A 144179-nucleotide genomic window follows, 5' to 3' on the forward strand; every position below is an offset into this window, starting at 1 on the left:
ACATTTTTTAAAATTTATTTTATTTTATTTTATTTTATTTTGACAGACAATAAGAGAGAGACAGAGAGAAAGGTCTTCTTTCCGTTGGTTCACCCCGCAAAAGGCTGCTATGGCTGGCACTGCGCTGATCCGAAGCTAGGAGCCAGGTGTTTCTTCTTGGTCTTCCATGCGGGTGCAGGGGCCCAAGCTCTTGGGCCATCCTCCACTGCCTTCCCAGGCCACAGCAGAGAGCTGGACTAGAAGAGGAGCAGCTGGGACTAGAACCTGGTGCCCTAACTGGGACTAGAACCGGCGCCGCAGGTGGAGGATTAGCCAAGTGAGCCACGGTGCTGGCCCCAATGTTACTATTTTTTAACTAGAGTTGTTTTATTAAAAAAATAGGAATAAATTCCATTTGCAAGTTTTTATGCTATTGTATCCAAGTGAATAGAAACAGAGACAATGAAATATATGTAAGTCAAATTTTAAAAGATTTATTTATTTGAAAGGCAGAGAGAAAGAGAGGGAGAGATATCTTCTATCTAAAGGTACACTCTCCAAAGGTCCAGCAGGAACTGGACCAGACTGAAGCCAAGAATCCCATCCAGGCCTCGTTGTGGGTGGTAGGGACTCATGCATTTGGGCCATTTTCTCCTGCCTCCTTGGGTATAGATACATTAACAGGAAATTGGATTGGAAGCATAGAGTAGTGAGGACTTGAATTGGCACTCTGATAAGGGATGCAGTGTCAGCTTCACCAGTTGTGTCACAATACCTGTCCCTTAAGTAATTTTTGATAAATAACTTGCTTTCAATTTTTTAGAAGAGAAAAAGGGTAAAAATATTTTTAGAAATGTTAAAATACATTTGTGCGTGGGTTTGCTGGCCAGGGAAAGCTATTTATTAGATACTGTAAAGCATGAAAATATAATTTTGGGGGCCGGCGCTGTGGTGCAGTGGGTTAATGCCCTGGCCTGAAGCGCCGGCATCCCATATGGGCGCTGGTTCAAGACCTGGCTGCTCCATTTCCAATCCAGCTCTCTGCTGTGGCCTGGGAAAGCAGTGGAGGATGGCCCAAGTTCTTGGGCCCCTGCACTCATGTGGGAGACCTGGAGGAAGCTCCCGGTTCCCAGCTTCGGACTGCCGTGGCTCCAGCCATTGTGGCCAACTGTGGAGTGGGCCAGCGGATGGAGGACCTCTCTCTGCCTCTCCTCTCTCTGTGTAACTCTGACTTTCAAATAAATAAATAAATCTTTTTAAAAAAAGAAAATATAATTTTGACCTAACAACAAATAATGCAGGTGAAGATACAGTAGTGTATTAGATACACTAGCCATTAGAATTTTTCTTGGACATGAAAGTGGCTTAAAATGATAACTATGCTTATCTAATATCTCAGTTTCTTAATTGATATACATATAATTATTAAATATAAATTGAGTAAAAGTAAATGAGATAAATGTTTTGAAATATAAATTCAAGTACTCAAATTTTATAAAAAGATAATATATATCTATTAACAAATGTTTTCATAAAGTTATTGATATGTGGTGAATGATTTAGACTGCTTTAAAATACTAACAGTTAAAATTCTATATGTTCGTTTACTTAAAATTTGTTAAATGTTGGAGATTTTTAAAGGATTATTTCAAAATATAAATTAAAAGAATCAGTATTAGGAAGGGGAAGAGAAATATAAAGAAAGCTGTACGCTGTAGCCATGGCTCACTTGGCTAATCCTCTGCCTGCAGCGGCAGCACCCCACGTTCTAGTCCCAGTTGGGGTACCGAGTACTAGTCCCAGTTGCCCTCTTCCAGTCCAGCTCTTTGCTGTGGCCCGGGAAGGCAGGGGAGGGTGGCCCAAGTGCTTGGGCCTGGACCTGCATGGGAGACTGGGAGGAGGTACTCATGTGGGAGACCTGGAGGAAGCTCCCAGTTGGTACATGCTCACAAAAGTGATCACACAAAAGTGATCCCTGTTAAATATAAGAGTGGGAATAAGAGAGGGAGGAGATGTATAATTTGAGACATGCTCAAGCTGACTTGCCCCAAATGGTGGAGTTAGAAATCTGCCAGGGGATTCCAATACAATCCCATCAATGTTGCATGTACCAACCTGGAGGAAGCTCCCGGTTCTCCTGGCTTCGGATTGGCGCAGCACCAGCCATAGTGGCCATTAGGGGAGTGCACCAATGGAAGGGAAGACCTTTGTCTCTGTCTCCCTCTCTCACTGTCTAACTCTGCCTGGCCAAAAAAAAAAAAAAAAAAAAAAAAAAAAAAGCTGTAAGCATTGATAATCTAATTTTGGTGAGGAAGGTTAAAAAGGGAAGAGAATTTTTTTGATAAGAAAATGCATTTTATATACGATTTTTATCTTAAGGTAAAATAAATGTATTACTATAGGTTGAAGAGGAAAAAATAGGGCAAAACCTAAAAGTTTATGTAAGTCACAAAGGTCTGAGCAAGTCATAGAAGGTTTGAAAGGATACATTTTTTAAAAAATGTGTATTTGAGTCTAACACTATAGATACTATGCTGTGATAAGATAATTTGTGATTAACACTCAGCAGTCAATCATGTCTAATGAGTTTGCTTCTTCCTGTGCTACTTGTTAGACATAAATGAAACTGAGCGACCTCAGATCAGCATTCATATGAAATTTGATGTCAGTCTGGACACTTTAATACTTAGTTATTTGTTTCTGTTTTCAAAACATCTATTTTACCAAAAAAATAAGTATAATTTAAAAATTAGACAACTAAAGGTTAGTACTATTGGTTGAACTCTGTAATTAACACACAATTATTCTTAGGTGTTTAAATTTAACTGAAAAGTGATCCCTGTTAAATATAAGAGTGGGAATAAGAGAGGGAGGAGATGTACAATTTGGGACATGCTCAAGCTGACTTGACCCAAATGGTGGAGTTAGAAATCTGCCAGGGGATTCCAATACAATCCCATCAAGGTTGCATGTACCAATGCCATCTCACTAGTCCAAGTGATCAATTTCAGTTCACAATTGATCACACTGATAGGTCTAAGAGTCAAAGGGATCACACAAACAAGACTAGTGTCTGATAATACTAACTGATAGAATTAAAAAGGAGAGAACAATCCAACATGGGAAGTGGGATACACAGCAGACTCATAGAATGGCAGATGTCCTAACAGCACTCTGGTCTCAGAATCAGCCCCTTAAGGCAGTTGAATCTGGCTGAAGAGCCCGTGAGAGTATTTTAGGCATGGAAAACCAAGACACTCTGGAAAAAAAAAAAAAAAAGACCTAAATGAAAGATCTCTGTGAGATCCCAGTGGCAAGAACAGGGCGATCAAAGAAGGAGGTACCTTTCTCTGAAGGGACGAGAGAACTTCCACCTTGACTATGACCCTGTCTGAATAAGATTGAAATCGGCGAACTCAAGAGGCTTCCATAACACACAGCAGACTCATAGAATGGCAGCACTCCTGCCTCAGAATCAACCCTTGGGACATTCAGATCTGGCTAAAAGGTCCTTGAGAGTCTCACAGGCATGGAAAGCCATGACACGGTGGCAAAAAACAATCTAAATGAAAGATCCTGGTGAACAAGACCCCAGCAGAAGGAACAGGCCATCAAGCAGAGAGGCGCCTTTCTCTGAAGGGAGGAAGGAACCTCCACTGTGATACGGCCTTGACTAAACAAGTTCAGAATCAGTGAACTCAAGGGGCTTCCATAGCCTAGACAGCTCATAGCAAGAGTCTCGGATGATTGCTGACGTCATAAATAAGAGTGCCAATTGTTAAATCAACAATGGGAGTCACTTGGTACATGCTCCCCATGTAGGATCTCTGTCCTTAATGTGTTCTACTATGAAACTTAAAAACAACACTACTAGTCGAACAATACCCTATACCTTGTGTGATTGTGTGAGTACAGCCTGTTGAAATCCTTGCTTAGTATATACTAAGTTGATCTTCAGTATATGAAGGTAATTGAAAATGAAACTTGATGAAGGGCGGGATGGGAGAGGGAGTGGGAGAGGGGAGGGCCACGGGAGGGAGGGAGGTTGTGGGGGGGGAAGCCACAACAATACAAAAGTTGCACTTTGTAAATTCACATTTATTAAATAAAAAAATAACTATATAACAAACAAAAAAAAGAAAAAAAAGAACTTAATACTTTACCCTTTTAGTATTTTTTATGTTCTACTTAAAACTATTGGTTGAACTCTGTAATTAATACACAATTACTCTTAGGTGTTTAATTAATGCTATAACTAGTACTCAAATAGTATTTTATACTTTGTGTTTCTGTGTGGGTGCAAACTGTTGAAATCTTTACTTAATATATGCTAAATTGATCTTCTGTATTTAAAGATAATTGAAAATTAATCTTGATGTGAATGGAAGGGGAGAGTGAGTGGGAGAGGGGAGTGTTGTGGGTGGGAGGGAAGTTATGGGGTGGGGGGAAGCTATTGTAATCCATAAGCTGTACTTTGGAAATTTATGTTCATTAAATAAAATAAAAAAAAGAGGCTTCCATAGCCTTGGCAACTCATGACTAGAGCCTAGGGAGATTACTGATGCCATAAACAAGAGTGTCAAATTGTTAAGTCAACAAAAGGAATCACTGTGTACTTACTCCTCATGTGGGATCTGTCCTTAATGTGTTGTCCAATGTGAAGTAATGCTATAACTAGTACCGAAACAGTATTTTACACTTCGTGTTTCTGTGTGGGTGCAAACAGATGAAATCTTTACTTAATATATACTGAATTGATCTTCTGTATATAAGGATAATTGAAAATGAATCTTGATGTGAATGGAATGGGAGAGGGAGCAGGAGATGGGAGGGGTGCGAGTGGGAGGGAAGTTATTGGGGGGAAGCCATTGTAATCCATAAACTGTACTTTGGAAATTTATATTTACTAAATAAAAGTTAAAAAGAATAAAAAAAAGTTTAGTCTAAGCAAGAAAAATACACAACAGTCCAGATAGGTAGCATAGTTCTGTCACCAACATGTTTGCTTAGCTGTGAGCTTTCTGGAAGTTAAGGCAGGAAAAGAAAAATGATAAATGACACAACTTGCCATATTTAATAGAGAGATGAAATATGTTTACACATGCACATATATATTCTTTTGAAAGGGAGAGAGAGAGAGGAAAGAGGGGGAGAGGGAGAGGGATAGGGAGAGAGAGAGAGGGAGAGAAAGAGGGGGAGAGAAGGGGAGAGAGAGTAGGAGGGGGAGAAAGGGGGAGAGGAAGAGGGGGAGAGAGAGAAAGAAAGAGATCTTCCATCCACTGGCTTAATCCCCATACACCTGCGACAGCCAACACTGGGCTGAGTGAGCGTGAAGCCAGGAGCCAGGCACTCAGTCCAGGTCTCTCACATGGGTCCAGAGAGAACACTGCCACCATCCAGGGCACAGGAGGAATCTGGATTAGCAAATGGAGCTGGGGCTTGAATCGATGTGGGCATCTTAGTCTTAATGGCTAGGCCAAATGACCCTCCCCTGCTCCTATCCCCAGAATTCTTCTTCTAAAAGGGGCCATTGCTGTGGCTCAGTGAGTTAAGCCTTTGCCTGGGATTCCATATAGGCACCAGTTCGAGTCCTGGCTGCTCCACTTGCAATCCAGCTCCCTGCTAATGCGCTTGGGAAAGCAGTGGAAGATGGCCCAAGTGTTTGGGCCCCTGCCTCCCATGTGGGAGAAGCTCCTGGCTTTGGCCTGGTCCACCCATGGTTGTTGTTGACATTTGGGGAGTGAACCAGTAGATGGAAGACCTCTCCCTGTCTCTCTTTCTCTGTAACTCTGATTTTCAAATAAATAAATAAATAAATCTTCTAAAAAACTTCATAAGAAAAACTTTGTGACAAAGTTGACTAAAATTTTAAAAATTACATATTTTTAAAATGAGCATTAAAATTAATTTGCCCCCTTATGCTTTTTAAAATAATTATTTATTTTATTTGAAGTCACAGTTATATATAGAGAGAAGGAGAGACAGAGAAGAGAGTCTTCCATCCACTGGTTCACTCCCCAGTTGGCCACATAGGCCAGAGCTGTGCCGATCTGAAGCCAGGAGCCAGGAGCCTCTTCCAGGTCTCCCATGTGGGTGCAGGGGCTGAAGGATTTGGGCCATCTTATACTGTTTTCCAAGGCTATAGCAGAAAGCTGGATCTGAAGTGGAGCAGCCGGGACTCAAACCGGTGCCCTTGTGGGATGTCAGCATGGCAGGCAGCGGCTTTACCCATTATGCCATAGCGCTGGCCCCAGGTCCCTTACGTTAAAACAAGATTTTTCTGTTAGTAAGAAAAAAAAAAGTTTTCAAGAAACTTTGAAATATGTTTTCTACAAATTTTCAACCATCTTCTGGACTGTAGTTTTTCCCTTTTACATTTAATTTTTGCATTTAATTTGCAACTGTTCTTTAACAGTCAACTCCTGCATGCTGTTTTCTTCCCTGGTTCTGACTCTAGTACTGAATATGCATATAGTAAAAGCCAAGTGACAAGATAAGTGGATTCTTTTTTTTTTTTTTTTGTCAAGCAGAGTTAGTGAGAGAGAGACAGAGAGAAAGGTCTTTCTTTTTCCATTGGTTCACCCCCCACAAGTGGCCGCAACAACTGGTGCATTGTGGCCGCCACACTATGCTGATATGCTGATCCGAAGCTAGGAGCCAGGTGCTTCCTCCTGGTCTCCCATGCGGGTGCAGGGCCTAAGCACCTGGGCCATCCTCCACTGCCCTCCTGGGCCACAGCAGAGAGCTGGACTGGAAGAGGGGCAACCGGGACAGAATCTGCCACCCGGACAGGGACTAGAACCTGGGGTGCTGGCACCACAGGCGGAGGATTAGCCTAGTGAGCCACGGCACTGGCTGATGAGTGGATTCTTTACTAGTAGCTTTACCTCTTGGTATCTGGCCAAGAAAACACAGATTTTGAGTTTTGTCAAGGTAGTCTCTTGTTTTCTCTGCTGTCTTTATTAGGCTTTGAATGTTTGGGAAAAACTGAGCCCTCCTGAAAGTTAAAAATCTTTACAGATATCTATATATTTTGAAACTATTTTAGTGATCATTTAAAATTATTATAAAATCTGGTCTATAATTGGTTTAATCATTGTGATTAAATGAAACACTAATTTGATCAGGGATCTTACCTTGACCAAATGTTTAAAGCTTTTGGCATTTTTTTTTCAGGCTGTCTCAGAATTGAAGTTCTAAATTAAAAATTTTGGCTTTGTGAATTCTATCTGGGCCCCTGGAGATGGTCAAGGGTAAATCACTCATCTTGTAGAAATGATAGCTAATTATTAACCTTTTTCTTTTACATTGTGTGAAAGCATCATCAAGTTGTGAAGTGATGCTAAAATTTCTATTTGTTTAGATCCATTGCTGACGGAAGTTTTGTAGCAGCTCACAGGTACTTCCTACAGTACTGTATGCTGTGATCATGACTGTCCTTCCTGCTTGCTGAGTTGTCAGACAACGGCCATTTTTAAGTTTTTTGTCATCCATGGTTCTTTTTTCTGAAAATAGTTACAATCAGATTCATATTCTTGAAACATTCTCAAACATAGATATCTGACAGTTTAAGATGAATGGACCAAAAAAATACTAAAAAGAATAAAGTATTAACTTGTTCCTGACTGTCAAAGAACAACTTAATACTTTATTCTTTAGTATTTTTTTGTTCTACTTAATCCCATTGGTTGAACTCTTTAATTAACACACAATTATTCTTAGGTGTTTATATTTAACTGAAAAGTGATCCCTGTTAAATATAAGAGTGGGAATAAGAGAGGGAGGAGATGTACAGTTTGCACATGCTCAGTTGGACTTGCCCTAAATGGTAGAGTTAGAAATCTGCCAGGGGATTCCAATTCAATCCCATCAAGGTGGCATGTATCAATGCCATCTCACTAGTCAAAGTGATCAGTTTCAATTCACATTTGATCATAATGATAGGATTAAGTGTCAAAGGGATCACATAAACAAGACTAGTGTCTGCTAATACTAACTGATAGAATTAAAAAGGAGAGAATAATCCAACATGGGAAGAGGGATACACAGCCAACTCATAGAATGGCAGATGTCCTAAATAGCACTCTGGCCTCAGAATCAGCCCTTAAGGCATTCTCATCTGGCTAAAAAGCCCATGAGAGTATTTTAGGCATGGAAAGCCAAGACACTGGCAAAAAAAAAAAAAAAAAAAAAAAAAAAAGGAAAAAGTGAGATCCCAGTGGAAAGAACAGGTCATCAAAGAAGGAGGTACCTTTCTCTGAAGGGAGGAGAGAACTTCCACTTTGACTATGACCTTGTCTAAATAAGATTGGAGTTGGCGAACTCAAGTGGCTTTCATAGCCTTGGCATGACAAGAGCTTAGGGTGATTACTGACGCCATAAACAAGAGTGTCAACTATTAAATCAACAAAAGGAGTCACTGTGCACTTACTCCCCATGTAGGATCTCTGTCCTTAATGTGTTGTACTATGTGAATTAACAGTATAACTAGTACTCAAACAGTACTTTATACTTTGTGTTTTTGTGTGGGTGCAAACTGTTGAAATCTTTACTTACTATATACTAAGTTGATCTTCTGTATATAAAGATAATTGAAAATGAATCTTGATGTGAATGGGATGGGAGAAGGAGTGGGAGATGGGATGGTTGTGGGTGGGAGGGAGGTTATGGGGGGGAAAAGCCACTATAATCCAAAAGTTGTACTTTCAAAATTTATATTTATTAAATAAAAAAAAGTTAAAGATGAATGGACCAAATTAAAAAGTTCCAGAATTCTGGGGGAAAAAACCAGATGAAGTCCAAAAATTGCTACTGAAGAACAAGCAAGAATTATTACTTGAGACTGAGTAAATTAATGAAATTTGCTAATTTCTATATCTTTCAGTTACAATATTATTGGTTCTTTTAAAATTTTATTTAAGGCATGCAAATTTCATGCATATCACGTATACAGATTTAGGAACACAGTGATTCTTCCCAGCATGACCTCCCATTGGTTCTGCATACAAATGTTTCATGTTCTATGTTCAGGTAAACTTTTCCTGAAATTTCTATGACTTACAACAATTTGAAAAAAAAATTCTTTTGTAAACAAAGAAGGCAATGTTTCTTTTTTCCCCCTATGTTTAATTTCTCCAAAATTTGAAGCTAGGTATGAGTATTTTTACTTTTTGTGGTAATATGATTGCTTTCATAAGTTGAGTAAGAATCTATTCTTTTCCTGACAACATACAGTTGGAAACATTGGCATATCTAAAATTTTTGTGCATTATGCATGGAATGCCTTGCTCAAGTATTTCACCCTTACAGTGATTAAATAATATTGTTACTTCTTAGGAGACCTTGAAACTTCAAAAGATTAGGTATTATTATTTTTTTTATTGTTTTTTTTTAACTTTTATTTAATGAATATAAATTTCCAAAGTACAGCTTATGGATTACAATGGCTTCCCCCCCATAACGTCCCTCCTACCGCAACCCTCCCCTTTCCCACTCCCTCTCCCCTTCCATTCACATCAAGATTCATTTTCGATTCTCTTTATATACAGAAGATCAGTTTAGCATACATTAAGTAAAGATTTCAACAGTTTGCTCCCACACAGAAACATAAAGTGAAAAATACTGTTTGAGTACTAGTTATAGCATTAAATCTCAATGTACAGCACATTAAGGACAGAGATCCTACATGGGGAGTAAGTGCACAGTGACTCCTGTTGTTGACTTAACAAATTGACACTCTTGTGTATGGCTTCAGTAATCACCCTAGGCTCTTGTCATGAGCTGCCAAGGCTATGGAAGCCCCCTGAGTTCACTGACTCTGATCATATTTAGACAAGGCCATGGTCAAAGTGGAAGTTCTCTCCTCCCTTCAGAGAAAGGTACCTCCTTCTTTGATGACCTGTTCTTTCCACTGGGATCTCACTCGCAGAGATCTTTCATTTAGTTTTTTTTTTTTCCCCCAGAGTGTCTTGGCTTTCCATGCCTAAAATACTCTCATGGGCTTTTCAGCCGGATCTGCATGCCTTAAGGGCTGATTCTGAGGCCAGAGTGCTGTTTAGGACATCTGCCATTCTATGGGTCTGCTGTGTATCTCACTTCCCATGTTGGATTGTTCTCTCCCTTTTTGATTCTATCAGCTAGTATTTGCAGACACTATTCTTGTTTATGTGATCCCTTTGGTTCTTAGTCTTATCATTATGATCAATTGTGAACAGAAATTTGTGGGGAGCAACTTGGACTAGACTAAGTTACTGGAATTAAGACTTATTCTATACATCTGCTCTCCCACAATATGGCGCTGAGAAGGGAGAAACAGCTTCTACGCAGCTGCCTCCAGTTCAACCAATAAACTGTAGGACCTGCTCCTGATAGGAGGAGAGCAGCGTACTCGGCTTGTGGGTAGCAGAGTTGGGATTGGTGGAAGAGGACTATAAAGGAGGAGAGAGACAACATGCACGAGGAACATCTAAGGGGAACATCTATCTGAAGGAACACCTGTGCAGCCCCCGAGAGAGCCAGCCGGCGGTGTGCCGCTCCCCTGCGGAAGTGGGGAAAGTGGCAGGGGGCCCGCCCCTCCATGGAGGTGGAGGGACGGTAGCCAACCTGGGAAGAACCAGCAGCAAACCCGGGGAGGGCTGAACAGACAAAAGAACAGCGCAGGGTCCAGTGTCGTTCCTCCATGAAGAGGGGGAGCGACATAATGGTGCCGTGACCGGATATGAAGCCTAGGCAGGGTTTAGTGTCATTCCTCCACGAAGAGGGGGAGCGACAAAATTGATCACTGGGACTAGAGAGATGGCATTGGTATATGCCACCTTGATGGGATTGAATTGGAATACCCTGGTATGTTTCTAACTCCACCGTTTGAGGTAAGTCAGCTTGAGCATGTCCCAAATTGCACATCTCTTCCCTCTCTTATTCCCACTCTTAAATTTAACAGCGATCACTTTTCAGTTAAGTTTCAGCACTTAAGAAGAATTGTGTATTGATTACAGTATTCAACCAAAAGTATTAAGTAGAACAAACAAAAAAAAATACTAAGAGGGATAACATATTAAGTTGCTCATCAACAGTCAGGGCGAGCGCTGATCAAGTCACGGTTTCTCCTAGTGTTCATTTCACTTTAACAGGTTTCCTTTTTGGTGCTCAGTTAGTTGTCACCTATCAGGGAGAACAAGTGGTATTTGTCCCTTTGGGATTGGCTTATTTCACACAGCATAATGTTTTCCAAATTCCTAACAGGGATCACTTTTCAGTTAAAATTTAAACACTTAATAATAATTGTGTGTTAATTACAGAGTTCAACCAATGGTACTAGAACAAAAAAAAATACTAAAATGGATAAAGTATTACATTGTACATCAACCATCAGGACAAGAGCTGATCAAGTCACTGTTTCTCATAGTGTCCATTTCACTTCAACAAGTTTCCCCTTTGGTGCTCAGTTAGTTGTCGCCGATCAGGGAGAACATATGATATTTGTCCCTTTGGGACTGGCTTAATTCACTCAGCATGATGTTTTCCAAATTCCTCCATCTTGTTGCAAATGACCGAGTTTCGTTGTTTTTGACTGCTGTATAGTATTCTATAGAGTACATGTCCCATAATTTCTTTATCCAGTCTACTGTTGATGGGCATTTGGGTTGGTTCCATGTCTTAGCTATTGTGAATTGAGCTGCAATAAACATTAATGTTCAGACAGCTTGTTTGTTTGCCAATTTAATTTCCTTTGGGTAAATTCTGAGGAGTGGGATGGCTGGGTAATTTAGGTATTAGTTTTAAAAATGTAAGTGTCTGCCGGCGCTACGGCTCACTTGCTAATCCTCCACCTGTGGTGCTGGCACCCCGGGTTCTAGTTCTGTTTGGGGCGCCGGATTCTGTGCTGGTCACTCCTCTTCCAGTCCAGCTCTCTGCTGGACCGGGAGTGCAGTGGAGGATGGCCCAAGTACTTGGGCCCTGCACCCGCATGGGAGACCAGGAGGAAGCACCTGGCTCCTGGCTTTGGATTGGCACAGCTTGCCGGCTGTAGTGGCCATTTGGGGGTGAACCAAAGGAAGGAAGACCTTTCTCTCTGTCTATCTCTCTCACTATCTAACTCTGCCTTTCAAAAAAACAAAAAAGAAAAAAAAACGTAAATGCCTTGGTTGGCTTCTTAACTTTGAAAGTTGTTTAAATCTGAGTTTACCATATGTTAAATTAATTTTTCTTACTGTACTTAATGAAAATATTCAAGCCCCACTTATTTTAGGTTATAACTGTTACTATTTTTTTCAAATGCAAGCAGTTTCTTATAAATTGTTGGTTTTGTTTGGTGTTTTCTCTTTTGAGCTTTGTGCCTGTTGCCTCTCAGGCAACAAAATAATGCTGGCCTAGCACTTTGAGATGATGAATTTCAGTTTAACCATGGGCTCTAGTTAAAGTTGGCCTGAGAACTACTCCTTCTAGAATGTCTTCGTAGCTCAAATGTGGCTGAAAGTGTTGTTGACATTGATTCCTGTTCTTTAAACACTTTGTTCCGGACACTGGACCAGATCGATATCTGGGCTAAATCCAATCTGGAAACAAGGGAAAAACATAACCTAGCTAACAGGATGATTGATCGGTGGTGTTTTCCATAAAAGATCTTGATCACAAAGAGGGACTCGTGGTGGAGCCACTGGTGTCAACACTAAACAAAATTAGACAAAGGCTATGAAGGAAGCATTCTCATGCTTTATTGCCTGATACGAATGCTCCAAAAGATTCTGCCAGAGCTCCAGCCTCTAGACAGGGCTGCTGTCTCACAAGAGGGGTGCTAACTAGGTAAGATAGTTGGTATTCTCGCACCTAGTGGTAGAACGGGTAAGGATCCCACACATAGAGCTGCTGAGGATTCTCTTCAACCTCTTGGTACTTGAGAAGCAAGAATTGGAACTGAGTCTATTGATTCAAAATTTGGGAAAAATAAAGTGGCCAGTGGAAAATATTTCAAAAAATCTGGACATTGTCATCCAAATCTGACTAATATATCTAAGAGCAATAATGGCCTTGCAATATACTGTAGGGGACAGACTAGTTCAATCTTGGGCAGCCAATAGCTGTGTATATCCCTCACTGTGGGCTGCAACTTAAGAGCAAAAGGGAGGTTACTGGAATGGTACTCTAAAACTATAGTGTTTTCATTCAGTCATCATGCCTCTAGACTGCTCTATGAAGTCTCCATATGACTGTTTACAAGTTATTTAACAAGTGTATTCTAGCAGTCTAGACCTAATCTATGTCTCCGTATAGGCCCAAGGTATGGAACATAGATGAAATAGCCCCTTGGGGCAGAAAAATTAGAAGGCAGTAGGAACTCACCAGGAAACTTCGGAAATGGAAGCATTGCCACCTGATATCTTGATCCAAGACGCTGAACTCATAGCCCTCATTTGTGACTTAAGTAAGGAGGGAGGAATGTTTATTGCCTTGGCTTCCCCTGGGATGGATAGCAAGGTACGCTTTGGGGGTGTTCTATAACAGAGACTCCATAACAGTGGAGTTAAGAGAGCTTCTGGGGTGAAGATGAAGCAACACCAAATTGCTGAAGGTGTTGAGAGGGTAGTGAGCCCAGAGATGGCATGAAACTCAGCAAGCTCTGCCCCATACCTTTCCCAGTGCATCTCCTCTGTTTGACTTTGAGTTGTATTTTGTTTGAAAACTAGATAAACATTGTGTGTGGGGGTGTTGGTGTCATGGATAGTGGTTAAGCCACTACCCACAATCCCAGTGAGATCCCATATGGGTGTGAGTTTGAGTCTTGGTTGCTCCACTTCTGATCCAGCTCCCCACTAATGTATCTGGGAAAACAGTAGAAGATGGCCCTAATATTTGGGCTTCTATATCCATATGAGAGACGTGAAAGGAGTTCCAGGCTTCTGGCTTTGGTCTGACCCAGACTCGGCTGTTGCAGCCGTTTAGGGAGTGAATCAGTTTATGGATGATCTTTCTTTTTCTCTGTAACTCTGCTTTTCAAATAAACAAGTGAATCTAAAAAATTTATTTAAAATACAGATAAGTATTAAATAAAATGTTTCTCTGAGTTTTGTGGGCTATTCTCAAATTATCAGACCTGAGGGCAGTGTCATGGGAACCCTGATTTGGAGGCAGTTGATCAGGAGTATGTGTCAGTCTCGTCTGGACTTGCAATTTGCATCTCAAGTGGGCATGGTCCTCTAGGACTGAGCCCTTAACCTGTGGGGTCTGTCCTGACTTTGCATAATGTCAGAGTGGAATTGAATTGTAGGATACCCAGTCAAATGTCTAAATAATTAGACAATTGGTTATGTGTGGGGAAAAAAGCCTATACATTTGATGTCAGAATTGGTGTTGGGAGTGAAAACCAGATTGGGCAGTTTGTGGACATGATCTGACAGTTTTCACGTTCACTAAGCAGTACACATAACATACTATTTGTATGGGCACAGAGGATGTGTCTCCCCAGACTCATGTAGCTGTTTATACTGATGTCTTAACGTTAAGGGTTGTTGGACTAAGGGTGGAGACTTAATCTAACTGTGGTAGATAGGAGGTAGGGCTGGTAGGAGGCCTTTGGGTCATTAGGGATATGCCTTTGGAGGTTGGTTCTCATTAGACATTTAAGTATTTGAGCTCAATTCTGGCCTAGGTTCTCTCTCTCCCTTTCCTGCCTCACCATGTGATAGATCCTCTCTACCTTTTGTGAACAGCCTACATAGATACCGCATCCTGAACTGTAACTTCCCAAACTGTAAGTTGAAATCAACCTTTTCTTTCCCAAAGAAGCCACTCTCAGGCAATTTAGTTAAAGTAACAAACAGCAGGCTAATATACTATTTAATAAGCTTCAACACATAATGTTTTTCGCAACCATCACCAAATGAATAGAGAGGGAAAAAGGATCCTCTGATGGTTTGTTTCCTAAGTCACCCTCTGTCCCAGTCATGTTGTTTTGCAAATTTCAGATAATTAAGGTTTTGTACTTATTTGGCTGTCTTAATCAGGATGCATTTATTTGAAAAGAATACAACTTTTTCTAAAATAAATTAAGTTTTAAAATATGAAGGGTTCATTTTAAGGATATAATAGGGAATTTCAAGGCAACAAACAGGTAGGTGATGAAGCATGGCCTGTTCATACAAGACGGAATCGTAGAAGTATTCAGTCAGGGTCAGGACTCTCTCTCTCTCTCTTTCCAGAATTTCATTGTGTTCAGTGTCTGCTTTTCTTAGAGCATCTGCAGGTTGCCATGGCCTATTGGGGCCATTTTCAAATGAAACATTCAGCTGCACAGTTTTCTTTCTCTTCTGGTCTGGTGCTAGCAGTGAACTGACTCGAATTCTGTGTATTACTCTTTTCAGTTGTAAACAACAGAAACCATCATGACTAATTGAGCAAAAAAGGAACTTACTGGAAGATACAAGAAAGCTCACAGAATTGTTGAGAAGGCTGGGGAAATTTCCTTTGCAGGAAACAAAGGGGACAACTTAACTAGAACCACAGCCGAGAACACACAGATGTTCTACGAAGATATTTATCCTGCTGAGTATTGAGCTCCCCCAGCTCATACCACTGACACTAGGACTAGACTCTGCTGTTGTGACTTCCATTGCTATCTACTTCAGTTCCCCTGAAATCCAATTCTCCAGTGTCCCTATAACTGTGGGCCATCAAGTTCTAATTCCAGAGCAGATATTTCTGATAGGTCAAGACTAGGTCATGTGCCAGTTCCTGTGCTGCAAGGGAGGCTTAGAAAGCAATTATTAGGTACTTTCAAGTTCATAGAGGGATATATTTCCTTCCCGGTCATATAAGATGGGAAATTCCTCAAACCTAATAAGATATTTAGATTCTTGGCAGCCAAAAGCTTTAGAAAGAAAAAAACACTCAGATATCTGTTTTGTCATACCCTAATGGATATTAGCAAACTATTTTGAGTCACGTATCCATCCCTAGACCTATTGACTATGGCTGGTGAGACAAGATGACTTAATACATGGGACTGAGTGTTCTGGGGCTGTAAAAAGGAGAGGAGGTGGTGTAATCATGGCTAGGTAATGCTGTTGATTTTTCTGATGCCAGTTCGTGGTTGGTATCCAAAGTTGACAAGGGTATCTTGGGATTCTTTTGGTGACTTGTGTCCTGCACAGCCTGTTTCAGGTTACTTGCTAACTTGTCATTGGCTGTACTAATCCATTTATATTTTTATTTAGGGGAGCAGTGGTTTCTTTGGGGCATTCGGTAGCTTTGAGGACTCGAGCTTTGTCCAGAAAGTCCAATTCATTTCCCTGCCTAAATAATGGACACACTTGAGCCTCCTCCCTACGTGGGTATCTGAAATTGCAGCTCTTAATATTCACCAGAGTGCTGCTACTGAAACAGCCCTTTTGGGCTTTCACAAAGGTCTGCCAGGTACAGTCTTTGAGATTACCCACCTTTGAATCTGAGATAGGTGAAGCGTGAAAATGGAAAAAGGCTTTGAAAGTTAAAACACTGCTAAATAATAATTTATTACAATTACTGGAGCTCATTCAAAAGTATTTTCTATTACATGCTAGGCACTATGCCCAGCTGCATTGAACTTAGTTTTTTGTTTTTTATTTTTAGGAGAAAATCTCATGGTAAATTAAAATAATTCTTTTACAGTTGGAGCTAAATAAATACAGTAGGCAATAAAGCCATGTGTAGTTATACATGGTAAAAGCCATAGATAGTTTTGTATTTTTATGATTTTGAAGTTTATTATTTTAGCTTTAAAATTTAATAATTTTTAACATTTTGCCACATCTACTTCATATATAGGCATTATATTAGATACACATATATACTATTTTTTCTTGGAAACAGGTATATTAATATTACAATATATGGGATTCTTCATAATGATGGGGAAAATGCTATATTGTCATGTGCATGATATGGGTCAATGAAGCAATATTTATAATGATATACCATCAACATGATTTTCTAAAGGTTCATTTATTTATCTGAAAGGCAGAGTTGGGTATGGAGAGAGAGAGAGAGCAACAGAGGCAGAGAAAGAGGGAGAGATAACGGGAGGGGGGGAGAGGCAGAAGGAGAGGTAGAGGAAGGGAGGGAAGGAGAGAGAGAGAATGAACATGTGAGCCAGAGGGAAAGAGAGAGGAAGCACTTCCATCTATTGGTTTAGTGCCCAAATGACTGCAGTGTCCAGGGCTGGGCCGGGCTAAAGACAGGAGCAAGGAGCGCTATCTGGGCTTCCCACATGGTTTTTAGGGTCTCAAGTACTTGGGCCATCTTTTACTGATTTCCTAGGTACATTAGCAGGGAGCTGGATTGGAAGTTGTGCAGCTGGGACTCGAATCAGCACTCCAATATGGGATGCCAACATCTCAGGTTGGGGCTTAATCTACTTGCCACCATACTGGCCTCAATAAAAAAATTTTATACTCTGTATATATTCACTTCCATAAATGAGAAAAAAACATGTGATATTTGTCCTTCTGGGTCTGGGTTATTTAATTTAGCACGATGATCTCCAGTTCTATCCATTTTGTTGCAAATATCATGATTTCATTTTTTTTTTTTTAGTTTCAGAGTCCATTCTTTATTTTTTTTTTTTAAATTTTCTTAAGTTATACAAATTTCATGTATTTCATATGTACAGACTTAGGAACATTGTGACACTTTCCACTCTGCTTCCCTCTTGCCCATGCTCCAAACCTTCCTTCTCTTCCCTCTCACATTCCCATTCTTAATTTTTACAAATATCTGTTTTAGGTTTACTTAATGATCATATTGTTAAACCTACACTAACTAAGAGTTCAACAAATAGTATGAAGAAAAAAAAAAAAACAAAAACAAAACACCACTGCTCAACAGAAAGAGGCAAGGGCTTTAAACCATCATTGAATCTCAAAATGTTAATTTCACTCCAATCTATTACATTTTAGGTAACTCTATTAGTTACCTCAGATCAGGGAAAACATATGATATCTGCCTTTTTGGGACTGGCTTATTTCACTAAGTATAATGGTTTTCAATTGCATCCACTTTGTTGCATTTTGATGATTTTTCCAATCCATGAACCTGGAAGATTTTTCACTTTTAATGTTTTCTTCTATTTCTTTCTTTAATGTTTTGTAATTCTCACCACAGAGACCTTTGGCATCCTTGGTTAAATTTATTCCAAGGTATTTAATTCTTTTTGGAGCTATTGTGAATGGAGCTAATCTCAAAAGTTGTTTCTAGCCATGATATTGTCTGTGTATACAAAGGCTATTGATTTTTGTATGTTGATTTTATATCCTTCCACTTTACCAAACTCTTCTTTGGAAGAGTTCTATGGTCAAAGCCAGGATCCTTGAACTCTGTTCAGGTCTCCCACATGGTTCCACAGCCAGCATCAATGAATGGTGATAAGCTGGAAGCAGTCTCGTGAAGATCTGTAAGCAAACAAGGATGCCCATTATCACCACTGCTATTTTTTTAAAGATGTATTTATTTATTTAAAAGGCATAGTTAAAGAGAGGCAGAGGCAGAGATTAAGAGAGTCTTCCATTGCTGGTTCACTCCCCAGATGGCCATTATAGCCAGAGCTGCACCGATCCAAAGCCAGGAGCCAGGAACTTCCTCTGGGTCTCCCACATGGGTGCAGGTGCCCAAGCACTTGGACAATCTTCTGCTTTCCCGGGCCATAGTAGAGAACTGGATCTATAGTGGAGTAGCTGGGACTCAAATTGGCACCCATATGGGATGCCAGCACTGCAGTCAGTGGCTTTACCTGCTACGCCACAGTGCCAGTCCCACCATTGCGATTTATTATAGTCCTGGAAATTTCAGCAAGAACCATTAAGGAAGAAAAAGAAATAAAAGGGATACAAATTGGAAAAGAGGAAATCTAAATATCCCTATTTACAGATGACATGATCCTACATATAGATGATCCAAAAGATTCCACTGACTACTGGAACTCATAGAAGAGTTTTGTAAGGCCATAGCGCTGGCCCCATGATGCTGGTTTCCTAGAACGCATTTGGGAGTATTACCTCCCTTTCAGTTGTTTTGAATAGCTTAAGAAGAATTAGAATTAGTTCTCCTTTAAATGTCTGCTAAATTCAGCAGAGAAGCTGTCCAGTTGTGGGCTATTCTTTGTTGGGAGGGTCTTTATTATTGATTCAAGTTCTGCTTTGGTTTTTGGTTTGTTTAGGTTTTCTATGTCTTTATGTCTCGATTTTGGAAGACTGTATGTATCTAGGAGTCTATCCATTTCTTCTAGGTTTCCAAAGTTTTTTTTTTCTTTAGCATAGAACACTTTGTAGTAATTCCTGACGATTCTTTTTATTTCTGTGGTATCTGTTACATTTCCTTTATAATCTCTGGTTTTATTGATTTGGGCCTTCTCCCTGTTTTTTTTTTTTTTTTTTTTTTTTTGTTTAGTTGAGCTAAAGGTGTATCAATTTTGTTTATGTTTTCAAAAAACCAGCTCTTTGTTTCACTGATCTTTTGAATTTTTTTGGTTTCAATTTTGTTTATTTTCTAATGTTAATTATTTTTTTCCTCCTACTAATTTTGGGTTCAGTCTGTTGTTGTTTTTCTAGGTCCTTGAGATGCCCTGATAGCTGATTTATTTGCTACCTTTCCAATTTCTTCATGGAGGCACCTCTTAACACTGCTTTTCCTGTATCATATAAGTTTTGATATGATGTATTATCATCTTCATTTGTTTCCAGAAATTTTTTGAGTTCTCTTTTGATTTCTTTTATGACCCACTGTTCGTTTAGAAACATGTTTTTCAGTCTCCATGTGTTGGCATATGATCTAGAGATTGTTGAGTTGTTGATTTCCACCTTCATTCCATTGTGGTCTGAGAATATGCATGCTATATGTTTGATTTTTTTGAATTTGCTGAGACTTGCTTTATGGTCTAGCATATGGTCTATCCTAGAGAAAGTTCTATGCACTGATGAAAAGAATGTGTAATCTGCAACTGTGGGGTGAAAAGTTCTGCTCTGGCCCCTGTGTGTTGATTTTATATCCTACAACTTACCACATTCTCTTATCAATTCTAACAGTCTCTTAGTTTTTGCATCCCCTATATAGGAAATCATGTCATTTGCAAGGAGGGATAATTCGACTTCCTCCTTTCCCATTTGTATCTATTTGATTTATTTTTGCTGCCTAATTGCTCTAGCTAAACTTTCAAAAATATAGTTCAAAGTAATGGTGAGAGAGGGCATCCTTGACTTGTTTCAGATCTTAGGGGAAATGCTTTCAGTATTTTCCCATGAAGTCTGATGCTTGTCTTGGGTTTGTCATGTATTTGCCTTTATTGTGTTGAGATATGTTCTTTCTATACAATGTTTAAAAAATGTATTGATTTATTTGAAATTGGGAAAGAGAGAGAGAGACAGAGAGAGACAGAGAGAGAGAGAGAGAGACAGAGACAGAGAGAGACAGAGAAATGGCCAGGACTTGGTCAGGCCAAACCAGGATCCTTAAACTCTGTTCAGGTCTCCCACGTGGTTCCAGAGTCTCAAGTACTTGGGCCATCTTCTTCTGATTTCTCAGGCCATTAGCAGGGAGCTGGGTAAGAAGTGGAATTGCTCAGACTGGAACCAATGACAACAAGGGATGCCAGCACTGTAGGTGATGGTTTAACCTATTATACCACAATACCAGCCTCATATTAATATTGTTTTTTGTTTATTTTTGTCTGGTTGATCTATTTATGAGATTGATGTGTTGAAGTCCCCTAGAATTATCATATTATAGTTTATTTCTCCTTTTAGATCTAGTAGCATTTGTGTTATAAAACTAGGTGCTCTAGCATTGGATGTGTATACTTTTAAAATAATCACATCTTTTTGTTGAATTGATCCCTTAATCATTATATGATGGCTTGTTTTGTATCTTTTAATAGTTTTTGTCTTAAAGTCTTATTTTGTCTGATACAAGAAAGATTACTCCTGCTTGCTTTGGATTTCCATTTGCATGGAATATCTTTTTTTTTTGCCTTTTCACTTTCAGTCTTTGTGTATCTTTATTGGTGAAGTTTTTGTGTAGGTAGCATATTATTGGGTCTTGTTGTTTAGTCTGAATCTTTTATTGGGGGATTTAGTCCATTTATATTCAAGATTATTATTGATAAGTAATGATTTGGTTTTGACATTTTCCTCTAAAGTTTTCTATGTTAGTTTTGAATTCCCTTTATTTTTTTTACCACAAGGTTCTCTGCCTTTCTTTCATGATGCTAGCTACCTTTCTCTTTTTTTGTATGTAGTACATTTTTAAGTATCATTTGTAAGGCTGGCTGGGTGGTAACAAACACTTTCAATTTAAAGTCTTAATTTCATCTTATTTATGAATGAGAACTTTACTTTGTAAAGTGTTCTGGGTTGACAGCTTTTTCTTTAAAAATTTGTACTATAACTCTGCATTACCTCCTAACCTGTAGTGTTTCTGTTGAGAAATCTGAAAATTAGGGGCTGGCGCTGTGGCTCACTTGGTTAATCCTCCGTCTGTGGCGCCGGCATCCCATGTGGGAGCCAAGTTCTAGTTCCGGCTGCTCCTCTCCCAGTCCAGCTCTCTGCAGTGGCCCAGGAGGGCAGTGGAGGATGGCCCAAGTGCTTGGGCCACGCACCCGCATGGGAGACCAGGAGGAAGCACCTGGCTCCTGGCTTCGGATCGGTGCAGTGCCGGCTGCAGCGGCCATTTGGGGAGTGAACCAACGGAAGGAAGACCTTTCTCTCTGTCTCTCTCTCTCACTATCTATAACTCTACCTGTCAAATTAAAAATAAAACCTCAGAGAAATATGCAAATTTTAGGATAGTCTCATTACATTTTACTTCTGAAATTTGACTGTAATGTGGCATGTTGATTATCTTTTCTGATCATGCCTATTTGGCAGGAATTTCCTGCAGTTAGATATCCATATCTGCCTCCAAACTGGGGAAGTTTTCTGCAGTTATTTTATTAAATATATTTCTAAGTGTTTCTTTTTTTCCCATTCCTTCAGACATTCCTAAGAGTCATATGTTTGGGCATATGGTAGTATCCTATAAATCCCAAACACTATTTTCACTTCATTTTGTTAGCTTTCTCTCTCTCTTTCTCTCTTCTTTCTCTTATTGAGATATTTCAAAAGACCTGTCTTCTAGATAAGAGATTCTTGTGTTTCATGTAGTCTGTTGTTAAGGCTTTATACTGTATTTTTTATTTGACTTTTTGAGTCATTCATTTTTAATATTTTCTTGGTTCTTTTTCAATATATCTATCTCTTAGTTGAATTTCTCGTGCCTGTCATATACTGATTTCCCAATTTCATTGAACTGTTTTTTTGTATTTTCGAGTAGCCTTATAATCATTCTGTTAAATTCTTTTTCAGGCATTTCTTCACTCCCCTTTTACTCACAGTTCATCATTAATGTATTTTTGTGTTCCTTCTGGAGTCATATTACCTTCCTTGTTCATATATCTTGTGTTTCTACAATGTTTTTTGTGCATCTGGCAGATTTATTGATTCTGTCACTTCTGGAGGCTGACTTTTGTTGACTGAAGATTTAATTCCTGGAGATATACCTCTGGGTGTTGGTTGGTAGAGTGCTCTATCTTAAGTTCCAGTCAGTGTTTGTGGTATAATCTCTCTATGCACTTATTCACCATAGTTGATGATAGTCATAGTAGGGATCTTGGCTCTTCCCGTGGCTCAGTGTGGTCATGGAATTCCTTTTATGCAAATCTCTAGCCATCTCTTGAGGGAGGGATGGGTGTGATGAACTTCTCAACCATTGGCAGAGGCCTTCTTGGTGTTGAGGGTGTGCTTGGCATATAGATTACCAGCCACTACCAAGTCAGGCACTTGAGTTGTGAATTCAGTGCTGGCTCCAGGAACTTGGTAGATTTAGATACTCTTAGTACTTGCCCTGATCCATAACTCCAAGAGTTGCACTCTTGTGGGTGGAGGAGGTGGGAGCCACACAGATTCTGCCTGAGAGAGTGGCTGGATATGCGATAGTGACTTTGGTACCATAATAAGACAAGCTGTCTTGGGCTACCCCTTGTGTGCTGCTTACTTGTTTGGGTTCTATGCAGCTCTCTCAGGCCTGAGCATCAGTGAGGAGCAATATCCAAACTCTGGCAGCTTCTGTGGGAGGGGCTGGAACCCCACACTGAACCTGAGCCTAGTATGGATCCTGTGGGCCCAAGATCTGAGCAATCCATAGCGTTTTACTGTGTTAGGCTCAGCACAAAGAACCTAGCAAGTGAGTTGTTGCTGAGTTTGGTGGTACACCTAAGGCTTACTCCTGAGGTGCTGGGTGGGGCCAGGGAGCTCTGGCCACAGTTTGCAAGTGAAGCAAGAGTCCAAAGGGATAACTGCAATGGATATGGTGCAACAGCTCTGACTACTGTCAGGGAGATAAAGGGATGTTGGAGTCAACTGGTGTGTTTAGAGTCCCTCATTCACCAGACCTGCACACTGTTCAGAGCACTGACTCACTCTGTATTGTACTCTCCAACCCTACTATTAGATCTTTCCTCAGTGTGCAGGGACCTCTAAGCCTCTGTAGTCAGACTAGGTGGGTACATGGCAGCTTAACCACAACCTACAATTGTTCAAGTCATTAGGGGAGGGAAGGAGAAGGGCAAGACTATGGTTCCTGATGGAACCAGTTCTGATGGAACTGGCCTCCTTATTTCCAGAGTCTTAGGGTGTTGTCTATCCCAGTTGCCCTGCCCCCACTGTTCATGGCACAGTAGAGAGCACTGTATGCATCTGGGCTCTGGGGTCACTGCTGCTCTGTTGGGCCCAGCTCCATCTGCCAGGCTCAGTCTGCTCTGCTAGAATGCAGGAATGTCATCCTATGCAAGGTTTAAAGCTCACAAGGACTATGGAGCTTTCCTGCAGTCAGAGATGCTGGTCTATATTGCTGGTAGGGGTCATGGCACCTTCTTACCTTTTCTTGCCAGGCAAGATGGTGTTTCTGGCTAGGAGCAGGAGGTAGGAGCTGCTGGCAGCTGCAGTGGAGTGTCTGCCCTCTCTCTCTCTCTCTCTGCTTGGTTATGGAGTTTCTGTGTGGTTCTGTCACTACTTCACTGGCTTCCTCAACTTTTTTGAAGATGGCTTGGTGTGGGAACATCTGTTCAAATTGGTGTGCCTGGGGAGACAATCACTGGAGCTTCTTGCTCAGCTGCCATCTTGCTATACCCTTACTATTTCTTCTTCTTGCTATATCCCTTAAATATTTGAGATTCAAGAATGGAGAGAATAGCTGGCTATCAATAAATAACAGTCCACTTCCAAAGAGAATTTAAAATTATTTTAATGGAATATAGAATTTTAAAACTCTTTTTGGGGTTTTTGCTTGGAGGCTTGAATTCTAACAAGTACAACTGGTTGTTTGTTCTGGGTTAGGTAAATGGCACCAGGGGCAACAATTATCATCATTGTTTACAGTTATTAGAGCTTTAGAGAAGGAAAAAGCAAGCTCATGGGAAATACTGAAGTTAATACTTAATAAAAGGAGCCTGTAAGAGGTAAAGCACAAGCAAAGATGGATATTGGGGATGGCATTATGGTGCTATGAGTTAAGCTACTGCCTGCGATGCTGGAATTCTATTTGAATGCTGGTTTGAGGCTTGCTTCACTTATTAGCCAACTCTCTGGTAATGTGCCTGGGAGGCCTGCAGAGGATGGCCTGGATCCTGGGGCCTCTGCACTCACATGGGAGACCCAGATGAGGCTTCTGGCTCCTGGCTTTGGCCTGTCCCAACGCTGACCACTGTGGCCTTTTGGGGAGTGAACCAGTAAATGGAATCTCTGTGTGTGGGTCTATTTCTCCCTCTCTCTTCCTGTAACTCCATCTTTCAACTAACTAAATAAATATTTTTAAAAATAATGGATATTATACAAAAACCCAATTGTTTGAGCATCAAGATTATTAGAGGGCTTTTTTTCTTAATATATAGTTAAATTTTAAAGATGTATGTGAATCAGGATATTAAATGTGAAAATATTTGGACTTTGAAAGGAAAATGTCTAATTTTGAATGGGCGAGTAATTAAGATCAATGGTCACTATTTCCCGTCACTTTATGATTCAAATACAGATCGAATCTGTTGTTTTGAAGGTCTGTTGCATCTCAGACAGATGCTGTAGTTGTATTTGAAAACTAAGGATATGACTATATCTTAGAACATATTGTTGGGGAATTTTGTTTGACAACATGGTTGTGTGCGAGAGATATCAAGATAAATCATGCTCTTTTACACCATTTTAATAAAGAGGAAACATGACATTTAAAATAGTGTTTTATAGCTCAGTAGGATTAAAACAACTTACCATAAAATAATTATGTTTTAAGGGGACTGAGTTTTCTTGAAAAGGCAAAGACACAGATAGAAATAGGCATGACTGTGACTTGGAACCATACGTGACAGAATAGTCTACTGGAGCAAGACCCTCTTGCAAATACTTATCTGGTAAATAATATGGTGACTGATGGCAAAGGCCTCATTATATTATAAATATTAGAATCAATCAAACTTAGAATCCTACCAAATTTTCAAAAGCCAGAATTGCCTAACCTTCTATAATGGGTTAGACACCAAGTACTTCTAATTTTGGAGGTTTGCAGTCACTATCACAACTTAGCCCTGTTATTTATCTTCCAAGTCAAACTGTATCTAGCTTTATTAAAGTTTCCTTTCATGAATGATCAGGGATTCTCAGGACATAGGCAGATAATCATGAACAGTATAAAACATCTTTCAAACTCCCTTCTTCATGGGAAACCAAAATCAGAAAGCCACTATAAAGCCCAATGAGGTTTTCATTGGTTGCTCTGAACAGAGGACATTTGGAGTGAAGACTGACATTTAACATTTAGCATTTGTTTAACAATGCTTCTGTTTCCTTTTTGTTTTTATAAGACTTATTTTATCTATATGAAACTCAGAATAACAGGGAAAGAGGGATAGTCAAAGGGAAAGAGAGAGTTTTTTCTTGAACTAATTCACTTTCCAGACTGGACCAGGGTGAAGCTAAGAGCCAGGTGCTTCACCCTGGTCTCCCATGTGAGTGGCAGGAGCCCAAGCACTTGCGTCATCTTCCAGTGCTTTTCCCAGGCAATTGGCAGGGAGCTGAATATGCAGTGGAGCAGCTGGGTAACAGACTGGCACCTGTATGGGATGTTGGTATCACAGGCAGTTGGTTTACCAGCCTACTACACAATACTGGCCCTGTTTAACAACTTTTCACAAACTGACTTTGAATCTCAGGAAGTGAAATGAAAATGGCAGAATTATCAATCTGAAGATTCCCAGTCTAGAAGAGCAGCTGTTGCTCTTTAGAGGGACTTCATTTTGATGGTGTCACTGGGAAGTCCAGATTGCCTGTCATGTTGGGAACAAATTTTGGGAGCTTTGGTCTAACATGTCTCTGAGTTTATGAGAGTTAAGTTTATGCTGAAGACAGACAGGGAGATGGAAGAAGAAATAAAAGTTTAATTAGTTTTTCCATGCCACAGGGTTTTATGCCATGGTGCATGTCTGTGTGTCAATGGCAGAGAATTCCTCCTCCTGGGATCCAAGAGGAAATCTCTCAAAACTAGAAGGGAAAGGCATTTCCCACACATCAATCCCAGTTTGGAGACTTTCTATTAGTGACCAATGACCTTTCCCTCTGAAACAGGAATGAAGGATTTTGTCTTTATACACATCGCTTTTTTTTTTTTTAACCACATCACTTAAAAAAACTGAAAAAAAATTTCTGCATTTTAATAAAATATGATAAAAATAGTATTCCACACTATACAGGCACCAGAAGTACACAGTTATCAAAGCACACATGTCTGGCATCTCCAGCCCTTCATTTTTGGCATCTGCATTATCTTCAGGACTATTTCCATTCTTGCAGGTGTCAGCTTTTCCCTTTGAGTATCTTCTCCATTTATTCCAGGGCCATTTTAAGGCTTGAGTTCTGGCTTTGAGCAGAAGATTTAGTGGGCGGTCTTGATGGTCTTCTTGTGGTTTGTCCTTCATGTTGACCTTACCTCCTTTATTGTCCCACTCAGCCCTTCTCTTGGGCATGGAGGCAGCAACTGGAAGATGTATGTGCTGGGCATGGGGTTGCGGTGCATGCAGGCTTCGGTGGTTTGAGGGGTGATTCTTGCCTCTTCTTCACACTCCCCTCGATTCTGCTATTAAAGCTCAAAATGATCGATCCATGGAGGTCAGTGAGTGTGATTGTGCTCCTACAAAATTTTATTTATAGTCATTGAAATCTGAATTTTTAAAAAGATTTATTTATTTATCTGAAAGCCAGAGTTTACAGAGAGAGAGGGAGGGGTGGAAGAGAGAAAGAGAGAGATTCTTCTATCCTCTGGTTCATTCCCCAAATGGCCACAACAGCTGTTTCTGGGCCAGTCTGATGCCAGGGTACAGGAGCTTCTTCCAGGTCTCTTACATGGGTGCAGGGGCCCAAGCACTTGGGCCATCTTCCAATGCTTTCCTGGGCCATAAGTAAGGAAGCAAGATCAGAAGTGGAGCAGCTGGGTGTTGAACCGGCACTCAAATGGGTTGCCAGCACTGCTGGCAGCAGCTTTATTGCTACAGCACAACACCAGGCCTGTTTTTGTTTTGATTTCATATGTCACAAACATTATTCTTCCTTTGATTTTTTTCCAGCCATTGAAAAATTATAAAAGTGATCTTTAAGTTTTTGTACTGTACAAAAAATAAGTGGTAGGCCAGACTTGGCCTGTGGACTGTCATTTGTCAACCCTGATTTAAAGTGTCCTAGTCCATTCCTGTTGTAGCTTCCAAATCAATTAGGATTAAATCCACCTTTCATGAGACATCGTATTTTCTTCTGCATCATAAATTTTTTAAAAATATTGTGTCTAACATCTCCCATTCTCACTCAGGCATCAATATATTCAATTTATGGTGTCAAGAATGAAATGCAGGTAGGATTGGTTGGAGTTTACAGATTCAGTACTTAATTATTGTATTCCACATTATTTAATTCATCCTTTCTTTTCCCTGTTCAAAACAGAATTTTAATCCTTCCCGTTCACTTTTCATTTCAAATCTAATTTGTATGTGACATAGATAATCTTCTTTGGAAAAGATATTTGCTGTGACTCAAACAATCCCTCTGCTCGTTCCTGGATTCTTACTCCTAAAAAGGGAGAACACATATTTAAGTCCTGGATGAATAAGAGAAAAAAAAAAGTAAATGGAGTTGAACATCAGCCAAAAAACAGGCTTTACATAAGATGCTCAACTAATTTCCCCCAGCTTTGTCTGCTCTATTAATTTTTTGCCAGTTGCTTATTTTCTCACAAATTTTACACATCCTGTACATGTGAAAACAAGAGCAGTGAAATCTCACATTTGAACTATATAAGCAGCAAGAACTCAGCCATTCTCACTATCATAATAAGGGAGCATTTCTTAATTCAATTTAGACAATCAAGAGGGTGTGCACCTTAGCACTGTGTAGAATGGGGGACAGAAAAGCCTGTACAGTAGAGCACACACTCTCAGGGGATTTGCAATTAAAGAATACTCCTAAATATATTTAGATAAAAACAAAGGACAGGGTCCTATTGTGGTATAGCAGGTAAAGCTACTGCTTGTGATGCTGATATCCCATATAGGCACTTGTTCCTCTCCTGGCAGCTCCTTTTCTGATCCAGCTCCCTGATGGTGGGCTGGGAAAAGCAATGAAAGATGGTTTGAGTGCTTGGACTCCTGCCACTCATGTGGAAGACCAAGATGAAGCTCCTGGAACCTGGCTTCAGCCTGGCCCAGTATCATTCACTGCAGCCATTTGGGGAGTAAACCATCAGCTGGAAGATCCCTCTCCCTCTCCCTCTCCCTCTCCCTCTCCCTCTCCCTCTCCCTCTCCCTGTCCCTGTCCCTCTCCCTCTCCCTCTCCCTCTCCCTCTCCCTCCCTCTCCCCCCCACATTTTTCTCTCTCTGTAACTGTCTTTCAAAAAATATTTTTTTTAAAAAATAAAGAACAATAAATATGCTACCCAACCTGACCAAGAAGGTAGTAGCATTGGTAGACAAAAGTATCCTGCATGGTTGTGTCATTGAAAAAGTTTTTTTTTTCTATTTGTTTTTTTTTTTTTTTTTTTTTTTAAGATTTATTTTATTTATTTGAAAGACAGAGTTACAGAGAGAGGTAGAGATAGAGAGAGAGGTCTTCCGTCTGCTGGTTCACTCTCAGATGGCTGCAATGGCCAGAGCTGCACTGATCCGAAGCCTGGAGCCAGGAGTTTCTTTCCGGTTTCCCATGCAGGTGTAGGGGCCCAGGGACTTGGGCCATTTTCTACTGCTTTCCCAGGCCGTAGCAGAGAGCTGGATCAGAAGAGGAGAAGCTGGGACTAGAACTGGTACTCATATGGGATGCCTGTGCTTCAGGCCAAGGCTTTAACCCGCTGTGCCACAGCGCCAGCCAGAGTGAAAAAGTTTTAATCCCTCTGAAGCCCTTCCTAACTCTACAGACTGCTGATGGACTTTTCATACATGCTCCCTCTTGTAGCTCCATCTCAACACCATGCTGGAGTTTTTGCTACATCTTGTTGAGCACATACAAGGTCATATCACTGAAGACTCCTACAAAGCTGACCTTCCTGTGAGGACAGCACCCAAAACTTGTCAGTGTCTGTTTGCTTATCTTTGGTTGTCTCTAAATGAGAATCTTGACAATATTGTTACTGGTGTACAGAGAATGTTTTTCTTTTTTACCCTTCTCTGCAAATCAGTTCCATCTCTCCTCAATATTGCTTATCAAATAGATGTTATAATTAGTTCATTTTTAAGATATTTATTACAGCCCATTCTTCATCTTAAGACCTCAGAATTGGGCTGGCACCGTGGCTCACTTGGTTAATCCTCCGCCTGCAGCGCCGGCATCCCATATGGGTGCTGGTTCTAGTCCCGGTTGCTCCTCTTCCAGTCCAGCACTCTGCTGTGGCCTGGGAAAGCAGTGGAGGATGGCCCAAATGCTTGGGCCCTGCACCCGCAGGGGAGACAAGGAGTAAGCACCTGGCTCCTGGCTTTGGATTGGCACATCACCGGCCATGGTGGCCATTTGGGGAGTGAACCAACGAAAGGAAGACCTTTCTCTCTGTCTCTCTGTCTAACTCTGTCTGTCAAACAAACAAACAAAAGAACTAAGAATTGATCCTTGAAGACTATATTGTGAATACAAGGATTTTTCACAAAGTTTGCAAAAAATGTGTATTATTAGAAATCTGTGAATGGATTTCAATTTTTTTTGCACCAGAATATACTTATTCGTATAAAACTTGAGAGGCAAAGAGTTACCATCCACTCATTCACTGCTGAAATGCACTTAACAGTGTAGTCTGGGCTAGGCCAAAGCCCAGAGCCAGGAGTGAACTCAATCCAGGTTTTCCCCATGGAGAGCAGGAACCCAGTTACTTGAACCATAAATACTACCTCAAAGGTTCTGTACCAGCGGGAAGCTGGAATTGAGAGTCAGAGCTAGATGTTGAACCTAGGTACACTGATTTGGGTTGTGGGCATTATGCTGGCATCTTAATTGCTAGGCTAAATGCCTGCCTCCCCTAAACTTACCTTTTTTCCCAAGGAAACCTTTTATTTAAGGAGTACAAATTGCCTAAGTACAACTTTAGGAATATAGTGATTCTTTCCTCTATACCCACCCTCCTGCCCCCACTTGCACCCCTCTCCTCCTCCCTCTCCCATTCCCAGTCCCATTCTCCAGTAAGCTTCATTTTCAGTTAACTTTATACACAGAAGCACACACATAAACAAAATTATTTGAGAACAAGTTTTACAGTTAATTCTCATAATACAATTCATTGAGGACAGAGGTCCTGCATGGGGAGTAAGTGCACAGTGACTCCTGTTGTTAATTTAGCAATTAATACCTTTTTGTATGACATCAGTGATCATGGGAGGCTCTTAACATGAGCTGCCAAGGCTATGGAAACCTTTTGAATCCACAGTCTCGTCAGTATTTAGACAAGGCCATAAGCAAAGTGGAAGTTCTCTCCTCCCTTCAGAGAAAAGTACATCCTTTGATGGCCACTTATTTCCACTGGAAGTCTCACAGAGATCCTTGATGTAGGACGTATTTTTGCCAGTGTCTTGGCTTTCCATATATGAAATGCTCTTGTGGGCTTTTCAGACAGATCAGAATGTTTTAAGGGCTGATTCTACAGTCAGAGCACTATTTAGAGTGAATGTCATTCTATGATTCTTCTGTGTGGACTGCTTCCCATGTTGGAACATTCTCTACTTTTTAATTCTATCTATTATTATTAACATACACTTGATCTTATTTATATGATCCCTTTAACACTTAATCTTGTCTATATGATCACTTTAACACTTAAGATAACATTTTTTACCACTCAGCTTAATGGGATTTGGGGTCCTGTGGCAAGTTTTTAAACTGTACCCTTAGAAGTAATTCCATAGGAATGCATGCAGAACTATATAGCTTTACAATAATGAACTTCCTCTTCCCTCTCTTATTCCCACTCTTATTTTTTTACTGAGATCTATTTTCAATTGGCTTTATACACATATGATTTACTCTATGTTAAGTAAAGAGTTCAACAAATAGTATAAAGAAGAGAAAACAAATCCTATTCCTCAACAGTGAAGACAAGGGCTGTTCAAGTCATCGCTTCTCATAGTGTCAACTTCACTTCTACAGATTTCCTTTTAGGTGCTTTGTTATTTATCACAATTCAGGGAGAACATATGGTATTTGTCCCTTTGGGACTGGCTTATTTCAATAAATATAATGTTTTCCAGATTAATCCATTTTGTTGCAAATGACTGGATTTCATTTTTCTTTACCACTGTGTAGTATTCCATAAAATACATAGCCCATAATTTCTTTATCCAGTCTTCAGTTGATGGGTTTTTAGGTTGATCCCATGTTTCAGCTATTGTGAATTAAGCCGAAATAAACATGTGGATGCAGATAACTCTTTTATTTGCTGATTTCATTTCCCTTGAGTAAATTCCCAGGAGTGAGATGGACAGGTCATATGGTAGATCCATATTCAGATTTCTGAGGTATCTCAAAACTGTTTCCATAGTGGTTTTACTATCTGACATTACTTCCTGCAGTGGATTAGGGTACCTTCTTCCTCGCCAGCATTTGTTGTTTGTTGATTTCTGTATGAAAGCCATTCTACCTGGGGTGAGATGAAAGCTCATTGTGGTTTTGATTTGCATTTCCCTGATGGCTAGTGATCCTGAACATTTTTCCTGTGTCTGTTGGCCATTTGGATTTCCTGTTTTGTAAAATGTCTGTTTAGGACCTTTGCCCATTTCTTAACTTGGTTGTTTGTTTTGTTGATGTGGAGTTTCTTGATCTCTGTATATATTCTGGTTATTAATCATTTATCAGTTGCATAGTTTGCAAATAATTTCTTCCATTCTGTCAGTTGCCTCTTCACTTTCCTGGGTGTTTCTTGTTCAGTTGGAAACTTCTCAATTTGATGTAATCCCATTTGTGAATTTTGGTTTTCACTGCCTATGCCTCTGGGGTGTTTTCCAAAAATTCTTTGCCTGTGCCAATGTCTCCCAGGGTTTCCCCAATGTTCTCTAATAATTTGATGGTATCAGATTATAGATTTAGGTCTTTAATCCAGTTGGAATAGATATTTGTGTGAGGTAGGGGTCCTGCTTCATACTTCTCTATATAGAAATCCAGTTTTCCTAGAACCATTTGTTGAAGAGATTGTCCTTGCTTCAGGGACTGGTTTTAGCTCCTTGGTCGAATATAATTTGCTTCTAGATGCTTGGATTGATTTCTTGTGTTTCTATTCTGTTCCCTTGGTCTATCCATCTGTTTTTGTACCAGTACCAGGCTGTTTTGATTATTACTGCCTTGTCGTATGTCTTGAAATCTGGTATTGTGATGCCTCCAGATTTGTTTTTGTTGCATAAGTTTACTTTAGCCATTGAGGTCTCTTGTGCCTCCCTATGAATTTCAGCATCAATTTTTCTAGATCTGAGAATAATGTCTTTGGTATTTTGATTGCCATCACATTGAATCTGTAAATTGCTTTCAGAAGAATGAACACTTTGATGATATTGATTCTTACAATCCATGAACATGGAAATTTTTTTTCATTTTTTTGTATCTTCTATTTCTTTCTTTAATGTGTTATAATTCTTATTGTAGAGATATTTCACATACTTGGTTAAATTTATTACAAGGTATTTGATTTTTTTTGTAGCTATTGTGAATGGGATTCATCTTAGAAGTTCTTTCTCAGCCATGGCATTATCTGTGTATACAGAGGCTGTAGTTTTTTGTGCATTGATTTTATATCCTGCTAGTTTACCAAACTCTTCTGTGAGTTCCAATAGTCTTGGTGGAGTCATTTGGATCCCCTATATATAGAATCATGTCATCTGCAAATAGTGATTGTTTGATTTCCTCTTTCCCACTATGAATCCCTTTGATCTTTTGTTCTTGTCTATTGTCGCTGGTTAAAGCTTCCAACTATATTGAATAGCAATGGTGAGAGTTGGCATCTTGTCTGGTTCCAGATCTCAGTGGGAATGCTTCCAACTTTCTCCATTCAATAGAACATTGGCTGTGGTTGTGTCATAAATGTCCTTGATTGTGTTGAGGAATGTTCCTTCTATACCCAGTTCGCTTAGAGTTTTCATCATCAAAGAGTGTTGTATTTTATCAAGTACTTTGTCTGTATCTATTGAAATAATCATACGGATTTTTTTATTCAGTTTATTAATGTGATGTATTACATTGATTGATTTGTGAATGTTGATTAAACCCTGAATACCAGGGATAAATCCTACTTGGTCCAGGTGAATGATTTTTCTGATGTGTTGTTAGATTGGATTGGTCAGAATTTTGTTGAGGATTGTTGAATCTATATTCATCATGGAAATTGGCCTGTGGTTCTCTTTCTCTGTTGAGGCTTTTCCAGGTTTAGGATTTCAGGTGATGCTGGCTTCACAGAAAGAATTTGGGAGGATTTCCTTCCTTTCAATTGTTTTGAATAACTTGAGAGGAAGTGGAATTCTTTAAATGGCTGGTAGAATTCAGCAGTGAAGCTATCTAAACCCTGGGCTTTTCTTTTTTGGGAGGATCTTTATTATTGATTCAATTTCTATCTTGGTAATGGCTCTGTTTTGGTTTTCTGTTTCTTCATGGATCAATTTAGGTAGGTTGTATGTGTCCAGGATTCTATCCATTTTTTTCTAGGTTTCCAAGTTTGTTGGCATACAGCTCTTTGTAGTAATTTCTGATGCTTCTTTTTATTTCTGAGTTGTCTGTTGTTACATTTCCTTTTCCATCTCTAATTATTGATTTGGGTCTTCTCTCCTTTTTTTGGTTAGTTGGGCCAATGGTGTGTGAATTTTTTTTATTTTTTATTTTCAAAAAACTAGCTCTTCCTTTTGCTGATCTTTTGTATTGCTTTTTTGTTGTCAATTTTGTTGATTCTTCTCTGATTTTAATTATTTCTTTTCTCCTACTAGTTTTTGGTTTAGTTTGCTGTTGTTTTTTCTAGATCCTTGAGATGCATTGATAGCTCATTTATTTGTGCCTTTCCAGTTTCTTGATGTAGGCTCCAATTGCTATGAACTTTCCTCTTAACACTGCTTTTGCTGTATCTTTTAAGTTTTGATATATTGTATTGTCATATTAATTTGTTTCTAGAAATTTTTTGATTTCTCCTATGACCCACTGTTCATTTAGGGGCATGTTGTTCAGTCTCCATATGTTTGCATGTGTTCTAGAGATTCCTGAGTTGTTGATTTCTAGCTTCATTGCATTGTTTTCCGAGAAGATGCATGGTAAGATTTTGATTTTTTTGAATTTGGTGAGACTTGCTTTACGGCTAGCATGTGGTCAATCCTAGAAAAAGTTCCATGCATGGGTAAGAGAATGTGTATTTTGTGGCTATTGGGTGGAATGCTCTGTAGATAACTGTTAGGGTCATTTGGTCTATAGTGTCGATTAACTGTTGCTTCCTTATTGATTTTCTGTCTGATTGATCTGTCTACTGCTGAAAGTCAGCATTGAAGACCTCCGTTATTATTTTATTTGAGTCTGTATCTTCCTTTAAATCCATTGACATTTCTTTTAGATATCGAGGTCCCATGTAATTAAGTACATAGACATTTATTGTAGTCACATCTTCCTGTTGAATTGATCCTTTAATCATTATATAGTGTCCTTCTTTGTCTCTTTTAATAATTTTTGTGTTAAAGTCTATTGTCTGATATTAAGATGGCTACACCAGCTCCTTTTTGGTTTCTGTGAGCATGGGTTATCTTTTTCTATCCTTTCACTTTCAGTCTGTGTGCATCTTTGTTGGCAAGTTATGTTTCTTTTTTTTTATAAACATTTGTTTTTTAAAGATTTATTTATTTGAAAGAGTTACACAGAGAAAGCAGAGGCAGAGAGAGAGAGAGAGAGACAGAGAGAGAGAGAGAGAGGGAGAGAGAGAGGGAGAGGGAGAGGAAGAGGGAGAGGAAGAGGAAGAGGTCTTCCATCCATTGGTCCACTCCCCAGTTGGCTGCAATGGCCAGAGATCCACCGATCTGAAGCCAGGAGCAAGGAGCTTCTTCTGGTCTCCCACATGGGTATAGGGGCCCAAGGACTTGGGCCATCTTTTACTGCTTTTCCAGGCCATAGCAGAGAGCTGGATTATAAGTGAAGCAGCTAGCTCTTGAACTGGAGCCCATATGGGATGCTGGCACTTCACGCCGGGGCGTTAACCTGCTGTGTCACAGTGTCGGCCTCAAGTTGTGTTTCTTGTAGGCAGCAAATAGATGGATTTTGTTTCTTAATCCAGTCAGGTTATGTTTTTTAACTGGAGAGTTGAGACCATTTACATTCAAGGTGACTATTGTTAAGTACCAACTTTGCTCTGACATATTTCCATTAACAGTCCTAATTTTTTACTTTGGGTTTCCTTTGTACTTTCATTGGGTCATTTTTTGCATTCATCATCTTTCATAGTGATGCTCCTGTTTCTGTATTTCTGTGTGTAGCACATCCTTGAGCATCTTTCATAGGGCTGGGTGGGTAGTTAAAAATTATTTCAATTTCTGACTGTATGGAAGATCTTTATTTCTCCTCCATTCATAAATGAGAGGTTTGCAAAGTACAGTATTTTGGGTGACAGCTTTTTTATCTTAAGACTTGGAATTATCTTGCCATTCTCTCCGTGCTTATAGGGTTTTTGATGAGTGTCAGCATTAAGCCCAATTCGGGTTCCTCTGAATGTGATTTGGCATTTCTCTTGTGCACATTTTAAAATAGTTTCTTTATGTTTTACTGTGGAGAGTATTACTACAATGTGTCATGGTAAAGATCTTTTCTGGTCAAGTCTACTGGGAGTTCTGTGTACTTCCTGTACTTGGATATCTTTTTCTTTCTCCAGAGTGTGTAAGTTTTTTAAAATTTTTCATTAAGAAGGACTTCTATCCTTTCTGTCTTTCCATGCCTTCTGGAATTCCTCCATTGGGTCATTTGATAGTATCTTGTAGCTCTCCAATAGTGTTTTTTTAGTGTTCTAATTTTTTCATCTTTCTTTTGGTCTGACTGTAATATTTCCAGAAATTCATCTTCTAATTCTGATATTCTTTCTTCTTTCTCACCTATTCTGTTGTTAAGGCTTTCCACTTCATTTTTTATTTGATCTATTGAATTCTTCATTTCTAATATTTCATTCTGACTGTAGTATCTCAATTTCTTGGGAGATTTTTTACTTTAGATCATGAATTTGCTTCTGATTGCTTCTAAGTAATCTGACAATTAATTTTCTGAATTCTATTTCTGGCATATCCTCAATCTCTTCATCTTTACCTTCTATTATTGAAAAATTATAGTGTTCCTTTGGGGTCTTATAGTATCTTTCTTATTCTTATTTTGGCATTTGTGTATTTTTTTCTTTTTTGTGTGTGCTTGCTTTTCTCTTTAATTTGTGTCTTTGTGATTTAGTGGGAAATCATTGTCTTTGTGATTTAGTGGGAAATTTCAGTGAGTTCAAGAGCTGTGTGCTAGATGTGACCTGGGTGCTCTGTTCAGTATTCCAGGGTAGAGGAGATGTCCAAGGCCCCCATGAGGGTTTGTAGAGTGTTAGTCTCTGGTGTGTTCAGGGTTATATTGTTCTGCTTAATGAACTGCACCTCTAATCTGTGGAGATTTTCTTGTGGTGAGGTTTCTCTGTTATGAGCTGCTATGGGTCTGTGCATTGCAAGTGGAAGAATGGAGCCCTGCCTACTGGAACCCTGCTCACCTCTCACTGATGGATGGTACAGGCTCGAGTGTTTTGATATTTAGGACTTCTCATTGTTGTGCAGCTTGGGTGGTGGGGAAGAAATTATTCTGAAATGTTGTGGTCCTGGTTCCTGGATGGAGGGGGTGTGGTGAAGTGGCCTCCACTATTGATGGGCATGTACATGGGAGGCAAAGGCAGAAATCCCCTGCTTATATTTGAAAATGTAAATAAACAAAATGCCTCTCCCAGTCCAGGTGGGGCAAGCAGGGAGGGAGGGAGGGAGGGAGGGGGGTAGCTGATCTCTCCTTTCATTCCTCTATACCTTCTCTTTTTTCCTACATGGAACTTCAAAAGTGATTTGCCAAGTTCTCCCTCCCACTGCTACTTGCAGCTCCATGGGCCTGTGATTTCCTGTCTCACCTGGTCCACTGGGGGCTGATACAACCTCCCCAGTCTGGTCCTACGCTGTTTCCCTTTCTTATTTGTTCTTTCAGCATGGGCCTGCCAAGTCTCTTTCTGTGGCTCACCTGGGCTTCCTGTCACAAATTTCCCATGGCTCTATCTCCAGAGTGTATCTTGTCCCCCTTTTAACTATTTTGCCCCTCATGAGTTGGATCATCCTGTTGCTATAATGCCATCTTGGGACACCACCTAAACTTAAATTTTAAATCCATTTTACACAGATTTTTTGAAGCCTCTTCATAACTTGAGGGTCAAACACTAACATGTAATCATTTCTTTCTTCAAAAAATGCTGAATGACTTTAACCCAAATGACTTCACCTCATTTCTCTTACATTCTTAGTCACTCATTCATTTATAGTCTGAGCCAGGCAAATTTCTTATGCCCCATTGATAAGCTTACTTGCCTCACAGAGCCTGGATTTCCTTTCTGGTGTTTTCACAATCAGACACACTTAGTAACCAGAGTGAATCATTCAAATGATAGAAGCTGTACATAGGTGTTCAGAAATAATAATGATAATGTATGAGTCATTGGAGAAAGATATGTAAGGGTAGAACTAGACTTCAAAACTAGGTAAAATATAGATAGTCAACATCAGTCTCCCTTGGTGCTCTGATTGACATTTTAGGAGTATATAGGCCAAGAGGAAAATTTATTTATGTGGACAGATTATCAGGAGACAAAATAGACTAGATGTTTCAAAAAACTCGAAGTAAATGAACAAAGTTTAGAAGAGGAAGTCATTGAGAAAATGTGTTTCTTATTTGAGATTTGATGCATTTTTAGTCAATGCAACAGAATGAGAAATATTCCCTGTAATATTTTTCAATTATATATGGCTAAGTTATGAATGAATTTGTGTGCAAAAAAGCCTTCATGGAATAGATGAGATTTCAGAAATTTCTGAAGACTCAGGAGGCTCTGAACAATTTTTTTTTTTGACAGGCAGAGTGGATAGTGAGAGAGAGAGACAGAGAGAAAGGTTTTCTTTTTGCCATTGGTTCACCCTCCAATGACCGCTGATCCGAAGGCAGGAGCCAGGTGCTTCTCCTGGTCTTCCATGGGGTGCAGGGCCCAAGGACTTGGGCCATCCTCCACTGCGCTCCCGGGCCACAGTAGAGAGCTGGCCTGGAAGAGGGGCAACTGGGACAGAATCCGGTGCCCCGACCAGGACTAGAACCCGGTGTGCCGGCGCACAGGTGGAGGATTAGCTTATTGAGCCGTGGCACCGGCCAAGAACATTTCTAGGATAAAATTTCTTGCAATACCACCAGATGAAACCCAAGGTGAATTTTTTTTTTTTGAATTTACATGAACATCTTTCCTTGGAATAGAATTTTTTACACATTCAGTGGGTTGAATTTTTTTTTATGGACAAGAAACATTGATCTCTATGGTAAGCCATTCAACATTTATTTATTTGAAAGGCATAGTTAACAGAGAGGCAGAGTTAACAGAGAGGCAGAGTTAACAGAGAGGCAGAGGCAGAGAGGCAGAGAGGCAGAGAGAGAGAGAGAGAGAGAGGTCTTCCATCTGCTGGTTCACTCCTCAAATGGCTGTGATAGCTGGAGCTGGGTTGATCTAAAGCCAGGAGCCAGGAGTTTCTTTGAGGTCTCCTATGCAGGTGCAAGTGCCCAAGGACTTGGGTCATTGTCTACTGCTTTCCCTGGCCATAACAGAGAGCTGGATCAGAAGTGTAGTACCTGGAACTTGAACTAGTACCCATATGGGATGCTAGCACTACAGGCAGTAGCTTTATCTGCTGCAGCACAGTCCACCCCTCCCCCCATAATTTCTTTATCTAGTTTTCGGTTGATGGACATCTGGGTTGATTCCATATCTTAGCTATTGTGAATTGAGCTAGAATAAATATAGGGGTACAGATGACTCAAATTCTGATTTCATTTCCTTTGGGTAAATTCCTAGGAGTGGGATGGCTGGGTCATATGGTAGGTTATATTTAAATTTCTGAGCTATCTCAGAATTGTTTTCCAGAATGGTTGCACCAGTTTACACTCCCACCAACAGTATATTAGCATATCTTTCCCCCCACATCCTTGCCAACATTTGTTGTTTGTTGATTTCTGCGTGAGAGGTTTTCTATCAGCTGGTTCACTGACCAAATGGCAGGAACAACCAGAGCTGAGCCTTTCCGATGCCAGAGCCAGGAGCTTCTTCTGGGTCTTCCATGAGGGTGCAGGGGCCCAAGGACTTGTGTCATCCTCTGCTCATTTCCCAGGCACATTAGCAGGGAGCTGGGTCAGAAGTTGAGCAGCTGGGTCTTGAATTGGTGCCCATATGGGATGCTGGTGCTATAGGCTGGGGCTTTAACCCACTATGCCGTAGAACCAGCCCCTTCCATAAGTTTTGATATGTTTTATTGTCATCTTCATTCAATTCTAGAATTTTTTTATTTCTCTTTTGATTTATTTTCTGACCCCCTGTTAATTCAGGATCATGTTTTTCAGTATTCATGTGTTTTCATATGTTCTAGTGATTCTTAAGTTGTTAATTTCCAGCTTCATTCCAATGTGGTCAGAGAAAATGCATGGTATGATTCATTTTTTTTGAATTTGCTGAGACTTGCTTTATTGCCTAGCACATGGTCTATCCTAGAGAAAGTTCCATGCATTAGTGAAAAGGATGTGTATTCTGCATCTGCAGGATGAATAGTTCTAGTAGCTGGGTGTGTGGACACAAAATGATACAGCTATGATGTATGTCCAAAACGTCTCCAGCTTTCTCTCAGCTAGTTGAAAGGAGTCCTTGTCAGGGAGTTGAGGAGAGAGAAATGTTCTCCTTTTTTCCTCTAGGTTGGTAGGTACACTGTCCCAACAGGGCTTCAGGACAGACTCATACTAGGCTCTCCCCGCAGCTTTATCACCCGTGGCTTGGGCTGTTGCAGTCTGGTCTCACCTCACCCTCCAAAGATGGTGCTGAGGTTCTTGGCTGCAGTGTTCCTGTATTGTGTCCATGTTTATGCTTTGTGTCCACACCCTCCATGTATATCCACAGTATCCCTGTAATGTCTATGGACTTTCCACTGCAGTTTTCTCCCTAATCTTCCCTGAGATGGCATTCTGTAAACTTTTTTTAAAAAACTATGTTCCCTTGGACTAGAGCCATACACTCTGTCCATATTCCACCATCTTGGAATTCCTCCAGTTGTGTTTATATTCAGCCAAACACAATGAAAAGATAATTTTTAAATGTGGCGTAGGGAGAACAAATAAGATTGAAACTATAAATTAATTGTTAGGTTTTAGTAGCTCTTAAGGAGTCTTGATTTAAATTCTTCTCTCTCCTTTTGGATAAGCAGCAGTAAAGGGTACTTGTTATGAATGTAACATTTGTGATACCACACCAAAATTAAACTGTTGAAGTCCATCACCCCAAAGTGATGGTATTTGAATATGAGGCCTTTTGGGAGTGAAAAGGCTTATATGAGCTTGTAAGGGTGGCATCTTTACAACCAGATTGGTATCCTAATAATAGTAAGAAATGCCAAAGGGCATGCTGTTATTATTCTCTCTCTGCTTTGTGAGAAGTTGGGACCCAAGCAAGAGGGCCTTCTCTAATCACTTAATATGCGAGCACCTTGATCTTAGACTTCCTATCCTCCAGAACTGTGAGAAAGAAAGCAAAATCTGTTGTTTAAGCCACCCCATCTATAGTATTTTGTTATAGCATCCTGGTATGATTGAATGCTCCTTCCAAAACTCATCTGGAAATTTAATGACCATTGTAACCATGTTGAGAGGTAGGACCTTTAAGAGATAATTAGGGTGAGGATGTTGGTATAGCTGTTAAGCCAACTGCTTATGACACATTGGAGTGCCTTGTTTGAGTCCTGGCTACTCTGCTGTCGATCCAGCTTCCTGCTAATGTGTACCCTGAGAGGCTGCAAGTGATGACTCAAATAACTGAGTCCCTGCCAGTCATGTGGAAGACTCTGGTAGAATTCCTGGCTCCTGGCCTTGAACTAGTCCAGCCTTTGTTGTTGTGGGCATTTTGGGAAGTGAACCAGCAGATAGAAGTTCTCTATGTTTCTTTCTCTGTCTCTCTACCTTTAAAATAATATTAAAATAAATGAATTTTTAAAAAATAAGTAATTAGATTATGTTCTTAGAATTAATGCTGGGGTTGTGGGAGTGGATTAGTTATCACATGAGTGGGCTCCTAATAAAAAAGATGAATTTGCCAGGTGGTGGCCCTGTGCTCCGATTTTCTAGCCTCCAGAACTATATGCCAAATGAATTACTCTGCTGTATTCCCTTATAGGAGCAGAAAATGGACTAAGATAGAAAATTGGTGCCAAGAGTGGGATACCAAATACCAAACTGTTGGTACACACAAAAACTTGGAAAGATTTATGCTGAGTCAAAGAAATCTAGTCTCAAAAGTTCACATACTATATAGTTTTATTCACATAATGCTGCTCTTGAAGTTATGTAATGAAAGTGTTGGAAAACAGATTATTGAAAGCAAGAGGTTAGGGATGGTGGGAGAAAGGCCATGGATATGACTTTAAAGGGGTAGCATGGAGAGATGTTTATAATGATGGAGTAGTTCCGCATTTTGATAATGGCAATGGTTACACAATTGTGCTCATGATAAAATGGCATAGAATAAAGGAGGATATTGAGGTCCAGCAGGTTGGGCCACTGCTTGGGATGCCCACGTCCCATAGCAGAGTACTGGTCAGAGCCTTGCTACTCTGCTTCAGATTCAGCTCCCTGCTAATGCACCTGGAAAGCAACAGATGATGTCTTGAGTACTGAATTCCTGCCACCCACACGGGAGACTTGGATGAAGTTCCCGTTCCTCATTTTAGCCTGGCCCAACCCCATATATTGTGGTCATTTGGTCAGTGAACAGGAGGATAGAAGATCTTTCTCTCTACCCCGCTGTCTTTCAAATGAAATTAATATTTTTTCAAAAATGACATAGAATTACACATATATTATGCTAATGTCACTTTTTGGCTTCGGTTTTGTATTATAGTTGTTGTGTTATAGTTATGGGGTAAACTAAACAAAGGATATCTGGAACCTGTTTGGATTATTTTTGTAACTTCCCATGAATCTACAATTATTTCTTTTTTTAAAGATTTATTTTATTTACTTGAAATTCAGTTATACAGAGAGAAGGAGAGGCAGAGAGAGAGATGTCTTCCATCTACTGGTTCACTCCCCAGATGGCCACAATGGCCAGAGCCTTGCTGATCCAAAGCCAGGAGCCAGGAGCTTCTTCCAGGTCTCCCTTGTGGGTGCAGGGGCCCAAGGACTTGGGACATCTTCCACTGCTTTCCTAGGCCACATCAGAGAGCTGGATTGGAAGAGGAGCAGCTGGGACTAGAACCGATGGCCATATGGGATGCCAGTGCTGCAGACCAGGACTTTAACCTGCTGTGCCACAGCGCTGGCTTCTATAATTATTTCAAAAATGTATTAATTTAATCCCTGTAGTCAACCTGAACTTGTTTTCCAAAAACACTTAGGGAATTAGATCTAGTGAGACTACCCTGAAATTTGTATATTTGCTTCTTTTATTTTTATTTATGTCAAAGTATGTATAGATTTATTTTTGTATCTTCTTGATGTATTGCCCTTTTTATCATGATGAAATCTTACTCTTTGTCTTTAGTAATATTGTATTGTCTTACCATCTAATTTATTTATTTATTTATTTTTAACTTTTATTTAATGAATATAAATTTCCAAAGTACAGCTTATGGATTACAATGGCTTCCCCCCCATACCGTCCCTCCCACCCGCAACCCTCCCCTTTCCCACTCCCTCTCCCCTTCCATTCACATCAAGATTCATTTTCAATTCTCTTAATATACAGAAGATCAGTTTAGTATACATTAAGTAAAGATTTCAACAGTTTGCTCCCACACAGAAACATAAAGTGAAAAATAATAGATGATTTTTTAAATGATGATGAAATCAGATCAGACCTATTGTCATGTTTAATCCCAGTGAGAGTCAAGTTGGGAATTGATAATTTCTTTCTTTCTTTTCTTTTTTTTTACAGAAGATCAGTTTAGTATACATTAAGTAAAGATTTCAACAGTTTGCACCCCCATAGAAACACAAAGTGAAATATACTGTTTGAGTACTCATTATAGCATTAAATCTCAATGTACAGCACACTAAGGACAAAGATCCTACATGAGGAGTAAGTGCACAGTGACTCCTGTTGTTGACTTAACAAATTGACACTCTTGTTTGTGGCATCAGTAATCACCCTAGGCTCTTGTCATGAGCTTCCAAGGCTATGGAAGCCCCCTGAGTTCACTGACTCAGGTGGCATGTACCAATGCCATCTCACTAGTCCCAGTGATCAATTTCTGTTCACAATTGATGGTAATGATAGGACTAAGAACCAAAGGGATCACATAAACAAGAACAGTGTCTGCAAATACTAGCTGATAGAATCAAAAAGGGAGAGAATGATCCAACATGGGAAGTGAGATACACAGCAGACCCATAGAATGGCAAATGTCCTAAACAGCACTCTGGCCTCAGAATCAGCCCTTAAGGCATGTGGATCCGGCTGAAATGCCCATGAGAGTATTTCAGGCATGGAAAGCCAAGACACTCTGGGGGAAAATAAAAACCTAAATGAAGGATCTCCACGAGTGAGATCCCAGTGGAAAGAATGGGTCATCAAAGAAGGAGGTACCTTTCTCTGAAGGGAGGAGAGAACTTTCACTTTGACCATGGCCTTACCATCTAATTTATTTGATAATATAGTTATTCCAACTCTGATTGTTTTCATATTTTTCTTTCAGCCTATTTATGTATTTGAATTTAAATGTGTTTCTTACAGACAAGATTTCATTAGATCTGACTTTTTTTTTTTTTAAGGTTTTATTATTTATTTGAAAGTCACAGTTAGTGAGAGGGAGAAACAGAGAGATCTTCCATCTTTTGGTTCACTCCCCAAATGGCTGCAAGGGCCAGGCTACGCCAGGCCACAGCCAGAAGCCAGGAACTCCGTCCAGGTCTACCATTCAGGAAGAGGGGCCCAAGCACTTGTGCCATCTTCTGCTGCTTTCCTAGAGCACTAGCAAAGAGCTGGGTTGAAAGTGGAACAGCCGGGTCTTGAACCAGCTCCTTATGAGATGCTGGCAGGCAGCGGTTTGACCTACTATGCCACAGCGCCAGCCCCTGGATCTAATTTTTTATCCATCTTACAATCTCTTTTGATTCAAATATTTAGCCCATTACATTTATTTTTTTTTTTTTTTTTTTTAACTTTTATTTAATGCATATAATTTTCCAAAGTACGACTTATGGATTACAATGGCTTCCCCCCCATACCGTCCCTCCCACCCACAACCCTCCCCTTTCCCACTCCCTCTCCCCTTCCATTCACATCAAGATTCATTTTCGATTATCTTAATATACAGAAGATCAGCTTAGTATACATTAAGTATGGATTTCAACAGTTTGCTCCCACACAGAAACATAAAGTGAAAAATAATAGATGATTTTTTTAAATGATGATGAAATCAGAGCAGACCTATTGTCATGTTTAATCCCAGTGAGAGTCAAGTTGGGAATTGATAATTTCTTTTTTTTTTTTTTTCTTTTTTCTTTTTTTTTTTTTTTTTACAGAGGATCAGTTTAGTATGCATTAAGTAAGGATTTCAACAGTTTGCACCCCCATAGAAACACAAAGTGAAATATATTGTTTGAGTACTCATTATAGCATTAAATCTCAATGTACAGCACATTAAGGATAGAGATCCTACATGAGGAGTAAGTGCACAGTGACTCCTGTTGTTGACTTTACCAATTGACACTCCTGTCTATGGCATCAGTAATCTCCCTATGCTCCAGTCATGAGTTTCCAAGGCTATGGAAGCCCTCTGAGTTCTCCGACTCTTATCTTGTTTAGACAAGGTCATAGTCAAAGTGGAGGTTCTCTCCTCCCTTCAGAGAAAGGTACCTCCTTCTTTGATGACCTGTTCTTTCCACTGGGATCTCACTCGCAGAGATCTTTTGCCAGAGTGTCTTGGCTTTCCATGCCTGAAATACTCTCATGAGCTTTTCAGCCAGCTCCGAATGCCTTTAGGGCTGATTCTGAGGCCAGAGTGCTATTTAGGACATCTGCCATTCTATGAGTCTGCTGAGTATCTCACTTCCCATGTTGGATCACTCTCCCCTTTATTTACTCCATCGGTTAGCGTTAGCAGGTACTAGACTTGTCTATGTGTTCCCTTTGACTCCCAGTCCCTTCACCATGACCAACTGTGAACTGAAACTGATCACCTGGAACAGTGAGATGGCATTGGTACATGCCACCTCGATGGGATTGAATTGGAATCCCCTGGTATGCTTCCAACTCCACCACTTGGTAGCCCATTACATTTAATACAATTATTTATATAGTTGGATTTAAGTCTTCCACTTTGCTGGTTGTTTTATGTATTTAATGGGAGTTTGTTCTTCAGTTTCTCTTTGGTACTTCTTATGGATTTTTGGTTATTCCACTGCAACTCCTCTGACAATAAAACTTTAAACATGTTTGTTTTCATCTGCTTGAAAGGCAGAAATAGGTAAAGCTGTATCTGCATTGCTGGCATCCCATATGAGTGCTGGTTCAAGACCTAGATGCTCTACTTCCCATCCAATTCCCTGCTAATGCACCTGGGAAAGCAGTGAAAGATGGCCCAAGTACTGGGCCACCTACAAGGAACACCTCGAAGAAGTTCCCGGCTCATGGCTGTGGCCTGGTTGTTGCAACCATTTGGAGAATGAACCAGCAAATGGAAGATCTCTCTGTCTCTTTGTCTCTTTGTCTCTCTCTCTCTCTCTTTCTTACATTGCCTTTCAAATAAATAAATAAATCTTAAAAAAAGATGTACTAAATGTGTTGTTGACTTAAAGTATTTTCAAGTTACTATAGGTTTATCGAATTTACCCACCCTCAACCCCCACCATGGTAAGTCGAGGAGAGTCTGTACCTTAAATATGTCATTCCATTGCTTTCCGAATGCTATTACTGGTGAGAAGTCAGTCACTAATTGTATTGTGTTCCCTGCATGTGATGAATTTTTTTTTTTTTTTACTGTTTTTGAGACAGTTTGTCTGACTTCTGGCATTTTTACTCTGATGTGTCTAGGTGTAGATCTGTATGTTCATAGCTCTTGGCATTAACTAAGCTTATAAATTTGCTAGATTAATAGTATTTTAAAATAAAATTTAAGAAGTTTTCAATTTTTATTTCCCCAAATATTATTTCTATTTATTTTTTCTCTCTCCTCTGCAACTCCTCTTACACATATGTTTTAAATTTGCTAGATTAATAGTATTTTAAAATAAAATTTAAGAAGTTTTCAATTTTTATTTCCCCAAATATTATTTCTATTTATTTTTTCTCTCTCCTCTGCAACTCCTCTTACACATATGTTTTTAAACTTGAAGTTGTCCCAGTTGAGCCTATTTACTAAATACTTCATTTTGTTCATTATTCATTTCAACTCTAAAATTTCTTGTTGCTTTTTTCTGTGCTACTTCTACTTCACTACTGAAATTACCTGTTGACTGAACCATTTTTATTATATTTCCCTTAATGTTTTACAAAGATAGCTTCTTTAATTCTTTGAACCTAATTTTGTTAGCTGCTTTGAAGTTCTAGTGTGCTAAATCCAACATCTGGAGCCACTAGAAGTTAGTTTCTTTTGACGGTTTTTCCCTCTCTCCTTGAGTATGGACGTACTTTTCTGTTTTGCTTACAAATTTTAAAATTCTTTGTTGAAAACAGGATATTTTTGATTATATATTGTAGCACGTCTGGATTTTCACTTTTCTTTTGAAGGCCTTATTTTGCATTTTATACCTTTTCTGGACTTGATCTGCATGAGATTTCCCAAGGGTTATAGCCTCTAATGTCTCTTTTTAGTTTTTAAAGTCTTATCTTTACTTCTTTTTTTAAACTTTTATTTAATAAATATAAATTTCCAAAGTGCAACTTTTGAATTTTCCCTCATACCTCCCTCCCACCCACAACCATCCCATCTCCCACTCCCTCTCCCATCCCATTCTTCATAAAGATTCATTTTCAATTATCTTTACACACAGAAGATCATTTTTATTTCTTATCTGGCTTTCTAATGGTTGTCCCCGGGTATTCCTACCTTCATTGTCAGTCAATGATTTGGGTTGAGGTTTTATTCAAATACCTCAAACTTGGGCCGGTGTCGTGGCTCACTTGGTTAATCCTTCGCCTGCGGCACCGGCATCCCGTGTGGGTGCCGAGTTTTAGTCCCGATTGCTCCTCTTCCAGTCCAGCTCTCTGCTGTGGCCCAGGAGGGCAGTGGAGGATGGCCCAAGTGCTTGGGCCCTGCACCCGCATGGGAGACAGGGAAGAAGCTCCTGGCTTTGGATCGGCACAGTGCTGGCCGTAGCAGCCATCTGGGGGGTGAACCAATGGAAGGAAGATATTTCTCTCTCTCGCTCTCTCACTGTCTATAACTCTACTTGTCAAATAATAATAAATAAAAAACCAAATGCCTCAAACTCATAATCTTCCAACCTCTTCTGATAGATCTCTGTGTGGGTTTGGGAGCATATTTCATGTGAAGGTAATTCTTCTTCCTTGGCTTTTACTTTCTTCCAGGTCAACTCAAATTGCCCCTGCGCCCGTGCTTGGTTTACCAGTCACAAGTGTATGCAATATGCTTATCTAACACTTCTCTGGCTCTCTCATTTCCAGGTTCTTCCTGTTTACTTTCAAATGGATTCATCACTTGTTCCAATGGCACTTGAATCTCGAACTAGCAAGCCAACAAATTTACTCCATTCATTTTCTCCTGAGTTTGCCTGCTTTTACTGATAATCTTCTGCTTCAAAAAAGCCTGCCTTCCCTGGCAGAACCTGCTGGTCTGCTTGGTTGACCGTCTCTTGCAAAACAATTGCACCGATAAACTGAGGGACTGGAGGTGGTATGGGAATAGTTTTATGCAAAGAGGCACTGGAATTCAACTGTGCTTATCCAAAATTTAGGAGATTTTTGTGAATAATTGCTTTTTCAATTTGATGTGTGTCTGTTGGTTTCCTGAGCTCTGAAGTGATTGTTTTGGACCATTATGTCCAATTTTACATTGTTTATAAGGGGGAGCTGGGGAGAGGATTTTTTTAAATCTCTTTATGCCCACAGAGCTGATGATATTTTTTAGAGTTTGAAGAATGTAGGTGTTAATTTAAGAATCCAGTTTATGATCAGAGGGCAAAGGACTTGCTTCTCCACGACAATGCTTTCTCCTTCACAGAAGTCTAATTGCAGAAGTGATGCTTTGGAGATGCAAAATACTATTTTTAAATGGTGGCAACCTATGCACTTAATTAAGTTTTTCTTACCACATATGGGTGACCTGCCATGCTAACTTTTTGTGTAGGTGGTGTGACTTGGTTATTATAACCACAAAAATATTGATGAGTGGGATGCATATTGTTAAGTTCTTTGTTTCAAAGTGGATTGTAAGAATTGGACTTATTTTAAGTGCAAAGAGGATTTAAAAGTTACACAATCATTGCAAATTTATACTTTAAATTTAACAGTTATCTGTCAGTTTTAGTGGAGTTGAACAAAAGTGTCATAATATTAAATATTGGGAAATATGGAAATCATATATGCTGCTGCACTCTTTTGGAGTGTTTCTGTTAGAAAACAATTATAAAAATTGGCAAACATTGGTTTTAGTTGTCAAGATTAAGCATTGTTTATGTATCCTTAATTTAGTCTTAATATTTCCTAGGGGAGATTATATTATCACCATTTTACAGATGAAGAAACTGGCTGAGAGAAATTGCTTAAGGACAGACGTAACAATTGATGAAGTATGGATTAGAAACCCAGTTGGTCTGACCCTCAAGACCATGTTCAGGTGGCATATGGCCACATGTTCTGAAAATCCCAGCATCATTTCCTGTTGGAGGCAATATGAATTTGAGAGGTGAGACTTTTTCATTTCCTTATTCTCCCTTCCTGTTGAACTTGTAGCATTGCTCCTGAGACTGATAAAAATATGCGTATAGCAATTCTATCCTCTTCTACTCTTCTGATCTATACCTTCCCTGGTGCTGAGTAGTAATTGCTTTCACATTCCTTATACCTTTTGCTTTATTTGAAAAAAAAAATACATAAGCACACTTGCTTTATAGTCACTTAAATTTGGGTAACCTTCTCTTTTGATTTCAAGTATTAGAGAAGTTTAGGTAAACATCCAAGATTTTAAAATTAACTTCTTTAAAATTCAGGCTTTAAAGTTTTGATTTATTATCCAGAGTGGTGCTCTGAATTCAGTGTATTCTCTATTTCCTTTATTAAATTCAGAATACCTAGTAATGACATGAAAAATATGAAAGGATCATGGCTTTTGCCACTAGCGCATAGTTTTTTGCTAAACAAAGTCACATTCTACCCTTGAGTTTCATTGATTTATTTCAACACATGATTCCCCCTAAAGAAATCACATTCAAATTCTGTACTTAGAAATCATACATATTTTGGGCCGGCGCTGTGGCTAACTTGGTTAATCCTCTGCCTGTGGCACTGGCATCCCATATGAGCACCAGGGTTCTAGTCTCGGTTGCTCCTCTTCCAGTCCAGCTCTCTGCTGTGGCCCAGGAGGGCAGTGGAGGATGGCTCAAGTGTTTGGGCCCCTGCATCTGCATGGGAAACCAGGAGGAAGCACCTGGCTCCTGGCTTTGATTGGCACAGCGCCAGCCGTGGAGGCCATTTGGGGAGTGAACCAACGGAAGGAAGACCTTTCTCTCTGTCTCTCTCTCTCACTGTCTATAACTCTCCCTGTCCAATAAAAAAAAAAAAAAGAAATCATACATATTGAATTTGAGTAAAACTAAATATATATTATTTATTTGCTTAAATTGTTATTATTTATTTATTTATTTATTTTTGCTTTGGAGAACCTGTGAAGAGTGGCCAAGACATTCCCTGGCCTCCCTGGGAGCTGGCCTGGGAAGCCACAGGGGCATAGGGACTAAGAATGTAAACAGTTACCTTTTGGAAATGAGTGTGGCTCAGGCATTTCAGTCTCTTTAGTGGTTACACAAGAGATGAAAATGATGTATGGACCGGTGATATAAACTAGCATCTTCACCTTTGCAGAGGTACTGCTGCTAGCTGTGGACTTCCTAGAATGTTGAGGTGAATCTGATTCCCAAGGGACCTGAGGGACACAAGTAGTACCAGAAGCCATTCTCAGTGAACAATGAGCAAAACTGCAGATGTGGGAACATTTCCGTTTCCTCACTGGTTTTCCTTAAGTTTTCATCATGTTCATTTGTTCATTTTTCTCTGTAGGCTATTTGCCTGCAGCTTTTTTTTTTTTTTTAATTCTTAGGTGGTTTAGCACTGAACATATCCGAGTGTCACTTTTCACACACTGTGGCCCAGTAAAAAGGGTTGATTTTTTATATATAAAGAAAGATCTAGGAGAAGGTTCTTTGCTTCTGTGCTTTACCAACAAAGACACCACATCTGGAAATAATCTCATGCTTCAGGAATATGTGAATTGCTTTAAAAAATCCCAGCCACAACCACTACTTATTCTTCAGAATCCTCCATTTCTGTCCGTCCTTGCTAAACATGCATTTTCTTTTTAAGGAAGCTTTTATTTAATGAATACAAACTTCATAGGTACAGCCTTAGGAATATAATGTTTCTTCCCTCCATACCTGTCTTCCCACGCCTACTCCTGTCCCACCTTCTACTTCCTCTCCCATCCCATTCTTCATTAAGATTCATTTTTAATTAACTTTATATACAGAAGAGCAACCCTATACTAAGTAAAGATTTCAACAATTTACACCCACACAGACACACAAAGTATAAAGTACTAAACATGCATTTTCAACCAATCACTGTGTATCAATGCATAGAAGTCAAGAATACAGTCTGGTGGTTTCTAATCAAACATAGGCAGATAATGACAGATGAAAAAAGTCCTAATACATTGAATGCTCCTATTACCTTTTGGGTTATATGTAAGAATACATTTTTTTCAGACTGCTTCTCTGGGGAAATGGGGTTTCAAAACAAGTTCCTCAAGAAAAGGAAATTGTTGGAAATATCAGTAGAAGTTTAAGGACTCTGACAGGAAGGAAAAATCCAGGAAAGTTTCTTGATGTGACCCCTGCATGAGTAATGCAATATTCAGATTTGTAATTAGATGTCCCAGGGGGTTGAGTCCTAAGAAAATGAACTGGAATGATTATGGGCAGATGAGTAGTCTACAGAAATATCTCAGAGAGTAATACATTGACAAGGAGTCCCAGAGTCCCCATGCAAACTCTCAGGACATAGAATTTAAATAGGGGATAAATGTCTTTCTAGTGGAATAATAGAAACAAAATATTCCTTGGATATTTCAGATCAGTGTGAAACTATTAGTCTAAAATATAAATAAATTAGAATTGGCACTGAGATATAATATTTATATGAAGATCTTTGGAATTCAGAATTGATCTAGTGGAATGTCAGCTATTGTTCATGACCATACATAGCTGTGATGGTACATAAATAAGAAATGTTTGCTTTATTTTCTATCTAAGAGACTGAGATGCAGGGGTGATCATAGAAATACTACCGTTTCTTAGCTGGCAGTTATTTGAAGATTTTTTCTGACTAATTAAGGTAGAAATGACTGTTTCTCTGCATAAGATATTAAGTGCACACCACTGGCTCAAGAACAAAAGATAGGCTTGCTGTATTCTAGTTTATGTAAAGGGTTCATCACATTGGTAAGATGAATCATGTCTTGGTATAATTTTAGATGTTAGGCCAGCACTGTGGCTCACTTGGCTAATCCTATGCCTGTGGCACCGGTACCCCGGGTTCTAGTCCTGGTTGGGGCAACAGGTTCTGTCCCGGTTGCTCCTCTTCCAGTCCAGCTCTCTGCTGTGGCCCAGGAAGGCAGTGGAGGATGGCCCAAGTGCTTGGGCCCTGCACCTGCATGGAAGACCAGGAGGAAGCACCTGGCTCCTGGTTTTGGATTGGCACAACGCGCTGGCTGTGGTGGCCATTTGGGGGGTGAACCAACGGAAGGAAGACCTTTCTCTCTGTCTCTCTCTCTCTCTCACTGTATAACTCTGCCTGTCAAAAAAAAAAAGTTTAGATGTTAGTTAGCATGCTACAAGTAGAAAATTGTGAGTCTAAAACAGGAGAGACTGAATGCCGGATTGATTACAGATGATGGAAAAACCGAGGAAGCAATAGTTAATCTAGGGATTAACAGCAGTAGGAATCCATTGCCACCCTGTGTTACTTACCTACTGCTGCATAACAAATTACCCCAAAGATAGCGGTTTAAAATAATAAAATATTATCTCACATGTTTTCTGAGGGCCAAGGATGTGGGAAGCTGTTAGAAGGATTCCTCTGGTTCAACCTTTTTTTTTTTTTTTTTTTTTTTTTAAGTGAAACTATAGTCAAGCTATTGACTGGGGCTCTAGTCTTATCTGTGTGTACTTGGTAGTGGCAAGGGATCCATTTTCAAACTCAGGTGATAGTAGGTAGTCTTCAGTCACTCACCATGTGGGCCTCTTCCCACATGTGGGCCGCATCACATTGAGGCAGCCGGCTTTCCAGCGTAAGTAGTATGAGAGTGAGAGAGATGCTCAAGACAGAGCTCATCTTTATATATCTGAAGTGATATCCTACTACATCTGTCATTTACTGTTATAACTGATTTACTAAATCTAGTCCTAACTCAAGGAAAGAGCATTACACAAGGGTATGAAGATCCAGAAGTGGATATATTCATTTTCCAGGACTTCTGCAACAAATACCACAAATGTGTGGTTTATTATGTTGATCAGGAGGCCAGAGGCTCAGGATCAAAGATTTGAAAGGACTGGCTCCTTCTGGGGAGTGTGATGGAGAATCTGTCCCATGTCTCTCTCTAGCTTCTGGTGATTTTCTGGCGATCTTTGGCATAATTTGGTTTGGTGATGCATCACCCCAATCTCTGCCTTCAACTTCATGTGCTATTCTCCCTATGTTTATGTAAATCTCTGTGTTCAGATCACCCCTTTTGGTAAGGATGACAGCAATATTGAATTGGGGACCATCATAATAATCTCATCTTGACTGCATCTACAAAGACCCTATTTTTAAGATCATATTCATTAGGTCTTCAGAATGCTATTTTGGGGAGACACAGTTTACTCCATCACCATGAACATTGTTGGAGGTTCTGTGCCAGGCACTGTTAGTCTGGAAGACCACATGAGGAGGCCATGTTAATAAATCTAAGGAATGGGTTCACCTGGTGGAAGTTAGACACAGGTAGGCTGTCTGGCAGGAGCTGGAGCCCTAGGAAAGACTCACCACCTTTAGAAATGCCACAGGAGCAGAAAGTGAATGGGGGGAGAGTTACCTGATTTCCTCTCCCCAATGCCCCACCCCAAATTAGTTCCGTTTCCCTTGCTAGAAGTCAATTGAAAAGGAACCTGTAAAAGTCCCCCAGGACTGAGCAGAGCAAGGAATGATAAGCTGTGACTCTGAAGGCAAACATTCCCCAGGACTGACATCCAGGCTTTGCAGTATATCTGCACTGAGAGATCCAAGACTGCTACAGTGAACTCACAGAGATACAACAGCACGTTTTTAATTTTTGAAATTAATAGAGTAATATTTGATATGTGTTGGATAGTACATGGAATACTAACTTGAGGTAGTTCCAACTTTCGATACCAGTTTGTGCTATGTTCCTTTTTGGCATCATGCAGCTGTTGTGTCATAACTACTTTAGTAAATGGAATTGTTGTATATATCTGTATCTAGATGAACTATGAAAAAATTCTAGAGACACTAAGGGAACTGATAAAGTTTGGGAACCTCTGACAACAGGCATGATTTATATTATTATCCACCATGGCTATATTTTTAGAGCATACATGGGGAGGTTAATTCTTCGATGTCTTGACATTTAACTACCTGCTCCCCATCATCCCATTTTTACTGAAGACATACTGAACTCTATTTTGGGCTATGAGAATTGTGCAACTGAGATAATGGAAAATAAATAGAAGTCTATCCTAAGAAACTTTAAGTACCATTTGTGAATCTTGGAGATTGGGGCTTTGGTATTTCAGTGATTCATTCGTGAAAGCTGCTGTTTGAAAGAAGAAAAACCTGGAGGAGTATGCTTGTGTAGGTCGCAGCCAAAGTACATAGCTCACAACTCCTTATATGCCACACGTTCTCATACAGCTTCAGTCATGCACCTGCTGTTCTTATTGTCAGAACAGGCTTCCTCTCTCCACCTGTCCACCTCCTCCAAGGAGCTGGTTTCTTGCTAGAGGATAGCCAATGGATCACTTACTCCAGGAAGTGCACCTCTGTCCTTAAGATTGGTTCGCTGTCCTGTGACCTACCATAGCTGCTGGTTCCCTCCAAGCATAACATTTACCATCCTGGGTGACAAAACATCTTCCTGTCTCTTGCTCACTGCTTTGTCAGTTCTGAGAGCAAAGAAAGATTCCTGCCATGTCACCACTGTACCTCCAGGACCTACTACAGTACAAGACATATAGATGCTGAATAAGTATTTATGGGGTGATTGCCCTTTTTGGAATCAGATAACAAAGAGAGGTCGTAAATGTGCATGGCATTGAGCCCAAGGCACATGCTTTCATTAGTGACCATGTATCTTCTGTTGTAGCCCTCAAAGACGCTACCACAAGAAATGGTGCCTTCATAGAAAATCTGTTTTAATAAGAGCTGCATATCCACACTGGGACTCAAACATGCATAAGTGAAAATTTCTAAGGTTCTAATGTACCCTTTATTATCTCTTCAAGGTCACTCAGCAACTTCCAGTTTACAACACACTCTCTTGCATGTAAACTCAATCTCTTTGGGGGAAAGTTAAATTTGTCTTTTTCCTGGAGGGAGTGATCCAACTTTGGATAGCTTATATGCTTTTTGCCATTAGGAAGGGAGTCTGTTCTGTGTCTATCTTCTGACCCTTGGTTCTGCTGTGGTGTAGCTTGCTCTCCCCTGGCCCCTGGATGGCCTGTAATGGTATCTGCCTAGTTACTGGGCACATTTAGTGATGTCCAGACCCTGCCATGTCTTTGATTTTGAAGTCCCTAAATTTTCTCCATCATCTCCAGTGTGAATCTCTTTTGGTTCACAAAATTTCTTGGCCTCTAGAAAGCCCAAGAAACTTCAGCTGCCTTCTCTGAACCAACTCAAGAGTATGAATGTTTGAGGCTCCCCTGGGTCCATATACCAAAGCTATTGTTACCACCCATGTAATGTTCCTGCATTGCAGGCTGAACTCAGGCTTCCTGGAAGACCTTACCCCTTTTCCAAGGCATTCCCTGAAAAGCCAGACCCAGTGGACTCCCTTGGGGAGAGGGGTCTTTTTATTTTACACTCCTCACAATCAAGGCTCAGGGAAATGGAATGTTAGGACCTATTTCAATGATACAGGTAGCATATTAGCACTGCTTTTCCATCCTCTAAACTCTTCTTTTCCTTCTCTGACTTGGTTTCATAAGTTCTGTAAACGCTAGCTCTGCTAATGTGTCTGAGAGGGCAGCAGAAAGAAAGCCTAAGTATTTGGTTCCCTACCACTTGTGTGGGGGATCTGGATGGAGTTCCTGGCTCCAGAGTTCTGCTGGACTTAGATGTGGCTGTTGTAATTTGGGGGACTGAACCAGTGACTGGAAGGTTTCTTTTTCTCTCTTCCTCTCCACTTTCTCTCTTCCGATCTCTTTGTCTTTCTGCCTTTCAGATAAATAAATCTTTTTTTAAAAACAAAGCATACCTCAACAGTTTAATAAATTATCATTCTCTTCCATAGCTGAGACAGCTCATGTCAAAAGCTTTGGTTGATCACTGATGTCATATATGAGTGTTATCTGTTAAATAAACAACAAGAGTCACTGTGCATTAACAGGTGCAGGACCTCTGTCCCCAGAAATGGTAGTGGTACCATGAGACTTAATAGTAAAACTTATTCTCAAGAATCACTTCCTTTTGGTATATTAAATGGAAGATATTATTATGTCTCATAAGTTATAGTTATGTCTAAGAGCTCACAAAAGATGCATCATCCATGGGTTCTTCTTGAAAGAAAGAAAGAAGGGGGAGGAAGGAAGGGAAAAGTGGAAGGAAAAAAAGCAAAATCACCTTCAAGAAACAATAACATAGAACAGACCTTGTCTAGTAGGTTGAGTAAGAGTTCTTTAAGTTTTTTTTTTATTCCATTCTTTCTTTTTCTTTCTTGTACTAAACAGAAGAGAGAAGAGAAAGGTGTGTGAGAGGGCAGGTACAGTGGGAAGAATTACTATATTCTTACCGTTGTATTTATGAGAAATATACAAATAAAAAATAAGTTATCCTTCTATGCACTGAACAAATGGAAGCAGTTATACCATGATACAACAGAGTGATAAAGATTGAATTATGTCTTTTAAAAATATTAATCTTATAAATAAATAAATCAATCTCATAAATAATACCTTAATCATTTAACCTAAATCCAAATAAAGACTTTTAGGAGTGAATATTTTTGATATGGTGTAACTAGGTAGCTAGTTTAGGTCTCTGTGAGCTGAAAGTTGCTGCAAGACTCCAAACTATAATTCTATCCTCTTACTTGCCAATCAAAATGCCCCCTTTCCTAGGATGTCCCTACTTCATATGTGACCTAAGAGGGGACACAATGAAAATATGGAAATTGAGCTCCACATGGGATTTATGACTGTATCACAAGATTCCCAGGGAGTTTCACACCTATAAAGGCACCAGCCCTCACCCCTAATTCATTTTGCTGTAGACCATGGCTGGAAGCATTGCTCAGGTACCTTCACTGTCTCTCCTCCACTACCTTCTTCTACCTTCAGCCCTCTGCCCACATTATAACAGGTATCTCTCTATGGGGGGTAACCTAAATTCACGTGTATGTGTGTTCACTTTCTCACATTTTGAATAAATTTGTTATCATTTTGTGCACCTTATATGTATTTGCACTTAGAATGTATGTCATTGTGTGATAATAGACTGGAGTAAAATTAATACATCTTTGTTCACATCATTTTGATGATATTGATCCAACATGGGAAGTGGGATACACAGCAGACTCATAGAATGGCAGATGTCCTAAATAGAACTCTGGCCTCAGAATCAGCCCTTAAGGCATTCACACCTGGCTAAGAAGCCCATGAGAGTATTTCAGGAATGGAAAGCCAAGACACTGTAGCAAAAAAAAAAAAAAAAAAAAAAAAGACCCAAATGAAAGATCTCTGTAAGTGAGATCCCAGCGGAAAGAATGGGCCATCAAAGAAGGGGGTACCTTTCTCTGAAGGGAGGAGAGAACTTCCACTTTGACTGTGACCTTGTCTGAATAAGATTGGAGTTGGTGAACTCAAGAGGCTTCCATAGCCTTGGCAACTCATGACAAGAGCCTCAGGTGATTACTGATGCCATAAATAAGAGTGTCAATTGTTAAATCATCAACAGGAGTCCCTGTGCACTTACTCCCCATGTAGGATCTCTGTCCTTAATGTGTTGTACTATGTGAATTAACAGTATAACTAGTACTCAAACAGTACTTTATACTTTGTGTTTCTGTGTGGGCGCAAACTGTTGAAATGTTTACTTAGTATATACTAAATTGATCTTCTGTATATAAAGATAATTGAAAATGAATCTTGATGTGAATGGGATGGGAGAGGGAACAGGAGATGGGATGGTTGTGGGTGGGAGGGAGGTTATGGAGGAAAAAGCCGCTATAATCCAAAATTTGTACTTTGGAAATTTATGTTTATTAAATAAAAGTTAAAAAATTAGTGTAAGATATTAAACTTACCAGAATTGAAAGATTACTGTCAGGCTTGTGGTTGAAAGAAAAAAAAAAGTGTGATCGTTTAACACTGAATATTTGAATGATTGTTTTTAGGAATTCATCCTACTATTTGGAATGGATTTAGGAAAATGAAACTGGAATGAGATTGGAATTCAAAAGCTGTGTAGGTATCTACATGATGATTAAAGATGGAAATACACACAAATACATGAATAAATAAATAAAAATTTTCCAGAAAACCTAGACACCATATTGGTGTGGAAGAGAACTATATATTGAAGCTTTGAAACTCAAACTATAAATGAAAACAATATAGATACATATTTATTAAAACAATCATGACAAATGATATTGAAGTGACAAAGGATATATATAATCATACATATTTGAAAAACACAAATAAGCCAGCAGAAAATCTAAACAGTATATACACACACTAAACACACGGAAAATTGACATGATCTGTCAATTCACTAATAGCATGCTGACGAAATTAAACATTACAAATGCAAAGGCTTGTTTGTATATTGGCTTACTTATAAAGATTTATGTTATTTATTTGATAGGCAGAATTGCAGAGAGAGAGAGAGAGAGAGAGATTATCCATCTACTTTTTACTTTCCAAATGGCCACAATGGCCAGGGTTGGGGCAGGCTGAAGCCAGGAAATAGGAGTTTCATCTAGGTCTCCCACATGGGTGCAGGAGCCCAAGGACTTGAGTCATCTTCCTCTGTTTTTCCAGGTGCATTAGCAGGGAGCTGCATCAGAAGTGGAGCAGCTGGGGTTCAAACTGGCACCCATATGGGATGCTGGCGTTGCAGGCAACAACTTAACACATTACACTACAATGCCAGCTCCCAAAGGCTTATTTTACAGGACATATTTTACAGGACACACAAATCAAAGAGTACATTCATTCACTTATATTAGGATTTATTGTATACCTTTGGAAAAGGAACATGGTAGTGCAAATTATTAAAGTTATAATTAAAAACACATACGTATGCTAACCTAGCAAGTTTATTTATAGAGATTTATTCCTTAGAAATAAAAAAACCAGCTACAAGTGGAAATAAATACAAGTATATTGACAGTTAAATAAGTAATGGCATGGTCAAGGGTGCAAAGTCATGCATCTCTTAAAAGGAATGAACTAGAGCTGTATTAGCTTGGAGAGATTTTTATGAAATGTTGAGTAGGCAATCAAAGATTTGCAGAAATATGTGTAATCTCATCCAATTTTTATAAAATAATAGCAAGTCTCTCATGTAAGAGTCTGTGTGTATTTGTGTAAGTGTTAACAGGAGTTACCTGTGGTTGGGAATGGTGGGGTCGGGGCAAAGGAAAGACACAGAAAGGAAGGAAAAAATACTGAACTAAATAGAAGGTGTATATTCCTTAAATAAAAAAGGAAAGCAGTTACCCAGCCACCAAATCACTCCCATACATGTAAGTTAAGGGGAAGGAGATAAATTTAGTTTAAAAAGTTCATGGAAATGTGTAACTTTTAAGTTTGTGTGTTTCTTTGTATCGGTACCAAGATAAACTTGTTTTTAAATTTCATCTTTCTTCCTTGAATTTTTTGAAGTACCCTTGCAAACTGACCTGTATGAGTAGTTTATGATATTCTGTCAAGTTTCAGTTTACAGAATTCCTTGTGTAGTATGATTACCCTTCTCTAAAATAATCCCCTATTTTTTATGTTTCTACCTACATGTGTATAAATCTATGCATAAATACGTGGGAGTTTGGAAAAGTCCACGCTTGATTTAATGTAGCATACTTCAGGCAGTGAGAATAGAGTGAAGGCAGAATGATTTCTTTTTACTGTTAGTCTTCTTATGACTTGTTTTATACTTTATATTATTACATCAAGTATATTTAAATGATATTAGCATCCATAGGTAGAACTTTTAGATTCTACAAATATGTCGACTCATCAAATAATACACCAACCTTGGCCTGTGACCAACATTACCTAAACCAAATTTTGATCTGTTCTCAAAGTGAAATTTACTCTTTTTATCCTAAGTGATTGCTAAGATATTACCAACCTGTGTGTATTCTCATCTACTTCTCGCTAGTGGCCTGAGAAATTTTTGTTAACCCATATTTACATAAATGGAAGAGGAAATCAGAGAGTTTTAGTGACTTGCCAGAGATCCCAGAGATAAATCCAGATCTCAAGTCCAAAATGTTTTTCTTCCTATAGTATCTCAAGCACTGTTAAGCAAATGCTTTCTATTTTCTGAAAACCCAGAGCTTGTCTGTGGATGAGCATGGATGGGCATAAAGCTGCACCTCCCACACAATGAACTTTTCCACTTTAGCTGCCAAAGTGCTGTTGAGTTTTTCCCATCTCTGGTGCTCTCTCCTCTTCTATTTCATTGGCTAAATCCTACCCGTTTGTGAAAGCCTTTGGGTACCTCCACTGCATAGCATCAAAATAAAACTTGGTACTGTGACTTGCCTTGTATTTTCAGCAAAAGAATAGTCCTTAAGCGACATCATGGCCAAGATTTTCTTGGCCCATGTACTAAAGCAACAAGAAAAACAGAGCTAATAAAAATACTCCATAGCCTCATGCTACTGCATTGGAAGAAACAGAAAAAGAATAGAAATATAAGGTAAAGCCATTGAATAGAAATCGTTGATGCAAGTAGTCTTTTAACACTGGCTGTTAGAAAAGGGTAGGACCTTTAAATATACATATCTGTGCTTTAATTTGTTAAATTATACTTATGGTAGATGGAATTCCCTCTGCCTCACAGAAAATGTGACCTAAGAAATATGAGTTGTTTTAAGCCATTACATTTGTAATAATTTGTTATTCAGTAATAGGAAATAATGTAGAACTTAACCATTACAAGGCTTGAAATCATGGAAAGAACAGGGCTCTGGAATGAAGGAGGCTTGAATTCATTCTCCTTATCTCAGTGAACTTGCTCTTGGACATTAAGCAAGTCATACAATCATTGGAGACTTCAGTGACCTGATACATAAAACAAAGGCCTTTTCAAGGTCTTTTTAGAGTCTTGCTGCATACACTACCTGCCTAATATTGCCATTAAATGATACAGAATTTTAACTGTACCAAATATATGGTGTATTATTATATTTTATTTATTTCTTTTTTTATTTAACAAAGAAACAGAGAGAGCTCTAATCTGCTGATTCACTCCCCAAATACCCGCAATGGGCCAAAGCCAGGAGCTGGGAACAAAATCCAGGTCTCTCACGTGGGTGAGAACAAACTACTGGAGCCCTCACGTGCTGCATCGTGGGGTCTGCATTGGCAAGAAGCTGGAATCGGGAGCAGAGCTGGAAATTGAACCCAAACACTGTGATTTGAGATGCCGGTGTCTTAACTGGTGTGTGACTGCTAGGCCAAATGCCTGCCCCATCAAGTGGTTTGATCTAGCCTATCCATTGCATTTCTTTATTTTTGTCATTGTTTTACCTATCTTAAAAAATTCATTAAGATCATCCTCAGATTTTGATTTAAGGAGGAGGGCAGAAATCTAAGGGCCAGTACAGAACACTGCATCAGAAATATTGTGTATTGGTGAGCATCATCTGCTAGAAATGTTGTAAAACTGAGAAGCCAGACACAAGTAAGATCAATTACAGAGGAAATGGGGATTTTCCTTTTTTGGAAACTTTTAGATCTGTGAACAGTGAGTTAGGTGAGATTCCTGCCCTGAGTTTTGAAACATTGCACAGTGTCCAAAGGTACAGTGAGCTCTTGCCATCTGTGCACACTCCCAAGGTGAGGTTTTTACGTCAGAAGGCAGCTCCTCCTCCTCACCGTCAGTGTGATGGTGGTTCAGCTGAGCCACCTTAGGCATGCACACTTAGCTTGCATAAAGACGTAAAAAGGACGACCACCTGTTTTATTGTATTTTGTCACCATCGTGAAGTATCCTATTTCATGTTTAATGTTAAGTAAGAAGTCTTGGTGAGGCAAAACCCCATGGTGCACAGGGTAAATGGTATATTCCCTCCTGATCCACAAGGCGCTGTAAACAAAGGAGACTTTGGCTATAAATAGCACCCGGGTCAGGAAATGTTTCATGCAAGTATTAATAATCAATGCACTACACAGACAGCGTCAAGTGAGGGTTAGTGAAATTACCATCCAGTTAGGAAAACCAGTGAGATCCCCAGGCCATGAAGAAATGCCTTCCTTTGCTAAAGGTGGCTGTTGGTGTGAGCAGATGCGGGACTTGTTATTAATTTACTTTTCTCCCTTTGCATTGATTTAACTCCACAGTTGACACAGGGGCACTGGGACGTCTCTAGGAGTCAGCCCTTTGGGCACAGGAGTTAGCCATCATTTGCAAACTCTCCACCGACTGGAAGCAAAGCTGGAAGACAGGGCTGCCAAAGCCAATCATTGCAACCTGTAGCAGGCTCTCCTGCCCCCCGTCTGCCCCTACCCTCGGAGAGGGCTTCCTCCCCTCAGCGCTCCTGACCAGCGTGGCTGGCTGCTGCTATCCTTGCACCTGTCGCACCTCCGGTTTTTGGCAGAATGAAGTGAGGAGACAGCTGGAGTCATCATAGTTCATCTGTTTGAAGGTTGCCCAAATGAAAAACAAACAAACAAATCTGGTGAGTTTTGTGTTTCTTTTAAGTGTACAGAAATGCAGCTGCTAAGTTGTGTAGGAGATCAAAGGAGGCTTTTAAATTTTGGACACCAAAGTGTTCTTCCTGGCGTCATCCTTGGTGGATATTTGTTAGCAAACTTTAGAAGGAAGCTGCAGAAGAGGATTAAGTCTATTAAATTCGTCTGAATTGTGAAAAATTCTTTGTAAAGCTCATTAAGGGTCCTTAATGATGATCTCTGTAGAGAATGTGACAGTGAGTCCCAGGCTTGTATTTTGGATGATAGCCATCAAGTGCATAGTTTTAAAACATTTATTTACTAGACACAGTGGTAAGGTAGTAGGATTGATTGTCTATAAATTGTCATTTTCTAGAAAGAAAGATATATTCTGAAGCCTTCAATAATTTCAGTATTGGAATAAAAATGAAGTTTAATCTTAGCTTCAAAAGTTGAAATTCTCTTAAAAACCTTGAGGCATTATATTGATAAAATTACCAACGTATTATTATCAATGTACTAGTGATATTTTAATCAGCTTAGACTCCAAATAATTGAGGCAAGCAAAAATGTGTATTTATTTATTTTTATTAAATGTGTATTTATTTTTAGAAATTTTTAATTTTCTTAACATTCTTATTTTTAAAAGATGTAAAGTTATTTGCTATTATGGAAAAACAAATTACACTATTTGAATATGAACATTTTCTGAACATAAAAATCAAGTATTTTATGTTTTAAAGTTATAGCTTCAATTTTGGCCAGAATTGATTATAAGCTGATTTGTAGTTTGCACTTTAAAGTCATTTTTCTTCCATTTTAACAAGCTCTAAATGGCTTCTTAATCCATTTCTCTCCTCTACTTAGCAGAAAAAAATTTTTAAAATGCTACAGACAAAAAATAATACATGGTATTTGATGGCGTTCATAATATTGGTATGTCTGTTAAAATACGTGTTATCTTTTTTTTCTGTTTGCTTTCCAAACTTCACTGTTTTCAACTAACTAGATATATTATGTTTTCTGCCAAAAATAATATATCTAGAAAATTAATCTTTACTCAGGATTGTTTTAATCCACAAGTTTAATGGAAGATTATTTAGTAATTATTTGTTCAAGTTTGATTCTTATTTTGACAAGGGGTTTACAAAGAGGAAAGAGAAAGTGAGTATGGAAAATGTTCTTGAATTAAAAATGTATAAAGGTTAAACATCAAACACTTGTGACTGTCACCAGGAGAATTCTAAATCACAGCTGAGTATGGGTACTAAGCCTTCCTCCCAGAAATTCTAAACTCCTTGGTGCATTTTATTTTTTCATTTGTTGATCTGATTTTAATTTTCTTAGCTTTTGAATGTTAGCTCCATAAAAGGTAGGTGTGAGAACAGGATGCCTCAAAGGTAGGTTTTCATTATGGATTTGTACCAGGCAGTTTACCAGAAGAACCCAAATGAGGCACTGGTGAGGATACATGGCCTGTCTCAAGGGGGTCTAGTGGAATTACTGAGCCACAGCAATGGTTGGCTCTCAGACAGAAGGCAGGTAAAGCCTTGTGTACAATGGAACTGCAAGAGAAAGTCTGGTTTTAAATCACGTGTGTAGAATTTCTGAAAATGATACTTTAAAAATGATTTATAGTCATCAAAAATCTATTTTTACCTCCAAAATGTGAAGATTAATTCACAAACAGATTAATTCACAAACATTTGAATTCATTGATTGGAAGATAGTTTGTTGAAAAGGAACTGTGTCTGTCTTCTGCCTTCTGTGTAAAATAACCCCAGTTCTTTATTTTGGCATAACTTTGTTTTCATTTTTGAATTTGTATTTCTGAAAAAGCCCATAATATTTGTAAATTAATTTTATTAAACATTTGATTGAGTTTTGTGTCTCATATGATACATGGGAATTAAAAACTATTAAGGCTGTTGCTTTCAAATTTAAAGGAAAAAATACATGTAACTTTTGAAAGAAGATTTAAACATGAAACATGTTCGTTGTAGATAAATTAGAAGATACAGAAAAGTACAAAAATGGGCATAACAGAGATTCAGTCTCAACAGGTAGAGACAACCATTAGAAGTACTAATGTATTATTAGTATGAAATTCATATCATGCTGTGTACAAACTATATTGTGCTTTTTTTGCAGAAAACATTAACTATTTTCAAGCACTCTTGGCTACTTTTAATAATCATGTAATATTTTATGAAATATTCCTTTGTTGGTTTTTAAAAGTTCATTTTATATTAAGTGGATTTAGCAAGATTGACTTGGTACAATGTGTTTTAGACATTGAAAACACTGCCATTTCTGTGATTCTCCAAGTCTACATTTTTCCGTTTCCCCAGAATGGAATTATGGAAATATAAAGGAGGTTCTTCAAGTGATTTCTATACCTTCATTTTATTTATAACAATACACACTGCAAAAGTCTTTTACTATGGCTAACATTGACTGAGTCCTACAAAGATTCATTTTAAAAAAGACTTAATAGGCCCATAATGCATCCAGGGAACACCTTGTGAAGATTCTCCTCTGGAATTGGAACACTTTTCTCCCTGAAGAGTCATGTTACACTTGTATTTTTGCAAGCAAATAAAATATTTGGCTTTATTAAAATGTTCAAAATGATTTGGCCACTACAGTCTCCAATGGAACAACATTTGTGTCAGCTGAGAGCTATGGTTTCAGGTGGGCTCTGCAATTAGTAGGGAGTGATGGATTTTTAAAAACTAATTGTCAGCTGCTATGTTAAAGTAGCATCTGGCAAGTTGTCCCCAACTCAGCAGTTTCCAACTTTGCACTAAGATTCTCAGGAAGAGATTTTAAAGGTGAGTTTATCAGGTTTCCAAAGTCCAGTACTAACAGTGAACCTATGGCCAGTATCTAGGAAAAGTATCACTGGACTGGAACATATCAGTGACTTAAGGTTGAATGTGACCAGAAAATAGGAAGAAATATACTTTACACTTTTCTCGTGTTGAAATCATAATTTACAAGCTCACATTCTCTCAAAAAAGGACTAAATTTCCACTCCTTACCTAGCGTTGCTTTGGGTGAAGCCAAAATACTATCTGTCCATGCTTCTCCCAGAGTTTAGTATTTCATGGAGAAAGAGGACAGAGGATTAGCAATGGTGATGGTGCCCCACACTCCTCAGTAGAGCTCTGCAGGTAGCACAGTGGGGCAGTGCACATGGGGGTCAGGGAGTTGAGGGATTTCATCTCCTTAACCAGGGCTTTCTGGGTAGGGGATGCTGTACTTGTGCTCTGTACAAGTGCTCAAGAAGGAAGAGTGGCTTTTTAAAATTGTGTGTGTGTGTGTGCGTGTGTGTATCTATGCTTCACATACAGCCTCTGCACAGAATGTGGGAAACCCAGAGAGTGTAGGTGAGAGTAATATTCACCCAGGCTAGCAGAACCATGGGGTCAATACTGGTACACTCTGTAAACCAGCCCAAACCTGGGCAAAGAGGTCAACCTCCCGGCTTCATATCTGAGTAGAGGATATGACCAGCATCCAACTGGACCAAGAGTGAGGCCCTGGCATATTCTCTGTCCTTGTTGGCTCTTAGCAAACATGGTTGAACTCTTTTTTACTGGGACCCAATGCAACTCTGTCAAATTATAGATAGATGGTACAATTTAACAATAATAGATGGAAGGTAATCTGACAATCCTCTGGATGTTGAGATTATGAGATTATAAATGATTTTAATTTACTCTTTTTATTTCTAAAGTAATCCAAGCATAATATTTTAGTAATCAGAAAAATAAGGATTATCCTTAACTAGGAATAGAAAAACAACTAATATCAGTTTTAGATTTATCTGGGCACTAACCATGTCACTGGAACATTTCTTGCCTCTCTTTTTCATAGTTTGCATCTCTTGGTGTCTACTAAGAGACCCCAATGGTTCTATTTTACTTTGGAGTTCAGATGCTGTGAAGGTCAACTTCTGATTTGTCACACTCGTGGGTCAGGTGCAATGGTGAAGAAGGCAGGATTGCTTGGTCATTCAGATTTCTCCCTTCCTGGAGTAGCAACGCGAGAAGCCACACCTGAAATAACTCTCTGAACTCCACAATCTCCCCTCTTGCTCCGGTTGGAGGGTGTCAGAGTGTGCTGGGCAGCCAAGGTTATGGGGTCTGATGGGTCAGATCCGATTCATGTCTCTAATTGTGTTTTCAAGATGTAACACACCCAGGGAGATTTGTTCCAGATGGATGCAGTGCAAAATGAAAAATAAAATAAAACCCCCTCCAAGCACAATATTGTTCTAAATATTTCTTTGAGGTATCAGCAGGTTTTAAATCACTGGAAGACAGGCTGAAGGCATTCTCTACATCATGGTGCTCTCCCAGTTATTTGAAATTAATTTTAGTTTTAAAGGCTTTTCTAGGTAGCTCTTCTCTGCCTGTTATTGGCAACTTAGTATGTTAAAAATTTTCCAAAATAAAGGTACATGACAAGTCCTGATGTAACTAAGTCTGAAGTATGACACATCTAGTATTTTCTCTTAATGCATTAACATTTCTCTCTCTGTGTGTGTGTGCATGTGTATGCTTTAAAAGGTCAGAGGCAAAACAAAAGCTTTCCTTAGAAAATATTGAGTGTGAAATGTACATGTAATAGGTCAAACAATTTATTGAAATTAGGAAAGCAAATATTGTTGCTTGCATAAATATACAAGCTGTTAGGATATTTCAAAAAATTAAGTCAGGAAATTATGTGGTAATTTCTCAAAGTTATTAGATACCTTGTTTGATACATGTAGAACTAGTATTTAAAATGGTCATTAGAATATGTGAGCAAAAAACTATTTTGAGGGAGGATATTTTTGAAAGTAAAAACTTGGATTTATGTCAGTAAAAATAGTCATGCATTGGCTTACTAAACTGACCAGTTTGAGCTGGGTACTCTTGGTTTAATAACTAGCTAATAAAATTTACAACTAATGGAATATCTTTCCCTATTAAAATACTGCTTCATAGCTTCATACCAATTGGTTTTGTTGTTGGTGTTGGGAAGTCTAAAGCTTTATCCTTAGTACATTATAATTGGTGAAAACATTAAAAATCTAGGATTTTCCTTCTCTGATTTTGCATTAATTTGCATTTTCTCTCTGATTTAAGTAGCCCCTTAGAAAAATTTAGAAATCCTTACGTTCACTCTTAAATTTTAGAAGAAAAAAGAAATCCATCATAATCAAGAGTGTTATGTGTTTGATGAATAAAATCTCATTTGGGAAATCAATTTTGAGTTAAAGAAAATTAATTGTGTTAAGTATGGACTAGGAGATGTGGTCATTGCTCTGGGCCAGCTCAAGGGAAACATTGGCACACTTCTACAAGATGAGCATGTAAGAGAGTTATTAACTGATATGTTCAAATGCTGCACATTAATAAGCCTTAGGCAGTTTGCAAGAGCCCGCTGCATTGTTAGGTGACCAGTGAAGTGGTTTGCATGAAATTCTTCCTGCTGGGGATTCCATAATCTCTAAAACAAAAGAAATAATATAAGATTGTTTCCAGTGTTTAGGCTATGTCTACTAACATTGAACCTTTGTTCCCAATTTAGATTCTGATGTAAAGCTAAAATCCCAGAAATTTAGCAAATAGCTTGGGCTTTTTTTTTTTTTTTTTTTTTTTTTTTTTTTTTTTTTAGCTAACCACCTTAACTCTAAGCCGTGGGAGCAGTTGGCTGAATTGTTTCAAGCCATGTACAGTGGAAGAACAATTTGTTGACAGCAGCCTAGAGTGGGTCTGGAGAGCTAGGGATCTTTGCATCAGGAGCACTTTGACACATTTGTTTGCTTTCCATCCTCACCCCTTCTTACCGACACAAGCTTTGGGTGGGCTGTTTCTTTACCTTGAAGTCCTGAAGCACCTCTTTGAGAGCAAAATTTGCAGATATGTAGCTATCTAAAGACCAGATATTTGATGTATCACCTTCCAATAAGATAGGAACTGTTTCAAATTGCTTCAATATGAATACTGTTTTAAATAATAACTAGTATGGTTTTAATACAGGAGAATAAAACACAAGTCAGGGATATCTTTTCCTTTTCAATAAGTCTCCAAAGGACTAGAGAAAACTTTCCAGCCTACATAGTTGAAAGGATTTGAATTTTGCAGAACCCCACATTATGTACAGATTTGAGTTGGAAAATGGCTCTTTACTCATTCTCTGTGTTGTTGGTCGATCGATTCTGTTTCTGTGAGCCTCCACGGACACAGTGCCATGTGTCAAGATTCACCAACAAAATCTTTCTCTATAAGCCTTAGGAGACCTTGCCAGTTCTAAATGGACTGTTTGGCAAAAGTGGAAATCAACATTGTTGCAGAGAGAGCTAACAATTCACAGGCTAACTGTCTTCTGAGTGCCATTTGATCTGGTGACATTTGGAGATGGAATCCCTGTGGGATTTTTAATTTACAATGAAAGCTGTTTGATGGGTATAGTGTAATGTGCCAAGCTGTGGCTACTGTGTTCTACATGCCAACCTTGTGTTTTTCAACATTTGTCGTCATGATCTTCCTGTTTATAGACTTGATACCTAATAGGACAGTTCAGAATGAACATGGGATTAGAATGCTCATTTTTGGTGGGTGGGGATGGGCTGGGGGACAGGGGGTGAAGAGGCCATTTGGACTCATTTTAGTTTATGATTTAAGGTAGTGCTCCTCCTGCAAAAATTTTATTTTGCGTCCTGTCCTATCAGTGTTTATCAAACTGAGAGCAAAATCATAATTGCTGGAGGCAGGACTGTGGGATCTACCTTTTCAGTGACAAACCTAGGTAAACTTTGAGAGCCATTGTTTTAGGTGTTTCCAGAGTCGTCATGGCCTGCTTCAGATGCTATGAAAGGAGGTGTAATATATTTCTCTCCTGTACCTCATCATCCTCTCCCCTCTGCAACACACACACTGGAGTTTTTTGCTTGGCATTTTGACAAGTTTTCATGTAGAAGAAATTAACCTGGATGGCTGAAATTGGATAGTGTAGGAATTTAGTGTATTCAGTGCCACCACAGGTTCATGCAGCACTGACACATAGCATAATTTGTCTAATACTCCAAGTGATTAATGGAGGAATGAGAGCTATAGAGGAAAACAATTTTCAGGATGCTTCCTGTGTTTTAAGTATACGCGGTCAGTTCCTTAGTATTGTTGTCTGTCATTATCATTACTATCATCATTAGCAATGTCAATTTAAAACATCGTGCTTTTAAAGTTTAGCTAGAAGTGTATTTCTATATGGTGGGAAAGACCTTGATGGAAAACTGATAGCCTATAACAGAGGACTATTCACATGTAAAGGAGCCAATGCTGAAATGCAACAATATTAAATTTAGTCATTTGTGCCTGGATTGATGTTTTTTAAATGAAATTATTGGTGATTTACCGCTTGGCCTAAGAGAACAAGCAAAAAAGATGGTCAAATACACATGCACCCAAAAAGTAGCATAATGTGTATATCTTGATATTCTACTGGAAGCATTAAAATGAGATAAATAATTGCTAGAAGGAAAACTAAAGATCTTATGCTTTGGGACTTTCAATACATATTTATTAATAAAATCAACACTATGGCCTAAGGCATATGGGTTTAGTTCATCAAATATTTCATGGAAAATTATGTTTGTTTTGGTGCAAAATATTTTGAAATTGTATGTAGAAAAATGAGTGGTCTTTGGGAATAGTGTTTGATAGGGTTCCAGGGAACAGATCAAGAAAATTTTTATGGTCATAAGATTTCGGACATACAATATTTACAATCACAGTAACTCCTTAATTTCAGGACTGTATGAGAAAAGCCATTTTAGAAACATTCATTGCATGTTACCAGAGAAGGAAGGTTGAGTCTCAACTTCGCCTGACGACTTCTGGAAGATGTCTTAGAACAGATGACTCTTAGGCTAGCTATCTATGATATGTAAAAGAAATGTTACCATAGCGTCATTGTTCCTAATACTTACCATTATTCATGTGGGAGGTCTGGTTTAGATGAGTTTTCATGGGGTTGACTTTAACTTTAGCCCGTGGTTCTGGACATCTTGGACTTCTGAATGTGTTTCTGACTATAAATACTATGGAAATGAAATCCTTCTGGGGCTTTGGTCAAATGCCTCTACCAATGCTCTTCAGCATGCTCTATTTAAGCTTAGAGACTAGTGAGCAAGCAGCTCTGGAAACGGTGTGAAATGTAGAGTTGAAACATTTGTGAGTGGGAAAGGCCATCACAGAAGTATTTAAATGATAGATTGAGATTTGGAAAACACAGTAGGCTAGACAAAGCATGTGGCTGCTGTTGTAATACCGTGTGTCTTTTTATTGAGGAAAGCTGGTGGTGTTGGGGTGGCTGGTTTATTGGGTTCCTTTTATTATTTCTCTCATTGTCTTCTCTTCATTTGTTCTATCTAGATAAATAGAGTTCACAAATACAGGAAAGGTAAATAGTATCTTACATTTTAAGTGGCTAGGCTAGATGAAGTATTTAGACTCAACTGAAGTGAAAATAGAATATGAAGTACTGTGCTGCCAACATGCTGTTAAACCACAATGTAGATTTAAGGCAAGCCTCCTGGAAGAGTGTTTCTCCATCATCAGTAAAGGTTTGAAGGGTGCAGCTAAAGAAAATCTTAGGCCGGCGCCGCGGCTCACTAGGCTAATCCTCCGCCTAGCGGCGCCGGCACACCAGGTTCTAGTCCCGGTCGGGGCGCCGGATTCTGTCCCGGTTGCCCCTCTTCCAGGCCAGCCCTCTGCTGTGGCCAGGGAGTGCAGTGGAGGATGGCCCAGGTGCTTGGGCCCTGCACCCCATGGGAGACCAGGAAAAGCACCTGGCTCCTGGCTCCTGCCATCGGATCAGCGCGGTGCGCCGGCCGCAGCGCGCCGGCCGCGGCGGCCATTGGAGGGTGAACCAACGGCAAAAGGAAGACCTTTCTCTCTGTCTCTCTCTCTCACTGTCCACTCTGCCTGTCAAAAAAATAAAAAATAAAAAAAAAAAAAAAGAAAATCTTAGATATTCAAGGGAAACATACTTCTTTAAAAAATTTCCTAACACAAACTTTCAAAATGATCCTCACTTAATGAATAATTTCATTTTGCCATATTGTCTGCTTTATCAAGCAGAGAACTCTATACTTTTATAAAGCAGATCCTATTAGAGTCACCAACTAGCATGACGCAGCACTAGTTGTAATTTGTGAGGCTGAGGCAGCCTTACTACATAATGTTATTTTAAAATTGCAAGTTTGATTTCAGCTGAAGTTGGGATAAGAACTTAAAAAAAAACCAAGCAAACAAAAAATACTAAAAATATCATGGAGAGGTGATAGGAAATATCATGATGATACTTTTCCTTAAAAGATAGTCCATGAGGCTTATGGTTAAAAAGCCCTTAAGAACCTCTGGAAATCAGGAGCTAGAAAATAACAATTTCACTGGCAAAATCTCTTTCTTGTTCAATGCAGAGTACCAAGGAAAAAAAATCAAATATCTCTCTTTCAATTTAAGTAAGTAGAACACAATCAAAGCAGTGCATGTGACATTTATCAAGCTTCAGAAGGAAAAAAAAAGAGATTGCTGGTCCCCTGTCAGTCACAGGGACAGCGATTTCTATATTTATCATTGATATGCATCACATAGAACCACAAGAAGGCTGACATCTAGGCGAAAACAGTCTAATGTTTTAGCAAGAAGTGAGTCATTCTGTGGTTGTTCTCTATACTTCTTGGCCTGGTTTTTGTGGCTGCTGCTACCTTCAATGTGCTTAACCTATGTAAATTATTTTCAGCATTAAGGATGAAATTTCTAATCAGTTAAACATATTATCAGACTCTAAGATAAATGACTGCATTGGCATTATGTCTGTATAAATGGAGTTTCTTATAATTGACTTCAAAATAGTAAGAGAAAAAGATACCATTTTAACTATGGTTCTGTGCATACATCCTCAAAGTCCTTGATTTTAGCAATCAAGCCATAAAATAACCATCGTATTGTCTTTCTAATTCACCTCCATATGAAAATTCCTTATGGAAGAACTGATAACCGTTGGTGAACTGAATGAGCTATTGAGGCATCTTGTAGAAAAATCTCTTTTGAGGGCTGAGTGACAAACTGCCCCTTGATCTTTTGATATGTTATTAACGATGATTTAAGCATAATAAGGTAGATGCACATGACGTTGGATTCCTCTGGTTTGTGTTTCACATATAGAGGATCCTTACTACCATTGTCACAATTTAATCTCACTGAAAAAGGACACCATAGCAGGTACTGCCTGGAGATACTGCAGTCATTTCCAAACTTGTTCAGGTAACTGAGAACCTGAGAACCAGGAAATTCTTTGTGGCACAGCACAGTAACAATTAAATAAACTAGAGGTATTAATTAGACACTTGGAACTCAAGCATACATTGTCTCCTACTAGATCTTCTGATAATCAAGTGGTAGGAACAATCAAAGGTTGAAGAAAATTAATTTGTAGGAGATTGACTTCATGTATATTTTACTCACTAGCCTACTGTTTCCTTTTGAAAATTGAGGAAAATTATTTTGGTTTAAAACTATCACATCTACTTTTGCGATTGCCAGTGTTTTGCCAGAGTTTCAAAAACGCTGCACCAAGATACTTTGTGCCTTGATCCTGGGCATGTTAGAACCACATGAATATTTTTTTCAGAATCCCTGGGACCCATGCCAGATGGATCTATTGCAAATTCTTGGGTATTTTGCTCTGGCATTTGCAATTAAAAAAAAAACTTTCCAAGTGGCTCCAAATATGCAGCCAAGACTGAGAATATTATGCTGGGTAAGGCCAGGGATATACATTGAAGGAGATCCAAGGGGACTTGTCTGTGATAGGCAGGTCTGCCGGTACTGTTACTCTCTGAGTGTGCTCTGGTGGATTTAAACAGCAACTTCAGGCAAGAAGGTGCTCCAACTCCCAAGATTTATATAGTCAGCCTTTGTATCACATAAGCCAGTCCCACAAAGATGTGTCCCTTCTGCCATTTACTGGCTTATCATACAAATTAATTCCTTGAATGCCTGGTAAAAGCTTACTTCCCTCTGAGTTGGTAGTATTTTAGCCTAGTGTACTGGGCGTAGACAGTGAAGTCAGGCAAAGTTTGTTAAAATTCTGATTCGACCACAGCGATGTCAATACTTGACTTTCCCAACTTTTATTTCCTTATCTATACACTTGGAGTTAAGAAATAAGTTAAATCAGTCATCTTATGTAAACTCTAATTAATGGCTTGTATTTTTACTATTTATAACTTTGATCCACACTCCCCTTTGATACATGAAGTACCAGTATACCAGGGCTATTTTAAAATATTTGTGGAAAACAGAATTAAAAGGTAAGTTTATTTTGGTGCAAAAAATTTTGAAATCTCTGCATACAAAGGGACTTCAAAAAGTTCACAAAAATGCATATTACAAAGAAACTGCACAAATTAAAAAAATTGTACCAAAATAAACTTCTAATCCCATCATTCCATGAACTTTAAAAACTATGATTGTATCATTGTATCACAAGTGTGTTTGCCTCAGGATTTTGTGGTCTGGGTGTACAACTAGATTTCATGTACTTTTGTCAAAGACTTGGTATTCTATTCCTTGGTTACTCCTAGTCATCCTTCCAATGGCCCCAGTCCCAATCTTAGCTATAGTCTAGTCTTTATACTGTTGTCTGTGTAGTAGTTCTATTCTAAATGTTTACGACACTGTCCTTTCCTGATCTTGCAGTGCTATAGACTTCCCAATGTTAATATTGAAAAAAGCCACATGGATTTAAGTCTTCAGCAGTTCTGTTAAGAAATTAGGTAGAATTTTAAACATTTTGAAATATTTTTTAGATGCCGAGTACACTCACCATTTTAAATCAATGTGAAGACACAATGGTATTTTGATGTACAACCATTTTCATTAATAATCAGAGTCTGTATAATTGTTTAAATGCATACACAAAATCAGAAAATGTGCCAAGAATTGTCGGCAGACAATTTTCATGTATTACTTCTTCCTAATGTAAAATGAGTTACTGTGTCCTTTTTCTTTGCACTCAAATATAGCTTTGATTGTAACTAGGGACTGCCACTTGTGGTCCTGCAAGATTTCACACTGCAGTGCTAAGAGCAGATGGAAGAGGTGCTATAATATTACAATATAATCTTACAAATAGGTGTGAAGAATCAGCCTCCTAAAATTTCACAGGCTTCTGCTTCGAATGACTGCACCTATTTGGTTGCTGAAATTTTATAAGGTAATGAACGTTCCCCCTTTGAAGGCTCTCTGCATTTATTTTAGACTTCCATTCTCTCTCCATAATGCTTTATTTGGGATCCTGCCTATGAAGCTGAGACAGAGAAGAAGGCTGTTCAAAAAGCTGAGAATAGGCAGGGAGAGGGGCCTAAGGATTTTAATCCAGGATGAAGGTGTTTTCTGCATGCTTCAGGCCAAGGATGAGGAGCTAAAATGTATTAGGGAGGAAAGCCAAGGGCACACAATATGTATATATTCAAATTTCAGTTCACTGAGAAAATGAAAATTCCAGACTAAAAGGAACATCCATTGTACGGTAGATATGGCCACAGATACTTTTCTCTAATCGATGGAAACTTTCACTAGGTAACTTAGGTTCTAAATTTCCTTTTAGGGTTGGGCATTTGGCCTAGTGATCAGGTATCATGTATTGGAGTATCTGGGTTTGATACCTGGCTTCTAACTCCTGACCTCAGCTTCCTGCTATTGCAGGCCCTTAGAGATGGTGGTGATAACTCAAGTAGTTTCATTCCTGCCACTAATGTGGGAGACGTGGATTGAGTTCCAGGCTCCTGGCTTCAGCTTGGCCCAGCCATGGCCATTGCTAGTATTTGGGAAGAGAACCAGTGAATGGGTGCTCTATTTACTTGCCTGTTTGTCTAACTATCTTTCTACTTCTCAAGCAGATGAACAAAAGCATTTTTAAAGATTTTTTTTAGTTCATTAGTAAAGCAGGCACATTTCTTGAGATTTTTTTGATCTTTACTTCCTTCTGTTTATATTCTGAAGCTTTAAACTATCAATTTGAAAAAAATAAAAATGAAATTTTAAGCACTATTCACAAAATTAGTTCAAAATAATACTGACTATTGTCTTCAGGTTCTAGAAGTAAGTGGGTTTCATGGTACCCCTTCACTCCATGCAGAAATACCATGTAAGCTTGTACAACATTTTTTTTTTGCCAGAGAATTTGAGTGGGTTTTCAATGTGATAAAATTGGATGGTAACCCCCTATAATTATGCAGTACATACCTGGTGTCTTAATTATGTGACCTAATCTTCTTAAACAATACTTGAATTTCATGAAGTATTGCTACAATAATCATAAATAATATAATATAAGTATCTATTCAATACCAAGCAAGAGCGGAGTGTGCAGGTCCTATGAGGGTTATCAATAACTGAAAAGGCATCCACAATACCCTGTTTTCTTATCCCTAAAAGCATCTTTCACACAATTTCTCTGCCACCAAAGCCCATAAGTAAAGCCAGCATGGTAGGTCAAGTGTATCCCAAGGACTTCTTACAGGGTTTTCAAATCTACATGAGTAGGGCAAGTCCTCTTGGTGGTTTTTACAAATTATTGCATTGCACAATGTCCTGAAATCTATCCTATTTGAATTAGAGCTGTTCTGAAACAGAGTCATATTCCAGATGACAAAGTTATCACTCACTCATTAGCAACTGCTCATTGCTCTTCAAAAGCAGGGAAGCACATTCCTTTCCAATGAAGCCTGAAAGGAGTTGTATGCATGATGAAGAGAACTCTTCAGTGTTCAGTCAGCCTGCCCAGGCTATAGGATGCTGCTCTGCATAGCATTTAATGTAACCTACACAGCACCCTATGAAGTTAGTATAACTGTATTCATGTTGCTGGTGAGGGCAACTGACAGTGAGGCAAATTCCATTTTCCTAGACGCCCAACGTGCAAATGACATAGCAGAAATGCACCTCCAGTTTTCTGGCTTTCCAGTTTAATGTTTTTAACATTACAGCCTTTCCTGCTACAGTATGTGTTTGGGGTGGGCAAGACATATGTGTTCTGACCTGCTGACCATTCTAAGATCCCAGGTAGAATAGATGTTCTGGGGTGAGCTGTAGTTGCTGGCAAAGTGTGTGCTGGTTGTGTTGACTTGTCTGGTGATAAAAGGCCATTCTGAGTCTGAAGTTGGTTTTCATCAGCATCTCATGTGAGCAGCCATTTTACCCAGTAGCAGAAAAGAACAAGAGATGTTGACTTTGCTTTGCACTCCACAGCCTTTGTCTGCAGCAGCCTCCATTCTGGCACGGGTGCTCAGGGATGCCAAGTGTTCTCTCCACATACAGTGGCCTGTGCCCTTGCACAGTGTGCCAGTTATGAGCTTGGGTCTACAGGCAGTTAGATCCGTGTGAATTCTGGCAATGGGCTGTCCTTAGAAGCAATTAGGTGGCTGCATTGGATGAATGGCATAGTGATGTTGAAAGACCATGTCAAAAAGACTTTGGGTTTTGTGTCCTTGTGAGCATGATAACACCAAAGATTTTGAGGGGTTCTCAACCCATTGGTTAGCACTTGCTTAGCGGACATTTGTGTCTTGTCTATCATTTTAGGTCCTGTGTAGAAAAATTTTATAACAAAAGTTTTGGTCAAGCAAACTAATGCTCTAAGGCAACAGTCTTCATGTTGGAGTTCATGCAAACACTGGGAGTTGCATGAAGGCATCCCATACTCTTAACATTTGTATGCATTTCCCCCTAAAATCCATAGACCTGCGGTCTGCTGGTTCCCCTCCCTTTCACCCTCCATGATTTTCTCTCTCTCGGGCCACCAAATTATTTATCAACCAGCTGCAACATGTTTGAGGGTAATGAAGGCACCATTAATAATTATGCCAATGTAACAGGTATGAACCAGGCTGTTTTCAACAAAATTACTTTGTCCGGCCAGCTTATCCTTCTATTTTACAAAAGGAAGGCCAATGGCTGCCCCTTCCTAAGTCTTACTAAGAACAATCATCTCAGGTTGGGTAAATTTCCAGATGCCAAAAAAGAGCAATTGGCCATGCATAGCTCCATAGGGAACAACTAGTAATGGCAAGGCAAATAAGGTTTCAATTAGAAATTGTAAAGACTGCACCTTAGGCAGCCATGCAATGCGTTCACGGTAAGGCTTTTCTGTCTCCCTTTCCTTCTTAAGATTGGAATTCTAAAGTGAGATGATTGTCACAGCAACGTGTGTTAACACATTTATTTTAAAATGGAAAATGAAGCTAGGCTTTTTGGGAAGGAAAATTAATCTGATTTGGGTGATGGGTTTGACAACAAGGATCAGTGTTACAAACAAGGTTATATGACAGATATTTTCCTTAAATCACAAGAGTAAAACTTTCAGCTCTAGGGTTTTGAAAAAAAATGTTCTTAAGCTCATGCAAATTTTACCAAGTGCCATAAATTACACCCATAGCAACTATTAAGCATATTGCAATTTTAAATGTTAATTTAAGCACACATGAGTGTTACATGGTTTTTTACAATTCTCTTTGCAAAAATCTTTTAGGACCATTAGCAGCTTTTGCATTGAAGTAGTCATGATGTTTTCTGTCCTAGCCTCTAATCTCATAGATCTTGTGACAACCATAAGTGTTCCCACATATCCCACATATTTCCAAATGCCAACCATATGGAACTACTGTGGACCAATAACTCCTCAAATAGATGAGTTCCATGCTGGAGGTAGGAAGATCCTGCCACCTTGTCCAGTAGGGCAACTCAAGTGACCTGGCCTGGACACTTGACTTGTGGCAAGATCTGTCAGGATGTGAATATACTTAGTTCTAGAAAACTGCTTAGAGCTATTTTATTCTGAAATATGTATATGTTTTTGTCCCATTTGGCAACTAATTGGTAAATTTCCATTTAAACCGTAGAAGGATTTTGGACCACACTATGGTTGTCAATCTCACTACATAAACACTTTTTCCTTATACTAACAGACAATCATTTTATCTCATTTTATTCTTCAGTGACTTTTTTTTAAAAAGATTTATTTATTTATTTGTGAGGCAGAGTTACAGAGTGAGGGAGAGACAGAGAAAGAGGTCTTGCATCTGCTAGTTCACCCTCTAAGTGGTTGCAACGACCAGAGCTGGGCTGATTTGAATCCAGGAGCCAAGAGCTTCTTTTGGGTCTCCCACATGGGTAAAGGGCTCAAGCACTTGGGCCATCTTCTACTGATTTTCCGAGGCCATTAACAGAGAGCTGGATTGGAAGAGGAGCAGCCAGGACATGAACCTGTGCCCATATCAGATGCTAGCACTGCAGGCAGAGACTTAGCGCAAGCCTCCTTCAGTGACTTTTTTTTTTTTTTTTTTTTGACAGGCAGAGTTAGACAGTGAGAGAGAGAGAGACAGAGAGAAACGTCTTCCTTTTTCCATTGGTTCACCTCCCAAGTGGCCGCTCCGGCCAGCGCGTTGCGGCCGGCGCGCTGCACTGATCCAAAGCCAGGAGCCAGGTGCTTTCTCCTGGTCTCCCATGTGGGTGCAGGGCCCAAGGACTGGACCATCCTCCATTGCCCTCCTGGGCCACAGCAGAGAGCTGGACTGGAAGAGGAGCAACTGGGACAGAATCCGGTGCCCCAACCGGGACTAGAACCCGGGGTGCCGGCGCTGCAGGCGGAAGATTAGCCTAGTGAGTTGTGGCGCTGGCCTTCAGTGACTTTTAACACAGTGATTGATATAGAACCAGAAGGAAAATAATTGAAATTTTCTTTGAAAGGGGTAGAGAGAGAGAGAGAGAGAGAGAGAGATAGATATGGGGTCGGGAGGGAGATGAGGAGAAGAAGAAGAAGGAGGAAAAGGAAAAAAGAAGGATCTTCCATCAGCAGTTTCCCTCCCCCAGTGCTTGAAATAGCGAGGGCCTGGCCAGGGGCTTGTAACCCAATCCATGTCTACCGTGTGGATGGCAGGGACCCAACCACTTGAACCATCACCTGCTGCCTCCTAGGGTAGGCATAAGTAAGAAGCAGGAATTGGGTGCAGAGCCTGGACTTGAACCCTGGTGCTCTGATATGGAATGCAAGTATCTTATGCAGCACCTTAACTGCTGTACCAAATGCCTGCCCCTAAAAATATTTTTTGAGGAAAGTGAATGTAAGTTTTACTGGCCAATGCCCAGGGAGATGGACAATTTTAGAGGAGGGATCTTGAAAGGGGAAAGCAAATCATCTTTACACAGGAAAGAAAATGATGATGGGAATGATGCATTTACCCTTTTTTGTAAAGATTTAACTTAAATTTGATAAAATGAGGCTGAGTTTTCCCAGTTCTGGGAAAGGAAGAAGAGGGGATTAAAAAGAATAGGCTCAAGAGAAGGAGCTAACGCTTTGGAGGAGAGAATAAGAAAGGCCAAATGGCACTGTGGCAAGTGGCAGCTTGCTCACCTGTTAAAAGGAGAATCGTGAGCAGAGGAGTTACAGAGATATGGAAACCGGCTTGTTGTTGGACAAACAGGAACTCTCATTCTCATTCTTTACCTGTATCTCAGTAGTTCTGAGAAGGTCACTTCTCTCCAAACAGGTCACATATTTGACATGAAAATGTACAAACAAGTGACTTATTTTTTGTAGATTCTTAGAAAATGGTACCTCCCATATTTTATTTTGTTGGGCTTAGCAAAGAGTTGCTCACCAAACATGAAAAAAGTGTTTATAACAAAGAAGGCAGCATGCAGAGCACTCTCACAAGGCGGGAGGATTTATAAAAAGCATCTTCCACGGTTGCACTGTGCTTCTGGTATAAACTCTTCTCATATCAGCAAATTAGCCTATGAAAGTGTTAGTTGACTCATGCCTAATTAAAGAATGTCTCTATATCCAAGACAAAAACAATTAAATGAGTAATTTACAAAATTATTTTTTAACATTTGACAGAGCTAATTGTGCCGACACTGCTACTGTAGGTAACCCAAAACTAACTGCATTATAATTACAAAGTACTTTTCTTGTACAGATTTAACCCACAGCTCTAGGCTTCACAGATTTTCTTTCTTCTGCTTCTAAACTAGTAATTTTTCACAAAAGTTCATAAAACATTCTAAAATAGTATATCATTAGAAGGCAGTTAGTACAATAAGTTCACACCAGAAGACACAAATTACCACGATGTTGCTTGCTGCCAAGTTGTAAATCATGTACACAGTGCGATTTGATTGAAATAGATGAGCCTACAAATGAAAAAGATGGGTTGGCACATTGGATATTAATATTTATGAAGAATTTCTCTTTATTTGTTCATTTTTACCTTTTTGCTTCCTAGCAGTTGATATTAATAGTTAGGATGAAGTTTCAATAGGTATTTCTTTGGAAGTCCTTAAGACAGTAGAATATTATTTAATATGCTACAGAGAGGAAATCATATAAGACTGTTTAAACCAAGAGTTTGTTATAGTTTTTCTTCCTATTTCTGTTGCCACTGACCAGATTCAGACCCTTATCTCACGGTTACACTGTTTAATAGTAGCTTAAGTTGTCTCTCTTTCCTGTATCTCCTCCATTTACTTCACTTTGCCTCCTTAAGTTCCTCAGAACCTCCCTGATCATTTCCACCCCTCAATGGCTCAATGGCCCTTTCTATCAATAATTTATTTACAAACTACATAGTATACCAATGGAAAGTAGTTGCAATTTCTTCAGTACTTCACCAGACACTTGAGGGTATGTTTGTACATCATTCTACCTAATCTTCACAATAAATTTATAAGGGAGATATCCTTATTCCTTTTAGGGATAAGGGAAGAGAATCTAAGAGAGTTTGAGTAATATTCTCAATTGTTAATGGTAGAATTCAGATTTGGTCTGATTCCAAAATCTATGAGTTTAATTGTGAGGCTATACTTCCTCCAAAGAGATTCCAAGATTTGATCTTAATTTACCTCTTGCCTTTACTGTCAATTACTTTTCTATATCTAATAGCATTCATTGTAAAATGTTTAGTAAATTGTTTATGTGCCAGGATGCATGCATTGGTAAGGGAGAGTTGGTCCCTGCCCTCCTATTGCTTATGATCTTTTAATGATAGAATGTGTGGGCTCCAGAAAACCTGGTCACATTGCTTCCCATTTCTTTTGCTTTCCTGAAACTTTCTTGTTGGATCCTATTCATCCTTATAAGACTATCTTATCTCCTTTCCATCTGTTTTATCTAACTAAACTTCCCAAATCATTGGAAGTTTCTTCTCTGAACTTAACATTTCATGTTAATTTCCTGTGTTTGTATTATAGCTCTACCCATCAATGAGCTATGTGACCTTGGGAAAGTGACTTAACGTCTGTGTACTTCAGTTTCCTTACCTATACCTATAAATGGGGATAATAATATGAGTGTACTTCAAAAATTTCATGGAAAATATACATTATAAAGACAACTATGCTTGGATTTAGCTTTGTTCTTTCTATATTCTTAAAGTTTATTCAGGAATAGAAATAAATCCAACTTTTTCTGGTGATTTTATCTGCCTATTTGTGTATAATAAACTCATTAAAAATGAAGACTATAGGGCTGGCCTTGTGGTATAGTGGGTAAAGCCGGCTACAACACTGGCATTCCATACGAGTGCTGGTTCAAGTCCTGGCTGTTCCACTTCCAATTCAGCTCCCTGCTAATGGCCTGGGAAATACAGCAGAGGATGGACCAAATGCTTGGACCCCTGCCACCCATGTGGGAGATCTGGAAGAAGCTCTTATCTCCCGGCCATGGCCTGGCCCAGCCCCAACCATTGCAATCACCTTGGGAGTGAACCATCAGACGGAAGAGATCACTTTCTCTCTCTCTCTCTCTCTCTCTCTCTCTCTCTCTCTCTTATTCTCTCTCTTTCTCTGTCCCTCTCTTTCTCCCTCTCTCTCTCTCTGCCTCTCTCTTTATCTCTGTAGCTCTTTCAAAAAATAAATAAATCTTTTTTTAAAAGAAGACTATGATTTAGGGTATATTAGTAGAATCTTTTGTACCTAATTTTATTACTTGTTTCTAAGTTCTGGATCCTGAAGCTTTGATTGCATTTTAGAGCTCCTAACTCATGTGCTTTGGAAAGCAGCTATAAAAATAATCTTTTCCAGAAAATTACTGCTTTTAGGGCCAAATATTTAGAAAATTTAAAAGGTCAGAGGCCAACGTGCATTGTAGTCATAAAAATGTTAAAGGATCATTTTGTTCAAGGATGGAACAATCAGTTTCTGTATAATTTGGCTCATTATTTCCTAGTGAAATCTGGTTGCTTGGGATGATCTCTGACAATGGAGATTCTCATAGTCTAAGAAAATACAAATTCCTAGAGAAAGCTTAGATTCCATTTTTCAAATATTTTTATTTCCTCATGCATGAGTGAGCTCTGAACACACATGTATAGTTGATGAAAAGATACTCTTAAGTTAAGGAAAGAAAAATGGAATCAGGGTTTTGTGCCTGGTGAAAATGAACTTGTGCAACGCTGAGACACTCTGAAACAGACATTCTACTAGATAGTTTGCATGTCATTTTATTAGAGAATATTTGATGGAATTTATTTCTGAAAGCAGGCTAACATGAGTGTAAACATCTTAGTTCAAGCAAAAATGAAGTGTATTTTATGATGTGAGTGAGAAATCCAACTCGATTCAGGGATGCAATTGATACCATTGAGACTGATCCCTTTTAGCTCTGCTTTTCTCAATGCTGATTCCACATTCAAGAAGACTCTTCCACATAGATAGAAAGATGACCACTGCTTGATCTAGTCTGGATTTAGTTTCTGCTAGGAATTTAAGCAAAATCTAGTGAGGAAATCTGATCAGCCTCACCTAGATCTTGTGTCTGTCCTTAAACCACCCCTTTGCCTAGAGGAAGGGATGAGGTCATCCAATTGGCTTGTCTGTGTCATGTGTTTACTCTCAATCTGGTGGAAGCAAGACCCTTACACATAGGAAGAGCAGTGTCCAAAATGGAAAGATAGTAATGATTACCTACCAGAAAAGAAATAAAAGCATTAATTACATTCTAGGCTATGTGGAGTGGGTGTGGCAGATATTTATAAAGTAAACAATAATAAAGATTTAATGTCCTCTTGACACTCTGTCCTTAACTCCATCAGCCTGGGAAGTTGTGTATGGTGCACATTTCTAAGTACAGTCTCAGTTCAGGTTTGAGAGGGTGGAAGATGTCTCTGTTTCTCTCTCCCTCTCTATAACTATGGCTTTCAAATGAAGTAAATAAATCTTTTAAGAAAGGATTTTATGTTTAGTGAGAAAAACCTACCAAGTAACCACACAATTGTTAGAGCACACTAGGGGGTGCATAGACAAAGGCCAGACTTGAATAGAAAGGATGGTCAGGAAAGCTTCTCTGTGAAAGTGTCCTTGATCCTAAATGTGCAGTGGTTAGCTGGGGAGAGAATAAGAGAGCTGTCCAAGGTCTAAGTAAGAGGAGCAGAATCTACAGAGATTCAAAGTTGTAAGAGAATGGAATGAGTCTGGTATGGTGCAGTATGCATGAAGTGTATGGGAGATTATTAGCAGATGAGAAAACCAAGGCGGAAGCACAGGTAAGACTGTGAGGAACTTTGTTTTAGTCTGTTTTCAAGTGCTGAATAGCTGGTAGTGAGGAACTTATGAAGAAAAAAGTTTGATTTTGTCTCATAGTTATGAAGGTTCAAGATTGGTTGACCACATCTGGTGAGGGCCTCATGTTGTCATAATGTAATAGAGAAAATGGCTGAAGGCAAGCAGGGATGTGCAGGAGAGGCCAAACATGAGGGGTAACCTGGTTTTATAACAATCTGCTTTCATTGCCATAAATCCAATTCCACAAGAAAGCATTAATTACTCACAAGGGCTGCACCCCCATGACCCAAACGCTTCCCACTAGATTTCCCACCCCTGGCTCTGATGCAATAACAGTCAAGTTTCAACACAACTTTCACAGAGGACAAAATATATTCAAACTGCTGCAGATTTTCAAGCTGTGTAAGACATTGGATTTTATTCTTAAAAAATTAACCATCTCTTATCTTTCTCTACTTGACAGAATCTTTGTCTCATTCAAAGGTTTTTGTGAATGGCATTTGAATTCCATCTGTCATCTTTTTCACGTGAAATATGCACGCTTCAATTCACCAGGACAATTAGGTTCTGCCTCTGCATGGCTGTATTTTAAAAGCATATTCTGGGTCATATTTCTTGAATAATTGTAAGAAATGAACTCTTCCTGGATTTCCAAACTCTATTGAGACTTACTGTATTCCACCGAATCTTCAGTGTAGATCACCATAACATTCTGAAAATGTTTAGCTGATTTTGGAGATGGAAGAGTAGACACTTAATCTTGGAGTAATCTAATGTTGCCAAAGGGCCCACTTAATCAAAAATATGTTCTAATGAGTCTAAGACCATGATTGAAATTATTTCTTAAATATCTTCTAGGATAACAATGGGCATACATTTGAGAAGCAATAAAACCAAATCATACCCAGGGAGGAAAACAGCCTGGTCCACAGATACCCTAGACTGTATTTATTGATCAGATTTCATATGAGCTTTAATGGATTTTAAGAGGAAGAGATCAGGAACAAAGAACATGGGCCGGCGCCACAGCTCACTTGGCTAATCCTTCGCCTGCTGCGCTGGCACCCTGGGTTCTAGTCCCAGTTGGGGTGCCGGTTCTGTCCCGGTTGCCCCTCTTCCAGTCCAGCTGTCTGCTGTGGCCCGGGAAGGCAGTGGGGGATGGCCCAGGTGCCTGGACTCTGCACCCACATGGAGGAAACACCTGGCTCCTGGCTTTGGATTGGCACAGCGCGCCAGCCGTAGCACACTGGCCGAAGCACGCCGGCCGTGGCGGCCTTTGAGGGGGTGAACCAACGGAAGGAAGACCTTTCTCTCTGTCTCTCTCTCTCTCACTATCTTACTCTGCCTGTCAAAAACAAAACAAAAACAAAACAAAACAGGAACAAAGAACATGGAGTGCCTCTCAAGTTTGTCAGCCTCCTCTATCACTCACCCCTGGAAGGAGATTTCTTGCCTGCAGAAATTCTGATGGTCTGCAGACATACAGAGGACGCCAGAGAAGTTTTAGCGTGCTTCACAAATTATAGCTAACAAATTAGGAGAAAAATGCTGTTGTGTTAAAAATTTTAAATTTTATATTTATATAAGGGGACCAAATTTCATGTGTACAGATTTAAGAGCAGGATGCGATTTCCCACTCTATCCTATTTGCCCACATTCCCACCCTCCCTCCTCCTTCCTGTTTTTTCTTTTTAATTTGTGCAGTGACATACTTTATTTTATAATCACCAAATAAAGAATTCAACAAGCTATAAGTAGAAAACCCACTTAGAATATAGACAAGGCTGTAAACAATACTCCCATAACAAAAGGTCAATTTTGCTCATATATATTACATTTTTTGTGCTCTGAATATTAATTTCCACAAATCAGGTAAAACATGATATTTGTCATTTTGAGGATTGCAGAGCATGAAAAAAGAAAAGTTTACACTTTTGAACCTAGAAGAAGTGTGCTATTTGTATCCTGAGAATAAATGTAGTCCTCCACCAAAAGAAAACTCACAGCTATTTGGGAGAGATAGGCTAGAATATCAGCATGTTCTAGAACATACTAGAAAGGAACCAAAGGGGAGATATTTAAACTTGATCAGGCAGCAAACCCACATTTCCACTCTTCTTGTAAATATTGAAGGAAGTGGGAGAAGGAGGTGGAATGGAAGGAGTGGCACCCTTCCCCTCCTTCTCAGAGTGCTGCACAATTGCTAGGCAAGGTGGTAACCTGGCTGTTCCTCTGTTTTGATCCCATTTGCTCCCAAACTCATGACTATAGTTTACTTTGACTTTATCTTTTCTTATTAGAGAGGCCCTATTTACACAAGGCAAAATCACCTTATCTTTAAAAATACTATATATTAAATACTCTATATTAAAGAGTTTTGTGTATGCATGTGGTTATGGGCACCAGACTGTACCCCAAGGCTCCAAGTCGTCATCTCCTTCTGCATAGATGAGGCCAACAGGGCTGTTTTCTACAAGTTATAGTGCTGCCCTCGCTGCTGTGGCTGTGTGTGTGTGTGTTTTTTTTTCCAAAAATTCCATCAGCAGAAGAGAAATATTGTCTAAAACGACTTTGTAGATACAGCTATAAAAATGTGCTTAGACTTCCTTACTCATTGGCTCATTGAAGTTGCTTTGCATGTGAGGTAAATTGAGGGTCTCTGCAAAGCTGAGTCAATCCCGTATGCTCTCCTTCATCAAGTACTGTGGGGTTGAACTGTACTAATTTTGCCTTTGGATTAAGAACTGGCTTCAAGAAAGTTGTGCTAAAAGAAACCTGTGGTACTGTTGTGCCTGGGAGGAGGAAACATGGTGTAAGGATGACAAACACAAGTCATAAAAGTTACTTGTCCTTCATTCCTGAGCTGTGGCGAACACTGCAATTCAACCAGGGTGCGCTTTGCCACTGAATCTCCTTGGAGCCTTGGAATCCTGGCCAGCATGTGCCCAGGAGGCATTACTGATCAATTAGGATTGGTATTGGGTAGAAATCTATTTGCTGTCGGTGCCACAACCATGAATTCTGGGACAGACAAACTTCATGATCTACCTCTAAGCTGCCTCTGCCCACGTTCCTTGAATTTCTCTATGCTCTAATTCCAATAGAAAGGAGAGCGAGGAGTTGCACCAAAATATTAACTAATACCCACTCCATTAATTTTTGCTATTCTATCACACTTTTAGGCTTTATTCTATCATAATTTTAGGCTTTTAGACTTTCTGGAAGTTCTCTGTTGGGTAGACATTGATATGGAAAAAAAAATTATATTGGAACTCCATTAGGACCACATCTTGTAAACCTAAAGAAGATATTTTCTAATCTCTTTCCTTTTTGAACTTCTTTTTTTTTTTAGCTATTCAATAAAAATGTGTTTAATTTATGTACATTACCGGTGATTATGTATTATACTTCATTATTATAACTTTTACACATGTACAGTTTTTCTTTGTCCTATTAATAAGATATAATTTTAGGGGCTGGCGCTGTGGTACAGCAAGTTAACGCCCTGGCCTGAAGTGCTGGCATCCCACATGGGCTCTGGTTCGAGAACCAGCTGCTCATTCCGATCCAGCTCTCTGCTATGAACTTCCCCATCATTACTCATTAAAATCTTTTCTGATATATTTTAAAAGGTATCACTTCCTGTTCTCAGCCTCTTTATCTGAGTTTCCAAACAAATGAACTCATTTCATCCAAAGAAAAGTTATGTTAAATGGAATCTATTTCAGTTTCCCAACTCAGGTAAGAGGTGAGATATAAAGATAATAAAAATACATCTTGCTTGTTTCCAAGGTCCTCTCTGTTACTCGCTCACAGATGTATTACCAGGTAGGTAAAAAACACAACTTTCAGGAGAATTTTGGAAAAATATATTCAGAAGGAATTAGTGCTGCCCAATAGGAAAAGGGGTATTAAGGGGATATTTAAAAACAAACATTCTGGAATTTATCCCCTACAATGTTTTTATATTGGCCTTTCCTCTTTGGACTGCTTGATGATCAGGGATTGTGGTCTTGGGTAATTTTCATATTGTTTTTAGTTTTGTCTTGAAACTATTAGACATATTTTTAAAAGCTGTATACAGTGAAGTTCATTTATATAGTTCTGAGTAATTTTTTCCTGTGCTGCTGTTCACATCTTTAGCCCTGCCAAAAAGAACATAGGCTTCAAATTAATTTTTCCTACACATAGTACAATGTATGTGTTCTGCCTTTATTTTGGTCATTGTGAGGTCACCAATTTTGTTTTCCCTTTGGTATCCAATATTCTTAGACAATTTTATGTGGCCTCGGAGAGCCTCAGAGGGAACAGATGTTGTATAAACCATCTCCCCCGCATGTTTTCCCACTTATATTTTCCTTTTGAAAGAAAAAAAAACAGCAGATAATTCTCTGAGTGTGGACCTTTTTCTTTTTTACACACTCAGAAGCTATTTATTAAATCCCTCTCACCTCTATTGTAGTAGAGAATGCTCCTTTTTGACTGAAATGACCAGTAAATTCTTTGAGCTGCACAGAGAAGTTAAGGGATATTTTCGAGAGATACCCATCACTCTGGTAGCACATATAAGCCACTGGTTTCCATATTTCTTAATCCCTTTATCTGGAGACCTTTTCAATCCATATTAAGTTCCAGCAAAGGTCATCCGGTCCAGGTCCTTATGTTAGCATTTTTGACAAGGACTTATCATCCTCCTTGATTGAGACACAAAGACAATGTCAGTGTCTGTGAACCTTAATATCTAGATATTATACCCATGAATGTTTTAGTTTGCCAACTCAAAGCCAAAATGCATGTCACAGCTTTCATTCTTTCTCTCTGTGTAAATTTTGTACCCCTCTCCGGCAAATGTTTGAAATAAGCTGAACAAACAGAACACAGTGGGTAACCTGAGGAGTGTTCTAATCAGAAATATTTTCACTCATGGGGAAAGGCTTTATATAACCCACTAGGAACTGAGATTTGAGCCACCCATCACAAATCTATAAAGCATTGAAACAGGGATATATTTTAGTCAGATCTCCAAATCCATATTTATTTTTTCGCTCAGCTGCTCTTGAAAACCTTCATCGTAAGTTCTACAAATGCTTAAATCTTTCTATCTATTGGTTAATGCCTTCAAATATCAACTGCATTCCAAGTTAACCTTTCCTATTACATTTTTTCTTCTTCAGCTTTCCAAGTGTTGGAGATCAATGTAAAAGCACAGGTGTACCAAAAAGACAAAGGCAGAGTAAAATCTACCCTTACACATTGCCTGTTTCAATAACTTCCAACATATCACAGAGTGCTAGAGTCCAGTGTCTTCTATACAATTATTTGGTTCTTCAGCATTAACATAATGAAACACATTAAAATATTTCTTTTTATTTAGCTTTCTTTTTTAATTTTTTAAATTTAAATTTTTTTTTTTTTACTTTTTATTTTTTGACAGGCAGAGTTAGTGAGAGAGAGAGAGAGACAGAGAGAAAGGCCTTCCTTTTTTCCATTGGTTCACTCCCCAAGTGGCTGCTACAGCCGGTGTGCATTGTGGCCGGTGCGCTGTGCCGATCCGAAGCCAGGAGCCAGGTGCTTCTCCTGGTCTCCCATGGGGTGCAGGGCCCAAGGACCTGGGCCATCCTCCACTGCACTCCCAGGCCACAGCAGAGAGCTGGACTGGAAGAGGAGCAACCAGGACAGAATCTGGGGTCCTGGCGCCGCAGGCGGAGGATTAGCCTAGTGAGCCACGGTGCTGGCTTATTTATTTTTCTAAAAATTTATTTTACTCTTTAATGTATCCTATTAAAGTTGTATATTCTAGCACAAATATACAGTTTAAACTCAAAATAAATTAAATGCCTATGTATTTACTAATCAGCTTGAGAAATAAAAAGTTTTCAGTACCTTCTAAGCTCTTTAAGTGCTCTTCCCTTAATACTACCCTGTCTACTTAGAGAAAACTACTATCTTGAAAGTTAATTACCATCCCTTGCTTTGCTTTCTTTCTTTTAAAATATTTGTTTATTCAAAGGCAGAGTGACACAGAGAGGGGCATATGTAGTGGAGGGAGAGAGAAAGAGAACTTCCATCTGCTGGTTCACTCCCCAAATGTCTGCCAGGAGCCAGTTACACCATGTAGACACCGCACATACATGTCAGAAACCCAAATATTTGGGCCATTATTCTGTACTTCCAGGGTGTTTTAGCAGGAAGTATGGCATCCCAGTATTGGATGTAGGCATCCCAAGTGCCAGGTTATCCTGTGCCACAGCACCTGCTCCCTCTCTTTGCTTTTCTTGAAAGCTTTATCTGTGTGTTCCCACAAGTGATTTTTTTTAATACATGGCATTTGAACTTTATATAAATTGTAGTCTGTTTGATTAGATCAACATTATGCCTGCGTGATCTACACATGTTAATATGGGTAGCTATAATTCATTTATTTTCACTAATGTCTAGTATGAGGAGTCTTCAAAATGTTCATGAAAAAGGTATATTATGAAAAAATTACTCCTGGATTTCAAAATTTTGGAGACCAAAATATTTACCTTTTAATCCCATTTCCATGAATTTTTGGAGTACTCTTATATTCCATTATATATATAAAAACATAATTTAGTTATTCTCTTGTCAGAGGGACATTTTCAATTTGTTCTAGTATTTTCCTATTGAAAGTCTCATTGCTAGATTTTTTTTTCTTTTTTAGGTTTATTTATTTATTGTGTGTGTGTGTGAGAGAGAGAGAGAGAGAAAGAGAGAAAGAGAGAGATAGATCTTCCATCTTCTGGTTCACTTTCCAAATGGCCACAATGGCCAGAGATTTTTGGTCCATGGCTCCTGATAGATAACACTAAGAGTTTTTCTGAAATGTAAATCTAGGAATAGAATTACCAAATCATAGAGAAGAGGCATCTTCCACTTTCCTTGATATTGCTAGTCTGCATTTTATTTTTATTCCTTTTTAAGGGATATTAAGGAAATGAACATTTTGAATGGAGTTTCATAATGATATTCATTTCTGTTCCTGCCCTCCTATGCCTGACATAATAAAACTATCACCCTGACTTACAGTTGCAAACCATAGATATGTATGAAGCTGTTGCTGATGGCTTTTGTGTTTTTTAATTTTTTTAACAATTTTATTTATTTATTTGAGAGGTAGAGTTACAGACAGTGAGAGGGAGAGACAGAGAAAGAGGTCTTCCTCCCGCTGGTTCCATCCCTGTCACAACCAGATGATGCTGCCAGTTATACCACTGTGCTTTCTCTTGCCACATCTGACTGCTTGATAGATAAACATTTGACTCAAGCTAGATCAGTGAGAGAGGTCTTCCCTGGGAGTCTTCGGAGTACAGCTGGAGAAGATAATTCAGTCCTCTCTGTGATGGAAGCTATGAAGCTTAGGAGCTGTCACGTACTAGGTGTCCTGTCACATGAAGATTCTCCTGTGAGGGGCTGGCACTGTGGCATAGTGGATAAAGCCTGTGTTTGCAGTGCTGTCATCCCATATAGGTGCCAGTTCGAGTCCCAGCTGCTCCACTTCTGATCCAGCTCCCTGCTAATGGCCTGGGAAAGCAGTGGAAGAGAGCCCAAGTGCTTGTGCCCTTGCATCCATATGGGAGACCCAGAAGAATCTTCTACGTCCTGACTTCGGATAGGCACAGCTCTGGCCATTGCAACCACTCGGGAAGTGGACCAGCAGATGGAAGATCTTCTCTGTCTATTTCTCTCTCTCTGTAACTCTGCCTTTCAAATAAATAAATAAATCTTAAAAAAAATCTACTGCGAGAAGAGAAAGTAAACCTACTAGGCAGAAAATAAGTAGATATATGAAATGGGAGAATACACACTCTCCTGTCCTTTCTGTAGTCCTGTGAGCCTCTTTCCTTAATCAAGTTGAGTAAGATTTCTGTTTTCTGCAATCAAAGGCCTTACTAGCATAGTGTCATGATTATATCTTCATTGTATTTAGGCAAGTTTTACCTATATCAGCTAATGGTATTATTTCCTACCATTCTGAAGGCTGTTGTAACAGAGTAGGAACTATCCTGAGATGAGACAGAGTAAATGGAATCCTACATCCTGTGCTGAAATTGGCAATAGGGATGAATGAGAGAATGGAGCCTCTAAGAAGGTAGGGACAGCATTGGGCAAAGTGTTGACATGCAGCACCGGCATCCCATATGCTGATTAGAGTCCTGGCTGTTCCAGTTCCCATCCTGTTCCCTGTTAGTGTGCCTGGGTGAGCAGTAGAGGATGGCCCAAGTCTTTGGGACCCTGCACCCACATGGGAGACCCTGAAGAAGTCCTGGCTCCTGGTTTTGGCCTGGTTCACTCCTGGCTGTTGCAGCCATTTGGGAAGTAAACCAGCGAGTGGAAGATAGTCTGTCTCTCCCTCCCTCCCCCTCCCTTTCTCTCTCTCTCTCTCTCTCTCTCTTTTCTCCTCCCTATTCTTTCCGTAATTCCTCCAAATAGATGAAATAAATCTTAAAAAAACTAAGAAGGTAAAAAGACAATAAATTATTTTCTTGCTATCTTTTTCTCTCTGGAACCTCCTCTCTCTTTTCTGTGTCTGCTTTATTTTCATTTCCCTTTATAGGCTGGTTTTCTTTACCTGCTCCTCATAATTCATGGTCCTTAGCCCTGACTTTCTACAGCTTACAAATACAGCATTCAAATTTCAGGGAGATTCAGATTGGCCTAAATTTGGTCTTGTGTTCACCCTGGTCCAATTACTGGCACTTGAAACAACTTGTTGCCCATGCAGCTGCGAACAAGCTAGCTGAAAATCTGAGAGGAAGATTTGGGAACATCATCTAGCAATGAAGTGGGTGAAGAAGGAAACCATTGACTTGTCTTGTTGCTATATTAACCTATACCAAGGCAGTTACTTTATATATTCTCTAGATTAGTTTGTACGGTATGCAGATTGAACTATCGCATCCCTCAGTGTTCTGCCTTCCACTTGTCTTTGATCCTGGTGTTTGAGTTACAGTTTTTAATGCCGGGAAATCTTTACCCTGTTTTGTTTTGTTTTGCTATAGTGTATTTCCTTGATTACTCAGAAGAGATGTATCTATAACTCCCATGTTAGTGGTAAGGGCATATGGTTTGGAGCCAGGAGAGCACAGAACAGAATTATATGCAATGACTTGGGCCATGATTCCTCATCTACAAAAGGGGACTAATGTGCATGTCCCTCCTCTCTTACAAAGGGGTAACAAAAGTTGAATGAGATATCAGGCTGATGTGTAACCTGCGGAACAGTTCCAAATAAATGGTAATTAGACTGTGGTTCTCAAGCCCAGAGTAGATGGCCCATAATTTCATAATGATTTGTGAGGGGTAAATGATTTATTGCCAGATATTTATTGCTTGTCATAAAGATCCAACATTTATGAAGCATTTTAAGAAAATACGATCTGCTCAAAGTGATATATGTACTATATCACTGTCATTAATTTGCATTCCCATATTTTCCTTAATGGTAACACAATGAATACAGTTTGAGATAGTCTGACAATAATTGCCTATAATTTTGAACCATTCTGCTTGGAGTGTGTCATATGTTTTATTTTTCTGCCAAGTAGCAGACTATGTGCATGCCTGAGAACTGGTGTTCATTAGTCTACAAGCTATGCAATGAAGGATTTTTCTTTCCCTCATTCACTCCTGTGTGCTCAGCAGCTATTCTAGTGCACGCAACATGGGAGATTCTCAGTAACTGTTGAAATGACCCCGAAGCGGACATTCGAGGGGCCACAATTTTGTTTTTGCCATATATACTAAAATATCATTCTTTTACTAAGTGGGGAGGCTTATGTTGGGTTTTTCATTTGTTTGTTTTTTGCTCACCTTCATCTAGGAGAAAAAGTGATGCTCATGGTATTTGTGGATGATTTCAGTTGTTCCTTTGAGGTTTTAGAGAGTTTTGAACATAGAGGGATTCATTCTCTAATTGCAAGATCCTTCTCTACCTGTGCCTTCTGGGTCATGAGAGATCTGTTGATGCATTAAGGAAAATAATTGGAAAAACACAAAGTCTTAGTGTAGAAGATAGTACCTGGAAGCTAAAGCTTGAAGGGTTCTCCCTTGTTTTGAGGGGAAATAAAACGAAATCTTTAATGAGGAAGAAATTTGAATTTTTCTAAGAATGAGCTATAGAAGACACTGATCAACTATGGGATCAGAAAATGAGACAAAGGGCTATAATCGGCTACTTTGGATTTCAAACATTATTTCATTTTTTAAAAGTTGGTAATGAGGAGTAAAGTGATTTCCTGTGGTGTGGGCAGAGTGGGTGTTGGGGAAGAGAACAATTGCTCCTTTGAGGGAGCTTGTTGGGTGCTTGCCTCCTGGAGTTAGATTTTTCTATTTAAAAGAGCCATCTGCTTCATCAAACTCTCCAAGATCAGGCATTATCTGCAGGGAGTTCCACAGCATCTTAAAACTGAGAACTACAGCAAAGTTTTATGTTAATGCCAGAAACCAGATGTTAACCAGATTGTCAAGTTCTCTTTTCCTCCCAGAACCAAAGATTTCAAGTGGGGCTGAATTAATGCAAATCTTGGACAACACTTAGGATTAGAATTTGAGCTAACTTTGACCTCCTGAGGCCTCTGTTCATGGAACTCTTCTAAACAGTTAAGGGAGCTCTGTTTATGATTAAAAAAAATAATAAAAAACCACAAAACACCACCCCCCATAAGCAGAGGAGTTTATGAGGGAAGAAATTCTGGCCTTCCAGATTCCCTAGTGCACATTACTTATGGAAAAAATTACACATAGGAAATGCTGGGGAATTCAATAGATACTCTCAGTACTGCTTTCTTAATCCAATATATGTTTCTCTATATTTTGGATGAGGTTTCATTTCTGGTTGTACCCTTTAGGTGGCCTATTGATTTCAAAAAGATTGAGTAGAGGAAAAAATACGTAATGAAAATGAAGAATGAAAATTGTTCCTTTCTGCTTCCGCCAAGAGCTGACATTTGAATATCTGAGTTATTTGGACTGGGACCCTCAATAGAGATTTAGAAGCACAGAGATAGGTATGTAATTTCTAGAAACAAGTGCTGAGGGAAGCTGTGTGGTCAAGTGCTCTGGGAGTAGCAAGACCTCCATATTTTTTGACAAGTGCAAATTTATTTTCTAATATTATCAGTATCAGAGGTTCTCTGCTCTTACCAAAAAAGGCGACATTCATGTATTTTTAAGGACGTAAAACTCTTTCACATTTTCCCCTCTTAATTTCCTAGGAAATTAAACAAAATCAAAACAACTAAGTGACTAAATAACAACAGCACAACAAAACCAAACGAGGGGTCTGCATTGTGGCACAGTGGGTTAAGATTCCAAGTGCTTGGGCCCCTGCCACCCACATGGGACATCTGGATGGAGTCCCTGGCTCTTGGCTTCAGCCTGGCCTAGCTCCAGCCATTGAAGTCATTTGTTGAGTGAAGCAGTGAATGGAAGATATCTCTCGCTCTTGCTCTATAACTCTGCATTTCAAATAAGTAAATCTTTAAAACAAAACAAAACGAGAGCCAATTCTTGTCTGTAATGGGTTCTGTTACAGAACACTCCCCAAATTGGGTCTACTCTCCTGATGCATAGCAGGCCAATTATTGACACTGGGCTGGTTGGTGGAAGAAAGCCTTTTGTTTGTCATGTACAGAGCAAGCAATCACGCAGCTAATGCTCAATTCCTGGACTTCCCAAGGGATGAAAGGAGGTGAATCTTATAATTCAAAGTTGGGGGTGAGCAGTGCATGACCAGCTCATGTGAGGCCTCTGGTTGGTTCAGAGTACTCAGGGCCTTCCTTTGACTGGTCAGTAATAGGGGCCAGTGTGTTTATTCTGATATGGCAAAGGTGTTCTCAGGTTTATCTGGGCCAAAGGGTAGATTGGGTATTTGTTTGATCAGGGCTTCTCATGTTTAACTATAGGGGCAATTCCAGCGTTTATGATTCAGGGTCTTGCTTCTGGCTTTACTAGGTGTCACTCCCTAAATTTAATGAGTTAATCTTTATTTACAGAGGACCTGCAAACTAAGGAAGAGATCCTGGGGTCTAAATCAAAGGCATTAGGGCTAGAGGCATGGTTTCAGGACTAATGCTTTTAAAGTGAAACAAATAAATTTTATGTGAAACCAGTTGTCATTAACCATTACATTCTCATTTTATGAGATTAAAATAAGAAAAACACAGTTCTGTTTGCAGGTTTTATTTTTCTAGCATACTTAGCGTTTTTGGTAAAATTTGTGGCCTGAACCCCTATTAATTAATTAATCCCTGGTTATTAATGTTTATGAAATCTTGCATTTTAACACCATTAAGATAATCAAAATAGACTCATCCCTTCACATTCCAAATGTAGAGATGTTTACGAGTTATCTGAATAACTGGATCCTGCTTTTTGTTCCATGGCCAGGTCCCACTGCCATAGCAAATAAGGAACATTATTTCTCCCTGGTGATGAGGTAATGATCTTGCTGTCATGATTTGCTAAGTTGAAAATGTCCTTTAGACACATACAAATGTGTGCTTTTTATTGGACAAAGTATTTCAATTCCAATTGCTCATTTCTCTCACTGGAATTGTGGACTTTTAAATTCAAATAGTATTTTAACAGCTGGTCCCAATAACAAAAGGACACTAGTTTAAATGTCCCATAAAATGTGTAAGGTCAAGGACATCCAATTTTTCCCTTCTTTATTCTTCAAATACTCTGTAGTTGCACTTCTTCTGTGCCTCCTTGAGGACCCTGAGGAGAACTGCATAAAATAGACCCTTCTAGTGCAGGGTTGAGTCCCAGCTGCTCCACTTCTGATCCAGCTCCCTGCTATTGTGCCTGATAAAGCAGTGGAAGATGGTCCAACCACTTGGGCCCCGGCACCCATGTGGGAGACCCAGAAGAAGCTCCTGGCTCCTGGCTTTGGTATGGCCCAGCCCTGGCCATTACAGCCATTTGGGGAGTGAATCAGTGGATGGAAGATCTCTTTCTCATTCACTCACTCATTCTTTCAAATAAAAAAAGTAAATCTTAAAAAAATAGACTCCTCCATAGCTGTGAGAAGGAAAGTCTACATTTCCTGCTAGCCTATCTTTATCAACAGATTTTTTTTCCCGCAGAAGTTTCGTTTTTTATAGAAAGGGTTTTTATTGATTGATTGATTGAGTTATAATACAGAGAGGGAGGGTGGGGAGAGAGAGATTAATCGATCTTCCATGCATCCACTGTTTCATTTTCCAAATGCCCACAAAAACACAAGGCTGGGCCAGGCTGAAGCCAGGAGAGCGTGAACTCCATCCTGGTTTCCCACATGAGTTTAAGGTACACAGGCTCTGGGACTATCAGTCACTGCTTTCCCAGGTGCATTAAGAGGAAGCTAGGTGGGAAGTAGAGCAGCTGGGACTCAGTCCTGCTCTCCAATTACGGGATGCCAGCTTCGCAAGTGTCAAAACACCTGCCCCACAAAGAAGTTTCTGAGTCTTGTTTATCAATTTGGAAGATAGAAACAGCCATGTCAGTATCACCTCTCAATTCTAGGGGTTTCTGTGGCTTCTTTCATGTAACCAATGACAGTTACTATCTTTCATTCTTTAGCAACCATTATCAAATCAGGATTGACTGCTGAAGCATTATTGTCAGCAGCTACAGTAAAAACAGCCTCTGCAGCAGTAACTCAAAGCTGGCTGGCCCTCAGTTCATACTTCACACCGGCAAGCAGCCAGTTCCTCATCTAGTGTGTGCTGCTTTCTCAACTACGTTTCCTTCTCCCAAGGTATCATCCTGTCACTCCCTAGAAACTCTTGGGTTTCTGTTAGTTCAAGAGCAGCTACGCATAGAATAGCTTTCTTAGCAACTCTGTCATGGATTTTAAAACTGCCAGTACAACACCAATTAACATAACATTTCACTTGAAAAATGAGAAAAATCTCTCAGAGAGCATTTTTGAAACCATAAAGCAGTCATAGCTTTAAAAACCATTAATCATCATAATCTCTTTTCAAGAACTCTCTTTGTCCCCAGAATCTGCAAATAATCTGCCCCAGACTTTCTTTAAAAATCCACACCTTTCAGTTTACAAACATGGGAGAGACTCCAGTTATTTGAAATATGCATGTTCAATAATAGCAAACTGAGTTTGCACTAATTTGATACCAATGTCAATATAAGGAGAGGAGAAGGCTATGCAGTGATCTTGGCAATATACACAAGCAAATATAACTTTTGACCCTTCTAAGCCTAGAACTAATTACTAAGCTCCTTTTTGGCAAGGACTTTTGCTTTCTTTGTGTCTCTTTATGTCTGTCACACAATTGAGCATGTAGTAAGTGCTTAATAAACAATCTGAATAATTATGACTTTTTCAGTTCAGAAATCAAACTCATTAAAAAAACTAAGAAAAATGTAGGAAGAGGAAAAAATTCACTTAAGACCTGAAAACTTGAATAGCATCACAGTTGGGATTTAAATCTATACTTTGAAGCAAGGTCTCTGTTGACTGTGCTTTGCCCAACTGTCAGGCCTTTAGTTCAGCCCACTCTTTCTCACTCCCTTAAGCCCTAAAAATAGTTCTTAAATGCCCTTTTTCTTTTTTTTTTTGAAAAATTCCTACCTGCCCAACCCTTGACCACAGCTGGAAGAATGAAGACATCATGTTCCTTCTGTTATACCTGTCTTGCAAGGCTTAGGGGAATCGAAGAATCTGCAGATAGAAAGCATTGTCTGACTAGTTTTGCCCATTCCTCTGGCTACTCAGCCATTTGCTTCATTCAACAAACATGTGCTTTGTGCTCACTATGCACCAGCCCATCCCATTGTACTCTGCGAAATCAATGGTGAACAACACATACCTGATTGACCTCTGTCCCAGGGCTCACAGTCTGATGAGAGAGAAAGGCTCTTCACATTAAGCAGGGAAGTAGAACATGTAGAATTCTGAGAAAATTAGGAAGTCAAGAGGACAAGAAAAGAATATCTGATGTAGGTTCCTTGATTTCCTATTTGGCCAAACGCTTTTTTTTTTTTCCCCTTCACTTGGTTTGTTTGAAAACAAGCCCTACTCTCCAGTGGCATGCCAAGGGTCTCTGCATAAAAAAGGGTGGTTTAAGGCAATGTACTTGCCCTGGGAAACCTATCTTCTACTTGGGCTGGCAAGCTCTGAAAACTGAAACCAAAAACTAACAAAGCAAGACAAGCTATATTAAATTGCTAGATTGTATGCAGTATATGAGAGATAAAAAAGACTAGACAGGATATGGTGCCTGCTGTTGTTTGGGAAATGAAAGTTAATGCAGCAACATGAAAGGGAGCTCAGTGCCTGTCTTGAGTGTGCCCTGTATTTCTGGATAGTCTGAGTTCTTGGGGTGTTCTGGATCCTCTTCTCTGCTGATTGACAGGGTTACTCTTTAGTGATTTCTGTGTCCTGAGACATTGTTGACAGAGAGCTGAAGACTCAATAATACTCATGTAACTGGAAAGGAGGGAGTGGGATGGTTGAGAGCAACATGGCATTGATAATCATTTTCTTTCCCTGCTAAGGGCCAATGTTACTGCATGTTGTACTAGAGTTTCAATGCTGCTCACATCAATAGGAGTTGAAAACTCTCTTTTCTCTTTCTCTGCCCCATTCCCTTCTCATTTTATATCTCTTTGTCTTTCACTTGAGTAGTTCCTTCTTTGGTTTGCAGTTCATGAATTTTGCCTTTGGACCGTGCATAAGTGTAGGTAGGAAGAAATGGATCTGTACTGTGCATGTAAATACAGTAAACATCTTTATATAATGTGTGGTAATTATTTATTCATAGTGTATGAACTGGGAATTATGGCCAAAAAGGCCATGAAAACAGAATAACTTTATGTACCTTACATTTTATGTATGACAAAAGGCATTTCTCACAAAAGGTGGTACTTTTCCAAGTACTTGAATCAAAAATTATGGAAACCACTTGATTTGAATCTTAATCCGTCTTCTTAATAGCAGTATGATTTATATGTTGACCCTGTTGAACCTTAGTTTGTTCATCTGTAAGACAGAGAAAAATTCTGCTTTATATCTTTTTCAAAGACATTAACTGAAATTATGTGTATGGAGCTTTATGCCCAGAACCTAGCATTTAATAGACATTTAATAAATGCAAGTAATCTCATTTATTATGAATGATTGCAAGAACTTGTGCATTATTCAGAATCTGGAAGCTAAGAATTTTAGAGTCTCACTTTTTGGTCAGGTTCTACAGTGCTTTTCTAAAAAAATCAAGTTAGATGATCTTTTTTCTATTTTTTAAACTTTTATTTAATAAATGTAAATTTCCAAAGTACAACTTTTGGATTATAGTGGCTTCTTCCACCCATAACCACCCTCCCACCACAACCATCCCATCTCCCGCTCCCTCTCCCATCCCATTCACATCAAGATTCATTTTCAATTATTTTTATATACAGAAGATCAAGTTAGTATATACTAAGTAAAGATTTCAACAGTCTGCACCCACACAGAAAAACAAGGTATAAAGTACTATTTGAGTACTAGTTATACCATTAACTCACATAGTACAACACATTAAGGACAGAAATCCTACATGGGGAGTAAGTGCACAGTGACTCCTGTTGTTGATTTAACAATTGACACTCTTATTTACGGCATCAGTAATCACCTGAGGCTCTTGTCATGAGCTGCCAAGGCTATGGAAGCCTCTTGAGTTTGCCAACTCCTATCTTCTTTTGACAAGGCCATAGTCAAAGTGGAAGTTCTCTCCTCCCTTCAGAGAAAGGTACCTCCTTCTTTGATGGCCCATTCTTTCCGCTGGGATATCACTCACAGAGATCTTCCGTTTAGGTCATTTTTTTTTTTTTTTTTTTTTGGCCAGAGTGTCTTGGCTTTCCATTCCTGAAATACTCTCATGGGCTTTTTAGCCAGATCCGAATGCCTTAAGGGCTGATTCTGAGGCCAGAGTGCTGTTTAGGACATCTGCCATTCTATGAGTCTGCTGTGTATCCCACTTCTCATGTTGGATTGTTCTCTCCTTTTTAATCCTATCAGTTAGTATTAGCAGACACTAGTCTTGACTCTTAATCCTATCATTATGATCAATTGTGAACAGAAATTAATCATTTGGACTAGTGAGATGGCATTGATACATGCCACCTTGATGAGATTGAATTGGAATCCCCTGGCACGTTTCTAACTCTACCATTAGGAGTAAGTCTGATTGAGCATGTGCTGAACTGTATATCTCCTCCCTCTCTTATTCCCAGTCTTATATTTAACAGGGATCACTTTTCAGTTAAATTTAAACACCTAAGAATAATTGTGTGTTAATTAAAGAGTTCAACCAATGGTATTAAGTGTAACAAAAAATACTAAAAGGAATAAAGTAGTAAGTTGTCCCTCGACAATCAGGACAAGGGCTGATATGAGATGATTTCTAAAAGTTAACAGTCTGTACTTTAAAACTTTGCAGAGATGAAAATCCTATAGATAGGTGGGACTATAATAATTGTATGATAATGAGAATAACCCACAAAATCTTAAATTAATGCTAACAGCTAAAATTGAGAGCTTATTTTGTGCATAGGAGCATAATCTCACTTCATCCTTATAAAGCAATAGAGACTGTTATTCCCATTTTATACATGTGGATACTGAGGCATAGAAACTTGAGGTAATTAATTATTTATGGTCACATAAGCAGTAAGTAGAAGATCAATGGCAGGAAGCTTTTTGTTTTCATACAAAGCCCAAGGTCTTCTATGAACTGTACTACTTCAGCCCTATCCAAAGGGAACCCTGTCCTCCACTCCACACTTAGAAGGATCTGTTCTAACCTTCCTCTGGATGTATCTTTTTCTAAGATCCAAAAGTCTAAGGAACAAGGGAGATGTACCTGCCTAGAGCCTGGGATCCTTCAGATCGTAATTAAGGAACTAAGTGTCTTAGGATTCTAGACATGAAAGGTCGTTAGCCAACTTTCCAAACTTACATAGACCTTTCTCCAGTGTGTCCTCTGGAGTGTGAACTAACCATACAGTGAACTCCCCAGTAGACTTATAAGTTGAAGTGTCTACAGGTAGGCGCACAGGGCACTTGAGTTGAGAGTGATAAGGCAAAGACGTTGTACTAATCAGCTAAGGTGCTGCCACCCCCTCCTGGGGCTATCCTCTTCTGGCCTAGGACTTCAAGATTTTCCGGATTTTTAATTTTTTTAATATAGATGAAAATATATATTTATAGTATGCAATAAGTTGTTTTCAGATATATACACACACGTTTTGAAATGGTCAAATCAAGCTAATTAACTAATTATTACATTACTTCACACATTTTTTGTGTGTATGGTGAGAACATATAAAATCTACTTAAGTATACCAGTGCAATACATTGTTTCTATCTCTAGCAACCATGTTATATACTAGTTCTGAATTTATTCCTACTGTCTAATTGAAATTTTGTATCCTTTGACCAATGTTTCTCCAGTCCCTACCTATTCTTAACCCACTTTAGTAACCACCATTCGATGCTGGATTTGTAAGTTTGACTTGTTTAGATTCCACATATAAGTTAGAACATACGATATTAGTCTCTTTGTGCTTGATTTATTCTACTTAACATAATGTCCTCAAGATTTATCCATGTTGTTGCAAGTGACAATATTTCCGAGCTTTAAAAAGCTGTGTAGTTTTCATCATGTATATGTACCTCATTTCCTTTCTTCATCCACTGATGAACTCTTAGGTTGATTCCATTTCCTGGCTATTGTGAATAGTGTTGTAATAAACATGAGAGTGCAGATATATCATCGATATTCTGATTTCATTGCCTTTGGATATGTACCCTAGTATTGGGTTTGTTGAATTATATTGTAGTTCCATTTTTAGAAGAGTATCTGTACTGCTTTCCATAACAGCTATATTAATTGGCATTCTCCCCAGTGGTGTACAATGGTTTCCTTTCAAGAACTCTAAATTTGAATGTGGTTTCAAGTCATTGTGAAAGATTTTTGCTTATGGCATGAGTTATAAAACATTTTTATAGCTTATTGGTTTGATTTATTATGATTCCTAAATATTTAGTCACTGTGGGGGTTGTTAGGTCTGTTTTTAAATCTTTGCTAAATTTAGTATCTACTTAATTTAGAGATAAGTCTCTAATGATTATACATGGTTCATGTTTTTCTGATTTTTCATAAATCTAGTTATTGAGGACTGCATACCACATATTGTGATTTTACATTATAGGGATTCTGTATTATGTTATGTTTCTCTGCAGTGTTGCCCACCCCAACCAAAGTTCTGGCATTCATTTAAATGGGTTCAACCTTTCAACTCAATCTTGTTGCTCCCCCTCTTCTTGGAGGAACGACACAGGACCCTGCGCTGTTCTTTCGTCTGCTCGGCCCTCCCCGGGTTTGCTGCTGGCTCTTCCCGGGTTGGCTACTATCCCTTCCACCTCCGTGGAAGGGCAGTTCCCCCTGGCCACATTCCCCACTTCCGCAGGGGAGCGGCACACCGCCGGCTGGCTCTCTTGGGGGCTGCACGGGTGTTCCCTCAGATGTTCCCCTTAGATGTTCCTGGTGCATGCCGTCTCTCTCCTCCTTTATAGTCCTCCTCCGCCAATCCCAACTCGGCTGCCCACACGCCGAGTACGCTGCTCTCCAATCAGGAGCAAGTCCTACAGTTTATTGGCTGAACTGGAGGCAGCTGTGTGGAAGCTGTTTACTTCTCTCCCAGCGCCATATTGTGGGAGAGCAGACGCATAGAATAAGTCCCAATTCCAGTAACTCAGTCCAGTCGGGGCTGCTCCCCACAGATCCCCCTTTCTTTTTATTTTTTGGTGTTGATACGCGCCTGTCTTCGGTGTCCCGCGGCACACACTCTGCTCTACTTGCTAGAGTTGCCACAGATTCTTACAAGTCCTATCAATCAGGCAAACCGAATCCGGGTCCTCTCTTCGCCATGTTGTGAGGAGGTTTTTAGGCGCTGATGCATGCCTGTGTTCGGTGACCTGCGGCTCACACTCTGGTCGAGCCGCTTGCTGGTGCTTACCGCCTTAATCAGGCAGACCGAATCCAAGCCTAATTGTTGTATTGTGGGGAGGCCTTACTGATGTTAATTCGTGCCTGTCTTCGGTGACCTGCGGCGCATAAGCTGCTAGCCGCCCGCAGGTGCTCATCGCCTCACTTAATCAGGCAGACCGAATCCAAGCTTTCTCATTGCCATGTTGAGGGGAGGCCTTTCTATTTCTCTATTTCTCTATCTCCGGGCATTCCTATTTCTCCCATTTTACTTCTATCTTCCAGCATTCCTATTTCTCTATTTCTCTCACTTTACTTCTAAACTTCTATTTCTCTTATCCCTGCAGCTTCCCGGCGCCTCGCCCTGCCGGCAGCTTCACGGCTCTGCGCGGCTTCCCGGCGCCTCGCCCCGCCAGCGGGCTCTGCCCCGAGGCTGCTTCTCGGTGCCTCGCCGGCTCTGAGCCGCTTCAGCCCACACCTCTCTCATCTGCGCGGCTCGGCTTCGCGCGCACACTCCGCGGTCTCTCACTAGCCCTTTCGCGTCTGAACCATGGCCTCGCGCCAGCCCCGCGTTCCCTATCTATTCACGCCCCGTGCTCTCTCTGCACGCGGCAGCTTCTGCGAGTCACACAGCGTAGCTTGCGTCTCCACCACTAGCATTCAATCCAAGTTCCCCGGGCTAGCCTGGCGAATTCAACCCAGCTTACGTCTCCGCCCCACGGTTTGGCTTCCCGTCCTTTGTTCCCCGGGCTAATCAGACGGATCCCAACCAGGCTTACGTTTCAGCTTCTGGTTTCAACTTTTCGCCCCCTATTCCCGGGCTAACTTGAGAATCCCAAAGTGGCTTTCGTTTCAGCCTCGGCCTGCCCCCCGCGGCTTCAATTTCCCTAACACTTTTCTCTACCCGGTATGTTTCCCTAAGTTTTCCTCCAACAATACTCCTCCCTCATTTCTCCTGGCCTCTCCCCACAGTCCGCATCCGAGTCAGTCTGTTCTAGCTTTCACTTTCGCTTTCGACCTTAGAGATTTCTCCCAGCTTCCCCCCGTAGTCCGTATCCGAGTCTATGCCTAGGCTTTCAATAGCTTCTTCTGGCACCTTTTTCGTCCGGCTTTTCCCTAGGCTGTTTGCTAGTCTCTCTCTCCGGTATTTTCCCAGTTCTTCCCGTTTCTTCCCTCCTAAGTTTCCTATCCGTCCTAGGTTTTCTATCCGAGTCACGGCACCATTATGTCGCTCCCCCTCTTCGTGGAGGAACGACACAGGACCCTGCGCTGTTCTTTCGTCTGCTCGGCCCTCCCCGGGTTTGCTGCTGGCTCTTCCCGGGTTGGCTACTATCCCTTCCACCTCCGTGGAAGGGCAGTTCCCCCTGGCCACATTCCCCACTTCCGCAGGGGAGCGGCACACCGCCGGCTGGCTCTCTTGGGGGCTGCACGGGTGTTCCCTCAGATGTTCCCCTTAGATGTTCCTGGTGCATGCCGTCTCTCTCCTCCTTTATAGTCCTCCTCCGCCAATCCCAACTCGGCTGCCCACACGCCGAGTACGCTGCTCTCCAATCAGGAGCAAGTCCTACAGTTTATTGGCTGAACTGGAGGCAGCTGTGTGGAAGCTGTTTACTTCTCTCCCAGCGCCATATTGTGGGAGAGCAGACGCATAGAATAAGTCCCAATTCCAGTAACTCAGTCCAGTCGGGGCTGCTCCCCACAGATCCCCCTTTCTTTTTATTTTTTGGCGTTGATACGCGCCTGTCTTCGGTGTCCCGCGGCACACACTCTGCTCTACTTGCTAGAGTTGCCACAGATTCTTACAAGTCCTATCAATCAGGCAAACCGAATCCGGGTCCTCTCTTCGCCATGTTGTGAGGAGGTTTTTAGGCGCTGATGCATGCCTGTGTTCGGTGACCTGCGGCTCACACTCTGGTCGAGCCGCTTGCTGGTGCTTACCGCCTTAATCAGGCAGACCGAATCCAAGCCTAATTGTTGTATTGTGGGGAGGCCTTACTGATGTTAATTCGTGCCTGTCTTCGGTGACCTGCGGCGCATAAGCTGCTAGCCGCCCGCAGGTGCTCATCGCCTCACTTAATCAGGCAGACCGAATCCAAGCTTTCTCATTGCCATGTTGAGGGGAGGCCTTTCTATTTCTCTATTTCTCTATCTCCGGGCATTCCTATTTCTCCCATTTTACTTCTATCTTCCAGCATTCCTATTTCTCTATTTCTCTCACTTTACTTCTAAACTTCTATTTCTCTTATCCCTGCAGCTTCCCGGCGCCTCGCCCTGCCGGCAGCTTCACGGCTCTGCGCGGCTTCCCGGCGCCTCGCCCCGCCAGCGGGCTCTGCCCCGAGGCTGCTTCTCGGTGCCTCGCCGGCTCTGAGCCGCTTCAGCCCACACCTCTCTCATCTGCGCGGCTCGGCTTCGCGCGCACACTCCGCGGTCTCTCACTAGCCCTTTCGCGTCTGAACCATGGCCTCGCGCCAGCCCCGCGTTCCCTATCTATTCACGCCCCGTGCTCTCTCTGCACGCGGCAGCTTCTGCGAGTCACACAGCGTAGCTTGCGTCTCCACCACTAGCATTCAATCCAAGTTCCCCGGGCTAGCCTGGCGAATTCAACCCAGCTTACGTCTCCGCCCCACGGTTTGGCTTCCCGTCCTTTGTTCCCCGGGCTAATCAGACGGATCCCAACCAGGCTTACGTTTCAGCTTCTGGTTTCAACTTTTCGCCCCCTATTCCCGGGCTAACTTGAGAATCCCAAAGTGGCTTTCGTTTCAGCCTCGGCCTGCCCCCCGCGGCTTCAATTTCCCTAACACTTTTCTCTACCCGGTATGTTTCCCTAAGTTTTCCTCCAACAATACTCCTCCCTCATTTCTCCTGGCCTCTCCCCACAGTCCGCATCCGAGTCAGTCTGTTCTAGCTTTCACTTTCGCTTTCGACCTTAGAGATTTCTCCCAGCTTCCCCCCGTAGTCCGTATCCGAGTCTATGCCTAGGCTTTCAATAGCTTCTTCTGGCACCTTTTTCGTCCGGCTTTTCCCTAGGCTGTTTGCTAGTCTCTCTCTCCGGTATTTTCCCAGTTCTTCCCGTTTCTTCCCTCCTAAGTTTCCTATCCGTCCTAGGTTTTCTATCCGAGTCACGGCACCATTATGTCGCTCCCCCTCTTCGTGGAGGAACGACACAGGACCCTGCGCTGTTCTTTCGTCTGCTCGGCCCTCCCCGGGTTTGCTGCTGGCTCTTCCCGGGTTGGCTACTATCCCTTCCACCTCCGTGGAAGGGCAGTTCCCCCTGGCCACATTCCCCACTTCCGCAGGGGAGCGGCACACCGCCGGCTGGCTCTCTTGGGGGCTGCACGGGTGTTCCCTCAGATGTTCCCCTTAGATGTTCCTGGTGCATGCCGTCTCTCTCCTCCTTTATAGTCCTCCTCCGCCAATCCCAACTCGGCTGCCCACACGCCGAGTACGCTGCTCTCCAATCAGGAGCAAGTCCTACAGTTTATTGGCTGAACTGGAGGCAGCTGTGTGGAAGCTGTTTACTTCTCTCCCAGCGCCATATTGTGGGAGAGCAGACGCATAGAATAAGTCCCAATTCCAGTAACTCAGTCCAGTCGGGGCTGCTCCCCACAAAACTCCCTTTGTGTGGGCAAATGCTAAAATCTCAAGTCAATTTTATTAGACTTGGCTGAGCCCTGAAGAGTCTGCCCCTATAACAAGTGTTTACAGGTCAGTCAAAGATTTGGGCAAAATTTATAGAATTTGAGCCTACAACTCTTTAGTTCTCTCTTTTGTCAATGGGGCTTCTTTCCTCATTTTCCAATTATTGTAGTTGCCTTGAAATCTGTTCTCTTCAATCAAGACAGTAAAAAATCATGTTTCTATCAGTTAGCTTTGTGATGGTAGAGGCCTGCCTAAAGGATAACCAGCACTATTTTCTTCTTATATCTGTTCACCTTCAATGCCTGCCACAGTGCCTTCCTTCTTTTGGTTACATGTGGAGATGAATAATAAGTTCTTGGCTAATATGTATCTATTGTTGATTATTTCAGTATATACTTTTTATTCCTTGTGCATGAATATTACTTGTTGTCAGATATCAAGTAGAATTTTATTTTATTGTTAGCTTGTAATACAAAGAGGAAAAATAAAAAATAACCAAGTCTTGGCTCCTTGGATTTTTCTTTTTTTAGTCTCATGCTCATCCACACAATTATCGTTTGATCTCAATAAAATTATCTTTTGACATTTCAAGTATGTAGATTACCATGGTGAATCAGTCAATGTCCTTGCCAGTGTGTAAATTATTTAAAGAATAAATCTTATTTTCATTAAATTAATGTCTATGTTTGGCAGCAAAGCTACTTTTACATTGCCACTTTCCCATTTTGGCCTATAACACAGTGCTTAAATATTGGCTCTTGATGTTAAGTGACTCATAAAATATACTTGTCTAACTATTTTAATTTATTGAATAAAACAGTAGAAATATCGTTTCCAGATCATGTCATTTCCACAATTAAGTTTTGCTAGTTGGTTTTTAAGTTTGAGGCAGTTCTTTTTCATCCTCCTATGCAGTTTAGTGAAGATCAGTAACAGAAATTCAATGTCTAATAAAACAATCCAAAGAGGAAAAAATTCTTAAAAATGTTTCCTGTTCACATGTGCTTCTTTTGAATCTTTTAAGTTGGTCACACATTTGAACAGAAATGGCTGAACACTTATAAAAACTGAAGGTTTTTTTCATTTCGAAGACAAATTTCAAATGCATACAATCCTTTATACCAAAATATACCAATATTGAATAATGAATGAAAGAGATTCAGCTCTGGAGACATTGCTGCTGGTTTTTAATGAGCCAATACGTCAGAGCAGATGACATGTCCACACTGGAGTCAGAGGTGGTGAATGTTCCATGGAATCTGCCTGAATAGAAGGGTTTTCAACACTGCTTTGACTCTGTGTCAGTTTACTCTACTTCCTGAAACTAAGGTGATGATTCAGGACAACAAAAAAGAAACTTTGTAAAAGTGAGCTATTTTTTTTTTATTAGCACTGTCAGCTATTGTCTCATTTTCCTTCTCCCTGAAATGCATTTGATTAATTAATTTGGCTTAGTCATTTCTCTATGTAGCCTTATACTTTGTGTATATTTCTCTATAATAGTCATGGTTAAAAAATATGATGTTCTGTCAATCAAATACCTTGATTAGTCGAATGCATGTTTTGTTTGGCCCTTCTTTATTCAAAAGAAAACTCAGATTCTTATTGTGTTTGATTTTGCTCCCATTCCTATTAGGGGCACCATTCTTCTGTTTATACATTGACACATATTACTTTTTTCAGTATCCATTTGTTGAGTATAGCTTTGAATGTATAGATACCATGTTACATGTATATGAATAGAAATGCACTCTAACAGAGTGTCAATTAATTGAATGAAGTGAAATTAATAATGTTTAATACTTTTAATAAGCTTCTGTGTTCCCTAGGTCATAGTGCTTCCATATCACATTGTACAGCCAGACATAACTGAGGAATAAATGAATGGTTCTCAAATCTGAAAGAATCTGAAACACAAGTATAATTCTCTAGATTTGGGAGCATAAGTCATATTCTTTTTGCATTTTAATCATAGTGTCTATTTTGGCAAGATGGAAAACCAGAACGAAGATAAACACTGAGCACTCTTGTCTGAAGCAATGTGCTGCTGCTGTGGAAGATTTGGGGTGCTTCATCTTGATGCCTTTATCTCTGATGAAGGGGTGATTGATGTTCCTCTTCTGAAATTAAATTCTAGTTGAGAGCAACTCCTTCACTTCATGTATCCTTTCCTTGCACATCCATGCTTTTTTTTTTTTTTTTTTGACAGGGTTAGACAGTGAGAGAGAGAGAGAAAGGTCCTCCTTCTGTTGGTTTACCCCCAAAATGTCCGCCACGGCTGGAGCTATGCCAATCGAAACCAGAAGACAGGTGCTTCCCCCTGGTCTCCCCAAGCACTTGGGCCATCTCCCACTGTCCCCCCGGGCCACAGCAGAGAGCTGGACAAGAAGAGTAGCAACTGGGACTAGTACCTGGTGCCCATATGGGATGCTGGTGCCGCAGGTGGAGGATTAGCCAAGCGAGCCACTGCGCCGGCCCCCACCCTTTTTTATGGAAAACTTTTATTTAATAAATATAAATTTTGAAAGTACAACTTTTGAATTATAGTGGTTCTTCCCCCCATTACCACCTCCCATGTGCAAACCATTCCATCTCCAACCCTCTCTCCCATCCCAAACTTCATTAAGATTCATTTTTACTTATCTTTATATACAAAAGATCAACTCTATACTAAGTAAAGATTTCAACAGTTTGCACCCACACAGACACACAAAGTATAAAGTACTATTTGAAGACTAGTTTTACCATTAATTTGCATAATACAACACATTAAGGACAGAGGTCCTACATGGGGAGCAAGTACACAGTCACTCCTGTTGTTGATTTAACAATTGACAGTCTTGTTTATGGCATCAGTAATCATCCTAGGCTCTTGTCTTGAGCTTCCAAGGCTATGGAAACGTTGAGTTCACAAACATACTTGCTTTTTAAGTGCTTAATCTGTGAGTTAGAGATATGGCAGGAAACAAAAAGAAATCTCAAACTGAGGAGTAAAGAACATTTAATATAAGGAAGTGTTATGGACAGGGTTCAGGGAAACAAATCAAGAAATATATCTCTCCCAGGGCTGATGGGGCAATGAGAGTGATCATGTAACTGATACTCAGACAAAGTAACTATGTGACAGAACATCGTGACAGGAGCTATGACCACCCAAAGAGGGGCACATCTAAGCTAGCAGGGAAGGGACCAGGGCAGAAAACTTCCCTGACCTCATTCTCTTCCTCCTTTTTATGGTACTTTCTGCTGACCAAATACAACTAGTAGACAGAAGCAAGTGAGCCCACATGGCAGAGGTTAAGTAGAAAAGTGTGGTGATTTGATCTGAAGTTCCAGATGGAAAATATTCAGCATAATGTCCTGCATTACATGTTGTCAGCTTGGTATTATCACCACTTCCTTCTAGGTGCAAGAACCATGTTTCCCAGAATCCCATTCCTCATGGAGCTCATTGTTAGTTTCTTCCAATGAGAGCCACTTGGGAGAGATTTAGAAAGCGGTAGAGGAGAGACCATTCTTTTTCCCCTGGGCAGTGACAAATAGCTCTGTTGCAAAATAGTTCAGAGCAGCTTCTAACAAGTCCCTGAGAAATACCCCTTGCATATATTCAGCAAACTTCCTTTCCCGCTGGCCATCCTATGATGTAAGTATCAGATGAAGCTCATAGAAGCCAAGTCCCACTATGACCCTAAATCAGGCAAAAACACCTGTCCATTGACTTTTTGTGCTAGAGATATCCTACATTTGTGGTGCATTTGTAAAGAAAGTAGTTGTTTCCTAACACTTACCTTTGTGTAGCTTACATCTAATGTCTTAGCATGAAGGCTTTATTCAAATAATAATAATGATAATAATTCTTTGATGCTGTTTATTTTCATCTACTTAAAAGCAAAGAGAGAGAAAGAGAGAGGGATATTCCATCTGCTGGCTCACTCCCTAAATGCTCACATCAGCCAGGGCTGGGCCAGGCTGAAACCAGGAGCCCAGAACTCAGTCCAGGTCTCTAACTGTGAGTGGCAGGGGTCCAAGCATCTGCTGCTTCCCAGGATGCATTAGCAGGAAGCTGGACTGGAAGCAGAGGAGCTAGGATTCAACCTGACACACCAATATGGGCTGCAGGCATCCTAAGCAGTGGCTTAACCTGCTGAGCTGCAATGCTAAGATTCCTCCTCATTATTGTCCATAGTGTTCATTCGTCTTTCATTGCTGTACAGTGTTTCCTTTATTGCACTTCATGCTACTATGAATATTCTTGGAGAGGTCTCCAGTTGTACTATGGAAAGGGTTCTCTAAGGGATGTACTTTGGAATCTAATCAACGAGTGGCAGGATATCTGAATGTCCAACTTTGCAAGATTATTGCTTTCATGTTGTCTGAAGGAGTGTAGCATTCACATTCCCACCAACAGCAGGAAAGTGTTATGCTTACCAAATCTTTACTGACTTCTCGTGTGGCTATCAAATCAGATTTCACTATGATCTTGTTTGGGATTATAAATTATAAATAAATCTGAATTTATAAATAAGTTATAAATGAATCTGAACAATGTATTTTTAATCACTATGATCTTTTTATGAAGTTTCAGGTTGGGTATAAGACTCATTTAGAATTTTGGATTTTTGTTTTAATGATTTCTGTTTTTTTTTTATCTTGATATTAATCTATTGCTGAATTTTTGTACTGCAAATACTTTCTCCTTTGGTACCTTATGCCCCCTCCCACACTTTTTGATAGTTTTTAAGGATTAGAGTTCTTACTTTTAGTATAGTTGAATTTTTCAACTTTTGTACCCTTTTATGGGTAATGCTTCTTTTTTTTTCTTGGTTTAAGGAATTCTTTTCAAGTTATATTCATAACAATGTTCTAAATATTTTCCTTTTATTATGTCTCCAAGACATTGGGAATTTATTTTTGCCTTATTAATAACAAGTTGTCCAGACATCATGCCACATTTTGAATTTTCATATCTATCTGCATAAATATCTTTCTAGGATTTCTATGCTGCCTTTAATAATTACTTGAGATTTTCATTTGCTTGGCTTTTCTTATTTAATTTTTACTCCTCCTACTATTTTTGAAGTTAGACAAGTTTACTTTGGTTCTTTTTTCTCCAAATACTTTTGGAATTTCTCCATGAGCATTTGACTTAACAAAATATACACATACTTAACTATCTTAATGCTCTCCCAAGTATTACAAGGATGTCAGAAAAATTAACCTCATCAGGATAGTGGTCAATATTTCAATTCTGTTCTTTCAAAAAAAAAAAAAACTCAAAATCTTGTTAATTAGATAGAATTCTTTCATACCAACTACGCTTGGTTTGTCCTACTACATATTTGCCAACTTCTTTGCTCACCATCATTCTTTCATCTTACACTTTTCTTCTGGATAACTTATGCTTCATTCCTAATATTTCTTTGACAAATATCTGTTGATTGTAAATGTTTTTTGTTTTCTATTCACCTAATTTTTTAGAAATAGTTATTTATATTATAGAATTCTACCTTGGTTATTATTTTTAGCTCAACATATTGAAAATAATACTTTATTTTTTTAACTTTTATTTAATGAATATAAATTTCCAAAGTACAGCTTATGGATTACAATGGCTTACCCCCCATAACATCCCTCCCACCCGCAACCCTCCCCTTTCCCACTCCCTCTTCCCTTCCATTCACATCAAGATTCACTTTCGATTCTCTTTATATACAGAAGATCAGTTTAGCATACATTAAGTAAGGATTTCAGCAGTTTGCTCCCACACAGAAACATAAAGTGAAAAATACTGTTTCAGCACTTAAGAATAATTGTGTATTGATTACAGTATTCAACCAAAAGTATTAAGTAGAACAAACAAAAAAAAATACTAAGAGGGATAACATATTAAGTTGCTCATCAACAGTCAGGGCAAGGGCTGATCAAGTCACCGTTTCTCATAGTGTTCATTCCACTTTAACAGGTTTCCTTTTTGGTGCTCAGTTAGTTGTCACCGATCAGGGAGAACATATGGTATTTGTCCCTTTGGGACTGGCTTATTTCACAAAGCATGATGTTTTCCAAATTCCTAACTGGGATCACTTTTCAGTTAAAATTTAAACACCTAATAATAATTGTGTGTTAATTACAGAATTCAATCAATGGTACTAGAACAAAAAAAATACTAAAATGGATAAAGTATTACATTGTACATCAACCATCAGGACAAGAACTGATCAAAATAATACTTTATTGACTTCTGTTTTTTATCAGTGCTGTTGGGAAATCTACTGTTAGACCAATTACCTTATGTCAGAGACTATTTCTGTTATCTGTGAGTAACTGCTGTGTAACAAACCACCCCTGGCACACAGTGATTTGTGGATTCTTATTCTTCATTCATGTTGAACATGGGTCAGAGGATCTAGCACTTGGCTGGGTAGTTCTGTATAAAGCTGCAATTCTGATTGAGCTGAGCTCCTTACCCTGTGTTGGTCTTATGTCAGTTCCATCTGTCTTCATGCTGGGTCTTCAATATTATTTATTATTGCAATCATTCTTCATGAGACCAATTTATATGTTCAATCTCTAAAGTAAAATTTCCAAATCCATGTTAGAATTCTGAGTGGTAGAATAGAAAATGTACAATTAGGGGCAGAGAGGAATAGAATACAGAAAATGTTTGCAAGTAGCATGCCATTAGGAGATACTTCAATTATTCCTTACTATCTAATCTGTAAAGAGGCTGGTATTTTTACTTCAGGAAGCCTGGATAAGTTAGAAGTTAACTGATTTCATTTAGTGCATCAAATTTGTCCCAGAATAACTGTCACATTCTGTTGCTTGAGAAAAGCCCGCAAATGGCTTGATAGTTTATGAAGAATACACGTTAAGTTGTAAACTGTAGTTTCCCAGTTAATTTGATTTCAAACAGATAGATAATCCAGCAGTACAAAAATAAATTTAGAGGCCTATGTTGTGGTATAGTGCATAGGGCTGTTGCTTGAGACACCAGGATGCCATGTGAGTGCTGGTTCAAGTCCCTGCAGTCCCACTTCCAATCCAGCTCCCTGCTACTGCACCTGAAAGCAGCAGAGGGTGGCCCAGGTGCTTGGACCCCTGCACCCATGTGTGAGACCCAGGGGAGACTACTGGCTCCTGTCTTCAGCCTAGACCAGCCCTAGACATTGCAGCCATTGCAGCCATTTCGGGGATGAAACAGTGGATGGAAGACCTCTCTCTGTCTCTTCTTCTTTTTCTGTAACTCTGCCTTTCAAATAGGTAAAATAAATCTTTAAAAATAAATAAGTACAATATAAAAATAGGGACTAGCACTGTGGTGTAGCAGATAAAGCCGGCACCTGCAGTGCCAGCATTCCATATGGGCACTGGTTTGAGTCCTGGCTGCTCCACTTCCAATCCAGCTCTCTTCTAATGCACCTGGGAAAGCAGTGGAGGATGGCCCAAGTCTTTGGGCACCTGTACCCACATGGGAAACCCGGAAGAAGCTCCTGGTTTTGGATTTGCCCAGTTCTGGTCATTGAGGCCATTTGGGAAATGAACCAGTGGATAGAAGACCTCTCTCTTTCTCTGCCTCTACCTGTGCCTCTCTGTAACTCTGCCTTTCAAATAAATAAATCATAAAAACACATTTAGCATAGGCAATTACAGTAAATTTTCTGGCAAAATATACAAGGCATAAAACCAACTGACTAGAAATGAGATGGATAAGCAGATGATAACCTAGTGTAAATGATTTAATGGTTGGAAGGTAAGAATACCGTATCATTTCAAAATGATAATAGTGTTCTTTTTTTTTTTTTTTTTTTTTTTTGACAGGCAGAGTGGACAGTGAGAGAGAGAGACAGAGAGAAAGGTCTTCCTTTGCCGTTGGTTCACCCTCCAATGGCCGCCGCTGCAGCCGGCGCACCGCGCTGATCCGATGGCAGGAGCCAGGAGCCAGGAGCCAGGTGCTTTTCCTGGTCTCCCATGGGGTGCAGGGCCCAAGCACCTGGGCCATCCTCCACTGCACTCCCTGGCCACAGCAGAGAGCTGGCCTGGAAGAGGGGCAACCGGGACAGAATCTGGCGCCCCAACCAGGACTAGAACCTGGTGTGCCGGCGCCGCTAGGTGGAGGATTAGCCTAGTGAGCCGCGGCGCCGGCCCAATAGTGTTCTTACTCGGAAGTATTTCCATTAGCTACAAATACTCTAAATTTTTTACATTAGATCAGTATCTGGCTGGAACAACATTTTCTTTTCTTTTGGTTGGAATAACCTTTTCCTACTTAATTTGTGTTTGTATCTATATTTGGAAGTAAATAAACATTATTGTCACTCGTTGCATAAACACCAAATGAAAAATGAAAACATAATTTAGATAAATATTCAGGTCTTGGTTGCGAGTCCCAGTCTATTAATTCTAATTTCAGAAAATCATTCCTTATAAAACTTGTGAGACAAAAACACTAGGTTTGCATATAATTGTACAAAACCATTACCGTCACTGGAATTGAAAGGATGTGACATCATGCAAATGAAACATGGGCACAGCTTCCTGGGGTTAAATATTGTCAGATGATCTATATCTGCCAACATAAAAAGGATGATACCCAGGCCAGGAACTTTGTAACTCTTGAATTTTTTTTGTAAACATTAAGGTTCTTTTTAATGACAGTTAAAAAATGAATCATTTCCAATTTATAAGTTGATAAATTATTCAACTAATCTTGCATCCTTATTAACATAATAACAATGGATGGAAGAGTGGATTTGTAGAAGTTGTAGTTCCAATTATATTCATTCTAAGAAATCCCAGGATATTTGGATGATGAAGCAAGGTAAGGCAAAACCAATCCTCTAAGTTCAAATTCAGGTTTCTAAAACTAAAGTTGTTTTCACTTTTACTGGCACATGTTCATGGAATGTGAGGTCTTTCTTAGATTTCTGGGTCTCTATACATGAAAGCAAATGAGTATATTCTGAATTGTTTAAAATTTAGATTCCTGTCACCCAATCCAGTTTCTGATTCAGTATATCTTGCATGAGCCTAAAATTTAACATTTTTGATAAATAATGCAAAAGAGTCTTTTGAAGGTAAGTTCACACTTTGCTATACACTTCTTTGAACATTTGAGTTAATGAATAGAATGGTCTCAAAGAGATAAAGGATGACCTCTCTTAGCATCACGGTGTTTAGATGTCTCCCTCTACACAAAAGACTTGAAGTAGGAGTGGCTTTTAATGTAAACATAGCTTTAAAAATAACTTTAGTGAGCATAGAAAGAAAATATAAAGATTGAAAAACCACAACTTGTATAGGCATTAGGACTGTGAGACCATAGAACAAATGTGCAGACTATGAGACCTTGGTTATTTGCAATAATTACACTAACAACAGTTCAAAGTCTCCAAGCAGCTAAAACAGTATAAAGATGCAGTCAGTTCTGTGGTCATTTTTTACTTGCAAAATTAGTGGAAAACAGTCATGCCTAGGAGCAAGCAAAGCTATTCCTAGCATTACCTGGGATAGAAGGGCACTGAATGATGCTATCCAGGTCTTTTGTCATTGTCAAAAAGAGATGTTCCAACGTCTTATTCCACTCTTGACTGCCTACTGTCTTCTCATGGAAGAGAAGGTCTATGTTAGCATCAGACTTGATACCTGAGACATCCATCTGTTCAGTGTGCTCATATCTTCCTGGAGGTGGAAGGCCAACATCCTTGGTAGCTTCTCATAACTGTCATACCTTTCTTCACCCCCCATCATTGGGAAAGATATTTAAAAACTCTACTCCCCTGCCGTGGAGTCCACTACTCAGAGTCCTGCACATATGCTACCTTTTCCAGAAGCCTCCAGCCAGATGCTGGTTGTGATAGTTCTTCCTCAGGTTACCCTCTCTCCATCCAAGAAGGGGTACAGAATGGCATCTTTTCAGTTGAAAACCACCTTGCCCTTCAACCTGAGATCCTAGTCAACTTTTAGGCTTGGACAAGGCACAATAAGACTGACTTTTGGATCTTGTTTATTGCACCTGATTCAGTATGTATGAGAGGAAATTCTGAAAATTGCTTCAGGTCTTGTCTGAGAAACCTATCTGCATCATTGAACAGTTGTATTATGTGGAAGAAAAATGAGTAGTCATTTAGACAGTTTGACTTGAGGAGCCAAAACAAAATCCCACACTGCAAAGTCTCTCTTTCAATAGTAGGTAATTTAAATTTGAAATTTGACCATCAGTAACTCATTCTTTTGTGCTTTTAACTCTGCTTAGTCCTATCCTAAAATATATAGAATGATTCGGTGTGAGTGCATTCATCAATTAAGTATTCTTGTTATAGGGGCTGGCACTGTGGCTCACTTGATTAATCCTCCACCTGCAGTACCGGCTTCCCATATGGACGCCGGGTTCTAGTCCTGGTTGCTCCTCTTCCAGTCTAGCTCTCTTCTGTGGCCCGGGAGGGCAGTGGAGGATGGCCCAAGTGCTTGGGTCCCTGCACCTGCTTGGGAGACCAGAAGGAAGCACCTGGCTCCTGGCTTTGGATTGGCGTAGATCTGGCCATAGTGGCCATTTGGGGAGTGAACCAATGGAAGGAAGACCTTTCTTTCTGTCTCTCTATCTCACTGTTTAACTCTATCTGTCAAATAAAAAAAAGTATTCTTGTTACAGACCAGGATTAATTGAGAACCTGGGACAAAAGTGGTCACAGAATGCAGACACAGCTCTACAGGATTATAAGCAAGGGCTAAAAACAACAATCACATCACAAGATCTAGTTTCATTCCTATGTCTTTTTTGTATTCTTTTTAACTGCCACACATCAGAGAAGTTTTATAATACTTGTCTTTTAGGTACTGGCTTATTTCTCTAAATGTAATGCTTTCCAGTTGCATCCATTTTGTTGCAAAAGACAGGATATCATTTTTTTATGGCTGAGTAGTATTCCATAATGTATGTATACGTATTTCATTTATTTAGACATCAGTTGGTAGATATCTGGATTGATTCACTATCTCAGCTATTGTGAACTGAGCTAAACATGGTGGTACAGATTAATCTTTAATATTCTGATTTCATCTCATTTGAATAACTTCCCAGGAATGAAATGGCTAGGTCATATGGTAGGTCTATTTTCAGGTTCTGAGGAGTCTCTATACTGTCTTTTATAGTGGTTGTACCAGTTTCCATTCCATCAACAGTATATTAGGGTGTCTTTTCCTCCACACCCTCAGCAGCATTTATTGTTGATTTCTGTATGAGAGCCATTCTTACTTGGGTGAGGTGAAACCTCTTTGTAGTTTTGTGTTGCATTTCTAGTGATCATGAGCATTTTTTTTTAAATGTGTCTGTTGGCCATTTGAATTTCCTCTTTTGAAAAAGTCTGTTGAAATCCTTTGCCCATTTCTTAATTGAATTATTTGTTTTGTTGTTGTTGAGTTTCTTGAGCTCTTTACAGGTTCTAGATATTAATCCTATATCAGTCGCATAGTTAGCAAATATTTTTTTCCCATTCTGTTGGTGACCTCTTCACTTTGCTGTGTTTCCTTTGCAGTGTAGAAGCTTTTTAGCTACATGTAACCACAATTGTCTATTTTTTATTTTATTGCCTATAGTTCTGGGGTTTTCTCCAAGAGGTCTGAGCCTATGCCAATGTCTTGCAGAGTTTCCCTGATGTTTTCTTTCTTTCTTTTTTTTTTTTTTAAGAGTGCTGTTTAGGACATCTGCCATTCTATGGGTCTGCTGTGTATCTCACTTCCCATGTTGGATCATTCTCTCCCTTTTTTATTCTATCAGCTAGTATTTGCAGACACTATTCTTGTTTCTGTGATCCCTTTGGTTCTTAGTCCTATCATTATGATCAATTGTGAACAGAAATTGATCACTGGGACTAGTGAGATGGCATTGGTACATGCCACCTTGATAGGATTGAATTGGAATCCCCTGGTATGTTTCTTTTTTTTTTGCTTTCAAACTTTTATTTAATGAATATAAATTTCCAAAGTACAGCTTATGGATTACAATGGCTTCCCCCCCATAACGTCCCTCCCACCCGCAACCCTCCCCTTTCCCACTCCCTCTCCCCTTCCATTCACATCAAGATTCATTTTCGTTTCTCTTTATATACAGAAGATCAGTTTAGCATACATTAAATAAAGATTTCAACAGTTTGCTCCCACACAGAAACATAAAGTGAAAAATACTGTTTGAGTACTAGTTATAGCATTAAATCTCAATGTACAGCACACTAAGGACAAAGATCCTACATGAGGAGTAAGTGCACAGTGACTCCTGTTGTTGACTTAACAAATTGACACTCTTGTTTATGGCCTCAGTAATCACCCTAGGCTCTTGTCATGAGCTGCCAAGGCTATGGAAGCCCCCTGAGTTCACCAACTCTGATCATATTTAGACAAGGCCATGGTCAAAGTGGAAGTTCTCTCCTCCCTTCAGAGAAAGGTACCTCCTTCTTTGATGACCCATTCTTTCCACTGGGATCTCACTCGCAGAGATCTTTCATTTAGTTTTTTTTTTTTTTTCCCCAGAGTGTCTTGGCTTTCCATGCCTGAAATACTCTCATGGGCTTTTCAGCTGGATCCGCATGCCTTAAGGGCTGATCTGAGGCCAGAGTGCTGTTTAGGACATCTGTCATTCTATGGGTCTGCTGTGTATCTCACTTCCCATGTTGGATCATTCTCTCCCTTTTTTATTCTATCAGCTAGTATTTGCAGACACTATTCTTGTTTCTGTGATCCCTTTGGTTCTTAGTCCTATCATTATGATCAATTGTGAACAGAAATTGATCACTGGGACTAGTGAGATGGCATTGGTACATGCCACCTTGATAGGATTGAATTGGAATCCCCTGGTATGTTTCTAACTCTACCGTTTGAGTTAAGTCAGCTTGAGCATGTCCCGAATTGCACATCTCTTCCCTCTCTTACTCCCACTCTTACATTTAACAGCGATCACTTTTCAGTTAAGTTTCAGCACTTAAGAAGAATTGTGTATTGATTACAGTATTCAACCAAAAGTATTAAGTAGATGTTTTCTTCTAGTAATTTGATGTTATCCTGACATATATTTAGATCCTTGATCTATTTTTTAGTTGATTTTTGTATAAGGTATAAGGTAGGGGTCTTATTTCATACTTCTGCATGCAGACATTCAATTTTCCAAGCATCATTTGTAGAAGATACATACTGTCCTTTTCCAGAGATTGATTTTACCTTAGTTGTCAAAGATTAGTTGTTTGAATATTATGGATTAATATCTGGGACTTCTATTCTGTTCTATTGGTCTATTTGTCTATTTTTGTGCTAGTACCAGGCTGTTTTGATTATAATGCACTGTAGAATGACTTAAAACCTGGTATTGTCATGCTTCTGGCTTTGTGTTTGTTGTTTAAGATTGCTTTAGCTTTTAGGAGTCTCTTGTGTTTACATATAAATTTTAGTATCATTTATTCCTACCCATGAGAGGAATGTCTTTATTATTTTGATTGGGATTACATTGGATCTGTAGGTTGCTTTGGATAGTGTGGATATTCTGATGATATATTTTCTTCCAATCTGTGAACATGAATGATTTTTCCATTTTTTGTAATTTCTTCTATTTCTTTCTTTAATGTCTTGAATCTTTCATTGTAGTGATATTTCAGTTCCTTGGCCAAATTTATTCCAAGCTATTTAACATTTTTAGCTATTGTGAGTGAAACTGATCTTACAAGTTCTTTCTCAGTCATGACATTATTTGTATATACAAAGGCTACTGATTGTTGTGTGTTGATTTTACATCCTGCAACTTTACCAAACTCTCTTGTGAGTTCTAAGGGTTTTGTAATGTAGTCTTTTGGTTTCACTATACATAGGATCATGTCATCTACAAACAGGAACAATTTGACTTCTTCCTTTCAAATTTGTATCTTTTTTAAAAAAAGGATTTATGTATTTATTGAAAGGCAGAGTTACAGAGGAGGGGTGAGAGGGAGAGGGAGAGGGACAGAGAGAGAGAGCAAGCGAGCAAGCTTCCATCTTCTGGTTCACTCCCCAAATGGCTACAATGGCTGGAGTTGGGCCCATCTAATCCAGGAACCAGGAGTTTCTTTCAGGTCTCCCATGTTGGTGGCAGGGGTCCAAGGACTTGGGCCATCTTCCACTACTTTCCCAGGCACATCAGCAAGGAGATGGATGAAAAGTGGAACAGCCAGGACTTGAACAGGTGCCCATATGGGATGATGGTGTTGCAGGCAGCCTTACATGTTACCCCACAATGCCAGCCCTGTCCAATTTGTATCTGTTTGATTTCTTTGTCTTGTTTAATGGCTCTGGCTAAAACTTCCAGAAGTATATTGAATAGCAGTGGTGAAAGTATACATCTCATCTGGTTCTGGATCTTAGCAGAAATGCTTCCAACATTTCCCTATTCAATATGATATGGGCTGTGGGTTTGTCATTTATCACCTAGATTGTGTTGAGGTATTTTCCTTTTATACGCAATTTTCTTTAGGTGTTTATTATGAATGGATGTTGTATTTTATCAAATGCTTTCTCTGCATCTATTGAGATAATAGTTGTATTCTTCATTATGTTAATATGATGTATCACATTTATTGATTTTTGTATTTTGAACCATCCCTGCTTACTAGTGATAATCTCGCTTATCCATGTTTATTTTCCTCTGATGTGTGTCTTTATATTTAAAGCTTGTTTCTTGTAGACATCATATATTTGTGCCTCATTGTTTGACCTACTCTGAAAATCCTGTATGTTACTTGGTACATTTAGACAACCTATGACCAAAGTGTTGATACTGTTGATTAACAAATACCATATTTGTTATTGATTTCTATTTTTTGACCTTGTTCTTTGTTCCTATTCTTGTATTCTGCTGTTTTTTGGCTTTTGCTACATTACTTGAATATTTTCTATGATTATGTTTTCTCTTTTGTTGTATATCAGTTATATTTCCTTTTTTTAAACTTTTTTTAATTGGCCTAGAGTTTGCAATATACAATTACAGCTAACCCAAATTCACTTTCAAATAACACCATACTGCTTTACAAATAGTGTAAGAACTTTATAACAATATAATCCCAATTCCTCTCTACTATGACTGTATCATTGGTATAATTCTTTTCATCTATATATAAGCTTCATAATCATATATATGTCATATATGCATAGGAATATATAATTTAATACAGTATTGTTATTTTAATTTTGAACAAATGGTTCTTTTAGATTAATTTTGAGCAGAAAAGTAAAATTTCTATTCCACCTTTTCTTAATCTTTCTTCATTGTTCTTCCTTTATTTCTGAAGACTTGAGTTCCTAAAATTTATTTCAAAAATTTATTTGAAAGGCAGAGAGACAGAGACAGATGCAGAGGGAAATCTTTCTTCAACTAATTCACTCCCCAAATGCCTGCAACAACCAGGATTGGGCTAGGTTGTAGCCGGAAGCCTTGAACTCAGTCTGAGTTTTCCACGTGGGTGGTAGGGACCGAGGTACTTGGGCCATCACCTGCTCCCTCCAGAATGTGCATTAACTATAATTAGCTGTAATTGGACATGGAGGTGGGTGGAACTCCAACTGAGGCACTTGCATTTGGGATGTCGGTGTCCCAAGCAGCATCTTAACTGCTGCACCAAACTCCCAGGCCTGAATTTCTGACCTATTACTTTCTCTTTCTAAATTAATTTACATTTTTTTAATGAGAGAGAGAAGAAAGGGAGGAGGAGGTAGAAAAGGAGGGAGCCCATCTTCTAGTTTACTTTTTACATCCCTATAATAGCTGGGCTGGTCCAAGCTGATGTTGAAAGCCAGGAAGCCTAATTCAGACCTTCCACTTGGATGGCCATCACTTGCTGCTTCCCAGGATAAGCTTTGTCAGAAAGCTGGAATCTGGAGTGGAGCTGAGACCAAATACAGGCACTCTGATAGGGGATGCCAGCGTCCTAACCAGTGTCTTAACCATAAAATTTTGAATTTGTCTGCCTCTAAACAAGTTACCATTTCTTGTAAGACAGAACTAGAGGCAACAAATCCAATCGCCTTTTTTTGTCTGAAAATCTGTATTTTTCCTTCACCTTTGAAGGATAATCTCATATGGTACCAAATTCTAGTTGGTATATTTTTCCTCTCAACTCTTTCAATGCCTCAATTCACTCTCTTCTTGCTTGCGTGACTTCTGAGGAGAAGTTGGATCAATTCTTATCTTTGTTCCTCTATAGATGAGATTCATTTGTCTTTGGGTTACTTCAGGATTTTTCCCTTTAGTTTTTCATTTTCTGTAGCTCAGAAATGATATACCTAAATGTGATTTTTAGCATTTATGTACTTGATGTTTTCTGAACTTACTGAACATGTTTGACGTCTGACATTAATTTAGGGACTTTCTCTAGTCATTATTATTATTATATTTTTAATGTTCTCTTTGTTTTTCTTTCTATTCTCTAGGTCTATGATTAGGTCTCAGTATTTCAGTGAGCCTGTGCCTATCTGGACTGTGAATTTCACAAGTGCTTCTTAAGACCCTCTCCCTTCTACCTCTCAATTAGATGGAGCCGGAAGGCTGGAGGCGTTGGAGTTCAGTATTTCCTTCTTCTTGGTCAGTTAGATTCTCTTAAAATTCCAGCATTTCTGGGGCTGATTCAATGTATTCCTTGAGGGCAAGCCATGTTACAGAGAACAGGGTAGTTCACACCTGGATGGAGTTCTAGGCTCTTGACTATGGCCTAAACCAGCCCTGAGGTTGTATGCATTTGGTGAGTGAACCAGCAGATGGAATCTCTCTCTCTCTCTGTGTGTGTGTGTGTGTGTGTGTGTGTGTCTGTCTGTCTATCCCTTTCAAAGGAATAAAATGTAAACAAAATGTTAAAAAAGTAAAACTAGTAGGACTCCACTAACAGGAAACTCTGTAGTCAGCCTTGGGAATATTTCTACTATCATTGCAGCAGGGTCATTGTGAGTAATTCATAGCTCTCAGGATTTTAAGGTTGGGACTAGCTGCCCTTCATCTTAACCATACTCTAATGAAGGGGAAAAAACTGTTAGACTTTTCATATTTCCATTGAAGTCAACCAACAAAGCTGATATTTGATATTTTCTTCTGGTGGCTCATCAATTTGGAGAAAAGAATTGTTTCAAAGTGATTTCAGATGACCATTTCCTTTAGAAATTGTCTCACAGCCAGTTGCAAATGGATGTTACGGACAAAGGGAATACAATTAATAATAAAGTAAGACGTGTGTGGTTACCTAGGAGATCACTGCCAAGTCAACCCATATAGGGTTCCTCTTTTCTTAGAACTGCTGTTGATGAAGTGCCTGCTGTAGGAATTGAGGAACACAATTACGGAATGTGAAAATATTCTACCAGTGAAATAAATAGCCTTTATCAAGCATACATTAATAATAGAGAAAACCAATGCATTTCATAGAGGGGCTCTGTGAATAAATAGAAAAAAAACTATGGACATTAGAGCAGAAGGAGTCCTTGGTATTTAATCTCACCAGCTGCCTCATGCAAATGTGGAACCAACCCCCAAAAAGCTTAGTAACTTGCTCAAGCTTTCATAGTCAAAGGAAGCATTAGAGTTGGGTTGGAATCCAGGATTGCTGATTGCTAATCAAATCATTTCTCCTTCCTTTCTCTACACACTCTGCATCTAGAACAGTGTTTCTCAACCAGGTGCAACTTGCAGCTCAGATGTCCTCTTTGGCAATGTCTGGGAAAGTTTTGGTTATCACGAGTGGGCTGGGGGTTGTTGCTGACACCTAGTGGGTAGAAGTCCGGGATGCTGTCAGACATCATGAGTGCCTCCACATCATGCAGTCATCTCCACAAAGCAAAATTACCTAGCTCCAGAGGTCAATAGTACTGAGGTTGAGAAAGCCCACTCTTGGGCTATACTAATAAATTTTAGATGCCCCGTATTAAGCAGAGTGTTGAAAAAATCTTGATTTAAAGAAAAGTAAATGCTTTAAAAAGGATTAACCAAAGTATTTCATTTATTCACTAACTCTTTAGTATGAGAAGCTGAGTAAGTTTTGATTATCAGCAAAAAGACATATCAAAGATGTATGTACTACAAAAAGCCTGACTTCCTTACCATGGAGAATTATGAAGATAAATAAGAAATAAACATAGTAATCCTATTATTTTTAGAAGCTCTATAGGATATGAAACAACTGTGTGGGCTTTTCACAACTATGAGAGTCTTTCAATCAACAAGCAAATCGGGGAAGGGAAGCATTCCTAGAAAACAAAAATGGGAGCTCTGAGAGCTCAGAAGATTTACCCTCCATTACTTAGCATTGGAGTTGGCACTCAGACCCAGAATTTATGTCTCCAATAACAATATTCTCCCTCCTTTTATATTATGTCCATACAATATATGGAAACATGTATGTCTTTTTTAAAATTTTAAAATTTTTATTTTTTGACAGGCAGAGTTAGAGAGAGAGAGAGAGAGACAGAGAGAAAGGTCTTCCTTTCTGTTGGTTCACCCCCCAAATGGCCGCTATGGCCGGTGCGCTGCAGCTGGCGCACTGCGCCGATCCGAAGGCAGGAGCCAGGTGCTTCCTCCTGGTCTCCCACGCCAGTGCAGAGCCCAAGCACTTGGGCCATCCTCCACTGCCCTCCCGGACCACAGCAGAGAACTGGACTGGAAGAGGAGCAACTAGAAGAATCCGGTGCCCCAACCAGGACTAGAACCTGGGGTGCCAGCACCGCAGGTGGAGGATAAGCCAAGTGAGCCGTGGCGCCAGCCAAAACATGTATGTCTTAATAAGCCACAGTCTAGAATATGTGCAAATTATATCTCATATTCTTTTCAAATTACATGCAGTAAAGCATTATTTTTTATCTTGTATTATTTATCACAAGGTACTAGAAATAAAAGCAGTAATATTTTTATAGGAGTATTGCTATTTCAAAGAAGATTAATTTTAAAATTCACAACTTGTCTGAAGCCTCTGTTCTTGGGATTGTTAGGCTTGTGTTAAGATTAGATGGAGAAACCTATGACCAAAATCCATAGAGGTCTCTGGATAAATGTCACAAATGATGCTAATTTCTTATGCACGTTTTATGTAGTCTTTCTGCTCGCTGACTTCAATGGAGCTGGGGGAATGGACTAAAGGTGACAAGACTGGATTATGAGCTGTTAGGGACAAAGACCACCATCATCAAGAGTTTATTCTCTGCTACTTTGGAACTAAAATGTCTGTTTTTCACTTTTCCTCTTAGTCTGAGTTTCTGTCTCTTCTATTCTGAAAGATTTCACAAGGAGCAGCATTGATATTAGTAGGATATCTCCTACAGTTTTCTGTACTGTTTTAAAAACCTAAGATAATTGTTCTTTCTGTTTTAAAGAACTGATTATTTGGACTGTCTTAATGTTGAACTCTTATGTAACATGGAAACACTGGTTTATATGCCAAGAAAAAAATGAAAGCAGAAGATTTTTCATGGGAATCTAGTTTAAAATTATTTCATTTGGTTTTCTGTAGCCCAGTTCCAAGGGTTTTTCCTGTAGGCTGTTTTATGGACCTTCAATTTTAAAAGATTAATTTTGGAGCTTTTTAATTTTCATTTTTGTAATCTCTCTGCACCATGGTAGAACGTCATGTTCTACTAAATCTGCAGGGAAGAAGACATTGATTGTGGCTTCTTTTTGGCATCCTGTGGCCCAGAGACAGGATCTGGGTTTGCTCTGGATTTAGCTCTCATTGGATGTTTTGAGCTTTCTACAACATTTTATGTGTATGTCTGCTTTTAGGAAAACTGATCATGGAAAGGCCCTGCAATGTGGGGAAGGAGCTCAGGAGAAGACAAGGGTGCTAAGCAGCCTTACCTCAGAGCCCCATGGCTACGTGTCGTCAAGCAAGACAGAACCATCGGGAGAAGTGCAAGAAAATACTGTCAGGGAGGACTTTGGCCATGGCAACAAATTTAGCTGCCAATATTCCATTCATACATACTTCATTCATTCATTTGTCTTTTGTGTAATCAAGCAATCATTTATTATTGATTGTATATGATCCCTAGCACCACATTCTCAGGAAATTAACTGCCCAATGTTCTCCGCAAAACCACCCATGTAGATGCATATGGCCATGGCATGATTTCTCCTAAAGAACAACTAGATTATGTCTTTATTTTTAGTATTTGTTAATTAAAAGTATTTGAAATTGGGGAATATTAGTGTTGCATGTTTGGGCAGACACACACACACACACACACATACACACACAATAGTAGTATCCCACAGAGACTTAGGGAAGTATGTCTTATGACGCTATACAAAAACAGATGTTTGTGTGCATAGACAATGTGACTTTGAATGACTGTAGCTGATTTTAGTATCAAGAATGCCACTTACTCTTAATATTTTAGTGTTACAGTTCTTCCCAGAAGGATATCATAAAAACAGTAGCAGCCAGAATCTTAGAGTAAAAAAGTCAGAAAATGGGTGATGTGTCTAAAAACACCAGAGGTGAGTGAAGTTTTAATGCATATTTGAGGATCAAGAGTAATATTTTGTGAAATTGATACTTTATAAACTATTTTCAGGATGATATGTAGATAGTATTTGAATCTCTGTGAGTACATATAGAAGTACAAATGTAGAGGAGCAAACAGCTTATATATTCATTATTCAAACATCCTGCCCTATGCTATGTCTCCTATTTACTGAAGAAATATAGTAAACATCAGTCTTGTCTTTAGAAAAGCTGTTTTATCACAAAGTAAATAATATGATTGAAAAGAATGAATGCCTAGATGAAGTAGCTAGATAAATGAGTGGAAAAAAAACTTGAAAGAGAGAGAGAGATTTGTTTTTGTGAGTTTTGCTGGCTGTGATATTAGATCTGGGCTGCTCCATGTTGGCCACATATAGGGTAGTGTGGTATTTGCAGTTTCAGATCCCTCCAACAGAGTCATCGTATTTATTAAGAGTGTGGAATGTGGGGTGGACAATAAAACCCCAAATTCATGACAGCAGAGCTCCACAGGGGGAAAATACGTGTGTAAGAAACATCAGGAGAAGTCCATTTAGCAACAGGAAGCTAATTGCTTCATTTTTATTCCACAGCAAAATCAAAACCAGGTGGCTGGCAGGCAGCCTACACGTGAAGATGTTTCTTAGAGTTCCTCAGTCATGGGCCATAAATGCTTCCCAGATGAACACTGAAAGACTAAAACAGCCATCTGGTGGTCAGTCAGATTGTTGAACTCAGTGGCCTTGACTGTCACAGAGCTTCCAGCTACATCACCGCCAGGTGGCCAGTTTGTCCTTTATCAAGAATCAGCAAGCCTTCATCACCAGCCGGCCAGATAAGGCACACATAGCTCATTAATTCATGTGGCTCTTTGAAACTTCAGCATTACCAGCATTGCCTGTAGGGCTTGCAACATTCACCCTCCTCCCTTCCTCAAAGTCCTACCCACAGAGTTTTGAGCGAGGGGGTATAGGATGAAATCTGAAAATCTGCATTTCTAGCAACTTTCCAGGTGATGAAGTTGGTCTATAATCCTGCAGAAGCCATTTGTCATGTTAGGTATAAATAAAAGAAGGGGAGAACTACATTGTATTTCTCCAAATTCCCAAATTTTATAATTTAATGAAGTTATAAGGCAGGGTTTTCTGTATTAGTATTTTCATGTAGTGAATTCCCAGTTGTTGCTTCTAGGTGATAAATTTGATGCTACTCTCTGACTCCCAGAGGTGCAAATAAATTAATACTCCGTTTGCAAAGACTCATTTCTTGGTCAGAAAACAAATTCACGTCCAATGTGGGCTGACCTGACCTGTCGGTTGGTTTCGGTAAAAAAAAAAAATCAAATCTTCTGTGTTTTCACACTAACAAGCATTTAATAAGAAGTATAGTTTCTCTTACTTTGTTCTTCTTCCTGGAAAACTAGATTGACCTACACCTGATATTTTGGGTAATGAACATTTTCCAGAGATGGCAATGATAGAAAGAAAGAGCACAGAGGGCTACAGAGAGATGGAGAAGTTAAAAGGTTACTTTACAGTGCATCTGGAGACAAGTATTATCTATTTTTATTAAAAATAACAAACACAGGGTCCACATATACAGCTTTAGTCTAATTTACTCAAATAGACATTGGTTACATATACCAAAGTAAAGAAAAACAAATTTATAATATAAATCATGAATAAGGAAAACATGTAATTTATCAGTGTAGGCAATGGCAAGCATGCTGGTTCAGAAGTCAGTGTGCATGATTCTTTGAAAATCTTGCCAACAGACCTAATGATTTCTTTCCTTCCTTCCGTATTTTTCTTCTCCACACCCTCTTCGCTCTTTGCCTCTTCCCTTTCCTTTCTTCTTTTCTTTCCCTCCCATGATTCACTAGATTTTAAACTGGGTCTTAATATATGCAAACAACCTTTGAGTCTGTAAGGGAGGTGACAGACAGATTCTGTCTGATGGAAATGTAAGTGGACAATATCATCATGTGCAAATCTACGTTTTACCCCAGACCATTAATATGCAGTGTATTATTGTTTAGTTCCTTTGAGGAATGCACAGTCCCTCCCGCTCTCCATCAGATTTTGACTTGCCCTGAATATTGCCTCATTTCCTCTTGGTGTCTTTTTTTTTTTTTTTTTTTTTTTTTTTTTTTTTTTGACAGGCAGAGTAGACAGTGAGAGAGAGAGAGACAGAGAGAAAGGTCTTCCTTTGCCATTGGCTCACCCTCCAATGGCCGCTGCGGCCTGCGCACCGCGCTGATCTGATGGCAGGAGCCAGGTACTTATCCTGGTCTCCCATGGGGTGCAGGGCCCAAGTACTTGGGCCATCCTCCACTGCACTCCCCGGCCACAGCAGAGAGCTGGCCTGGAAGAGGGGCAACCAGGACAGAATCCGGCGCCCCGACTGGGAATAGGACCCAGTGTGCCGGCGCCGCAAGGCGGAGGATTAGCCTAGTAAGCTGTAGTGCCGGCTCCTCTTGGTGTCTTTTTAGCAGCTTCTGTCCTTTACTTTGATTTCCTGTCATCCCCTGATCAGTTTAAATAGATGCTATTGGTAATGGATGGGGCTGGGTGTTTAATATTCAAGGGAACTGGGCATCCCAGTTGAAGAATCTCCATTCTTCCAACTACTGAACTTCAGCATGTGCCAAAACAACAGGCAGCATACTAGAGTTTTGTCAATAGAAGTAGTAACTACATCCATAACCTATAGGTATGATTAATATCAAATTTATATTGATTCATTCAATGGTTTGACTTATGGTAACCAAAATTAATGATTTACATTTTATTGAACTGGAAGTCCTTGAAGAGCAGAGCTTGCCATAGCTTAGGTGGGTCTTTGAGGCATGCTGAGGTGACAGTACTAATGGTGAAGAGGGAAAAAATTGGTACTTGAGCAAAACTAGAACCCCTGCTTTGGTTCCTAACCATAGCACTGAGCAACTGGGGACAGCAGAAGTGCAATAAATAGGGAAATATAAAATTAAGTATTTCCAGAAAAGGTGGTTTGAGGAGCCAGAACTGACTACCTTCTACCTGCTAAGACAAAATCTTCGTGTAACATGGGACTGTTAATAATACATAAATGATAGAGTGATTTGAGACATAAGTGAGAAATGTCAAGTACTTAGCACAATGTCCTCAATAAATATTATCTATTATTCCTTATGTTATTTCTGTCTATTTACCTGTCTACCTGGGAATTTCAAAAAGTTTGTGAAAGGTGGAATTAAAAGATAAATTTATTTTGGTGCAAGAATTTTTGACATCTATACATAATATTTTCATAAAACACATTTCCACTAACTTTTGGAAGATTCCTTTGAATCATCTATCTTTGTTCTCAAATACAACTCATATAATGAGCTTCCTTCCATATTTAAGTAATCCAGTTATCTACTCCAGGGATTAACCAATTAGTATTCTCTGACTAATGTTTTTTGCTGCTTGTGAGAAATACAAATCCTCAAACCTTACTCAGGGTCATAATCCAATTCTACTGACTCAGAGACTCTGTGGGTGGGACCCAGAGACCTGTGGTATCACAATTGTTCCAGGTGTTCTAATGCACACACTAGAACAAAGATCAGTGCTCTGATTGGGCATAGTAGAGACATTTTCTGTAAGGAGGTGATGCTCAAAGCAGATGGGTGAGGGCACTGCACCTACGAGGGATCTGCAAATGTCACTGAGGCTTCTGTCCATCTGCTGAAGGTACTGGAGATGAAGTTCAGTGCTCTAAAGACAGAGATAAGGGCTGGGCAGAGTGATAGCCTCCATTTCACCCTTCCTTTCTCCATCCCGGCCAACCCAGGCCCTGGGACTCACCTCTTAGTCCCTTGAATGAGTGGGAGTGCTACTGATAATGACTGTTGTCATGTCTCTGTGCAAGCTAAACAGAGAGTCAGGGAGACCAGCAATTCTATGGCCATATAGGTAGGGAGGGTTCAATTTCTGCAGGAGCCAAACTCTGGAATTTGGTGCAATTGATGCTGTAGATAAAAGGTCTTCTTTCTCACAGCTGAGCAGAGTTTGGGAAGTGGGATGCAGATGCGAACTATTTGGCAAAATATAAACAGCTTCAGTTCAAAACACCTCTCACCCTCTGCTCTGTAGGCCTGTTGATCTGTGCTCCTGGCTGACAGGTTCACAGGCATTGTGGAAAAATATGTTCTACTTTGTTTTAGCATTTTCTTTGCAATTCCAGCAATAGGCTGTGGCTCTGCCATGCATGTCTGGTGGCAGCTGCGTGAAGCCCCTGGGATTGCCCCATCCTCTGTAGACTCTGTCCAAAGGCACTGGGCTGTAAATAAAAATGTGTCTTTGTGTGGGTGGTCCTTGTAGTCAAGGGTGACGCTTTCCACAGTGTTCCTTGTAGAAGACTCAGGGGAGGAATCATAGGATAATATAACCTGGAGGACCTCTGAGAAATCCATTGGCTTTCCCCCTTGTTGAGAATTAAGGACAGAGAAAACAAGAAAAAAACCCAAACCTTGATTCTGTACTCTTTTGCTGACACACTGTATAACCCGAGTACTTTCTGCCCATGTTAGCAGAGGGAGTTAGGATCTCGGAGTTGGTTACATGTTTCCCTTTGACCTCCATTATTTGAGCTTTCACAGTATGATCCTCACCAGCTTGGAAATATTAGCCCTAATCAGCAAGCTATGGAGTGAAATTCAGCTTCAAAATTATATTTAGAAATGAAACCAAGTTGAACCTGTAGGCATTGTTATTAAATACAAATTAAAACCTAAAAATGCGAATGAGTTCAACAAATATTTATTAACCTTCTGTTAGTGTGGTTCTCCAGTTTGAGCTGAAAGGATCATCTGAAAGGTCAATTAGAAATGCAGGTTCTGAGACTTCACTATCAGAATTTCTAATTCACTGCAGTAAGAATGAGGCCCAGAAATCCACACTTTTAAAAATTATCCCTGAGCAACACCACTGCTAGTGCTCCACAAAGCACACCCTGAATAACACTGTTTTCAGAAAAGGACAAATACTTTGTGGGATATTCTGTGTCTGGACTATAAACTTCTTGCTAGCAGAAACTGAGTTTGTTATTGACCACCAGATAATTCAGCCTCAAGGCTGTTAATACCATCTATATACCCCAAACTCCGAATCTGTGTCTTGAACCAAAACAGCTTCTCCTAACTCCAGAAGCATATGTGAACATTGGCATCTTCAGATGGATGTCGACTAGACAGCTAAAACTTCATGTGAATACTAAACTTCTGGATCTCTCTAAACTTCCTCTACTTGCAGTGTTACCCACCCCAGATCTTAGCAAATACATCATTTCAGTCTGTCAAAATAAACAAACAAAAAAACCAAAAAAAGCAAATCAAAAACCTTTGAGAATCATTGATGCCTCTCTGTCTTTATATCCCTCATTCCATCTGTTAGAAACTCCTACTACCTCTGTGTGTGTGTGTGTGTGTGTGTAATTTATTTCTTTGAAAAGAGGAGAAACAGCGAGAGAGAGATGCACATGCACACATACACAGATGTCTACCATTCACTGGTTTACTCTCCAAGTGCCTAAAACAGAAGAGGCTGGGCCATGCCACATCCAGGAGCCTAGAACTCAATAAGGTCACCCTTTGAGTGGCAGAGACTCAAGCACTTGATCCATCACCCATCTGCTACCTCCTCGAGTGCACATTATTGGAGGCGTTTATCACCATCTCACATACCATTAATCTATTTATCATGTTTATTATCTCTTCCCTTGATGCAATGTAAGTGCAGCATAGGTGGATATATTGTTTGCCTAAGCATCTAGAAATGTGCCTCCAACATGGGTGATGTTGCTTTAATATTTGTTGAATAAATTAATGTTTCATTAATAATTCTGAATTATTGATAATACAAAAATAATAATATTTTTAACTCACATCAGTTGTTTTTGTCCTCATTTTACAAGTGAGGAAACTAATGATTGGCAGAAGGTCAAGTAACATGATCAAGATCAAGCATTTAATTGGCTATGGGGTGGAACATGGACCAAATTTACCTGAATTGGAAACGTTTTCATTTTCTTCTGTTTAACTTTTTATATACAACATCCCAGGCACTATACTAACTATTTAGAAGAAACAACATGAAAGAGACTTGGTTCTCTCTCAAAGTTCTCATCTGTTAGAGAAGACAGGCATACAGAAAAATATAATTAGCCAACAAGGTGCTTCTGGCCTTTCACCATAGCAAATGCATAGACAATTAATGACACTACAAGCCAGTATGTAGCTTATCTTTTCAGAAATGTACTAAGTGTCACAGGAGAGAGAGAGAGTTAGTAGCTGCATGAAATGAGATTGAATGTGGAGAAAGAAATAATAATACTGAAAATTTTAATAGTCCTTGGTTAGTTTCTGAGTGATGGCAAGAATTTAACATGTAGAAATAATGAAGGTTAGCATTTCTGCATGAGGAAAAGAATAAGCAGGAAAGTGAATATTAGATGTGGGGAACATGGTATTTTCTAGAAACACAGTATATGAGGTATATAAAGCAGTGCAAAGGCAATAGCCTAGGTAAATCTGTTGGTTCTTCTTCTTAATCCATTGAAAGCTTTGTTAATGGGAAAACTATACATTAGGATAATGCTTCTGATAGGTGTATGTTGATTTACTTAACATTAAAAATATTTGGAGCATTTGTTTGGCATAGTATTTAAAATACCATGTGGGACACCTGTATCTCATATCCATATATATATATATATATATATATCATATCTCATATCATTTCTAGTTCTGGCCCCAGTCCCAATCCCAGCTTCCTGATAACACACACTCTGGTAGTCAATGAATGATGGCTCAATTAACCTCGGTACCCTGCCACTCACGTGGGTAACTTGGATTTTATACTCATAAAATTAACCCTACACTAAGTAGAGAATTCAACAATTAGTATGAAGAAAAAAGAAAAATAAACAAAAAACACCAAACAAACAAACTTAAAAAACATATTGTTCCTTAACAGGGTTTCCAGTTTTCTCTAGTAATTTGATGGTTTCATGTTGTAGATTTAGGTCTCTGATTCATTTTGAGTAGATTATTGTGTAAGGAGTAAGGTAGGCATCTTGTTTCATGCTTTTGGAGATCCAAAAAAACCTGGAGATTCAGTTTTGCCAGCACCATTATTGAAGAGACTGTCTTGGCTCAAGGAGTTGTTTTTTGCTTCTTTGTCAAAGATAAGTTGGTTGTAGATGTATGGATTAATTTCTGGGGTTACTATTCTGTTCCATTGGTCTACACATCTGTTTTTGTGCCAGTATCAGACTGTTTTGATTATAACTGCCCTGAAGTAAAGTATGTCTTGAGGTCTGGTGTTGTGATGCCTCCTGTTTTGTTTTTATTATTTAAGATTGATTTAGCTATTTGGGGTCTCTTGTGTTTCCATATGAATTTTAGCATCACTTTTTCTACATTAGAAGAATGTTGTTGATATTTTGATTGGGATTACATTGAATCTATAAATGAAGATGATGCTTTTTTCCAATCTATGAACATGGCAGATTTTTCCACTTTTTTATGTCTTCTTCTATTTCTTTAATGTTTTATAATTTTCATCATAGAGATCTTTTACATCCTTGGTTAAGTTTATTCTGAAGTATTTAAATTTTTTTTGTAGCTATTGTGAATGGGATTGATCTTAGAGGGTCTTTCGCAGCTATGGCATGGTGTGTGTATAAAAACGCTATTTATTTTTGTGCATTTATTTTATATTCTACTACTTTACCACACTCTTTTATGAGTTCCAATATTCTCTTTATGAAGTCTTCAGGGTTCCCTATACATAGAATCATGCCATCAGCAAATAGTGATAGTTTGACTTCTTTCTTCCCTATTTGTATCTCTTTGATTTCTTTTTCTTGCCTGATGGCTCAGGCTAAAACTTCCAGGACCATATTAATACCAGTGATGGGAGTGGGCATCTTTGTCTGGTTCCAGATCTTTTTTTTTTTTTTCATCTTGAAACTTTTATTTAATGAATATAAATTTCCAAAGTACAGCTTATGGATTACAATGGCTTCCCCTCCCATAACGTCCCTCCCACCCGCAACCCTCCCCTTTCCCACTCCCTCTCCCCTTCCATTCACATCAAGATTCATTTTCGATTCTCTTTATATACAGAAGATCAGTTTAGCATACATTAAGTAAAGATTTCAACAGTTTGTTCCCACACAGAAACATAAAGTGAAAAATACTGTTTGAGTACTAGTTATAGCATTAAATCTCAATGTACAGCACACTAAGGACAAAGATCCTACATGAGGAGATGAGGAGTAAGTGCACAGTGACTCCTGTTGTTGACTTAACAAATTGACACTCTTGTTTATGGCCTCAGTAATCACCCTAGGCTCGTGTCATGAGCTGCCAAAGCTATGGAAGCCCCCTGAGTTCACTGACTCTGATAATTTTTAGATAAGGCCATGGTCAAAGTGGAAGTTCTCTCCTCCCTTCAGAGAAAGGTACCTCCTTCTTTGATGACCCGTTCTTTCCACTGGGATCTCACTCGTGGAGATCTTTCATTTAGGTTTTTTTTTTTTCCCCCCAGAGTGTCTTGGCTTCCCATGCCTGAAATACTCTTATGGGCTTTTCAGCCGGATCCACATGCCTTAAGGGCTGATTCTGAGGCCAGAGTGTTGTTTAGGACATCTGCCATTCTATGGGTCTGCTGTGTATCTCGCTTCCCATGTTGGATCGTTCTCTCCCTTTTTTATTCTATCAGCTAGTATTTGCAGACACTATTCTTGTTTCTGTGATCCCTTTGGTTCTTAGTCCTATCATTATGATCAATTGTGAACAGAAATTGATCACTGGGACAAGTGAGATGGCATTGGTACATGCCACCTTGATGGGATTGAATTGGAATCCCCTGGTATGTTTCTAACTCTACCGTTTGAGGTAAGTCAGCTTGAGCATGTCCCGAATTGCACATCTCTTCCCTCTCTTATTCCCACTCGTACATTTAACAGTGATCACTTTTCAGTTAAGTTTCAGCACTTAAGAAGAATTGTGTATTGATTACAGTATTCAACCAAAAGTATTAAGTACAACAAACAAACAAAAAGTACTAAGAGGGATAACATATCAAGTTGCTCATCAACAGTCAGGGTGAGGGCTGATCAAGTCACGGTTTCTCATAGTGTTCATTCCACTTTAACAGGTTTCCTTTTTGGTGCTCAGTTAGTTGTCACCTATCAAGGAGAACAAGTGGTATTTGTCCCTTTGGGATTGGCTTATTACACTCAGCATAATGTTTTCCAAATTCCTAACTGGGATCACTTTTCAGTTAAAATTTAAACACCTAAGAATAATTGTGTGTTAATTACAGAGTTCAACCAATGGTACTAGAACAAAAAAAATACTAAAATGGATAAAGTATTACATTGTACATCAACCGTCAGGACAAGAGCTGATCAATTCACTGTTTCTCATAGTGTCCATTTATTTCACTTCAACAGGTTTTCTTTTTAGTGTTCAGTCAGTTGTCACCGATCAGGGAGAACATATGATATTTGTCCCTTTGGGACTGGCTCAATTCACTCAGCATGATGTTTTCCAAATTCCTCCCTCTTGTTGCAAATGACCGGGTTTCATTGTTTTTGACTGTTGTATAGTATTCTGTAGAGTACATGTCCCATAATTTCTTTATCCAGTCTACTGTTGATGGGCATTTGGGTTTTTCCAGGTCTTAGCTATTGTGAATTGAGCTGCAATAAACATTAATGTGTAGACAGCTTGTTTGTTTCCCAATTTCATTTGCATTGGCTAGCATTTTTTTGAAGATTTTTGCATCTGTGTTCATCATGGATATTGGTCTATAGTTCACTTTCTCTGTCATTTCTTTTTCTGGCTTAGGAATTAAAGCGATACAGGCTTTATAGAAAGAGTTTGGGAGGATTCCCTTTTTTTCGATTGCTTTGAATAGTTTGAGAATTGGGATTAGTTCTTTAAATGTCTGGTAGAATTCAGCAGTAAAGCCATTGGGGCATAAGCTTTCTTTGTTAGAAGGATCCTTATTACTGATTCAATCTCCGTCTTGGTTATTGGTGTGTTTAGGTATTCTATGTCTTCATGATTCAGTTTAGATAAGTTGTATGTATCCGGGAATCTCTCCATTTCTTCTAGGTTTCAGGATTTGTTGTCATGCAGTTATTTGTGGTTATTCCTGATGATTCTTTTTATTTCTATGGTATCTATTGTTAAATTTCCTTTTTCATCTCTGGTTTTGTTTACTTGGGTCTTCTCCCTCTTTTTTTTTTTTTTTTTTTTTTTTTTTTTTTTTTTGGTCAGTTGGTCCAATGGTTGGACTATTTTGTTTATTTTTCAAAATACCAGCTCTTCATTTCATTGATCTTTTATATTTTTTGTTTCAATTTTGTTTATTTCTCCCTTAATTTAATAATTTCTTTCCTCCTTCCCATTTGGGATTTGGTTTGTTGTTTTTCTAGCTCCTCAAGATGCACTAATAGCTCATTTTTTTGGTGATTTTCCAGTTTGTTGATGTAGGCATGGATTGCTATAAGCTTCGCTCTTACCACTGCTTTTGTTGTATACTATAAGTTTTGATATGAGTTATTATTTTTATTTGCTTCCAGAAATTTTCTGATTTCTCTTTCAATTTCTTTTATGACCCACTGTTCATTTAGGAGAATATTATTGAGTCTCCATGCTTTTGAATATGTTCTTGAGATTCTTGAGTTGTTGGTTTCAATTTTTTTTTTAATTTTTTTGACAGGCAGAGTGGACAGTGAGAGAGAGAGACAGAGAGAAAGGTCTTCCTTTACCGTTGGTTCACCCTCTCATGGCTGCCGTGGCCGCCACACTCCGGCTGGCGCACCACGCCGATCCAAAGCCAGGAGCCAGGTGCCTCCTTCTGGTCTCCCATGCAGGTGCAGGGCCCAAGCACTTGGGCCATCCTTCACTGCATTCTGGGCCACAGCAGAGAGCTGGACTGGAAGAGGGGCAACCAGGACAGAATCCGGTGCCCCGACCGGGACTAGAACCTGGTGTGCCAGTGCCGCAAGGTGGAGGATTAGCCTACTGAACTGTGGCGCCAGCCTGGTTTCAAGTTTTAATCCCTTATGATCACAAAGGTACATGGTATTTTGATTTTTTTCAAATTGCTTAGTCTTGCTTTATAGCCTAGTATATGTTCTATCTTAGAGAAAATTCTGTGCGCCATGGAGAAGAATGTGTATTCTGTCACTATGGGGTAAAAATTTCTGTAGATATCAGATCCATTTGGTCTGTAGTGTCGATTAGCACTGTTCTTTCTTTGTTGATTTTCTGTTTGGTTGATCTATCCAGTGATAAAAGTGGGTTGTTGAAGTTCTCCATTACTATTGTATTGGAGTTGATGTCTTCCTTTAGATCCATTAATAATTCTTTTAGGTATTCAGGCACACTGTAGTTGGGTGTATATACATTTATTATTGTCACATCTTCACATCATCCTATTATATTGATCCCTTAATCATTATATGGTGCCATTCTTTATCTCTTTTAACAGTTTTTGTGTTAAAGTCTATTTGTCTGATATTAAGATGGCTACACCTAACCCCCCCTACCCCCATAATCCTTTCTCTTTTGGTCTGCATGTGTCTTTGTTGGTGAGATGTTTTTCTTGTAGGCAGCAAGTAGATGGGTGGGTCTTGTTTTTTTAATCCATTTGGCCAATCTGTATCTATTAACTAGATATTTGAGACCATTTACATTTAGGGTAACTATTGATAAGTAACCACTTGGCCCTGCCATTTTTCTACAAATGTTCCTATCATTTGCTTTGGATTTCTTTCGTATTTTTACTGAGGAATTTTCTGTCTGCATTCTTTCATAATGATGGCTTGCTTTCTGTGTTTCTGTGTATAGTACATCCTTAAGCAGCTCTTGTAGGGCTGGACAATTGGTGACAAATGCTTTCAATTTCTGTTTGTTATAGAAGGTCTTTATTTCATCTTCATTCATAAATGAGAGCTTTGCAGTGTATAGTATTCTGTGTTGACAGTCTTTTTCTCTTAAGGTTTGGACTATATCTTGCCATTGTCTTCTAGCCTGTAGGGTTTCTGATGAGAAGTCAGCTGTGAGTCTAATTAGAGACCCTCTGAAACTTTTCTGGTGTTTCATGTGCATTTTAGAATTCTTTCTTTATGCTTTACTGTGGAAAGTTTGATTACTATGTGTTATGGTGAATATATTTTCTGGCCGCATCTGTTAGAAATTCTATGCACTTACTGTACTTGAACATTCCTTTCTTTCTCCAAGTTAGGAAAGTTTTCTATAATTATTTCACTAGGTAGACCTTCTAGTCCGTTCTCTCTTTCCATGCCTTCAGACACTCTAAAGGCTAGTATGTTGGATATTTTGATAGTATCCCATTTATCTCCAACACTGTTTTTAAATTTTCTAATTTCATCTTGTTTTTGGTCTGACTGTAAGTTTTCTAGAGATTTGTCTTCCAGCTCATATATTCTTTCTTCTGCCCTACCAACTCTGTTGTTAAGACTTTCCATTGCATTTCTTATTTGATCTGTTGAATTCTTCATTTCTAGTATTTCATTTTGATTTCTCTTTAGGATCTCAATTTCATGGGAAAAATTTTCATTCATGTCCTATATAGTTTTATTTAGTTTGTGAATTTACTTTTGATTGCTTCTGAGGAATCTGATGATTAATTTTTTGAATTGCACTTCTGGCATTTCCTCAATCTCTTCAGCTTCACATTCTAATATTGAAATGTTGTAGTGTTCCTTTTGATGGGGGAGGCTCATAGTCTCTTCCTTACTTTATTTATTTATTTATTTTTTTGACAGGCAGAGTGGACAGAGAGAGAGACAGAGAGAAAGGTCTTCCTTTGCCATTGGTTCACCCTCCAATGGCCGCTGCGGCCGCTGCATCGCGCTGATCTGATGGTCTCCCATGGGGTGCAGGGGCCCAAGCACTTGGGCCATCCTCCACTGCACTCCCTGGCCACAGCAGAGAGCTGGCCTGGAAGAGGGGCATCCGGGACAGAATCTGGCGCCCCGACCAGGACTAGAACCTGGTGTGCCGGTGCTGCAAGGCAGAAGATTAGCTTAGTGAGCAGTGGCGCCAGCCTCTTCCTTATTTTTGTTTTTTGAATTTCTGCCTTTGATTTTAGGCATTGGTAGAATGATTTTTTTTTTTTTGCTCTGGTGGCATTTATCTGTAATCAGTGTCTCCTGTGAATTAGTGGGACATCTACTCATTCAGGGAATACCAAGACATATGTGCTGTGTTTGGCCAGGGTGCTCTGTTCAGTGCTCCAGGATGGGGTAACACCTAAGTTGGGTATGGTAGCTCTCCTCTGGTTAACTGAATGGAGAGGGCCACATCTGTTGGTGTGAACAGCCCTTCTCCTCCCAGCTGAGGAACGCCCAGGTGTTAGTCCCCAGTGTGCTCAGCACTCATCCATATCGCTTCATGAACTGCACATATATTCTGAGGAGTCTCCTCTGTGAGCACGGTTCCCTCTGCTATGAGCTGCTCTAGGCAACTGAGGATTTCAGAGAGTGTGAAGAAGCACTCTGTGGTTACCTAGAACCTAGCCACCCTCTGCCTTCTCTTATGTAGTCACTGTTTTCTCAGTCTTAGCTCCCAGGGCTCTCAGGGTCCTGGAGTGCCAGTGAGGCCACTCTGCACCACTAGCCAGTCCTGTCTGCAAGAAAACTAAGGTGTTCCCAGAGCCACTGTGCATGTTCCAGACTGCTGGATTGAGTCTGGTCCTCCCAAACAGATTTGATATCAGTGGGGAATAAGGATTTCCTCTCTGGTTAGATCTATGGTTCACAGGCATGCAAAATACCCACCCACTGCAGCCCCAGATGCTTCACAATTGTTCTGGGCTCATGCGGAGTCCCGCAGGTGGCACTTTCCCTCCCTAGGGCCGACTCTTCCTCTATTCCTGTTGCTGGGGCAACTGGCAAGGTGCAACTGGTCTGTTGGAGGCCTTCCTCCTCCTCCATTTCTTCTGAATTGCTGCAGTTGCTCCTGCAGACTTGGTGGAGGGTGACTCCAGTATTTGCTGGTTTGCACACAGAAGCTGGGGAGACTGCTACCTGCTTGTGTCCAAAAATGGTGCCAGCCCTCCCACCACTGGCTGCAGATTTCTGCTGTAGCAGGGAAGTGGAGAGGGAGAGAGACTCATCGCCCTTTTTTTTTTCTTTTTTCCCCCACCTCTGGGTGATCAGTTGCCTGGTTTCTTGGGGTATCCAGGTGGAACTCTAAAAGGTGCAGTTCACAAAGCTCTCCCTTCTGCTCTATCAGCAGCACTGTGGACTTGTCTGCTCTCACCTGATTTGCCAGTGTGGACATCTTCAACCCCAGATCCAAGCTCGTGGATCTTTTGTTACTTGTCTGCTCTTTCGGCACGGGTACAGACCACTTCTACTGCTCTCGTAGGATCTCCCACTGCAGTTCCCCCACATCTTTACCCTGAGAGTGTCTTTCTCCCTTTTTTAAGTATTAATTTTGCCCTGTGTGAATCACACTATCCTGTTGCTATTCCGCCATCTTGGAACCCTCGACCATAATCTCTTAAATATTACTTTTGTTATTATCACTATAGAAAATGATACTTTGAAAGATATCTTGAAAATCATTTACCACGTCAAGACAGCTCTTGATAAAATAGCAAGGCTCACTGAGCTAAGGATGATGGGCGGCCATCACTCCCAGTTTACGTCAGTATCTTGGATGGCAGCTGGGAAAGCAGGAAAATATTTGGCTCATGGGGCAGTTCATCTCATCTGCTGAGTGGACTTTCTCATCTCCTGTTCCTTTCTACCATTCTGAATAAACTGATGAACTATGTGCTTGTATCCTCTTGCAGAGGGTGTAGTCCATTGTAAGTACAGACCTACTTCTTTCCAGAAAAGACATGAAGATTTGCAGCTGTCTAGGAAGCACTGAACTGGATGCTGGGGATACAAGAGACTGGCCTTGGCTGGAAGATGCTTGTGTCTTGACAGCAAAGATGTCCTCTTCATCTGTTCTTGGTCATATTAAACTGCATGCAGTATGTATTAAATCAATAAATAAGTGAAAGAATAAATAATAACTAAATGATTCACAGTCCAGACCACCTGGTTTTATATCCCTACACCCTGCAGAACGTTTTGTGTTTGAAGGGTCCATTTTCCATGCAAAAGTGAGTACTTGGGGAAAGGGATTTTTCCCACACAAAACACATTCTATTTAATTCTTACAATAAG

The 144179-nt window shown here is 39.5% G+C and overlaps 1 long non-coding RNA gene across 6 annotated transcripts; it reads left to right on the forward strand.

Annotated features, from left to right (window-relative positions):
* Positions 1–3534: 3534 nt before the first annotated feature.
* LOC103348247 (uncharacterized) lies at positions 3535–112884 on the forward strand. Of its 6 annotated transcripts, XR_011379537.1 has the most exons (5): positions 3541–3884; positions 48445–49684; positions 62847–63184; positions 95671–95829; positions 110414–112884. It is a non-coding gene; the product is annotated as an uncharacterized lncRNA (long non-coding RNA). The 6 variants fall into 6 exon arrangements; XR_011379538.1 differs by lacking the exon at positions 95671–95829 and having other exon boundaries at positions 3543–3884; XR_011379536.1 differs by lacking the exon at positions 110414–112884 and having other exon boundaries at positions 3543–3884; positions 95671–101130.
* Positions 112885–144179: the final 31295 nt, after the last annotated feature.

The sequence above is a fragment of the Oryctolagus cuniculus genome, chromosome 1 (genome assembly GCF_964237555.1).
Source record: "Oryctolagus cuniculus chromosome 1, mOryCun1.1, whole genome shotgun sequence".
Classification (NCBI taxonomy): domain Eukaryota; kingdom Metazoa; phylum Chordata; class Mammalia; order Lagomorpha; family Leporidae; genus Oryctolagus; species Oryctolagus cuniculus.